This window comes from Ochotona princeps, chromosome 2, assembly GCF_030435755.1.
Source record: "Ochotona princeps isolate mOchPri1 chromosome 2, mOchPri1.hap1, whole genome shotgun sequence".
Taxonomy (NCBI): domain Eukaryota; kingdom Metazoa; phylum Chordata; class Mammalia; order Lagomorpha; family Ochotonidae; genus Ochotona; species Ochotona princeps.
The window spans coordinates 99,285,480-99,428,061 of record NC_080833.1 but is presented as its reverse complement, the minus strand read 5'-3'; the positions used below and the strand labels follow the sequence as shown (position 1 = coordinate 99,428,061).

The following is a 142,582-nucleotide window of genomic DNA, read 5'->3' as shown; positions in this document are numbered from 1 at the left end:
TAGGTCTCCCAGCCACCTCCCCCAGCCCAGCATGGCTGGGCGGGGGAGGGTCAGCCGCTGCAAGATCCTCAAGGAAGGCAAAAAGAGAGCACGCCAACCAGAGAGAGAGAGCGAGAGAGCTCAAGCCCCCCAATTTTTATACATTTTAGGCTATTAATTTATACAGTCATGATTTAGCAGGCTTCTATTGGTGGGTTTGAAACAAGCAACTTTCAAAAAGTACAACTCAATGAGCTATAGGGTGGTGGATCTTATCTAACACCAGGTACCTCCTTCCTGAGGAGTGGTCTGCCTACGTGACCTGCCAGGTGTCCTGCCAGGTGTCACGTAGACTATCAGGCCTGGAGTTCACACAGCCCTCAACACCAAGTACCTCCTTCCTGAGGAGTGGTCTGCCTAGTGACCTGCCAGGTGTCCTGCCGGGTGTCACGTAGACTATCAGGCCTAGAGTTCACACAGCCCCCAACACCAGGTACCTCCTTCCTGAGGAGTGGTCTGCCTAGTGACCTGCCAGGTGTCCTGCTGGGTGTCACGTAGACTATCAGGCCTGGAGTTCACACAGCCCCCAGCCAAGCCATTAAGGCAGAATCACAAAAGGCAGAAAACATCCAGGTTCTTCAGATTATTCAAAGTAAAACTCTATAGTGGCAAAAATCATCAGGCACAAAATCCACAAGCTGTTGGCAGCCATGTTAGAGATTCGCACTGAGAAAAAAAAAATAAAGACAGGTGATGGAACAGAGCCCTGGCAAGACTCCAGTCATTGTCCCAGCTGTTTCCAAGCCCAGCTCCATCCCTTTCATTCCCATGCTTTGGTTACTCAACACCTCCTTCTGTGACCCAGAAAACTTCCCTTATTGCCTAACTATGTCTGAGTCGCTTGCAACTGAATCCTCGCTAATACCTGGCAAACCTCTACCCAACACATTGTCCCTTAAACACAACCTCAAAGTTCTGCATCCTGTGGACTGCAGCCTCCTTGGATATTTCTGTAGAATGACACCAGGCCAAAAACAGCTGCCTGGCAAGCACCATAAACCTCAGTGCTGGTCCTAGTGGACGTTAATGTGTCACTGAACTCCCATGTACCAAATCAATGTGTTCCTGGCAAAAGCCAAAAAGAGCCCACCGAAGTCTCATCTTTGGCACACTGGGGCCTCCACTGGCAGATTGCTGAGACCCTGAGGGCAAGACTTGATTTGCATAACTATTTGCAATGCACAATTTCCTTTGTATTCAGTTAGACTAAATTGAATTCGTTTTGGAATTCTCATAGTTATTGACTGTTGACTCCTCCCTGCACCCCTTCACACCATAGGTACCTTCCCCCAAACTGAAAGTCATTTTCATTTTTAGGTCCCTGGGTGCCTCAGATCCCAGGTGAGGTTTTAATCTCTCTGTAGATCTGTAAGATCTGTAAATTAACTTCTTAACTGCTTGGAAATGTTAAAAAAAAATTTAAGTCTGATGTCTGTAGAAATGCCAACATTGTTAGAATTTCCCACTCCCTCCCCCAACCTCCAATGCACAGCAAGCGTGCACACACACACACATGCAAGCACACACATGCACAGGCCTACCTCTCACCACCCCTTCTGCAGACAGAAATGCTGGCATTCGTAAGCTGTCACTGTGAGGAAGACAGCAGCTGTGTTATTCTCTGATTTATAGAACAGATTTGCATTTCCTTGCCTTTGAAGCTTGCCTATAATCTGCCACATAAATATTTGAAAGACAGGATGGTAGTAACAGACCTAAGCAGCTTAATCGAACACTTGGCAGGTAGAGAACTTGGGCTGGTGTTCATTTCAAACTCCCCCATTGCCCCAGGCCTTTCGGGGTATATGTGTGTTTGTGTGTGTGTGTGTGTGTGTGTGTACAAAATTGAAACCCAGTCCAACAGTCAAAATCCCCCTTGAAGGAGAAGTCAGAAGAATGCCTGTCAATGTTCGGTCTCCTGGGCCAAAAGCCTGGCCCATCTGCTTAAGCTCTACTGCAGGGAGCACATTCTGGAAGCTCCCATAAGCTGATGACCTGAGCCCTGACCTCTCCCACAGCAGCCTATCCTGGAGATGAATCGGAACTCTAGCAGTCCCCAGAGAACCAGGTGGCCCTGCTAGGTGAGCAGTGAAACATTGAACTTTCTAAGCATCTACCCTTCACCCAGCACAGCTTTCCCCAAAATGCAGTGCTGAGAGTTCTTCTGGGGTTCCTAGTTGGTTCATAATAGTTGGCTGTTGTCACGATGCTCTGCAGTCCACAATAAGCTTGTAGTCCTATAGTCAAAGCAACAACCTAAGGCCATGTGGCCTAATTATTTCAGCAGAAAATAGGCGCTTTTATGGTAAGATACTATAAAATAAGCAAAAAATGGAGAAGTGTGCCCTTATCTGATTCAATCAATGTATGCTTAGGTGGAGGAAGATTAACTGTGATGGTCAACGTAATGGTGTCAACTTGAGCAAATTCAGAAATACATAGACACCCAGAAAAGTATTATTTGGGATGTGTTTGTGAGGGTGCTTGTTTAGAATGTGAGTCTGCTGGATGAGGTGGGAGGATCTGCCCTCAAGGTGCATAGCACCATCACTTGGCAGGGTCTGGAGAAACTAAATACAGGGGAAGAAGGAAATTGCTCTCCTGCTCTCAGAGATGGGAGTCGCTTGACACCTGCCTTGGACATCAGCTTCCAGCCTTTGGACTCCAGGACCTACCAACAGCCCTCTTGCTGACACTCTACCTTTTGCTCTCCAATCAGGGTGGCACCCTTAACTTCCGTGGTTCTGAGGCACTTGAACTAGAAGTAGGTCAATGCTTGTGGCACCCCGCAGTCTTCAGTGAACAGATGAGACTTTGTGGGCCTTCTCAGCTGCCATAATCCCTGCAATTAATTCCTCTAAACAATGCTCTTTTATATCACTCACTTTGTAGAATAGAACCCTGATTGAGCTACCAGCCAAGAATGCCAGTCATAACCTGTACCCCTTATCAGCTGCCACACCAGGTGGAGGGGGGATGGCAACAAGGAGAAACAGATCCATTATAAACCCCACAAGGTGACCAGACACCCTAGGCAGAAGTCAGGAAATGAGGTAAGTCCAGCCCTGCCATGCATGCTGAGGTCCTTGGCCTTGGGTCAATAACTTTACCTCTTTGGGCCTCCACTTTCTCATTTGCAAAATGACACAGTTGCACCAATAACCTCTAAACTCCATTTCATGCTAATATTCTATGGCAGACTGTGACAGAAAACCACAATTTAAATTTGACTGGCTAGGCTACTTTTCCCATCTCCTCCCAGACAGTTGGCTTTCTGGAATTACAGGGTAAGAACTCTGCTACGTCCAGCTCTGGGGTCCCCAAAGGCATGCACAACTTGGAATGGGGAGGCAGGAAGCAGCTGACAAAAGTCAGACAGGAAATCCAACCTTAAGGACAAAAAGGCAGCCATCAGAGAGAGCAGTGCAATCACACATCAGGAAACAAGGCCTTGCCATGGGATACGGTGGCCTCTCCTACAACCAGCTGCCCTGGAGGCACCCAGACCAACCACTCAGTCCTTCGGATACCAAATATCTCTGCTCTGTGGCCTTATCCTGCTGTTGTGCTTATTTGCCAGGGAACTGTTTGCCTGCTTAGCCTTCTGAGCAAACTGCCAAGAGCCAAAGGTCCCCAAATGTAAAAGCTCTCTGCAGACTGGATGCAGCCATCTCTAGACACTTCCATAAGAATCAGGGGTACAAGACACACTGAGCAGGGCTGGTGTCGCAGGGTGGCACGCCAGAGAGTGGATTTCTGTGTTGATGCTATTTCATGGAGCCACACAAAAGCCTCAGGGGAAGACAAGACTGAACATGAATCTGGAGTGTCCTTGTGGAGAGGGAGAAAAGAAGCCCAGTTTCCAGGGGATGCGCAGTGAAGGTGCCTGATGCCCCTGCTGGCAGAGGAGGAATGAGGAGCACCTCAGAGCTCTTGGACCTGGCCAGGCTGGGACAGGTTCGCTGCAGGTAAGGAAGCCAATACTCCCTAGAACAGAGTGAGGTCTGGGCACCCAGTGCATCACTCAGCACTTGGGCTCACCCTGAAGCCAAGCCACAGGAAGGTGACAGGAGTCACCACAGCTTAGCTAGAAATGCCAGTCCCTGTCTCCTCGGAGGACAAGGCGCCCCACTGGGCAGGGTGTTGCCAGCTTTATGATGCCACATGGGAGCAGCTGGGACGGCCCTGGCACAGCAGGGCAGCCTGGAGGCATGGGGCAGGACTGTTGGCACTGGTAAAAGAAGCTCCATCAGTACCTTAACTGATGTCTTTTTATGCCTCTGGGTAGACAGGACCCACAAATTAGCTGATACACCCACAATCCTTTGATCCCATTCAAAACCATGGGACCTTCTCTCCTCCCAGGGCTGTATGGTCTCCATGTCTGTGTGACCTGGATGGAGCAGCAAGTTCAGGCAGGAGAGGCTCCTGGGAGTGAGAGTTGTGGTTGGTGATGTGTTCACAGCAGCCTGGGGCCAAGAACAGCCCAGAGTCAGTCTGGGCTGACTTTGTCCCAGCCATACTGCCTCCTCAGACCGTTCCAGAGCCTTTGCACTTACCCATTCTCCAGAGAACCCCGGATCTTCATCAGGCTTGCCACCACCCACACAATGTGATGCAGTTTCTTCTCAGGTGCCTTCCCTGACCTACTCTGGGGTCACCTGCCCCTGAGAATGCTCTGCAGGGTTCCTTTCAGATGCTAGCAGAAGTCTGGAATCTTCTAGTGGGTTTGTTGACATGTTTACAATCTCTCTCCCCACGGGAATTCTGGCTCCTTACAAGGGAAGAGTGTTGAGTTTCCCTAGCACCAAGCTTGGGATGTGACAGATGCTTAATGTACGTCTGTGGCCTGAATGAACAAATGAATGAATGCTCATGGCAACTGCTTATCCAGGATTACTTTCTCCCTCCTGCTTCTCCCTTCCTATAAAACTCCAGCTTGCCCCAACAGTATGACCATGTACTTCCATAAGTTGTCCTGGAAGTACCCTTTTCTGGCAGCTGGCTTCAGACAGGACCTGTGACAGAACTCCAGCCAGAAACACGAGGAATTGCATACCAGATGGGGTTGTGCAAAGATTCCCTCCTTCACAGAAAAAAGCACCACCACTGTCATTTGAGCTGCACGTTCTGCCTGGGACACCTGAGTCTGCTGCCTGAACTGAGTCACTGAGAAGAAACTCAATCTGGTAAGAAACTGGGTCCTCCACCACCCTGTTGAGGAACTAAGTTGATCATCGTTGGGATGCCCACACCTGCAGTCTTTCTAGGACGGAGCCATTGTGAGCTGCATCTGAACCCTGGGTGTTGTGCCACATGCAGAACTCAGTTCTGGTGGCTCACACTAGCCTGCTGGCTGGAGCACTGGCTCTTAACCACTAGGTCTCATGTCAGGCAAATGTAAATGAATGAACTAATTCCTTCCTTCACGCACGCTTGCTGCAAGCTTCATTGAGGATATCTGCATATGTGGCACTGTGTTGGAAAGAGTGAGTGAGTCTGGGAGCTCAGAGGGAGGAGGACTGTGAACAGAGAAGAAAGACCCAGAGTGAGCACGCCATACAGAAGAGTGTTAAAGGGGTCCTGGTAACAGCTAAGAACAGAAGAAATGTGTGTTCAAACTGGCAGGCAACAGTGGAACTGAGCTGTTCACAGGGAAGGCTTCATCTGGGCAGGAAGCAGGAGTCACCTGGCTGGACAGGATGGCAGAAGGAATGACTACATCCTGTGTCACAGAGGAAAGGGGGACCGCTCGTACAGTGCTGAGCTATGTAATTTTATAACACATTTCCTCCATCAAATCCTTACAACTCACATGCAAGATAAATGCTGTCATCCCATTTTATGATATGGAGACTGAGACTCTGAAGTGGCTTTAACCAAGGTCAAAGAACCAGAAAATGGTAAGCCAGGTCTTGAACTCAGACTGTCTGATTGAGGAACCTATATTCTTCAACTGTTAAAATGTTCAGTTGAGGGCCCAGCATGATCGCTCAGAGGCTAAATTCTTGCTCTGCAACTGCCGGGATCCCATGTGGACAGTGATTCCTATCCTGGCTGCTCTGTTTCCCATTCAGATCCCAGCTTCTGTCTTGGGAAAGCAGTAGAGGACAGGCTGAAGCCTTGGGACCCTGCACCCGTATGGGAGACCCAGAAAGACCTCCTGACTCCTGGCTTCTGATAGGTTCAGTACCAGCTTTTGCAGCCAACTGGGGAGTGAACCAGCAGACAGAACATCTTTGTCTGCCCTTTTCTCTATACATCTGACTTTCCAATAAAAAAATAAACAAATAAAATATTTTTTAATGTTCATTTGAGAGGGAGAGAGAGAGAAAGAACTCCCATCTACTGGTTGCTCCCCAGACACCAGTGACTGGGCTGGGGCTGAAGTCATTTGGGAGCACAATCTGGGTCTTCAATGTGGGTGGTAGGGGCCCAACTTCTTGAGCCATCATCTGGCATCCTCCAGGGTCTGTATTACTGGGAAGCTAATACAAAGGCAGGGATTTATTAATTATTAATAATAAGAGGCAGGGGTTGGAACCAACTATAGGACCCAGGCATTCGGATGTATGACACAGATGTCTTAATCAGTGCCTTAACCACTGGGCCAAATGCCTGTCTATCCTGGGACCCATATACACTGTGTCTCTCCAGCACTTTTCCCTTTAAGGGAACTACTTGCCTGTGGATTGTCCCAAAAGTGGTCCCTTTATGGGAACTACTTGCCTGTGGATTGTCCCAAAAGTGATCCCTTTAAGGGAACTACCTGCCTGTGGATTATCCCAAAAGTGGTCCGTTTAAGGTTCGGACCTGTGGATTGGCACAGTGATTTTCGTAAGAGAGCATACCCTGTGAGCCAGAGAAAGAATGCAGGCAGGTAGGGAGCATGCTCTGGGAGGGGCAACAGCAAGGTGTGGGTGACGGTGGCATGTGCAGAGCAGGGAGCATGTGGAGGACCTGGAAGTCCCAGCTCCCTTCCAACATCGTGCGCTTGACATTGAATGCTACGTTTAGAGTTGCTATAGCCTCATCACCATTGCTTTTTAAACCACTCTTACAGTTAAATATTATCCTGAAAATTCACCAGCCCACAAATTTTCGTTAATCTACCTGCCACAGATATTGTCCAGATGGCAAAATAAATAAAATCCACCTGTAGTTGTAATGAGTTTCCCTGAAATTGTAACTGGCCCCTGAACCCCCTGGGGACCAGGCTTTGGCAGCCTGCCTTTGCGGGTAAGATGAATGGTCTCTACATCTAGAAGGGCAGAGGTTGCCCCCTGATGTGCTGCAGACACCCTGGGTCTGCACGCTGTTTTGCGTGAAGCAGGGGGGGAAAGGGGCATGGCAGATGCTTGTCATCATAATAAAATAACAGCACCAGCTAATTTCCCGAGGCTTCACTCTCAGCAGGGAAGGGTATAATATTGCAAGCCAGCAAAAGCCAAGCAAGTGGTGATACAGTAGTTCTGTTTAACATTACATTAAATGTTACTATTTCTGAAGGGAATATCTGTGGAGCACTGGTGTAACCCATGGCAACCAGCTAATAAATTGTAAGTTACACTGGCTCAGCTTATTGTAGGGGTGGAGAATAGCGAGGGGAAAAAAAAATCAAGATTTTTTTTAAAAGGCAAATGCTGGCAAAATTTTCCCTGCTCTATCTCCCCCACAAACTCACGCCAACACACACACACACACACACACACACACACACAATCAGCACCCACCAGCAGAATTATTTAAAGTGAAGTGGAACAATTAGCAGCTGAGGTTTTGGAATTCTTGACCTGTGTGTCTGTGTACACGATGCCTCTCCTACGCTCTTGGAAGACACAGTTTAAATGTTTCCCAGTGTGGGCCTTGCCCTCTCCAAGGGTGACCCTGGGCATCATTTCAACCTTCTCTTGAGGGTGACAGGACATCCAGCCCACACACGGAATGGAGCCACTCAGCACACCTTCTTGCTTTCTGTCCACGAATAGCTCCCGCCTAATTGCCCTCCATACTTCAAGTTCACAGCAGGCTGGCGAGCCTTGCTCTTTGCTACACTGAGCTGATTCTCTGGCCTCAACCCCAATAGATTCCTTCCATCCATTAACTCCTGTTCCGGGAGCCATTCAGTCTTTTACACATTCAATCAGTGCCTTGAAACATGGGCGTGGGGTCTGTATGTACAGGGAATTATTCATGGGGCACTTTGTGGCCTGTAGCCAGTGAGCTGATCTGCTTGCGTAAATTAACTTGCGCACACCCACTCTCTCCTGTTGATCTGAATGGCACTGAAGTTCGCCATCCCTGGGAAGCCCTGCCCATCCCTCTGCCCCCAGAGAGAAGTGACCTGTGCACACAGCATCCACATCTCTGCCTCTGATCTGCCCATCTCTTCTCTATGAGTAGGAAAGCAGAATCAAGGCAGGGTCCTCCGTGGGGCTCAAACAATAGAGCTGCTACCCTAAAGCCCAGCTTAGGACAAACACACACACACATACACACACCAGTTAGGACCTGGAATCAAGCTTCCAGAATCAACTCAGGCAGCTCTCAAGCTGGGTGTCATCTAGCAACCCCGTATTTCTTCTGGGGGAACTTAATTTCCTCATCTGGTGATACCAGTGAGAGTATCCATTACGATGCATTTGGCAGTAGCTGCTTTTAAACAGAGGAAGGAGCTGCTCTCACAAAGCGCTGGGTGGGGTCACCTTCCCTTGCACTCCTCCCTGGTTAGAGCCTTTCACTTCCAGCTCTCCTCATCAGAGCTGGTCTGTCCAGGGCGGTGCTGGCTAAGCTGTTTCGGAAGTGTTTGCAGACTGCTTTCCTCACCTGCTTCTGACTCCTCAACCTGCTCATCCGGTACCCCTCCAGGGGACAGGGCAGAGGGAGAGCGCTGAATGCACTGGCATGCATTCAAGATGAAAGGGTTGGTGAGTGAATGAGCGGTCTCACTTCTCAGACAATGAAAAGGAAAGTGAAGGGAAACCAAAAGCTGGTATATGCGTGAAAATGCTCCATAACCCATCCAAAAAAAAAAAGGAACTAGGAGATGTTATAATTTCTAATTATTGCAATCAAGAGTCCCCCATGCTATAGGAGCAGTTTCTGGGATGCTGGTGTGAGCACCACAGCATACCACATGAATGTATGGGAGCAGAAGGTAGACCATGGAACAATTTTTCCACGACAAGTAGTTAAACAATAAAATGTCTTGATGCCATAACTTACTTTGAAGTGTGGTTTTGCAAAAAAAAAAAAAAACAGTAAACATGTATGTATAAATATATATATATGCATACATGCATATAAACCAACACAAATACATAGCACCCAGACACATGCACACACACACAGTAAACATAAAGATTAACTAATGAATCTCAGGAAAAAGTACATTAAGCATTTTTATAATTTTTTAAGATTTATTTATTTTTATTAGAAAGGCAGATTTACAAAGAGAAGGAGAGACAGAAAGAAAGATCTTCATCTGCAGCTGGTTTATTCCTCAAGTGACCACAATGGCCAGAGCTGAGCGAATCTGAAGCCAGGAGCCAGGAGCCTTTTCCAGATCTCCCACATGGGTGCAGGACCCCAAGGCTTTGGGCCATTCTTCTACTGCTTGCCTAGGGCACATGCAGTGAGCTGGAGGGGAAGTGGAATAGTCGAGATATAAGTTGGCACCCAGGGGCCCGGCGGCGTGGCCTAGTGGCTAAAGTCCTCGCCTTGCACGCCCTGGATCCCATATGGGCGCTGATTCTAATCCCGGAAGCTCCACTTCCCATCCAGCTCCTGCTTGTGGCCTGGGAAAGCAGTCGAGGACGGCCCAAGGCTTTGGGACCCTGCACCCGCACGGGGGAGACCCGGAAGAGGTTCCTGGTTCCTGGCTTCGGATCGGCGCAGCACCGGCCCGTTGCGGCTCACTTGGGGAGCCAATCATCGGACGGAAGATCTTCCTCTCTGTCTCTCCTCCTCTCTGTATATCTGACTTTGTAACAAAAATAAACAAATCTTTAAAAAAAAATAAGTCGGCACCCATTTGGGATCCCGATGCATGCAAGGCAAGGACTTTAGCCACTAGGCTATTGCTCTGGATCCCATTAAATATTTTTATACTATGCCTTCAAATTCTCTATAGCTGTGAACTTTTTCACTATGAAAAGACTTTAACAGAGAACACCAAGCCCATCCCTGCCCATTTGGATACAGGCCTGGTTCGAGGTTTGCATTTGGGCCATTTTGAATCTTTCCTTTGTTTGTGAACTTCTGCCCAGCAGCCTAAGGCATTGTGTCAGAGCACACACCTGCTGCAGCCTTCTGGAGCACCTGCACTGCTGCTGGGGTTTTCTACAATGTCTCCTTCCTCCCCTTCCTTTCCTCTCCCTGCCTGCCTTGCTCCCCCTCTGTTCTCTTCCCACCACTGAGCTCCAAAGCCCCAGCACACATGACAGCCAGCTCATCTAGTCCAGTAGGGGACATCAGCTGCCTTGTCAGAGGATGGAAAGCGGAACAGGGTGGACAGTTCTCCTGTCCCTGCTTTGCAGCCTGTTCCTGGATCTGTGGATGCACTAAGGTGAACACTGTCAACCAAAAGACCTTGGAAAGATTTTCTCAACCCTGGAACAACGAAACCAACAACTTCTCAGAACTCTCAAACCAACTTGAGTAACACCCTAGGAACACTCTTTCCCACATTGGGGTCTCTAAGACCATCTCCCATCCCCGACTGATGATGTAGTTTGACATCAAGGAGTAGTCCCTTCCCCCTCCTCCCCTATGGACACAGGAAAATACACCTGAAATACGTGTCCCACCCACCTTCCTCTGTACCTGAACCTCCCCACTGTAATCAAAAGCCCATATGGATATACATCCTCCTCAACTATGTAAACTGTTAGAAAGAAAATTAAAATTGTTTAAAATATATATATGTATATTTTAAAGATTTATTCATTTTATTACAGCCAGATATACACAGAGGAGGAGAGACAGAGAGGAAGATCTTCCGTCCGATGATTCACTCCCCAAGTGAGCCGCAACGGGCCGTTGCGCGCCGATCCGATGCCAGGAACCTGGAAGCTTTTCCGGGTCTCCCACGCGGGTACAGTGTCCCAATGCATTGGGCCGTCCTCAACTGCTTTCCCAGGCCACAAGCAGGGAGCTGGATGGGAAGTGGAGCTGCAGGGATTAGAACCAGCGCCCATATGGGATCCGGGGCGTGCAAGGCAAGGACTTTAGCCACTAGGCTACGCCGCCGGGCCCAAAATATATATATTTTTAAAGACCCCAGGACTTAAATGATCATAGTCCCTGCCCTGCAGCCCTGCATATTCTGGAGAAGACATCTTCAAAACAGAAACAAGGAGAGGAGGCGCCAGCCCCCATCAGCTCCACACCCTGCACACACCTGGAGCCTGCACAGGAAGGAGCACCAGACCATCAAGTTCACATTGGAGAAGCAGCATTTGGGCAGGGTTCTGGTGGGAAGGGTCTATGATTCATGGAAGGCTTGGTCTGGTCCTGGCTGATAAAATACAGATCAAGCCAAGCCCAGGATGTTAGGCCATCTGGCGGTCTCTAGGTAGGGCAGGCCCTTGCTGCTGGGTCCGGAAATGGCCAGCACACTCGACCAGCTTTTGGCAAGTGGCCCACTGCCCCCCTTGCAGTGTCTGGCCCTGCCCGAGCTTGTCTCACAGTCCTCAAGAGTATTGGCTGTCTTGCAAATTCAGTCCTCCACTGGGTTTCCTGATCCCCACACAGACTCAGAATGCTTCAAAGCAGAATGAGGGCAGGGGTCTGCAAAAGACTTTAAATCCTTCTCATGTCAGAAGAAAAAGACCATTTGGCATAGGAAATTCTATTTCCTAAACCAACACAGTCAAAAAATACAAGTTTTTCCCCACGTGTGGATAACAGCCTAGGTTACATTGTGCTTAGGCAAGTATTATACTGCTAATAGCTGGCAGGCATTCTGGGCCTGGTTAATGCCAAATCTGTGTTAGTCATACCAGTGTGCCAGCATAGTCACCTAGCTTATTCTACTTTTTTTTTTTTCTCCTAAAGATATCAGATAAAGGGAGCAGGTCCATGAGCCCTGGGAGGTCCCAGGTCACCTGGTCTGGGTTCTTAGGCCCACCTACACAGTGGGTGCTGGGTCTGTGAGCTCCAGGGGCAGGGGGTCCAGTGGGGACCGGGTCACCTGGTCTGGTCCTCAGGCCCACCTGTGTGGTGGGTATCAGGTCCATGTGCCTTGGGGGTAAGAGGTTCAGCAGGGCCTAGGTCAGGCACCCCATGGCTCCCACTGCTCCTGGTGAAGCCCTCTGGCCGCCCAGTGGCGTAGAGGTGGCAGCTTGGTGGGTGAGGTTCCGGGGATCTGGGGGATGGTACAGGTTGGGGCATGCAGGGACATGAAGACTCATGACCAGGATTAATAGTCTGACCACGGAGTGCATATGTCAGAACATTTTCTCAGTGGAAAAGATGGAGCAGTGGATGGCAGGCCCAAATGCTCACAGAGGATATGGCAGCTCATTGGGGCCTGCAAAGGACATCTGGTACCATAGCAGAGGAAGGAGGGTGGAACAAATTAGACAACTACCCCTACCAAGGGATGACAGAAAATAGCTGGGTGAATAGAGACTCTAAGTTGGACTATGTCAGCCAATAGACCTTGGAAGGATTTCCTCATCCTTGGATTGGTGAGATTGAAGGCATTACAGAGCTATCAAAACCACTTAAGCAGAACCCTTGGAATTTGCTGCACATTGGGGACCCTGGGTTGATATCAGGTGGGAGGCTGCGTGTGACTTCTCCCCTTATCTCCTGCCTTCCCCCAGATACAGAAAGAAGAAAAAGAAAATTTGGAAACAATGGTCTCACCCACTTTTCCCTAACCCTTGATCCTTCCCACCCTGATCAACTATGTAAACATCATCAAAAATTAAAATTAAAATAAGAGGAAAAAAAATAACTTCACAATTTTTTTGGATAAAAACTTGCTTGCTCTCCCTATTCCCCAAGACAGTGTGCTTAGGGCCATGGAAGTCCATGAGAGTCAGTTCCCCAAACCCTTATCCCAGAAATAAGGAAATCCCAGCTGTACAGCCCCTCCCCATCCAGGTTCCTGGCCCTGCTCTTGGTACCCCCAGCTGGGCTCACCATGCAGGTTCCAGGGCTTACAGCCTCACGAGTCTGCTGCAGGAACAAGGCCAATGTGATGAATTCACACAGAGCTGGACTGCATTTATAATATTTGTTTTTATTTGAGAGGGACAGAGACAGACAGACAGACAAAAATCTTCCATCCTCTGGTTCATTCCCCTGAATTTCCTGGACTAGACTAGGAAAACCAAGAGACAGGAACTCAACCCGGGATACTCCAGCCTTCACCTGCTGCCTCCCAATGTGTGCATTAACAGCAAACTAGAGTTGGGAGTGGGTCCAGAACATGGATCCAGGCATTTGATAAAAGATATGGTCATCTCAGTTGGCATCCCCAAAGCAAGGTCAAACACCCTTTCCCACAAGGCTAAATTCATCCCGGTTAAAGGATGGTTCTTCTGAAATTATGTCCTTAATTTTTCTTCTCTCTCTCTCTCTCTTTTTTTTTTTTTTTTTTTTGGATGCTGCCGAGTAAAATGTATGGAAGGCTGCTGGTTTTTCACCAAGCTCCTGCACTGGGCCCCAAACACACAGGGCTAAAAATAAAGACGGAGTTACTCATGCTAAAGTTCCATGTCACCAAACTGCAGCTACATTGTCTGATCTTCCCAGGCAGAGCAGAGAGACAATCGACAAATTTTCCACACACGCCAGCTTCCCTTGGCACGGTGGAGAGGCTCCGTCCCGGCCTTGGGAGGAAGGAGCTCAAGCACGCCCACTCTGCGCTTGGTGTCTGTCTGCTTCCTCCCTTCTCTCTATCACAGCAACCTCTTCTCTTCAGCTCGGTGGAACCAGCACTTGCTCTGTTTTTTTTTAGAAGGAACTGTTGCTGGACTCTGGTATCAAAAATAAAACCAATTATGATCTTCAGACTAAATTTGGGGTAACTGGGTCTTGTGACAGAACTAAGATGTCCTTTCTTTGGTAAAATGGTGATAATGACAGATGATCATCTTTACACAAAATGTGAAAGCTGATAACTTTTTGTTGGTCAAATCGCCCCACCCAAGATTCCATGAACAGTTTACTGGGCTATGAAACCCCCACCCTATGATGAATTGAATTTATCTAAGCCAGAGTTTATCATTAAGACTCACTTCTTATGAATGTGGCCGCTCTGAAGCCTCTCTACCCACAGGCCCCAGGCCCCAGCAGTTCCCCAAGGCACTTCCACCACAGCACACACTTCCTGTGACGACTCCCCTGACACATCTCTTGGAAAACAGAACTGTGTCTTGCTTCTGTCTCCTCTCCTTGGCACGGTGCCTGGCACACGGTAACAAACTGCTCAATCCATCTCTGCTGAATGAATGAGGAAATACACTAATTCCCAGAAAAATCAAGTTAATAGAATTCTTTCAGATTTTTGAGCCTTTTTTTTCCCCTTGCTGCATTTTTACTAAATCTTTGGCACATGATATTGCTTGTCCACTGGCCAGTGCTAGCAAATGACAGAAAGAACTAGCAAACAACAAATGAATATTAATGGACCCAGGCATAGCCCACAATGCTTAGTTTGACAGATTGGTTTTTTCCTATGGACAGGTGTTGGGGCTTATGGTTGTGATTTTCTATTGTATGTCAGTGTCTGTAAATTTAATTAAGTTTAGCATTTTACAGCAACTTACGCAAAAAGGAGCTAAATATGCGATTTTGTGCTAATTCATAAGCTTTATTCCGGACTCAACACCTAACAATATTTCATGGTGGTCCGTGACTGATAACAGGAGCTTCACTGTATGAAAACAGTTGAGACTACGGGATAGCAAAACACTGTACAAGTGCAAATTTGGGCTGTAAGGACAGATTGTAACTAGCCATGGCACTCTCTGTACATGCAAGAAGCCTGGAGGAAGCAGGTGGGATGCAGAGCAAAGGGCAGGAGAGGTCTGTACAAGGACAAGGCAAATCCCTTGTCCTTGTGGCTCCCACGTTGTCAGGACTGACAATACAATTCTCTCGTGTTTGTGCTAGCTCTGAGATTTTAGGTGCATCTGTGAATAGTTAGAGTATGGTGAGTGACCAATCAGTTATTATGGGGTAAGAAATAAATGCCTTCAGGTCCTATGTGGTAGCCTAGTGCCTAAGTCCTCATCTTGCATACACCAGGATCCCATATGGGCACCGGTTCATTTCTCATCAGCCCTGCTTCCCATCCAGCTCCCTGCTTGTGGTCTGGGAAAGCAGTCCAGGACAGGCCAAAGCCTTGGGACCCTGCACCTGCGTGGGAGACCCAGAAGAAACTCCTGGCTCCTAGCTTTGAATCAACTCAGCTCTGGCCATGGCAGCCACATGGGGAGTGAATCAGCAAATGGAAGATCTTCCTCTTTGTCTCTCCTCCTCTCCGTATATCTGACTTTGCAATAAAAATAATTAAAAAAAAAAAAAGAGAAAAGAAATGTCTCCAATTTTTCTCCTTGCTTCAGATGAGTCTTTCTGTACCTAGTTCTAATTATATCGTTTTCCTGGGGTTGGGGGAAGCCTAGAGGCCACAACTTCCAGTGTAAGCAAACCTTGATTTCTTGGCTTAATATCTAAGTCCTTGGAACTCCTGAGCTTCTGTAATTCTAACATTTCCATTACTCCCTTGCACAAAGTGCATAGCCAGTCAAGTAGAATTTACCACCAAGTTCTCCAGCTCACTCTACCTTGTTGCCTCAGTGGTACTGCTGTTTACTAACTTCAGGACCCTACTTCCTTAACAGACTCCCTGGATTTCTCCAAAAGGATATTATTGCCTTCTTTTTGGCACTTAACATTTTTCTCTTTCTAGCCTAGTAATTTCCATATTTTATTATCATCACTCCACAATACATACACTTCTTTACAAGCATTTGTTGCAGGATATTCATAGTAATAGAGTCATATTTATCTGTGTCTAATACTGGTCTTAGCACGTGGTTGCCATTTTAATCTATGTTGTATTAAATTGGATTTGTGTCAATAATTCCAAGCTGAATTTTGCATCTATTTTGCTAATATTCTGTGTGTTGCAACCCTTCCAACTGCAAATCACAGATGAACCAACACAAAAGAACACAGTAAACAAGGAAAAGATACAACACTATGTCAAATATTAAGCAGTTTGGAGCAAGGGACACTCCAGGGTTGGAATTATCGGCTGAGTGAGCCTGTGGAAGGTTTTGCTTCTTCAGCCGGCGGCCACCCTTCATCCTGGCCCCACTGTGTCTGCTGCAAATCCGACTGCTGGCTACACATACACCAAGGGGGAGCCAAGAAAGGAAACAGTTCCCTCTAGGATTCTCTTGTAATCATGAAGGAACATCTTCTCTGAGAAAAGATCTCTTCTCTCACATACTACTTGATTCGAACTGCAATACATGTTGTGTCTAAAACAATCACTGGAGTATCTTGATTAGCTCATACTGATCGAGGTCAACAGCCTTGGTCAGAGAAAAAGACTGAGATTCCCTGAAGCACATAAGCATAACTGAACAAAACTGGGTTCTGTGTTGAAGAGGAAGTACAATGTGACTTTATTATTGCATGAGAGTGTCAGCCAAAACAAATCTACACTCCAGGCTTGCCGTCAAGCCACAGCCTATCCCAACAGAAGTCTCCAGCTCTAGGCCGATGCTCAGTACAGCGGGAATGCCTACCTTCTGCAGGCAGATGAGGACAACAATACTGTTCATTTGTAGATAGGAAATTCTTATCTTAACTTTTTTTAAAGATTTATTTTATTTTTATTGTAAAGTCAGATATACAGAGAGGAGAGAAAAAGAGACGAAGATCTTTCATCTGATGATTCACTCCCCATGTGGCCACAATGACCAGAGCTGTGCCAAGCTGATCCGAAGTCAGGAGCCCAGAGCCTCTTGCTAGCCTCCCACACAAGTACAGGGTCCCAAGGCTTTTGGCTGTCCTTGATTGCTTTCCCAGGTCACAAGCAGGGAGCTGGATGGGAAGTGGGGCTGCCAGACTTAGAACCAGCGCATGCAAAGCGAGGACTTTAACCACTAGGCTACTGTGCCGGGCCCACTCCTCAATGTTTTAAAACATACTTCCCGGGCCCGGCGGCGTGGCCTAGCGGCTAAAGTCCTTGCCTTGAAAGCTCTGGGATCCCATATGGGCGCTGGTTCTAATCTCGGCAGCTCCACTTCCCATCCAGCTCCCTGCTGCTGGCCTGGGAAAGCAGTCGAGGACGGCCCAATTCATTGGGACACTGCACCCGCATGGGAGACCTGGAAGAGGTTCCTGGTTCCCGGACTCGGATCGGCACGCACCGGCCCGTTGCAGTCACTTGGGGAGTGAATCATCGGACGGAAGATCTTCCTCTCTGTCTCTCCTCCTCTCTGTATATCTGGCTTTGTAATAAAAAATAAAATTAATCTTTTTTTCAAAAAAAAAAAAAACATACTTCCCTACCCCTCCCATCCCTGTCCTCAAGGACAGCCTGTGACTTTGCTAAGAACACCTATAATCTTTATATATATATATTTTTGGCAATCTTTGCATTGTTAATTAGAGAAAAAGTGGTACAAGGGCTATAGAAAAGAGGTAAAGGGGATGTTGAGGGAGAAGCCCCGCCCAGTCTCCCACCCACCCCAGGTCCCAGGGTGGGGCATGCTCTGAGATCCTTGCTCAAGTGGTCCTGATAGTTCACTAGTTATGAATCGCTGCCAATCTCGCCACTCCAAGCACGATGAGGTCGTTGAAGAATCCACTGATTGACATAGTCCATCATAGAGTCTCCATTTGCCCAGTATTTCGCTGCCAACATAAAGCTGAGGTGGTTGATTAACCTGTTCTATCTTCCATATTTTCTTGGTTAGGGTTCTGAGTCAGCCATTTCGATTAGGGGGATCCCCAAAGAAACTTTCAGGTGTTCCCAGACCAGATTCCTATATGTACTAGTAAGTACAGGGTCTGCCACAGTCCATCACCCCGATCAGCTGATGATTGCAACTGCTGGGTTGGTTCTGTTTTCAGCCCCAACTTTCACTGGAACCAATGGGTGTTGCAGTCCAGCCTGGCTCTGCCCATCACATACTCGGTCCTCACATAAACCAGTTGGAGTTGCAGCTTAGAGTGACCCACAATAACCCCCCCAGGCCCACCCCTACCCTGGTTTGCCAGTTTGTGTAGCAGACTAGTCCAGTCTGTCCCATTTGGCTCTCATAAATGTGGAGGGGTATTGAAGCTTCCATTTAACCAGCTCAACCATTCAGCCCTCACGGATGTTGTTGAGTGCCTCTCTGTTTAGCCACCCCAGCCCCTGTCCTAGTTATTTTGTGCCCTCCCATGCGAGTGGTAATCCAAGAGGGAGGAGCCCTCTATTTCCCTCCCAGGTCTCTCTCACTCCCGGATTATGCACTCTCCAGGTGGTTCTGTGGTTTGACTTGACAGTATTAGCCCCCAGTGCCAGCTTCTGCCAGCTGATGCTGCGGCTAAGCCCAAACAACCCTCACCCACTCTAATTTATGCTTGCACCAGTAGGAATAGTCTGCCCATCCTGACTCTTCCCTGGTCTAGTCCACATGAGGCGCACAGGTGTTATAGCCCTGCCTAGTCTGGTCTGTCCCCATCCCAGCTCACGCTCTCCAGTGGGAGTAGCTGTCCAGCAAGGGAACCACCCCTTATTCCCCTGCTGGCTCTGCCCCTCCCTTCCTGATTCTCACGTGTGCTGGTTGGGTGCTGCGGTCACATCTGGCATAGCCAACCTCACCTTGGCATTCTGCGTTGTGTACTGCTTTTGTCGCGACCGAACCTGGCTCGACCCACACTGTGCTCTGGCGTTCGGATTTGCCAGTGGATGACGCGAACTAGAACACCTATAATCTTAATCACACCTACCACCAACTTGCCCAGAGATTCTACTTTCCTCCTGTATGGCGTATGTTCTCTCCTTGCTCTCAGCCAACAGCTAAGCATCCATTTGAGCCAGAGTCTCCACTCTCACTCATCTACTCAAGTACTTTATCCAGTAAACTTCCTTTTGGGCTCCTGCATCACTTGATTTCCTTCTCTTAAGTAGATTATTCCCATCCATTTACAATGTGTTCTAACCCTTAAAGTTCTCGGTTGCATATTCTTCCATGATTGTCCCATTTTTTATTTGCCTTAGCATCACAATTTCTTAAAAGGGTTATCTATTATAACTATGGCTCCAATTATTCTCTTCTCATTCTCTTTGCTTCTTCATAAATAGCCTCTACATGTTCTAAAAAATTTTTTTTTGTTTATTTCAGGTGCAGAGAAACAGTGAGAGAGTGTGTGCTCCCATCATTGTTCCACTCCCCCAGTTGCCTGCAATGAGCTGGGCCAACGTTGGAGCCCAGGAGACGGAAATTCAATCCATGGCTCTCAGGGATCCAAGTGCTGAAGCTGTCACCAGTACCTCCCAGGATCTGTGCTAGCAAGAAGCTGGAGTCAGAAGCCAGAAATCAAAACCAAGTCCTCTGATATGAGATACAGGCAATGGAACTCCAGGTGATCTGCTTACACCTGCATTTCACATTTATCACTATGTTAAAATTGAACTAAATACATTCCCTGGCTAAACCCAGTGGTCAAGTCTCAGTCCACATTGACTAATTAGCAGCATTCAACACAATTGATTCCTCCTTTCTCCCAGAAACACATTCTGAACTTTGCTTCCAGGTCACCACACAGGTCTTATCTTCTGTTGCCCTGGGTGATCCTTCTTTATCATGTTTGTGAGTCATTCCTCTCTAAATGTTGTTGGCTCCACAGCTCATTCCTTGGACTCCTCTGCCTATGCTCACTTCCTGGGTGATTTTTCAGTGTCATGACTTTGGTAACACTGAATGTCTCCTAATATGTATTTTCAGCCTAGACATCTTCCTTGGATTCTAGACTCAGGCATCCAACCACGTACAGGGCATCTTCATTTGAATGCACACAAGGCATTTCCATGTTAATGTGATTGCAGCACAATTGTGTACTGCTATGTAAGCACCTCTAAAGCTCAGTGGCAATTTGGGCTGGGCTCAGTTGGGTGGTTCTTCTGGGTCACTTAGACAATTGAAGTCTTCTGGAATTTCACTGGTACTGGATGTTGAATGTGTCCTCATATATCTGACCTTAAACTGGGACTGTTGACCAAGACACTTGGGTTGTCTTCTGGATGGTTTTCAAGCAGGATGGCCTGGTTTCTTAGAAGTCCAAGTCAGCATTGTAAAGGGACAGGCCCCAACGCACTCACAAACCCAATGTATAATTTAAAACAGGACTTATAATAATAGCCACCACTCTTCCACCCAACTCCTCCAGACATTGCTCCACCTATTGTCTTGACATCTCAGAAAGAGATCATTCCATCCTTTCAGCTTGACATCAATCTAAAAATTGTATCTGTAAATTTTATCTTATCGTACTTCTTAGCTATCTGTACCACACATAATAAGAACTTGTGGTGTAACCTATTAATCATTTAAAAAATGAAGAACAAAAGCCTCAAAGAATTCTGGAATTCCTCTCCTGTTTTCACACTTCTCATTAGACCCATCTTCAAACTGTCAGCTCTTCCTGACCAAGCAAATCCTGAATCTAACAACTCTCACCACTGCCTTTCCTACCACTTGGTCAAGCCACCACCATCTTTTTCACCTGGACTATTGTATTGACATATAATTGGTTCCCTATTTTCATTTCTTGACCTTCACGGGCTATTCAACATAGTAGCCTAGGTAATCCTACTAAAACTGTCAGCAGCTGCTACCACTCCTCTCCTTAAAGTGCCCCCAAAGCTTTCAACAGCTAACAAGTTCCTGCAGCATTACACTCCTGCTACTACCCACCCCAATACACGTACATTGTTCCCTGTCCGACTTCACCACCTGCTGTTCTGCTCTGACTTGGCTCCAGCAGCACTCACTATCTGGATGCTTCTCAGCCACACCTGGCACTCCCAACTCAGGGCATTTGCACATGCAGTTCCTGATACCTAGATTGATCTTCCTTCAGAATCTACATGCTTCTTTGGTTTCACCTCCTTGAGGTCTTTATTTTTTATTATTATTTTATTTTGATAATTTTTTGAAGATTTATTTATTGTTCTTACAAAGTCAGATATACAGAGAGGAGGAGAGAAAGAAATAGATTTTTCCACACACTGGTTCACTCCCTGTAGCCAGCCTGCGGTGACACTAACAACGAGGCACACTCTTGAGGGTCTGGGAAAAGCCAGAACCACAACCAGACCCCTTATTGCCAAAAGCGGCTGCGTTTATACCCTTCTCTCCACTGCCTTTTTCCCCGTTGGTCTTAGCTTTTCTCCCTGCTTCTCCAGCCCTCTCTTCGCCACCCTTCTTCCCGTTCCTCTCCTGGTAGATTTGCATTGATTTTGTACCCCTCTCTGTGGCATTTCCCGTTCTTGTCCCCGTACTTTCCTCTCCGTAGGCCTTGCTGCTTTTGTACCCCTCTCTGCCACTTTTCCCAGTTCTTTTCCCCGTCCTTCTCCTCGTCTGGTACGCCTTAGCTTTTCCACCCCTCTCTGCTGCCCCATTCTTCTCCCCATCTTTCTCCGTTGTCCCGCTCCTCTCCCTCCGGCCTTCATTCCTCTCCCCACCCGTCCTCTCAGCGTTTAGCAGCAGCTTTTATACCGCTCTCCACCAATCACTTCACCCCGTGGATCCACTTGGCGCTACCTGTTAGGCCAGTAGCAATGACATAATCACAGCGACGGCAACAGCCTATCCCTGTGACTTCCTGTTTACGTGCTGGTGAGACCAACTCCACCTCCTCGCCCTGGGCCAGCCGCCATCTTGCAACGTCCCCTCCCAATCCCAGGAGCAGCTTCGGCATCCCGCTCCTCACAACTCCCCAAGTGACTGCAGCAGCTGGTGCTGCACCGATCTGAGGCCAGGAACCAGGAACCTCTTCCAGGTCTCCCACGCAGGTGCAGGGTCTCAAAGGTTTGGGCCTTGCTCAACTGCTTTCCCAGGCCACAAGCAGGGAGCTGGATGGGAAGTGGAGCTGCCAGGATTAGAACCGGTGCCCATATGGGATCCCGGCATATTTAAGGCGAGGACTTTAGCCACGAGGCCACGCCACCGGGCCCTATTTTGATAATCTTTATATAGTTTATTAGGGCGCAAACTATCAAGGACAGAATGTGGAAATAATAGTCTTACCCACTATCTTTGTTTTTTTTTTAAGATTTATTTTATTTTTATTGGAAAGTCAGATACATGGAGAGGAGGAGAGACAGAGTGGAAGATCTTTTGTCTACTGATTCACTCTCCAAGAAGTCGCAATGGTTGGAGCTGAGTTGATCCAAAGCCAGCAGCCTGGAGCCTCTCCTTGGTCTCCTGTGTGGGTGCAGGATCTCAAGGTTTTGGGCCATCCTTGACTGCTTTCCCATGCCACAAGCAGGGAGATGGATGGGAAGTAGGGCTGCTGGGATTAGAATCGGTGGCCATGTGGGGTACCAGCGCATGGAAGGTGAGGATTTTAGCCTATTCAAACATCACACTTGTGGGAGTCCATGGCTGTTCTATTTAAAGTTGCAATCTTACTTCCTTTGGCACATCTTTATCTCATTCTAGGCTTTATTTTTCTCACTGTATTTTTTATAATCTGCCGTGCTCTGTGATTACTCATTTGCTTGACTGCTATATGTCTGTTCTTCCTTGGATATTAACCTCATGGGGGTGGGATTTTTTTTCATTTTGTTTATTTTGTTTATTTTTCTCACTCAGTCCCTAGAACAGAGCATGGCATTTAGTAGCTGCTTAATCATATTTGTTAAGTGACTGAATTCACTGAGCGCTTAGTATGTGCTACATTTCAGTTAGTAAGCTATTCCTGGATACCCAGGCTAAACCCTGTTAGGACAAAGGGCACTATAGCATCTCTCCAGACAAAGCAGACATTCTTATCCTCACATTGCTGGTGAGATCAGCTGATTAAAACCAGTTGATCTGAGGCCATACAACCAGTGAAAGGGGAATCTCTTAGCTGTCCAGCTAAACGGTCTTCTACTTTATTGGGGTTCTCTCATGCCCTAGAGGTGAGTCTGGGAGCTCTGGTAGGTAAGACTTCTGATCACTGGGCTGTGGCTCCTTTGCTGATCTAAATCACCAGATGAGAGAAAGGAGGCAGAAAGGGATGGAGAAAGAAGGAGCAGGAAGACAGGGATGGAGGACTGGTGGAAGCCTCTAGAGTCAGGACCCATCTAACTGCCTCTGCTTGAAGGTGCGTGATTGGACCACCCAACTAACACGCAAGAAAGGGCCACCTGGGTGTGCTCCCTGCAGGCGCCCAGTTCCTGGAGTTCCTTTCAAAGCCTGGTGCTGTCTTTCCTCTCCTTTGTGTAAAGACGGTAGCTCCAGGCTACAAGCTTCACAGGGAGCTTCGGAAGGTTAACTCTAGCCCAGCTCCAGCCGGTGCCTTCGCTTTCTCCTCTCCTGCAGCTGACCACACTCAGATCTGGGGCGGGCTTGGAAACAGTTGTGAGTTCCCCTCCACATACCGCCCGCTCCCAGCCCCACCCCCACCACACAGGCTGAAATGGTCCTGTAGGGGTGAGGATGGAAGGGAGCCAAGGACTGCCTGACAGCTGCCGGCCAGGTGAGAGCTGGGAGAATCTCAGCCGAGGGCTCCAAGTTGGCTATGGCTTTGTTGGGGCCATGGGGTCCCTTGACTGATGCACTTATGTTTAAGGGGAAGGTGATTTTTAAACAGTCCAGGGCTAAGATTGATTGCAGTGGCTGATGGTAGGAAAAAATAGCAACTCGTGTGTTTGGGTTATCCTGTGATTGGTCACAAAGAGGGCTTTGTTCCAAAATTGGTTTCTCTGGGCAGTTCAGTATCTGGGGTCTGCTACGAGGTTTCTAATGTTTAAGTCGAAAAGCTTGAAGTTCACAGGCATGCATGTGGTTACTTCATTTTAGCTTTTCTTTTTATCCCTTTACTTATTCCCTGTACTCCCCTTTTCTCCTTTTTCTCTTCTTTGTTTCTCTCTCACCATCCCACCCCACTTTATTCTTTCTTTTCTGCTCCTCTCTAACCCCCTCTTCCTTAAATAGCAAATTGTAAGCAAGGGAAAAAGATGAGCGGGTCCAGGAGTGCCGTAAAAATTCTAAGTGACCTTGAGAGACACTTTCAAAATCTATCCATGGCTATCTATTGCTGTGAACTTCAGGCAAATGTGTGGGCTCCCAAATGCCACCAGCATCCTGAAAGACATGCAGGAGGCATTACCCTGATTACATGAATCTATACATCCTGAGACTCCGAGGTTAGCACTGGGTGTGGGACCTGGGCGTGCCAGGCCATAGCCTTGCCTGGGACCTGTAGAAAGAAATGAGAAAGGAGATCAACAATCAGGGCTCTTGGTTACAGGCAGAACGGCTCAGTGGCTAAATCCTTACTTTGCAAGAGCCAAAATCCCACATGGGCACTGATTCATGTCCCAGCGGCCCTGCTTCTTACCCAGCTCCCTGCTTGTGGCCTGGGAAAGCAATGGAGGATGGCCCAACACCTTGTGACTCTGCCCCCATATGGGAGACCCAGAAGAAGCTTCTGGCTCCTGGCTTCAGATCAGCTCAGCTCTGGCCATTGTGGCCATTTGAAAAGTAAATCAGCAGATAGAAGTCAATCTGTTTCTCCTTCCCTCTGTAACCCTGATCTGCCTTTCTAATAAAAATAAATAAATCTTTAAACTCTGATCTACTTTTAGATTTATTTATTTTTTTATTACAAAGTCAGATATACAGAGAGGAGGAGAGACAGAGAGGAAGATCTTCCATCCGATGATTCACTCCCCAAGTGAGCCACAACGGGCCGGTGCATGCCGATCCGATGCCAGGAACCAGGAACCTCTTCCGGGTCTCCCACACGGGTGCAGGGTCCCAAGGCTTTGGGCTGTCCTCGACTGCTTTCCCAGGCCACAGGCAGGGAGCTGGATGGGAAGTGGAGCTGCCGGGATTAGAACCGGCGCCCATATGGGATCCCGGGGCGGGTTCAAGGCGAGGACTTTAGCCACTAGGCCATGCCGCTGGGCCCAACTCTGATCTACTTTTAAACATATATTTATTTTCATTGGAAAGGCAGATTTTTACAGAGAGAGGGAGGTTTTCCATCTGCTTATTCACTCCCCAAACAATGGCAATGACCAGAGCTAAGCTGGTCTAAAACTGGGAGCCAGGAGCTTCTTCCTGGGTCTCCCATATGGGTGCAAGATCCCAAGAACTTTGGCCATCCTCTGCTGCTTTCCCAAGCCACAAAGAGAGAGCTGGATCAGAAGTAGAGCAGCCAGAGCTCGAACCAGTGCCTCATATGAGATGGTGAAGGATTAGCCTGCTGTGCCATTGCACAAACCTCAGATCTCCTACTTTTTTGGTTGGAATTATCCACCCAGAGCAGCTAAGAGAGGCAAATAGGGAGATACATTTATCCTGAAGGAAGTTGGTGCATGCCCACACCTACGGGCTGCTACAGTCTCCCAGAACTCACGGATGGGAGGTCTGTTGTGGGAGTTTGGGAGTGTAATCGAGACTGTTCATTTATAGCCTTTCCTGCATCCATTCCAGAAGGCTGTGGTTGACTGCCTGTTGTGTGACAGGCATAGTGTGGGGACTAAAACGTTATATAAGGTAGGCTTTGACCCCAGGAAACTCACTAGGTGTCTCTCTCTCTCTCTCTCCCTTTCTCTCTCTCTCTCTCTCTCTCTCTCTCACACACACACACACACACACAGAGCAATAATCCAAGCCACCAGTGGGAGCACTGTAGGAAGAGGTTCACCCTAAGCATAGAGCTTTCACAGGTGAGTCACTCAGTTCTGGGAGAAGGGGGTGACAGGATGCTTCATGGAGAAGGTTATGCTTGATCTGTTCCTGCCAGAAGGCTAGGGCTTTGCCAAGTCAATGAGAAGTAGTGAGAGCAAGTGCATCCAATAGAATACCTAACACACATGTGTAAAGGACATCCTGGAGACTGTAACTAGGCAAGACCAGTGGGAGGACAACAGAAGATTGGGGAATTGGAAAACAACTGGAGATCAGGAATGGAAATGTAGGTAGGCTATCCTTATAATCCATTCTACGGAATTGGCCTCTCCTGTAAGCCATTGGTAGCTCCAGTTTAGATTGAAGAACACTTTAGGAGGACAGATGGGCAGGGAGTGACGTCATCACCTGGGAGACCAGGTGGGAAATTATGATGAGGGTCTAGAGAGAAGTGACGAAAACCTGAGCTAAGGCAGAATCCATGAAAACAGAGTGCAGCACACAGCTCTGTGGGGGAAAGCTGAGGAGGCAGAACTGGTGGTTCCCAGCCACACTTCGGATGTGGAAAGTGAGAAGTCCCCTGTGAATCTGAAGACCCTGGCTCCCAGGATTGAATAAAAAGTGGCACCATTAACTAAGACAAGAAATTGAGAAAGAAAAAATAGCTTAGAGGGAAAAAGAGCAAGTTGAGTTTGCAGCATATGCAGTGTAAGGTTTGGTGACAGCCTGGTGGAACATTTCAGAAGGCAGTTGGCACTGTAGGCATGAAGTCCAGAAAAAGGTACTGAACTGGAAATGCCAAGTAAGAAGTTGTCAATGGAGAGAAGCAAAGACCATGTAGGGCTGGGGGAGATGGAGTTATACAGCAGAACATAGAGAGGTGGGGAGTTAATCAACCTGATTTCACATCCTGTGTCCAATCCAATTCACAGTTAAAACTGCAGTTCATTCCTGATCACCTGCTTAGCCTAAGCTTTCATCAGCTCTCACCTAGATGATGCACTAGTCTACTAACTGGTCTCCTTGCTTCCACTTTTGCTTGCCTACAGTCTCATGGCTTCAGAGAAGCCAGATGGGCCTTTTAAAAAAGGAAGTAATGTCACTTTACTGCCCCAAGGCAACAGTTGGTTTCTCTTGACATAATGGAATAAGACCCAAATTCCAATAAGAACCCCATGACCTGGCCTTGGGCTTTGTCTAAGCTCCCATTCTCCTCTCTCTCTCTCTCTCTCTCTCTCTCTCTCTCTCTCTCTCTCTCTCTCTCCATTCTGCTCTAACAAATCAACTTTACCTCTTGCTCCTCTCTTAGCCTAGGAAGCTCTTCCCCCAAATATCAATACTTTTCCAAGTTTCTACCACAATGTCTAAGTTTGCATTTTATTTATTTGGAGACAGGAAGCCTGGTTGTTCTATTGGCTGTGTCAGATAATGCTAGCATCTCAAAGTTTGGTGTGGGGTCTTTTGTGCCAGCATGCCCAGGTGGTAGGCTCATGGGGGCCTGTGGGTGCAGGCTTACAGGCGGCCTGGGAGATGGCACTGGCAGGGCATGCGGCCACCTGGGCTCATGTCCAGGCAGGCAGAGCAAGCCTGGGGATTCCTCACATGCTTGGTCCTGGATGGGATGGGAAGAACCCTAAGTTAGCATGCTGGTCTACTGTGCTGGTAGACCAGGCTTGGTGAACTTTGAAAGGGCTAGGATCTTGAGTGTGTGGAGGGGTAAGGTCCCAGGCCAACACATATGCCAGGTGCTTGGGACTTACTGGCGGGCAGAGCTCCAAGCCAGCACACCACCCCATCAGAAGACTGGGATTCTGAAGACAGGGCTGGGGAACCCATGCACTCCCTGCCACAGGAACTGTGGATTCGTCAGGGAAAGGGGCAAGGTGATATGTGGAAGGGAGGACTGTTAAAGGAGTATGTTGCAGGTGAGGAATGACTTCTGAGCAACTTTCAATGACAAGGCCACTGTACTTACAAGTAACTGACAGGGCTGAGACCAAGTGGTTTGCAGGGAAGAAGCTGGAGACCTTTATGGGTTAGACTGATGCACAGGCCCTGTAGGAGACCTGAGCTGGGCTAATTAGCATGGATCACTGCCAACCACCACTCACTGGTGCACACTAAAGCTAGGGCTGGGGGCCCTAGGCAGAACCACCCAGTGAGTGCAAGATCTAGGGCTGGGAGTGGGTCCACTGGGGAAACTGTGGGCACTTCTCTGATGGGCTGCAACCGCCACTGGTGAGTGTGAGAACCTAGACTGGGGCAGGCATGGCTAGAAAGACACCCGCTGGCGTGAGTGTGGATTGGATAGTGGGGTTGTTTGGGTTGAGCTTGGCTTCAATGCCCATTGATGTGTACAAGAAGTGAATGGGATATAGGACAGATTAAATTAGTCTGTTGCACATACTGGCAAGCACAAGGAGCCAGGGCTGGGGAGTGGGCCTAGTGGAGGTTATTAGGGGTTTGTCCAAGCAGGATGCAGTTCTCGCTGGTGTACACGAGAGGCAAGTATATGGTTTGCTGGGACATAGCATCTATTGATTTACATAAGAGATGGGACTGGAGACAGAAATGGCTTAGCAACTGCAACCACCAGTGTGTGAATAGGCTGATGTAGGTGACGGACTGAGCCAGACTCCGTACTGGCAAGCACATATAAAAGTCAGTTCTGGGATCACCTTGGATGAGGTTTCTTTGGGAACCCCTCAACTGAACCACTGGACTCAGAACTCCAACCATGGTGAGAATCACAGGATCTGTAGTCTGACCACGGAGTGCATATGTCAGAACTGGATCTCTTCAGTGGCTTAGACAGAGCAGTGGACAGCATGCCCAGATGCCCATGAAGGATGTGGCAGTCCATTGGGGCCTGCAGAGGACATCTGGTACTATAGCAGGGAAAGGAGAGCAGAACAAATTGATAGCAAATAGGTGGCCAAATGGAGATTCTAGGGTTGACTATGTCAGCCAATGGACTTTGGAAAGATTTCCTGATCCTTGGATCAGCAAGATAGACAGCATTTCAGAACTATTGAAACCACTTGAGCAGAACCCTTAGAATATAAGAGACCCTGGGATGACGTTGGGTGGACGTTCCCCTTTGCTGGTACTGAGGCTGGGTGAGGCTTCTCCCCTTAAGTCCTCCTTTCCCCCAGGTACAGGAAGAACAAAAAGAGAATTTATAAACAATGGTCTTACCCACTTTCCCCTAATCCTTGACCCTTCCCACCTTAATCAACTATGTAAACATCATCAAACAAAAATGTTTGGTGATGCTCTTTTTCTGTTGGTTCTCATTCCTAATGTCCTATTTTCCTGGTGAAATCTGTGTGCAGGACATCTTAGTTTAGAATCACTTGAGGCTCAGTATGAGAGGACTCTCACAGGCTCCTGCCAAGTGCATGGTGCTGCTCCTAGGCTGGAACATTGGGGACAGAAACTCTGGGCTCAAAATCTCCCTTGCTATCTATCTGTGCGTGCTGAAGTCTAGTTGCAGGCCTAAGTAGCAGCTGGCTCACTTCTGGCTCATGCTTACTCTGGGCATCCCAGCTTCAGATTCAGAGACCTTACCAAGCTTCTGGGACTTGGATGCTTGGCTCACTGCCTTATGAGGCCAGAAAGCTCAGCTATTTTGTAGCGATCTCTGCTGCATCCCTACAGATGACCTGGAGGGCAACGGTCGCTGTCAGTGATGATCCTAATCTTCTATCCCTCACCTCTTTTACAGCTATTCCTTACATGATTTAGGTTTTATCCAGGTATATATTGGTTGATGCCATAGGGAACATCGGTCCAAATTTCCTGGTCTGATAGTTCCCAAAGCAATCTTTCTTCACTCACATCTCCGTACAAATACCCTTCCTTCAGAGAAGGTTTTCCTGGACACCTCACCAAAAATATCCACCTCCATCCAAGCATGCTCTGCTTGATTTTTCTTTGGAGTTTTATCACCAGCTAACATTTTATTGCATGTCTGTTTTCTTTTCCAACTATAACTTATTTACTCATTCATTCCATGGATATCTGTTGAGCACATATCTTTGTGTTAGGCATCATTCTACACATTGGGCACCCTCTAGGGAACCAAACAGACCAGGGCGCAGTCTGTAGGGAGCTCACACGCTCCTGGGAAAGAAGATGACAGAGAAATGCAGAATGCAATCCCGGGAGGATAGGAAACCTGCCTGTTTTCTTTACTACCTCACAGCATACAATAGTGCTTTATATTACTGAATATTGGTTCATTTTATTTCTTATTTATTTTGAAAATCAGAGTTACAAAGAGAGTGGAAGGGAGAGATGGAGAGAGACAGACAGACAGACAGACAGAGGTCTTTGGCTGATTTACTGCCCAGATGGCTATGGTGGCCAGCGTTGGACCAGGCCAATGACAGGATCCAGGAGCTCCATCCAGGTCTCCCACATGGATGACAGGTGCCCAGACATTTGAGCCATCTTCTGCTGCTTTTCCAGGTGCATGACCAGGGAGCTTGGTCGGAAGTGGAACAGCCAGAACATGAACCATCACCCATAGGAGATGCTGGCATCACAGCTGATAGATTTACCTTCTATGCCACAATGCTGGTTCCATCTTTTTCTTTTTTTAAGGAGAAAATTCTTGCTTCTCTGTTATTTTTCCATATTACTAAATGGCTGGTTTTTCAACTATATGATCAATTTGCTTACTTTTAATATTTGAAATCTGTAGGATTTGAAGTATATAAAGGGTTAAACATGCTTGCACATGAGCCTGGAAATACAATCACCATTTATTATATTACAGTTCTGGGAAAATATGTTCTGAGTTCCAAATCATTAACTTCCAAGTGAACTTTTAGAAACTGTCAGCCAGACTCATATATATTCGAGTGAGATTTGCCAATGTTGTTGAACTCTTTTATAAGGGAGAGGCAGCAGGCCAACCAGATCAGTGTGACAGCCTTGGCCGTCGGTGGGGTAACAGATGTCTCAAAGAGAGCACCCTATCCAGAAGGATCCATTCTGCCATAAGCTCACAGTTGTCTGTGTTCTCAGAATCACAAGTGTATGGTAATGCCTTTTCTTTGTACAAGGACAGTCACTTTGTGACCAAACCTTTTTTTTTTTTTTTTCACCAAAGGGGCTGAGTCAAGTTTTTAAGAGTCCTCCACTTGGACGCCAGCATAGTTGAAAGTGGCAATGTGCCTGGGCAGACAGCCCAGCGGGCCTGAGAGAGAGAGAGAGAGAAAGAGAGAGAGAAATGTCAAGGGTCAGCCAATGTAACCCAGAGAAGTCACTCCAAGAGGACATGTGTTTGGCATTGAGCCCACCCACAAGCTCTAAGTTATTTCAATTCTTTAGCAAACAGAAGGAACTCATAGCGGGAAGGACAGAGGCCATAGCCAAAGCAAGTGTAAAAAGAATTAGATCTAGGCCTATTGGCTTTTGGGGAAAAAAATGAAGAACAACAATATTTACTGTCATTTTGGAAAAGGGGATTAAAGAGCCACACACACACACAAAATCAAGGATCAGTGCTGGGAAGGACCAAGGTTAGAACAAAATTTGGAATGAGCACTTCTGATTTTTTTTTTTTTTTTTTGGTCTAGGTAACCAGTTATTCACCTGCTTAGACTTCTCAGCATTAGAAGGAGACTTGGGCAGTAGTGATGGGAAAATGAATCTGGGAAGATCCTATTTTAGTCCTTAGTCTATTTTCTATTACCACCACAGAAAATACAAAGTTCCTTTAGCTCACAGTTCTGGACGAGTAGGAGCATGGTGTCAGCATCTGGTAAGGGCCTTATGCAGTGTCAGCTCACAGCAGACAGTGGAAGGAAAGAGGTATGTGAAAGAGCTTGTGTGCAAAAGAGAAAGCAGGAGAAGGGACCGGGAAATACCTTGTAGCAACACACTCTTGGGTGTGACATTAATTTTTACATGAGGCTAGAGCCTGCATGATCGAATTACTTCTTAAAGCCCCCATCACCTCTCCAACTATTATCAACAGCAACCCAATTTCAACATAGATTTGGGAGGGACAAACCGTATCTAAACCATAGCAAGTCCGTGATTAAAGTTTACCTAAAGAGCCTTTAAAATGTCACATAGATAAGCAGAATATTCAGAATGGAGTCTGAAAACCTGCATTGCTCAAAGCTGCTGGGACAGCTCATGCACAGCCAGGATGGAACTTTCTACTCATTTTATAGAAGAAACTGGGTGTGCAGAGGTCAAAACAGCCTGAACAGCAGAACCTGGCCGGATCCTGGTCCCCCTGCTCACCCACTATGAGAAGCACTTAATTAGTGAAGAGAGTAGCTGAAGAAACGGGGGCACCTTGCTACATTCTTCCTTGTATCCTTAGGACTGCCTTTTGAGGATGGATACTGCTGTTAGCTCCATTGACCAATGGGATTTGACCAGAGACAGGTGTCAGTGAGTGCAGGACTGGGACACAACCCTAGACATTCTTCTTCAGCCGAGATGAGAGAGTTTGTATAATCTCCCTCTGGTTATTCCTCTGGGATTAACCAGTAGACTAAGCTCAGTCAGGGAGAAAATCCAGAATTTTCTCTAACACTAGGTGGCGTATCATATGTTCTGAGAAAACATCCCCCTCCACCTCACCCCGTGGGTAATGACTTGAGGGACCACCCACTTGCCAGCCCATCCCAAGATATAATAGTCGCCTCTTTTTTTTTCCTCCCAAAGACAGATGGTATCCTGTGCAAGCTATTCCTGCTCTTCAGTTCTGGGGATCCTTGTCTGTGTAGGAGGGTAACCACCAAGAAGAAAGCCAGCTCTCTGGAGAATCGGTTAGTGGCACACTTTTAGCTCTGCCTTGGCTGTCATGTGAGGCATGGAGGCCTTGTTCTTTTCACTTGGCATTTGCAAGTGCATTAAGAGCAATTAACATTGGCTGCTTGTGAGCATATAATGTCAGCCTAGCTTTAGACAAAAAAGCTTTAGACAAAAAAGTTGAGGTCACACTTCAACTTCCTTCTAGCTGACAAAGAATTTGCCTGACACCCTCTTTTTCCCTCCTTAAAAATGTGACTTTATGCTAGTTGTGACTTTAATATTAGCCCTTTGACTATGACTATACCCAACATAGTATTGGCCCTGCCACAGAGCTTCATTTAGGTTTAAACAGTAGCTCCCAATGAATGAAATAAACAAGAAATTGAAGAAAATTCTGAATTACAAAGTTGTCTTGGAAAAGTGGGAGACAGGGCAAGGTCAGACGTTGGCTGCCAGTAGCAGCACCTTCGTGAGGGCATCAGGTGCTTGGCATGGCTGCATGTCAGCCTGACTTCTGGAGGCTTGCAGATGAGCTCCCTGGTGAGAAGACTAAGGAGTCTCAAATCATTCAGAGTGTGTACCTGACTTGAGGCCTACCTGGGGACAGGTGTGCTGTAGTGGAGCCAGCCGCTATGGTTCTGCAGAGGCCCCCTGGAAGCTGTATGCTGATGAGGACCTGGGTACCCTCCTCTGCTTTGGAACCTCTCTCTCCCTAGGACTCCAACTCAATTCTCTGCCTGCCATGTGCTCCCAGAGGAGCCCCTGCTGTGCCCCTGTGCAACACCTACTGCATGTGGTTTTGGTCTACTCTAGAGGGTACAGGTATTCCCAGAACTGCCATTTTCTCTCCCCATCCAAGACTTGGCACAGTTCTTCACTGTCATAAATGTTCTATATGCACAGAGAAGAGAAAGTACACTGCACTGGGAACCTGCTGAAACATAATGGGGAAGAAGGGATGGAAAGGCAGAGTTGGGAAGTTCTTCTTGAGGCTGCACAGGCACTGGCTGTAGGAGAAGGAGGAGGCTAAGAGTAGGCTTCAGGCTCAGAGGCCCCTGGCAGAGGACACAGGAAACCTGTGATCTTGTAGAGGAGGTTGGGCAGTGAGGCAGGGTCAAAGAGTCCCATGCTGGCCAAGGTCAATCTTTTGAAAGAATCCTTAAGTCTCCTCTTCCATATTCAGTTTGGAGAGTTTCACTGAGTATTTCCTTTAGATTTTTTTTTAAAGATGTATTTTTATTTGGAAGGCAGATTTACAGAGAGAAAGAGAAACAAAGAGAGAGGTCTTCTATCCACTGATTCACTCCCCAAATAGTTGCAAAGGCCAGAGCAGAGTCAATCTAAAGCTAGGAGCCAGGAGCTTCTTCTGGGTCTACCATGTGGCTTCAGGGGTTCGAGAATGTGCTGTTTTTCCAGGCTACAGGCAAGGAGGTGGACTGGAAGTGGAGCAGCCGGGATACAAACCTGTACCCATATGGGATGCTGGCACTGCAGGTAGAAGATTGGCTTGCTACGCCACTCTTCTGACCCCTAAATATTTTATAATTACTTTATTTGAGAGGCAGACATTCACACATACCTGGCAAGCTCCAATCCAACAGGTCACACCTTAAATCCTTGTGCCATTCAGGATTGGACCAGGACCAAATCCAGGAAATCCAGATCTCCAACTGGGCAAGAGACAACCTTTGCAGGATCTCTGATCTTTTTTTTTTTTCAGTGTCTATTTTTATTGGAAAGGAAGAACTATAGAGAGAAAGAGAGACTGAAAGGAAAAGATCTTCCATCCTCTGGTTCACTCTCTAAATGGCTGCAACAGCTGGAGCTGAGCCGATTTGAAGCTAGGAACCTGGTCTCTCATGCAAGTGCAGGGTCTCAAGGGTTTGGACCATCCTCTACTACTTTCCCAGGCCGCAAGCAGGGAGCTGGCTGGAAAGTAGAACAGCCAGGACACTAACTGGCACTTGAAGATGAAAGAATTAGCCTGCGAGCCACAGAGGCAGTCCCAAGCCCTCTGCATTCCTCCCCCTTTCTCTTCTGTAAGGTTTCAGACACATGACCTTGACTTTTATCTCGTGAACATGGTAAGGGGCATTATGCCTGCTGTGCTCGAAGTGTGGAATGTCTTCCTCCAGAACTCTCCAAGGCTCCCTCTCTCCCTCCGACTGGGTCTCTGCAGGGGTGGCACTCCCCCCATCTCCCACTGGGCAATCTGCCCTGGCCACGTTTCGTGGAACAGTCTCTCCCATACTGCCCCAGCCAGGCACTCTATGCCCCTCTTCAGGACACGTGGCATGTTGTTGTAGCTCAGCCATGTCTGTGCTCCCCAGGGGAATGGGAGTCCATGAGAACAGTGACTTTTCTCCACACACATCAAACAGCTGTTCAGCCTAGAAACGAAGGGGTCTGACACGACAGCAGCAGAGAGGTTCCAGAGTCACGTTTATCTTGGGGAGAGAGGGAGGAGTTCAGGACATGCACAAGAGATTTTCAACACACTGAGCCTGTGATACATATTCAGCTCAATTCAATTGAAGTATTTATAGTACAATTACTCTATGCAGATCAAATGCCAAGAATAGGTTGAGATAAATGATAATTAAAGGGCAGACCCTGCCTGAGAAATTTATAGCCCAGGGGAACAGGCAAATAAGCCCCTCCAGTTATCTTTGTAGCCTTTGTAGCATGATCTTCATAGCTCTGCACATGGTGACTGTTAAATACATCATATATATTCATATATCTATATCTATACATAAAATAAGTAACTTACAAGCACGTTCTTTCACTAAAGCCACTTGATAACCATGCAGCCCTATAGGAGTTTTGAGCTCCCTGAGCTCTCTGCGCAAAACTGTTTTGGGCTTTGCCACTTGTCATTGCTGCTACTTCTTTTTAAGATTTATTTATTTATTTGAAAGGCAGAGTTATAGAGAGAGTGGGGAGAGACAGCCCAAAATGGCTGCAATGGCCAGAGCTGGACCAAGGTGGACCCGGGAGTCAGGAGCTTCTTCTGGCTCTCCCACGTGGGTGGCAGGGCCCTAGCGCTTGGATCATTTTCCACTGCCTTCCCAGGTGCATTAGCAGGGAGCTGGATGGGAAGTGGAGCAGCAGGTGCTAGAACTGGTGCTGACACGAATGCGGATCCCCCTTGTGCATTCTGTATCCTGATAGCAGTTGTTGAGGCTGGGACATTCTGCCAGCTGGTCTCTTGACACGGAGAGGAGGCACTTATTCCTCTCTCTTCCTGAGGTCCTGGCCACCACGACACCACAGCTTGTCAGGATGTTCAGCAATCCTTGCCCTTGTCCCTCCCCTCCCCCCAGCCAACAGGAGACTTCCTTTGCATCCAGACTCCACCCTGAGGCCACAGTGGGCTTTCCACCAGCAGGCGCTAACAACCTGTACTCCTCTCGCTGGCCAGAAAGACCCCTCCAGGTCCTGGGAGTCCATATCTTACAGTTCATTTCTTATCACTTCTTTCTTACAGTTTGGGTCGTACAAAGACTTCTGATTGGCCACCCTCACCTCACTCTGTGAGCTTGCAGCCTCTACTTCTCTTCCCCGCTTCTTCCGGTCCCTCTCTTGGTCTGCCTTGAAGCCACCTCAGCAGAACCTGACCTGACCATGTGCGACCCTCCACCACAGCACCAGGCTGGGGCCTCTGCACTCTGCAAGGTGTCGCCCCTCGCCCCTCCCCCATCAGATGGTAAGCTCCTTGGGGGCAGGCCTGTCCCATCCTGCGCCGGTCAGCTGGTGGCTCAGTCTTTTCTGTGTGCGTTAGTAGTGAATGATTAAGAAAGCACTTGCCCACACAGGATTGCTAGTTATAAAATAACCGCAGCTTCTATGTACCAGAGTGCTTTCTCAGAATGGCATCAACCGTCTTGTGCAACCCTATTAAGGGACAACGACTTCTCCATGTAGTAAAAGGGGAAACCGAGGCATTAAGCGGTTTAAGGCGCTTTGCTCAGGGTCCATGGCCAGAATACGGAGTATCCGGGGTGTGCACCCAGGCGGTTTCTGGAGCCCAGACTCTATCCTAGAGCGACACACAGGCTGGGGCTGCACTCCTCGAGCAGACACAAGTCTCCAGCAGACAGCTTTGTTTTTGCTTCCAGGAGAGGGTACCCGCTCTCCAGCCGCCCGCCCTCTCCATGGCTCCTGTGCCGGACTATGGGAAGGGCCTGCGCACCGTGCCGGCGGTCCGGAGGCTGCGCGCGAAGCCTTGATTAACTTTGCACTCCGCCGGGCCCCTCGTCAGGTCCCAGCCGCCCCCAGACCCCCACTCTGCCCCTGGGAGCCGGGGCGCCAGGGCGGTGGGTGGGGGGCTCGAGGGGCGGGGCCTGGGGCGGGACTGTTCGCCTTGGCCGCCGCCCTCGGCCCGCGCTCCTTCTCCCGGTGCAGCGGGCCGGCCTGGAGCCAGAGGGGCGGGGACTCGGGAGGGGCCGGAGCGCGGCTGCTGGTGCCGCTGCGGGCGGAGAGGAGGAAGCGGTGCGTCTCCCGAGGCATGCGGCGCACCGGAGGACGGACGGGTGCGTGGACTGAGCCGGCTGGGGTGGGGGGCAGCGAGGTGAGGCTGCGGTGTGGGGGCGCGGGCGGCGCTGGGAGGGGACGGCTGCCGGCAGGGGCCTGGGGTCCCGGGAGGGAGGTATGGAGGGCGGGTTGCGGCCGGACGCCGGCCCTCCCTACTCCGGGTCGGGCTCTAGACCCTTCCCCCCGACCGGTGGGGCTGCGCCCCGGCTTCAGAAAGCGGAGCCCTTGTCTCCCTTCGCTGCTTCTTTTGCTTCCCAACAACGTAAAATAAACACTCGGGAAGGTAAAACAATAGCGGGCCACCTGGGACGCCGCGCACTCCGAGCTCCCACGCTCGGGGCGGGGACCGGGGATGGGCCTGGGGGCCCGGCCGCTCCTCAGAGCTCCATCCCCGCTCTGCCCCGGCCGAGGGTGGGGCTGTCCGCAGCGCCCAGGCGCTGTAGGAGGTGGCGGGTAATCCCAGGAGTGAAGCGTTTGGTCAAAGTATTTCAGGAACGGGATCCTCTCCACCATTGCTCTGCCCCGGGGAGGGAAACTGAGTCGAAAGGACAGAAGAGGGAGCGATTTGCCCAAGGTCAGAACGAGGAGAGGTAACCTGTGCAGGTGGAGGTCTGGGGCCGGCACCCAGGCGTGCCAAACAGCCTCGTGGTGTTTGCCTTTGACAAATCTTGTGGTGTGTTTGTTTCCAGGAATCTGCAGGCATTGTGGGACTATTTCAGATTGCCCAGCACCAGTCAGCCTCTTGTGTGTGTCTCCCCCATCCCCACTCCCCAGCTCCACCGGGCAGGTAGGACTGGGGCAGGTGTCAGCTCTGTGACCTACCGCCATGGATGGAGAGGGACTGTTTGATGAAGAAATTCTGGCCAGTCTGGGTGAATTGACTGTCAGTGGTTTTGACGAAGCCTGCCGTTCTCCTTTTGGGGAATCCGAATGAGGAAGATCGAAGACAGCGGTCGCCGGCAAGCCAAGGACGTTTCTGTATAATCAGTGGATGAAAGGATTTTTCTTAGAGTCTTTTATGGCCCCCTTTCCTTGAGGATTAATCCACCACAATCTACAATTCCACTAGGAACCGCAAGGCGCACGATGTGGCAAGAGCCTGGAGCACCTTCCGAATTCTGGACCCTTCCCTTGGCATAGGGGAGTTTTCACCCACCCACTACTCCCCTCTTCCCAGCCCCCCTACCCTCTTTCCGATCTCTTTCCTATAATCCGCTCTCTCTTGCGTTTCGAATTAAGTTCTGTTTCCAAAACCGCCCTCGGAGAGCTGTGAATGGATTGCCAGAGATGAGCGATTAGGAGCTGGGGGAAGCAGAAGCTCCTGAGGCTGGGTCTGCTGGCGGCTGCCGACATGAAGTGCTTCTTCCCAGTGCTGAGCTGTCTGGCCGTGCTGGGTAAGTGGCTCTGCTTATCAGTGCGATCGATGTGAAAGTTTAACCTGTAAACCCTGGTTCCTGTAATTCCTTGTGGTTCTTTCCCATCCACACGGGTCCTGGGGGACGCCAGGAGGCATCCTGTGCTTGTCACAGATTGCAAGACACTGCGGAGAGGCCCTTTGCTGACCCAGGAGGAAGTGGGCCACGCTGTTGGGGATGTTGACCATCCTTAGCAAGTGTTTAGGGGCTTCGTGTGGCTTGTGGGCAGCTTCTTGCCTTTTGCCGTATGAAAGACAGGACCCTCCCATGTTTCCACTTGTACACTGGCCTCTGTTCATTAAACGTTTGGAAGTGGCATGCTCATTCTCAGCTCTGCCCAGCGTTGGTCTGTGATGCTCATGGTGCTTTGATTTGGAGGGGAAGAGGGGGTGGGAGTGGTGTGGTTGGAGGGATGCTTTCCCCGACCTCTGTGGTCTCCAGGCTTGTAAAAGCGAGGATGCCAGCTAGTTTGAGGTCTCCTCACCAAGGAAGTACAGCTCATAGTATTGCGAGGAAGACACCCTGGAGGACCTGAGGCTGGGGATGTGTCAGGAGTGGCTTTGGTGAAGCTCCGAATGTTTACCGTGAAAGAAAGTAGCTATGGCCCCTTAAAGTGGCACTTGTCCTGGGAGTCTACTCATGCCGGGTAGCCTTAGGTGTGGTTCTTTGGGACCTCACACAGCAGTACACTCCCTGACCTCTGTATGACTCTGCCCTCCAGTTCAGGAGGGTTTTAGTACTGCCTCTGGTCTTTGCATTTCCAAGTGGAGGAGTCCCGTGCACTTTAGGGAGCTTATCTGTGTTCTGTTGGCAGTGGAGAGTGTATTGGTCCACACCCTTTAAGAGTTTAACAGGTGTGTACAAAGAGAATAATGGACTTTGGAATTAGTGGACCTGGATTCCGATCTTAGCCTCAACATGACTGACCACCACATCTCAGGAGAACGCCAAAGGGCTGTTGTATCATACAAGGATGTAAGGGGGTCCTATGCACCTTGACTGTCTTGAGTAGTGTCTGAAACTCATATGTGTTCATTCGTGGGTTCTCAAACTTGAGTGTCTCTGGGTATCATTAGGGGCTTGCAGAAATTCTGATGTTTGGACAACAGCCCCGTCACACCAGGCTTTCTGGGGAGGGCCCTGGGCAGCAGTCTTGTAGTCCTCCGAGGTAATTCCACGTGCAATTGAGTCAGAGAACCGGTGAGTGGGGCCTTGAGTACCTGTCCACACCAGCGTACACAGGGCTCCCTCCCCCAGTCTGATGTTTAGTGGAGTTAGTGTTCCTTCAGCCCAGCTCTGTGGGTAGGGCACAGGGGTTGCCTGCAAGTCTTCTAATACTGTATCTGTGTGTGTGTGTGTGGGACGGTGTTTGGCATTCGCTGGGTGTCTGGGTTTAAATCAGCAATCAGTGATTCATGTGGATTGAATGGGACACAAACAAGCAGAGCCCTCCAGGAGGTTTGGGTGTGGGGTGGGGTGTGTGGCAAAGAATGGGAAGAGTCTGAGTGCAAGGGTGGGGCCCTGAGCACCAGTGGGAAAGCAGGGCAGTGTGGCATGGGTGCCCTTTGTTTCCTGTGGCTGCTTTAGTAATGTGAGGCTGCCTGCCTGCTCGTGCCCCTGCAGGGTTGCTCAGTGCCAGAACTGGACCTGCAATCTTTCTTCCCCCTTCCCCCCACCCTCATCCTGCCTTTCCTTGATATGTGAACAGATGCCTGGAGGAAAATGAGCATCCAGGTGGTCTTACGGGGGAGCAGTAGTAAAAGGGCAGGCATCGGGGATGGGGGGGAGGTTGGAAACTGGCTGTGCATGCCAGTCCCTGCCTGCTTTGCAGCCCTCTGGTGGGGACCACGTGGTGGTTCTCAGCAGAACAGGAAAAGGGGCTTTACTGTTGCCTCCTTCTCCCCTGAGAAGCACAAGGTGTTCAGGGAAGGAACAAACCCCTGCGCTGGGGTCTTACTTCTTGCTTGCAACCTGGCGTGATTTGAATCATGCATCAGCACCCTCTGGGGTCATGAATTCATGTGTTGCACAAAAGAATCCCAAGCTTTGAAGTCCCACCCTTCTCCCCACTCCTCCTGCTCAGTTACACACCTGGGGGGAAAACTGTAAAAACTTGGCATGGACTAAGTGCTCTGCACAGTGAGTCTGATACCGGTACCAGCCTCTGGAAATGGTGATTTGAGTTAGGAAATCCTGTGACTGGATGTGAAGGGGTACATGAGATGAAGTTCTGGGACACTTGAGAATTCCTCAATGTTATCAGAGGTGTTTTTCTTCCTTTGCTAATGTCCAGGATGTGGGGCAGGTGCCATGCTCTCTGGCTGTTGGGACGCTGGTTCTTCCCTCTTGGCCCAGCTGAAGCTGTGAGGGAGGCTGTGTGCTTGTCCTCTTGACCACTGTCTTACTTCCTTCAGTTGTAACCCTGGGTGCCCCACCCACTCAGGAGTCATCAGCTGCCACACAGCCTGTTCCAGTGCCAAAGCCAGATTCACCTTGGTTCGAGCTGTGAGAATGATGATCTTTGCATTACTGAGAGTGGATGGAGCCAGAGGGGCAGAAGATGGGAGAGACAGTAGGGACTGATGTGAATGTGTATGGGTGTGCAGCAGGGGGAATGGGCTGGGGGATGGGCTGTGCCTGTCTGTGACTAGGTGCAGCCTGGGTGAGTGACAGTGACATGGAAAGAGCTCGCATGGGAGAGAGAAAGGGATTAGTGTCTGCAAGAATAGGAAGGGAATGATCGTGGAGGATGAAGGTAAGTTAGACACACAAGGCACATTTTGAGTTTGTATGGCCACAGTGAGTTATTGCCTCCGAGACCGGTGCTGACGTAACAAGTGAGATGGACTGGCTTTTGAAAGTGTTCAGCAGTGAAACATGCAGGGGATTGGGACATCTGGCTCAACCCTACAGAGTCTGTAGCTGGTCTCTGGTCACTCTCTCCTTTGAGTTCGCTTGTGGAGTTTTTTGCAGAAGGCCCTTGTTTGAACAAGATGGGCTGAGAAAGGGATCGCTTACTTCCCACTTAGTTAGCTTCTTAGGGGAGAGGCCAGAGGGTGCTTTTGAAAGAGATTGACAGAAACTTTGATGTAGTGATGGGCAGGAGCTCAGAGGCAGGACTGGGGTGATCAAAGGCAGCAGAGCAGGAGGAGGTGGAGGAGAGAGAGAGTGGTGTGTGTAGGCGGGGGCGAGGGTTTGGAAGGGAAGGAATGAGCAGGGTGATTTAGGGATGGGTCAACACCACTGTCCTGATGCTTGTGTCAGAGGTGCAAGCACCCTGTCCTTCGCTGGTGACTGTTGAAGAAGTGTTCTGGGGGAAGGACTAGGCTGGATAGGCTGCCAATGAGCTCTGAGAACCACTGGGCTCACTACCTGAGGGTATGCCAAGTGCTTTTACTTTTTCACTACAGCAAGTCTCTTGCTATGCCTCTCAATAGTTGGATTGCCGGCTCTCTTGGCTCTAGCCTTCTTTTAAACCTAACCAAGCTCTGATTCATCCAGTCCTCCCAGCAGCCCTGTAAAAGTGACATCACATATTACCATCTTTTTAGGGATGGCAATATAAAGGTCCAACAAGTTGTCTACGGTGAATTACTGACTAGGTTGGTATACTCTATAGGGTCTAGGACCTGGGTCTTGGACTCCATTCCTGAGATCATCTCATTGTCAGAGGTAGCTGCTGTCATCCCAGCCACCTGAAGGAGGAAGATCTGTGAAGGGCAGGCCTGCTACCCTTGAGGACACTTCCTGCAAGGGACAGTCGGACTTGCACCTACAACTCCATTGGCTAGAACTTGGTTCTGTGACCCCATGTAGCTGTCAGGGAGGCTGGGAAAGAGTGTTCTGATTCTGAGTGGCTATGTGTCTTGCTGCAAACTTAGGCTTCTGTTATTGTGAGGATAGAACAGAGCAGATTGTGGAGGTTGGGGTGGGAGGGATTGCAGCTGAGGGTCTGTCATGGTCACAGGGCTAGTATGTTGCAGAGCAGGGCTTCAAAGCCAGAGCCATTTGGTTCCAAATCCTATGTTCTTTCATCTAAAAGGCTGTCCACACCGTGAGGCGAGGTCCGGGCCCTGGCCTCTGAGAAGCCTTGCTGGGCAGGCCTGGGCTGCCTGAACCAACCTAGGAAGCAGTGTAGGTCAGCCAATCATTCCACTCTATGTGGCATGGCTTTCAAAGTGAGTACTATAATGTTTATAGAGTACTCATGAGCCTGTCACTCTTTTAAACCACTTTCCATTGCACAACCTTCTTTATAAAGTGCTAAAGGACATCTGTGTCACCTTCTGTGCTGTTAGCCCTGGAACTCAGCCTTGGGCCAGGCACAAAGCCATTGGCTGTTGGGTTAACTTCTGGATGAGTGAGTGGTTTCCCAAATAGGGGTTGCTGTATCCTGGCTCCCTTGATCAGCATGGGGAAATCTAAGGCTCTGTGAGGTGGAGTCATGTTGCTCAAGGGAAAGAGCTGGACATTGGTAGAGCCTGAATTTGAGTCTAGAACTTGTGGGATTGGGAAATTGGTGTCTCAATTTTACCAGACAGGGTTGCTTAGCCTTTACGTGTGTGTGTGCGCACGTGCACACGCGCATGCTCCTTTTGCGGTCTGGTGGTGTATGGCCTGGGCACAACAGTGTCAACATGCACAGGCAAAAATACATAGACTAACAAAATCAATTCTTTGGAAAGATAGCCATCATCAAAATATTAACACAGAGATTTGTGATCAAGCAATTTGCCTCTTTAATAACATGTTGAATTAAATAACAAGATCTAATAGCAGGCCTAGCAATTATCATAATTTTGGTGTCGTGATGAGTGTAAATGGTATTTTGAGGTCTCTGCATCATCAGCTGTCCGTCGTGACAGATCGCAGGTACTAGAGAGTTACTGTGTGGTCGCCTACACTGATAATCAAAGGAGTAGTTATGGTTCACTTAGAGGCCAGCGAAAATAAAGATGTAATTTTTTACTCCATTGGAATTCACATGTTCCTGAGTGCTGGGGACTCCTGCAGAGTTCAAAGTACTGTTCTATGCAGGTGGTGCTTGTTGGAAGAGGCACCAGGAGAAGACTTGGGCTCAGCTTTCAGAAATGGGCAGGATTTGGATAGGGCTGGCAGAGGAGGGCTGAGTTTAGACTAGAGTGATTTCAAGGGCCAATTTCAGGCCCAATGACATGGGTCATGGAGAACTAGCTTCTATTGTAATGGGTTTGGGATTTGGACGTGGTCGGGGGCACATGGGAAGTGGCTCCAGCTCCTGGCCTCCTAGGATCTTGCGCTTGAGTGCCTTGTATGTCATGGATGATGACTGCTTGGTTATCGTTTTGGGAGTTCCTCATTACCATGAGCAATGGACACCTGTTTCCATGCCACTTCAAAGTGAGCGCAGCTATTTCTTGAAAGGGTTGATTTTGAAGTTAAGGGAAATGTAAGACACCTGTGTGTGAATGCCCCCTGATTTTCAAAGAAATGAATGGTTACATTAAAATCAAGCTTGTATTTGTGGAAGATCACATGTTGACGAATTCCCTCTTCTGAAAAACCCCTTATTATGTGACTCATTTGTGGACCCCAGTGGCAGAGGGCCTCCCTTCACTGCAATCCTCAGCGAAGTAGGGTTTTGGTGCTATTTTGGAATGCCACCCTCGGAAGGGCAAGCATTGTAAGATAGAGTTGCAGAGATTTGTTCTAGAAATTGGCGTTCAAGCAGTCCTCAGACTAGCCTCCATGTCTTCCCTGCATCTATAATTATAGTAACAGAAGAGAATGATGAGCCTGGGGCACTGCACAATCCTAAATCAAAGATTAAATTATGTGAACTCTGCCCAGGCTGGAAAGTGGTCAGATGTATTTTAAAAAGCTTTCTAATGGGTTTCATGATAACGAGAGTTGAAGCAAAGTTGCAACCTAACCTTCTGTTAACCCGTTAATTACATTCATGTGCCTCATCACCCAGGTGACTGGGGCTTTGCATGAAGCCCTGTTGTATGTCCACCCTCCAGGCCAGCACTGAAACAAATGGCAAATCCATTTGCAACAGACAGGGAGACACTGACATAATGCACTCTCTGAGGATGTCTGTCTGGTGGGGCGTGGGAGCCAGACAAATTCTTTAAGCTTCACAGGCTGGGGGAGGGGAGTTTTCCGTGAGGTTGGGAGAGCTGGTAAGCAGTTAATCTGGAAAGGCTTCCTGGAAGAGTTGGAATGTTAGCCTTTTAAGTAGGACCAGAATGATGTTCAGCTGGAGCTCTGGGGGTGGTGGTCAGTACAGGTGTAGAGGACATCACAGAATGCAGGCTGGTGGGTCAGGAGTGCTGGAAGTGGGGGTGGGTAGGAAAGGGAATTTTTGGTTGGCTAGAGACCAGGAGGGGCAGGTGGAAGGGACTGGAAGCTGTGGGGTATCCACGAGGGTCAGTGGGAGAAGTGCTGGAGTTGGCCTGAGGGTTACTGGAGGTGGGGCTACCAAGCTCTTGGAGAAGAGCTTGGGGCAATCAGATGCACTGTACTGTGGCAGCCGAAGGCATTCTCATCATACTGTGACCTCAAGGAAATGAGCTTTTTCGCCTAGGGGCGTCATCCCATTAACTTTCAGGCCCCCAGGCTTCTCCTTAACAAGGGCCGGGAGGTGGTATCCTCTGCCTGCAAACACCAGCATCCCCTATGGGTGTAGGTTCCAATGCTGGATGTTCCACTTCTCATCCAGCTCCCTGTCGTGACCTAGGAAAGCAGTGGAGGCCCAATGTCTTGGGTCCCTGCACACACATTGGGAAACCAGGAAGAGCTGTATTAGTTTCGCTCTGGCCTTTGCAGCCATCTGGGGGAGTGAACCAGTGGTTGGAAGATCTTTCCTTCTTTTTAAATCTGCTTTTCCAGTAAATCTACAAAAACAAATCAAAGAATCCAGAAATAAAGGCCAGTATTGTGGTGCAGCGAGTCAAGCTCCCAGCTGCCATTCTGTCATATAGGAGGGCTGGTTCAGTCCTGGCTGCTTTGCTGCCCATCAGCTCCCTGTTAATACACTTGGGAAGGTAGCAGAAAATGACCCACGTGCCGGGGCCTCTGCTATCCCCTTTGGAGTTCCAGATGGGTTCCTGGCTCCTAGCCTAGCCTGGACCAGCCCTGCCTGTTGTAGCCATTTGTGGGGGAACCAGTACATGGAAGATCTTGCTTGGACATTGTTGCTGTCTGTCTGCCTATCACTTTGTCTTTTTTTTTTTTTTTTAATACACTTCAGAGCATTTAAAAAAAAATTTCTGAATTTTATGGTACAGTTTCATGGGGACTGGATTTCCCTACCCCCCTCCCAAATTCCCACTTTCCCATCTGATTTTCCCCATATTATCACAATAGGATAGCCCTTCTTAAGCAGTCATAAGTCTATGAGTCTGCTATTTAAGTGTGCTCAGAGATTGCTGGTACAGACAACGCCTGACAGTTCAGCACCCTATTGCCAAGATAGATCCAACAGTTTCATTGGGACTCCATCTTTGATTTAGAAGTAGAGATGCCTACTGCATTGTATCTTCACATCTGGATATGATAATCTCTGTTACGCCGTCACTATACATTCCCCTAAATGAGAAGCCATGAGACAAAGTCAACAATACGAATGAAGTTAAAACAAAAATTTGCAGCACCATGGAGTTAAAGTGAAACAACATGCTACTGAATAACTAATGTCGCTTTGTGTTTTAAATAGATAAATCTTAAAGAAAAATGATAATCCTTTTACTAAAGCAAAAACAAAAAAGGAAATAAGATGCTATTACTTGTGTGTTCTTTCCAGGGATGGTTCTTTGATGTAGTGGAGTTGGCTGAGGCTTGCTATGAATCAGTGTTCTTTTTGGGTATTCTGTCTTTGCTCATAGTGCCCAGTGTCCCCTATTCCAGAGTACAGTTCACTGCCTCCATTTTCCTGGTGATCCCATAGACCTTGCCTGCTCTGAGCAGGGCACCGGGCACCTGTGGCACCCTGGAAACTGTCCTGTGGCATGAGGCAGATTTCCACCTTACATGTTTCAAGGATCCACTTTATTAACTCCATGTCCCCCAGGAGCCTCCTATTTTGAAATCTGTTTCCTTGATAGACAGCGTTTATTAAGGAGTAATTAATCTGCTTTCCCTAGATGATAGCCAGTGTGCTTGCTCACACTTGATGTAGTCCAGCTGTAAAGCAGAAGTCTGGCGCTGGGAGTAGCTGATGACTAAAGCCTGTGTTTGCCTGTAGGCACGCTGCCCTGCGCCTGCAGTTCAGGGCAAGTGGTGTCACTGTTAGGTGTTTCTGAAGTCTCTCAGATGGCTAAGTTCCCAATCCAAGCTACTGCTTCAGGCCTTCAGGACCTTGGGTAACCCACATGGTGTTTGCCTGGTGATAGTTCCATTGGTGACCTTGATTGACTTTGCTTGAAAGCTTGTGGACTAGTGAGAGGAGAACACCTGGAGTTGTGCAACAACTTTTTCCTCCAGCTCCAACCACACCTGCCTTTTCCTGGCCATGCGCACGCGCGCGCGCGTGTGTGTGTGTGTGTGTGTGTTTTAAAGATTTTCAGAGAATGGAATTTTGCAACCTTTTACAGTTTGAGTTACATTCCTTTACACTATTTTCTATGCATATCTTCACCCAAATACAGATTTCTTTCCTTTGATGCAAATGGAATCAGATAGAACAATGTTATTCAACAACGTGATTTTAAAGAGTGATTTACTTCATTGTTTCTTCATCCTTAATTTTATGGCCCTATCAGCACTGATTTGGTTATTTTCTAGCTAGTGGAAGCTGTAGTCATGGGGAGAAGGGAGCCTCATTCCATAACAGAACACTTTTGTTCTGCAGTGTCAGGAGAGCAGGGGTTGTAACAAAAGCACAACTCATGTTTTACTGTATTTAATGAGATAACCTACTACTTACTGTGAATGTTTTCTTTTAAAAACTCATCCATTGTCCACATTAAGCACAGTCACATTTTGTTGATGGCTTATAATTTTGAAATTATGTTGAATGAAGACAACCTTAATTACTACGGGAAGGGAGTCATGTCTGATTCATGCCAGTGTTCTTGTTTGGTCACAGCTGAGACCAAAAGCAGGTGCTTTCCTATGCTTTCTTCTTTTTTATTTTTTTTAAGATTTATTTATTTTTTTTATTGCAAAGTCAGATATACAGAGAGGAGAAACGGAGAGGAAGATCTTCTATCTGATGGTTCACTCCACAAATGGCCGCCAATGACTAGAGCTGTGCCGATTTGAAGCCAGGAGCCTCTTCTGGGTCTCCCATGCAGGTGCAGGGTCTAGGCTTTGGGCAGTCATTGACTGCTTTCCCAGGCCACAAGCAGGGAACTGGATGGGAAGTGGAGCCACTGGGGCACAAACTGGCGCCCATGTGGGATCCTGGCACATGCAAAGCGAGGTCTTTAGCTTCTAGGCTACCACGCAGGGCCCAAAGACCTGTTTTTTTTTAAATAGCTGCCCCTTTGGCATGATGGCTGCTTGCTTCTGTCATCGTCTGTGTTGTGCAACTGCTGGTCTGCCCTGCAGTTCCCCTGCCTGAGCCCCAGGTCTCTTAGACTCCACTTTCAGGACTTTCCAAAAACAAGGCTTTTCCTCTGTTCCTTCAACAAATATTTGAGTGCCTGCCACAAGCACTCATTGTTCTGTTATCTCGAATGCCACAGAATTAAAAGCTGAAATCACACATTCTAAAGTAGTCACCTGATATGTATTTGGAATCTTTAATAAATACAATGGTTAATTAAAAACTCTGATATTAGGGAACTCCTTGATCCCTAAGGTGATTCCCTTTCCCCTCTCACTATTATTTAATACCCCTTTTTCCTGTTTTGTCCTCAGCAGCCAGACCAATGCCCTGGCAACCCTGTGATGGGAGCTTTTTAGGAGTAAGACATGGGAAGGCCATGAGAAGAGAGAGGGCTTTTTTTTTCTTTTTTTTTTTTATAATTCCTCCTGACAATAGGTAAGGATTTCAAGTCCTAGGTTGTGGAATGCTGAGTTTGTCATGTGTCTGTGGGAATTGGGGGATTTCATGCTTACCTCTGACTTTCTAGGAAGTTGGAACAAAAGAGAACTAGAGAAGCCTGGCTTCTCAGCAGTTAAGCAGGCTTTGTGCTGATGTCTCCACCTCTCCTGGGCCTCCCTTGTCTCCTTGCAGTGTGACTCCTGTCCTGGAGCATGCGCTGGAGGCTGGGGGCACGTGGCCCCGCTCTCTCCCATGTTGGGCTGGTTTTCCAGCAACTGAGGGTAGGCTCTGGGGTTTACCCGTGAGGCAGTCAGCTGTGCTTCTCTCTTCTGGCATGAGTGGCACCTGCTCCAGTCTGCAGGCCCCTGGGGGAACTTGCCATGGCCCAGAGCTGCTCCCAGGAGCCTCTGCAAGTGGAGCTTCTGGAGGGTCTTGCTGGTTTACCGTGTCTGTCTTGTTTGGCAGCAATTGTGCATTGGTCTGAGGATGGCTGGGCTGTTGTGAGTTGGGCCACACATTTGGATGCATTTGTTATGATATTGAGGAGTGATTGTGCAGATAGATTTGCTCCAGGCTCACCCGAAAAACCAGGAGACCCTTACATGCCACTGTGGAAAGATGATTTGCCCGGCAGATTCGTGATGTCTTCTGATGGCTCAGAACAAAAGAGAGTTTGCTGAGGAGCAGGTTTGCAATCTGTTTTCTGCTATTTCACTACCAAAGGAAAAAAAAGGGCAGCTGGCATCTTGCACAGCACCCTGCCCGGCTGGTTCTGCCTCTTGGCCTGGGGATCTGTGATGGCCTGCAGCCAGGAGTCCACTGAACTAGGGACCCTGCAGAGGGGAGAAAGCAGGTCTGGAAGTCATCCACCTCTGGATGTGAGTTTATTCCAGGAGGATCTTCACAGATCTGAGGCCCAATCCCATTATTTTAAAGGTGAATTATTGTGGTAGGAGGAAAAGACTGGTGGCCTGGACAGCAAGAGATTAGAGAGAAAAAGAAGGCAGGGGAGTTGGAAATTGCCCCTGATGAGAAAGAGACTCCAGGACACGTGGTTGTCTTTGTTTTAATTAAAACATTATGCAATGCAAACATTGACCTTCCCCTTCCTGCCCCCACCAAGCCTGTGGCGCTGTTATTTCCCATATTTGGAATTTGGGGAGAACCGGGCCTCCTCTGAGGATAAGGCCAGATCCAATATCTGCCTTAGTGGAAAGTAAGTAAATCTGAGCGCCTTGAGGGCTGCGGTGTGGTATTCATAGTGAGTATGTGCTTACTGCAGGAGGATGTGCCTCCTTGTCATCATTTATTCAGCAGCCCCTAGTGTCCCGGAGCTGGTGCTGCGCCCATCAGTAATCTGATTCCTGTTTTCTTCTGCATATTTTGCCTTTTGCAAATGTATAGGCCTTCAGCTCTCATCAAGGCAGCTTTTACTCTGTGATCTGTACCAGGGATGACTGAAGTCATGTGGAGGATTTTAAGTAACTAATCTCTTAAGACATTCAGAGCATAATCTCCCCCAGCCCCACAACCGAGCCTGCCTGCATCGGAGAGATTGGAGAGCTTCTGCAAAGGAGGCTGCACGGGCACCTTGGCACCCTTTTAGAGACCTGGTGTGCTGCTTGCCTGCCGCAGATGCTTGCAGCATGGGGACAGGGCCTGCTGTTCGCTGGTCGTGTCAAGAGAGTTCAAGATGCTTCGTGAATGTGACCACTGTGTTACTAAGTCTCCATGCTGCTGTACAGAACAATGAAAGGCCAGACTCACAGGAAGAGGCTGTCCACACTCATTGATGGGCCCGGCTGTGTGTGCCCCGGGCTGGCTGACAGGCAGACGCTGCGGAACACAAGGGTGTTTCAACACGTTTGTAGCAAAGGGAATGATAGGACAGTAGCTTATTTTGGTGCAAAAATAAATAAATAAATAAATAAATAAATAACAACAACAACAAAACACTGAAATCCACGCATTCAAGGGGTCTTTTCAAAGTTTGTGAAAATATTGAAAAGTATTATGAAAAAAAATTATACATGGATTTCAGGATTTTTTGGGGGGAGGTACCCAAATAAACCTATCCTATAATTCCATTTTTCCTTAAAGTTTTTGAAGCACTCTCATAGATAAGAGACTTGCTGCTCCCTGGTGTTTGATAATTTTTATTTAATCAGGTTCATCCAAAGGTCAGGGGTTTTCCTAGGCTTTGCTAAGACTTAGAATGCTACTCCATCCGTGTGTGGCCTGTTGGGTCTGGTTGCTCTTGAAATTGTCATTTGTTTTCTGTTTCTACCTGCTGCCTCCTCCAGTTGTTAGGCTCCTGCTCCCAAAAGAGTTTTGTGAAAGAATGTGGTGACTATTACTCTAAGTGCAGCAATTGGTACTTTTGTCCTAATAGAATGATAACATTTCCAACAATACAGACTAACGAGGAGGATTAGTTTAAATTAGTAAAATGCCCGGAATTACCAAATATTTTTCAAGGATGTGGCTGTTATTACTCCAAAGTAAATACTGTAACTCAAACTAGGCTAATAGAGTGCCTGATAAAGATCCTTGGGGGATCCTGCACTAGGAGAGAAATAAGAATGATTTGCAATTAGCGGCCCAATTGTTTATGTAAATGCTGTTTCTGAAATACTAGATTGTGCTTGAAAGGCATTTGTTCTTTTAAGTATTCTAAATAGTCCCCTGGAACCCCCCCAGTGTGCCGTAGTTTATGTGCTGAATAAAGACCTGACTGCACCTTATCAGCCACATCAGCAGCATCTTGGATCCTTACTTTCTTAGACTGTCAGATCTGTCTGCCAAATACTCCCACTGCACCTGCCTTGGAATGTTGCATCCAATAGGTTCAGCAAGCATCTGATGTGTTTTGTGTGCTTGGCCATGAATAAGGTAGAGACACAGCCATCTTTGCCAGTCTGTTAACCACGTGCTTGTGTAGTAGGATGTCTACAAAACTATGGTCTATAGGCTAACAAAGAAATAGTGGTGTAAACTCATAAATGGTGACAGTGTGTTGATTACAGCTGGGAAGCTGGGCACGCATACCTTTTGTACGGAGTGACTTATTATACCAGGCTGTATGCTCCACCTGGACAGGGGTTGTGTCTGTGTTGTTTGTCTAGTCCCTCCTTGGCTGTTGCCTGGCATAGAGTAAATATTATGGTGAACTCTAGGACAGGGCTCTTTCTTTCTTTCTTTCTTTCTTTCTTTCTTTCTTTCTTATAGGCCAAAAAAAAAAAAAAAAAAAAAAAAAGTCAAGCATCAGCAGTGCCTGTGGCTCAACCTGCGAGTCACTTGGTCTGTGTATGTTGAATGTTGAATGTGTGTCCTGATTGAAGAGGTCTTGTAGTAGACTGCATTTAACACACTTTCCTCTAGCTGAGGAAATGCCAGTTACAGTATGTAAAAATTCCAAATTCCTGAGACTTGTGGGCCTGGGACAGAGTCCTGGGTAGTTGTGGCACTGGGGATCCTGAGTCCAGCTGATTGTCGGTGTAGGTCTTGGTACATTTCCAGCCTACAGGAGTCCTTGGGTCTGGAGTGCTGTCAGGAGCCCAGGGAGGCTGGGAGAGTAGGCTGGAAAGCTGAGATTGAAGCAGAACCAGGGCCCTGCTAGCCTGCTGGGGAAGGAGGAAGACAGAGCTGTTGGCATCACTGTCTCTTTAAGCCTGAATGAGGGTGAATGTATACTTCCAGACCAGAGTCCCTGCACACCTCAGGTTGGTATGTGCCCACGCCATGTTTAGTTCTTGGACAGGTGCAGGGACAGCCCTTGTCACGAGGCCCCTCGTGAGCATGGACCTCTGCTTGGTGGGCTGTGGCTACACTGTGGAGCAAGTTCTGCTCCCCCTGCCCCCTCAGTGGAGGCAAGGGTTTAGCTGAGGAGAGGGTCCAGGTGTGTCCTGCTGAGAGAAGCCCAGCACTCTGGCCCCATGCCTGCTTCCTAACTGGATCTGGGAGCTGGGCCCAGGCGAGGGCTTGGCCAGAGCTTCCCAACCCTTCTCTGCTGAGAACTGGTTTTGCATCTGTTTGGACTTCATGGCTCTCTTTCCGGTTTCTATGTACAAATGTGCAATTGTACTCATCCTATTGTGAGTCACGCTATTTCCTCTCATCCACAGGATAATTTCTAGTTGAGCTCAATTCCACAGCTATTTGGTGGGCGTCCTTGGGTGCCAGCACAAGATGGGGCCTGTGTGTGAAGGGAAAGGATGGGGCTCTGGCCCTGGTGGATGGCAGACCCCACTGGTGGCCTACACAGTGCCCACTCTTTCCTCTTCCTGCTGGCAGGGCTCACTTTCATTTGGATTCCACATTTCCCATCAGTGTGGACTCAGGGGAAAACGACCCTGCGTCCAGCCCTGGGGCCAGTGCTGATTGAGTTGTCAGTCTGGGAGTTCTGTGTAGATGTGGGCGGGCAGCACATTTTTTGTTAATGTGATATTGGAAGTCAGTTGGGAATTCTGGGAGAGATGTCTTCTTTCCTAACACACACACACACACACTGGCCAACATTGTTGTGTGGTAGGTTATGCTTTTGCCTGCAATGTTGGCATCGCATATGACTGCTGATTTGAGACTCAGCTGTACTGCTTTGGGTCCAACTCTTCTCCCAATATACCTGGGAAAGCAGTAGAGGATGGTCCAAGTGCTTGACTTCCTCATACCACGTGGGAGATCCAGATGGAGTTCCTGGCTGCTAACTTCAACATGGACCAGCACTGGCCTTTTTGGCCATTTGGAGAGTGAACCTGAAGATGGAAGATTGAGCTCTCTCCTCCATCGCTGTTTTGCAAATCAGTCATTATTAAGCATGGACATAGGCACATGTACACACAGAGAGAAAGGGAGACAGAGAATGAAAGCTCCTTACTAGATTTTTGGAAGCGAGGCAGCTATTGTATGACCGTGAGGAATGTGAAGTTTGTTGCGAGGAACAGGTGGGAAGGACATTCTGACCTCCATCTTTTTTTGTCCTTCCGACTTTAGGCAGCTGAAATGGCATTTTGTGGCTTGTTATTGAAGGCGACCTGTATCAGACACTCAAAACAGTGTGAAATGCTATTTTTTCCTCTGCAAAACAGTGCCATTCAGATTACCGGGAGAAGCCTGCCTTCGAGAGCCAGCACTCAGTGCTGTGGTCGGTGGGTTGTGGGAGAGGTGTGCTGGGGCAGATTCGAGCAAGGAGCTGGGGTTTGGAGCAGATCCAGATACAGGCTGAGGATGGGCCGGGAAAAGCCAGTGCAGCCTATGGAGACAAGGTTGGACCCAACACTGCTCCGCAGATTCAGCATGGCTGGCCCTAGGGCCTGGAGACAGGGAAGCAAGGTTGGCATTGTAGAGCTGCATACCGGGACACTGGGAAGGGAGGAAACGCAAGCTGAGTGACTGATGTCAACCACTGGCTTAATCCAGGGGTGGGAGTTGAGGTTTGAGCCAGTAGTAAACCTGGTGGTGACAGGGAGGGTATGTGGGGCAAGTTGTAAAGGGATAAAGTGACTGGTGAAAGAAAGGTAGAGTGACTGCTTGGAGAGGCAGAAGACTGGAGGAGAACTCTAGGATATTTTTTTTTAAAGATTTATTTTTATTACAAAGTCAGATATACAGAGAGGAGGAGAGACAGAGAGGAAGATGTTCCATCCGATGATTCACTCCCCAAGTGAGCCGCAACGGGCCGGTGTGCGCCGATCCAAAGCCGGGAACCTGGAACAGCTTCCAGGTCTCCCACACGGGTGCAGGGTCCCAAAGCTTTGGGCCGTCCTCGACTGCTTTCCCAGGCCACAAGCAGGGAGCTGGATGGGAAGTGGAGCTGTCGGGATTAGAACCGGCTCGGGGCGTTCAAGGCGAGAACTTTAGCTGCTAGGCCACGCCGCAGGGCCCAGAACTCTAGGATTTTAAATGTTGTGCGAGTTGGGAAATGTGTCAGTGGCTGATGTGGGAAGAGATGACTGTTTGTTCTTGTTGTTGGGGTTTTGAGATAATGATGGAAGAACAAAGTGTGAGGCTTTGAATTTGAGGATGTGCGTTCCACTTTGGGAATGAGAAGTTGGGGGCTTAGGGACGGCCCTCCCCACCCCCATGACAGAGTGGTGGCAAGTGACTGCTGTGTTTAGCGTCTGTGTGGAAGGGAGGTCCACAGGTCACAGTTTCCTTTCCTTCTGCCTTGGTTTGCTCGGGCTGTGCGGGGAATGGATGACTTTCATTCGACCTCTAGGACTGGCAGTGTGTTTGGAGGGTGGGTTTCCAGCTGGGCTGCCTGAAAGCCTTTCAGCTTCCGGTGGGGCGGTTGGGATGGGGGGTGGGGAGGCTGCACCAGCTTTGCTATCGAGGTGGCTGCCATCTCTGGAGTGCCTCTTGGCTTGCCTAGGGGAATGTCTAGGTGGCTGGCATCCCGCTGTGTGCATCTTAATCAGCCTGGAGCTTCAGGAAACAGCCCTGGGCCTCGAGGTGAGCCTGGGAAGGAGCGCAGCCCGACTTTGTAGTCTCCAAAGTTACGAAATGTGCCGCCTTTTCTTCCAGGCTCCAGAGCCTGGAGTCTGCGCTCTTTGTTAGGTGGTTGTGTTGCTTCTGCCTGGCTGACTCATGGTTCTCCAGAGGGCAGAGGGCCCCACCGAGTGCTGGGAGGCTTTTGGCATCTGGTTTTCGTCAGGCAGCCAGTGAAAGTGCTTGATCTGGGTCTAATTTTGCTTCAAACAAAGCAAGGGAGACACAAAGGAGCTGCAGGCCAGGCGTTGGTGACGGCAGAGGCGCCGGCTCTGCCGCCCTGTGTGGGACCTGCCTGACAGGCCTGCTTCTCCCACGACTGAGCCTTTCTGCCCCATAAACCCAGAACACTGTTCAGGCTGGGTCAGCCTACACTGCCCACTCAGGCGCTTTTCTGGTGAAGTTTGAAAATATAAATGGGGTAGCACCCTTGTTCTAGCCAGTGCCTTTCCCCCTCTCCATTTCCAGCAAAACCATTGTGTCCCAAGTATTGGTCAGGACCCTTCCATTCTTTCTTGCCCTGTTCTCAGAAAGCAACTGGAGCCCTGTCAGCCCAGCCTTTTGTTGTCCATCTCTCTAGTTGCACAGCCAGGCATCTGTCCACCCAGGCAGCCTTGGGTGATCCTATGTTAAACCCACAATATGATAGTAGAGCAACTTTCTTTTCCTTAGCAAACTCTTGGCTGCTTATTTGTAAGACAGTAGGAGGTGCTTACTAGAGTAAAGGGTGAGGGGTGAGGGAAAATGTTGTCAGTCAAGGAAAGCCTTCAGCAGAGTGCTTAGCACACAGGGTTGCCACTGTGGTCAGCTGACTAGCCACAGGCTGCTTGGGCATGGTGTAGCTCAGTGGAGATCGGAGTCAAGCCACAGCACACGTAGGTGTTCTCCATAAAGGCCTAACCTTTGGACCATGTTGTTGCTGCCCCTGGCGTCTTTCACTGTTTCTGTTTCAGCCTTGCTGAGGCCATTGTCACCTCCGGAAGTCTCTGAGCCAATGCTCATACATTCTGGCTGCTGATTCTCACCAGCCTTGGACCTTGGAGAGTTGGGCAGCTTGAGGTGACTGCCCACTCCCGCCTAGGTAGGCTCTACTGTCCACCTTCAGCTATATATATATATATATATATATATATATATATATATATATATATATATATATATATATATATAAAGTTGTTTAGTTAGTTGAAAGAGTTACAGAGAAAGATCTTCTATTCTGTATTTCACTCCCTAGGTGGATACAATGGCTAGGGTTAGGCCAGGCTGAAAGTGGGAGCCATGTGCTTCATCTAGGTCGCCCATGTGGGCAGCAAGGGCTAAAGTGCTTGAGCTGTCTTTTACTGCTTTCTGAGGTCATTAGCAGGAAGCTGGTTTGGAAGTGGAACAGGCAGGACTCGAACCAGCATCCATATGGAATTCAAGCACTGCAGGTGGTAGCTTTACTCACTAGGCCACAGCACTGGCCTCTCAACCACATCTTTTCCCCCAACTTTCCACACTGTTGTTTCCAAAGGTCCCTGTAAAGTGTACATGTTTGATTCTCACCCCTTTCCCTTGCCCTCCGCCTCCTGAGTCCTTGGGGCCTGTTGTTTCGGCACCTGTTCCCTAAGATTTCCTTTGTTTGGGTTTGTCCCCTGTGCTTTCAGGAGAGCAGTGCTGAGTCTCCTGGGCTCTGTGTGAGGGAGGACCTGATTAGCCATTTGAGTGTAAGGTAATGGTAGAGTATCTAATTAGAGGGATCCTGGGGCAAGTGAGTGATGTATCACTGTGTGGCTGGTGGGGCGGGGGGGTGGAGGGTTGAGGAGGTGGCTGCATGACCAAGGTTCTATTACTAGAAGCAAAGACATCTAATGGGCAGGAACTCACTGGGCAGCTAGCAGGCTGTCCTGGCGGTGGCCCTAGCTCAAGACCCAGGGATCCAGCTGCCTTTGTTTAGGCAGCTCAGCCCTCTGCCTTCCTCTGTGTGTCACCCTTGACAGCTCACTTGATTCTGCCTCTGGCAGTCTTGGTTTCCCATGAATACCCTTCAGTGCCACCTGCTGCCCTGTTCTAGTTCTGCTCGAGAAAATTCTCCACTTGATTGTGAGCTCAGGCCAAGCCTGTTTGGGCTGATAAGTGGAACTTGTGAAGCAGAATTAGATACACTGCAGGACTGGTAGTGTGCACTTCCAGACCTTTTGAAACTTCCTAGAAGCCTTTGGTCTCGTGCCCGAGACATCACCATCTTCCTCCAAAAAAGAATGACAGCAGCTGTTTTGCCAGTTCTCTCCCTGTCCCAGCGCCTGTGGGAAATGACAGAGCTGTCACCTGCTGTCCATGTCACAGAGCCTCAGGTTGCCAGCGGTGGTGGGGTAGGAATACATCACAGTATGTCAAAGAGGAGACGTTGTCCAACTCCCACTCTGCCCTGTGTCTGAGCCCGAATGTGCTGACGGCTGCGGCTGCCGCCACTGAGGGAAGTGGCCCCTCATTAAGATGGAGGCAATGAGAGGCCTGGGGCCACAGCAGGCTGACCAGGAGAGAATGGCCACATCAATCAATGGCAATCTAAGGCCCTCCCAGCCCCGGCCTTGTGCTGTCCCAGCCTCCTGCTGTCTCCTATCCCCTTCCCCCCAGACAGCCCCATCCTTGGCTTCACTGCTGCCCCACCCAGCCTGTGCTGCAGGCTCAGCTGGTCTCTGCTTTCGTCCTGTCTTCTCCCCACATCATCTTTTTTTTATTTTTTGTAAGATTGATTTATTTTTATTGGAAAGGCAAACTTACACAGAGAAGGAGAGACAGAGATCTTCCATCCGCTGGTTCACTTCCCAAATGGTCACAATGCTGGAGCTGAGCCCATTTGAAGCCAGGAGCTTCTTCTATGTCTCCCACACAAGTGCAGGGTCCCAAGACTTTGGGCTGTTCTTTGCTGCTTTCCCAGACTATAAGCAGGGAGCTGCAAGGGAGGGGCGCAGCCAGGACATGAACTGCGCCCCCTGCCCCCCCATATGGGATCCTGGTGCTAGAAGGGGAGGATTTAGCCAATTGAGCCATCGTGCCAGGCTTTCTCCTTAGCATCTTGTCTGAACCCCTTGGCTGGTCCCTGGCTCTGCTGGTTTGAAAGTTTCCTTCAGGGGACACTTGTCATCCCCCACATGCCCTTGGCCCCTGTGGGTTCACTCATGTCCTCTGAGTTCATCCGTCAGCAGCCAGGGGAGTGTTAGGAGTTGAGGCCCATCAAGATGAAGTGATTGCTCCAAGTCATAACACTGGCCACTGCTTTGAGCTCTAGTTAAGGAGAAGGAACATAGCGTTTTAAAATCCACGTTTTGTGGTATGCTTTGTATATAACACAGTTCACTAATTTTAAGTGTGCAGTTCTTCAGTGTTGACAGTTGTGCAGCCAGCAAGATCACCAGATATTGAGTGTTTTTTCACCCCCATATGGCCCTGAGTCTCTTTGTGTCTGGTTCCTCCCCACTCTGGGCTTTGGCACTGGGGCAATCCAAGGCTTTCACAACTTTAAGACTTACTTATCTGTTTGAAAGGCAGTTACAGGCAGAGGGGGAGAAACACAAAGAGGGAGAGAGAGCCTCTTCACTGTTTTATTGCCCAAATGGACGCAACAGCCAGGGCTGAGCCAGGCAGAGGCCAGGAAGCAGATCTCCCATGTGGCTACAGGGAGCCAAGCACTTTTAGTCATACTCCACTGCTTTTCCAGGTATACTAGCAGGGAACTAGATCAAAAGTAAAGTAGCAAGAGACTTAAACCAGCAATCATATGGGAAGCTGTCATAAGCAGCAGCTTAACCTGAAATTCCAAAATGGTGGCCCACATCACTACTTTTTTTTTTTCCAAGATTTATTTATTTTTGTTGGAAAGTCAGATTTGCAGAGAGAAGGAGAGACAGAGGAAGATCTTCTATCTGCTCATTCATTCCTCAAGTAGCTGCCATGGTCAGAGCTGAGCCTATCGAAAGCCAGGAGCTTCTTCTGGGTCTCCCACACGGGTGCAAGGTGGCAAGGCTTTGGGCTGTCCTCGACTGCTTTCCCAGGCCACAAACAGGGAGCTGGATGGGAAGTGGGGCAGCTTGGACACAGAGCCATGTCCAAATGGGATCCTGGTGCATACAAGGTGAGGACTTTAGCCGTTAGGCTATGGCGCTGGACATCACTACGGTTTTATGTGTTCCAGAATACACTGTGCTGGGATCCTGTGGGGGATGGGGTCTTTCGAATCTGGCTTCTTTTTTTTTTTTTTTTTAATTAATTAATTAATTTATTTATTTTTAAAATTTTATTGTGTTGTTGACAATCTTTTCATAGTTAATTACAGTTAAAGAAAGAAAAAGAAAAAAAAAAGGTTCAGGGGGATAGGGAAGTGGGCAATACTATTATGTCCATATTGTTTCCATCTTGTATCTGAGGTAAAGGAGGATATTGAGGGAGAAGCCCCACCCGGTTTCCCGCCCACCCCGAGTCCCGGATGTGGGGCATGCTCTGAGATATGTGCTCGAGTGGTGTTAATAGTTCTCCAGTTATGAATCGCTGCCAGTTTTGCTCGATGAGGTCGTCCACTGATTCATATGGTCCATCATAAAGTCTCCGTTTGCCCCATTTTTCGCTGCTAACATATAGCTGAGATGAATGATTGATCTGCTCTGTCTTCTGTCTTTTCTTGATTAGAGTTCTGAGTCCAGCAGTTCGATTGGGGAGATCTCCAAAGAAACTTTGAGGTATTCCCAGACTAGTTTCTTGCATGTTCTAGCAAGCACAGGGCCCGGCATAGTCCATCACCCCGATCAGCTGGTGGTTGCAATTGCTGGGTTGGTTCTGTTTTCAGTCCCGAGTTGCACTGGAACCAATGGGTGTTGCAGTCCAGTCTGGTTCTGCCCAGCTCATACTCGGCCCTTACATCAACCAGTGGGAGCTGCAGCCTAGTTGGGGCGACCCACAATAACCCCCACCAGGCCCGCCCCTACCCTGGTTTGCCAGTATGTGTAGCAGAAGACCAGTCTGTCCCCCATCCCATTTGGCTCTGGCACTTGTCAATGGGTATTAAAGCTTAGTTCTATCTAACCAACTCAACCATCCAGCCCTCATGGGTGTTGTTGAGTGCCTCTCTATCTAGCCATCCCAGCCCCCGTCCTAGTTTTCATGCCCTCCCACGGGACTAGTGACCCAAGAAGGGGGAACCCACTTTTTCCCTCCCAGGTCTCTCTGTCCCGGTTTATGCACTCTCCAGGTGGATATGTGATTTGACTTGACAGAATTAGTCCCCAGTGCCAGCTTCTGCAGCTATGCCCAAACATCCCTCACCCACTCTAATTTATGCTTGCACCAGCAGGAATAATCAGCCCAGCCTCGCTTTTCCCTGATCTATTCCACATGCAGTGCACAGGTGTTGTAGCCTTGCATAGTCCAGTCTGTCTCTATCCCAGCCCACGCTCTCCATTGGGAGTAGCTGTCTGGCGAGGGAACCAGCCCCTTAATCCCCCCGCCAGTTCTGCCCCTCCCTTCCTTCCTGGATCTCACGTGTGCTGGTTGGGTGCTGCAGTCAAATCCAGTACAGGCAACCACGCCCTGGCATTCCATAATGTGTACTGGTTTTGTAGCGACCAAACCCGGCTCATCCCACACTCTGATCTGGTGATCGGATTTGCCAGTGGGTGATATGGACTGATTGAGCCTGGTCTGCTCCTGACCCATGCTGAATGTGTGCCAGTGGGAAACTTTCCATGGCCTATTCGGGACTGTTTCCTATCATGCTTCTTGAGCTTACCTGCAGGGACTGTGTCCTGCCAGAGGAGTTGCCCAGGCTCCTCCATCAGAACCCCTCCCAATGGCAGGTTTTGCGCATGCCGGGGGGTCCTTGAGCCAACCCAACTCAGTTCACGTCCTGTCCTAGCAGGGACAGTGGCTTTTCCTGGCTGGCTTTCACCCCATTCTGGTTCTTGTTGTTGGATGTTTCAGCCCGGCCATGGCTCGTCCATACCCACATATAGCTCACGCATGGCTCAGTAGGGGGTTGAGACCCAGCCTAGTCAGTCCCACATCTACCCCCTGGTTCTCCATGACACCAGATGGTGTTGGGGTCTGAACTGGCCTGGTACATCCAATCCCAGCCCACACTAGTGCCTCAGGTGACTGCAACTGTTTCCTAGATAGAACGCAGCCCCGATTCCAGCACATACGCCCCTTGGTGGGAACCTCAACCTAGTTAGGGTGTCCCGTTACCTCCCCGATTGGGCTTGTTCCTAGCTGTAAATCATGCACCTGCCCGTGGTTGCTCTGAGGACCAGTAGGTGCAAGAGCCTAGCTCGGTATGACCTGTGTTCCATGCTGGTTTCTAGTTTTGCTTGTAAACAAAGGTTTGCTCAGTCCTGCCCAGTACATTACGTTCCATTACCAATTTACACATTTTGGAGCTACTATGCCCTGCTAGTTCGACCCCCAGATCTGGACGGCGTGTTCAGCAGCGAGAGCTATGACTCGCCAGGGGAGCTTCCCAAGTACCTCCACTTGATCCACTCCCAAACCCAGTTTACATACATGCCATTGGTTTTTAGGCCAGTGCCCAGTGTACTCTGGCCTCCCATTTGGCCTTGTATGAGCTGGTGAATGTTGCAGCCCAGCCCACCCCACAACCTATTCAGGATGCACATTTGGGTGCTGCTGCTTTGCCCAGTCCAGTCTATGGCGGATCCCTTTACCTGTGATTGATGGCAGGCTCCTTGGTCACACCTAGCTTAGTCCATAACCACCTAAAATTTAGGTTTACCAGTGGGGCCAAACTTTCTACAGGATGTGGCCCACACATCCTGCACAGAGTCCACCCCAGGATAAGGTTCTAGAGTGCTAGTTAAAATTATGGCCCTGCCTAATGTGACCAGTCTCCTGAACCAACATCATGTCAGGCAAAAAAAAAAATATCCTGCTAGACAATCTGGGGGTTATCTTCTGCATTATAGGTGTTCAAAGCTCAGCATTATTGAGTGATTAGAAGTTCTCCAAAAGAAGAGCCACTGGCGTTGGGAATCTTTAGGATTGACTCAGAACCGAGAAACAGTGGGGTCACCCTAGAGCTATCTAACCAGCAATTCGGACATCCATTACCCCAGAGCTTCCCGGCCGGGCGGCCAGCAGGCACAGCCTGGCACCACATGGTGCACTGGCTGCCCTGGATGAGGCCGAGGACTCGTTCACTGCCTTGCGGCAGTGTCTTTGGCATGAGCCCCCAGCATTGGGTCCGACCCGGCAGGGGCACCCCCCACAGCCGCCACACTGTGAGGAGCGGCAGTTGCCCCCGAATCCCAAGGCCCGAACCCCTCCCAAACTCACCTAGCTGCCAGATATTAGCAGCTGGGTGGAGCTAGGAATTTTAAGCCAGTTCCCAAGTTCCCTCATGGTGCACTTACCCGAGGAATGAGCTCTCTTGGGTCCTGGATGAGGCCGAGGACTCGTTCACTGCCTTGCGGCAGTGTCTTTGGCGTGAGCCCCCAGCATTGGGTCCGACCCGGCAGGGGCACCCCCCACAGCCGCCACACTGTGAGGAGCGGCAGTTGCCCCCGAATCCCAAGGCCCGAACCCCGAATCTGGCTTCTTTTCATGCGACATTGTACTTTTGAGCTTGATCCGAGTGATATGTGTGCGTGTCTGGTTCATGCCTTTTTTTGTGTGACTAACACCCTATCATGTGGCGATACCAGATTTCGTTTTCTGTTGGTCCACGGGTGGGCATTTGGGTTGTTTGCAGTTTAGAGCTCTCAAGAATAAAGCTGCTAGCATTGCCCAGGGCTCTGTGAAGATGGAGATTTTCCTTTCTGTTGGGCAGATGCCTACGAGTGGGATTGCTGACGTGTCTGGCGGCTCTGTGTAATTTTGTTAAGAAATTGCCAGCTGGTTGTCCAAAGTAGCCGCTCCATCCCACAATGCCTCCAGTCTGTGTAGGAGGAGATTCTGGCAGCTGGGCTTCAGTTGGGGGGTGGGGTCTCTGGATGCCCCAGGGTCACCAGCTGCTGAGGTGTTGGTGTGGGCCTAGCCTGACCTTTTCCTACAGGACTTCCAGGAATGTGTAGTCCTTGTGTGCTAACTGGGTGATGGAAGTCCTATGAGGCAGCCCCTTGTTCACTGTCGCCGGGGCTGCCTGCTGTGGTGGCCACCTGCCACAAGTCCCCCCGCCCGCTCTGCTCTCTGGGCTCATCGCTGGGGCTCATCACTGGTGGAGTTTCTGCTGCTGTCTGCCCATGGACAGTTACTGCTGTATCACCTGCTCATGGCTACACCTCTCCTGGGCTCTTCTGCTGTTCCTGGTCAGAGCTGGGATTGGAGACACCCTCTCCCAAATGAACCCAGAAGCAGAAGCCATGGTGTGGCAGAGGGATGTGGTCTGTGTTCTTGTGGCTGCCAGGTTGTGTGCTGGCACAAGGGCCTTGCCAGAGCCACTGTGGTTTGGGCGGTCACTGCAGTTAAAGGGGGTTGCACTCCAGTTTGGAGCTCACTTTTCAGAGTTGGCTTCTGCAGACAGCACTTTGCTGTCCTGCTTTCTAGGGACTGATGTTTTTGAAAAGAGTCCTTTGCCAACAAGGCACTATCAGGTTTCAGTTCTAAAGTGTTCTGGGAAATGCAGAGAAGGAAATGAGGGTCGAGTGAGTGTGTGGATGCAGGGGTTGCTTTGTCTGTGGCAGCATTGTCTGAGTGGCATCCACTGGTCATTTGGGCCCGGATGTAGGGGAGTGGGGTCCCCTTTCTCAGGACTGTTGACTTGGTTTTGCAGCAGGCATTATGCTGCAGCCTCAGGAGATGGCTGCATGCGCCTGGGCAGGGCAGAGACTTGCTTGTGAACTGTCCAGCCAGGCAGAGGAACATGCTGGGCTTGGCATCCACCCAGAGCTCCGGCTTCCTGTCCTTTCCCTGACTCCTGCAGACTTGATGACTTTAGATTAATCTATCTGACCTTTCTGGACTTGAGCTTCCTCACTGGGGAGTAGAAACTGTGAGCCTTGTTTCATAGGGATTGGGGGATCTGCCTGATGCCAAAGCCCGTTTTGCACATGTGACAATGTGACTCCTGGCTGGGGCAGACTTCCTGGGTGCTATGACTGGGGAGGAGAAACTAACAGTCAGGAAGCCACCTGCTGTTACCTTCCTTGTTCTGGCCCTGACTGTGTTGTGATGGTCTGGAGGACCCTGTCTGGCTAGGAGCCACTGGCGCAGGTGGCGTCCTGGCCGGTGCCTAGGTGCCCACATTTTAGTGTCCTGTTGGCTCTCTCAGGTGGACAATGATAAGTGCACCAAGAATCCTGGAGAAACTGTTGGGAGTGTGGGCCGAACCTCTGAAGAGTGATGAGTGTCCGACCCAAACTGGATTATTGGGGTGAACCTAGAGGTCTGGGTGGAGGAGAAGCTGGGATTCCAACCCCAGATGGATCTGGGAATTGGGAGAACTGGGCTCACCGAGCCACTGTCAGGAACTGTGTGGGCTTGGGCAGGTTACCCTTGGCTTCTTTTTCAATAAAATGAGGGGGCGGGACTGGCTCATCAACCCAGGGCTGTGGGTAGCTTTCCCATTGCGTTTTGGGTTCTGAGCTTCCCAGTGCCTCTCAGTGTTCACACTTGCACTTTTGGGATGAGTTCTGTAGGCACAGATGGAACCCTGGAGCCTCCTGATTTGTGGTTGCTTCATGGGCAGAGGTAGGAGTGAGGACCCTGAGGGAACATGGGGGAGACCTGTGGATTTCCCAGGGGAAGTGCTCTACAGAGGATGACACTGCCGAGCAGGTTTGCTGAGGGCTCCCGGGCATGTGGCCCTGTTGGCCCTGCTGACCTGCTGACATCAGCTTCTGAGCCCAAAGGCCCAGCAGGGAGTGGTGACAGAGGGCCCTGCAGTGCGGCTGCCATGCTGCTGGTGGGGCCAGCACACCAGTGTCCCTGTTCCCAGCCATTTATTCACGCTGTTGCATTTCTCCCTTGCCTTCTCTTCTTCCATTGAGTACTGCAAGGGGTTATCAGGAATGTGGCTTTGATGAATTCCTTCCCAACTCCAGATTTAAGTCAAAGTAGCAAGGAGGCTCTTCCAGAGCTTCCTTTTCCTTGTCTGTTCTTAATGGCTCCACTGCTCTGCACATTCTAAATTTTAAAAACTTTAAAAAAAAAGATTTATTTAGGGCCCAGTGTGGTGGGCTAGTGGCTAAAGTCCTTGCCTTAAACACACCGGGATCCCATATGGGCACCGGTTCTAGTCCTGGCAGCTCCACTTCCCATCCAGCTCCCTGCTTGTGGCCTGAGAAGGCAGTTGAGGACAGCCCAAGGCCTTGGAACCCTGCCACCTGTGTGGGAGACCTGGAAGAGCTCCTGGCTCCTGGCTTTGTATCGGCGCAGCACTGGCCGTTGTGGTCAATTGGGGAGTGAATCATCGGACGGAAGATCTTCCTCTCTGTCTCTCCTCCTCTCTGTATATCTGACTTTGCAATAAAAAAAAAATCTTAAAAAAAGATTTATTTGAAAGAGCTACAAAGGGAGGATGGTTCATTCCCCAGATGTCTGCAATGGCCAGGGCTGGCCCAGGCTGAAGCCAGGAGCCAGGAGCTTCTGGGTATGTGGGTGGCAGGGTTTTGCTCAAACAATTGGGCGGTTGTTTCTTCTTTCCCAGGCCATTACTGGGGATTTGGATTGGAAGTAGAGTATCCAGGACATAAATTGGTGCCGATATGGGATGCTAGCATCACAGGCAGTGAGTGGAGCGGGGGAGAGAGAGAGAATGAATGAATGAATCATCTATCCTCTGGGTCATTCCCCAGCTTCCCACAGTGTCCCAGACTACACTGAACTGCAGGTCTACCATGGGGTGACAAGACCCCAGTTAACCTGAATTTTCTTTCCTGTGTCCTGGGATCTTCATTTGCAGGAAGCCAGCTGGAGCTCCAGCCAGGAATTGAACCCTAGTATTGGGAGATGGAACTAACAGACTGGATGCCTGCTGTACTCTCCCCACTTTGCTTGGCTGCCTTGCAAGCTCTTCTTTTTCTTCTTTGAATTTTCTATGGTAAAAAAAATTAAAATATATACTACAGTGGGTAGAATAGGATGTTGACACCCCCATTACTCAGTCCAACCATGATAAGCTCTGGCCAATCTTTTGCTCCATTTGCTTTCCTACCCCTCCTTGTATTATTTTGAAGTAGATCCAAGGAACACTTATTGTATTGCTATGTACTCTTGAAAACTCGTGTCTGTTAAGCTGCATCTATTATTATCTCACTTTCCTATTGAAAGTTGGTTTTCAGAATAACAAGGTGGTAACATTGTTTCTACATCAGACTGGTAGAAATGTCAGAGCTAAACAATGCCAAGAGTTGGTGAAGACAGGTAACATGAGAAACACTTGGGTAGTGCTGTAGGGACTATAAACTAACTCCTGATGTTGCAGACCGACTGAGTATTACCTGGTGTGATTGAAGATAGAACATTCTCAGGAATATTTTTTGTAGTGAAAAGTTGGAAACCATTAGAAGTTTAACAACAGAAAAGTGAGTGAATTGTGCTGCAGATCACAAATGCTTCTACAGTGGAGTATGACATACAGAATTGAAACGAGTACACTAGACTGACACATGCCACCCTGGATTACTCTTGTCAAGGAATAAAAGAGAGAGAGAAAGTGCATGCAGTGTGACCCCGTTCTTAACCGTTTCAAGACATGCAGGAGTCTCCTGAGTTATTTATAGCTATACATGTATGTAAGAAAAGTGTAAATGTGTGGGAGTGATCAGTACTCAGTTCAGGAGGCTGTCATTTCTGGTGGTGGTGAGAGGGTTGGAAGAAGACAGGGATGTGAGTGGAGTCTCCTGCTGGCTGGCAGACTTGAGAAAGAATGGCACAATGTGGCACAATGTGAAGATTTGACAAATCCTACATGCGCAGAGTCATTTCTTTTGTATCCTTTGCTGCATGCCTTAAGTGGGTCTGTATTCAAAAATCAACTGAAGAAATGCATAATCATTCTGCTGATGAGCTGGAGGTGGCTGCTCTTGTCATGTGATGTCATTGTCTTAACCAAGGCCAAGGAACTCTGCGTTGTTTGTTTTCCGGTTCTGAGAAAATGCCCATTTTCTTTATCGCCAAATGGCAGTGGGTCATGGATCACCCAATTCTTAATGGATTCCTAGAGGCCCGGGACTCTTAAGTAGCATCCCAGCACTTAGATTAATGGCTGGAGAAAGCCAGGTAATGAAGCCCTAATGATTTGATGCAACAAGCTTGGGAAAGAAGTAGAAGTGGCGGCACTTTTTTCTCTCCGCTTTTGGAGGGATTAAGAGCAGCATGAAGTGGGGGAGCGGTCCTTGCTTGCTGCCGTGCGCGCTGATCCTCAGTGCAGTTTCCCTCCTGTCATCTGCAGTTGGTTAACACCTGTCTCTATGCCTGTGGTTTGCAAAGGATAGAGGGGGCAGGCTGGAGGGAGACAGAGCTGTGCTGAGCCTGGCAGGGAGAAGTAGGATTTAGACGGGGGCAAGGAGTGGCTGCTGAAACGTGAGTCCACCTCACCAGCCCCTCCAGCCCTGGCTCTTGCTGTGCCACTTCACCTCCATTCCCTTCTTTCTATCTATGCTCTGTTGTGTGCAGCAAAGCAGATGACATGGTTCAGAGCACAGACCTTGGGCAGATTACTCGAGTCCTCAGCACCATGGTCACCTGCAAGCAGAGAAGAGAATGATACCTACTTGGTCCTGTGGCTGTCGGGTTTGGTGTTGTCCTGTGCCTCAGGCACGTGTATGTGGGAAGTGCTGGCAAGACCTGGTGGTGCTGATGTTGGTGTTGTATGTCTCTCCGTTTGTTCACTTCAGCTTTCTGTCATGTCTCCTCCTCCTCTTCCCTTCTTTCCATCCTCTTGTTTTTAGTTCATCAGCTCAGAACAGATGGCATGCATTATAAGCAAAAATGTACAGGTCTAAGTGACTGCTGGTGGGTGTGGGGGTCACAGCAGCAACCACGTGGCGTGGTTTCTGAGAACTCATGGTAGTCACATTGGACAAGCACCTTGCGGCTGGAGTGTGGGTCTTATGTAACTTGACTGAGAGGAGCCACCTGACAGTGGTTCACCTGGGTTGAAACCGCCATGGGGGGACCTGCTGGTCCTGGTTTCCTGGGTGGAATAACAGGGGTAGAGAGCAGAGGGAGTAGGCTAGTGGCGGTGGCAGTGAAACAAGAGATACTGGGGAGAGTGGAGCAGGCTCCTTACCGAGATGAGCAGACTAGAGCGGGGAGTTGTGGTCCTAGAGCCTGTCTGCCAGGGACCTCAGAAGGAAGCACAGCAAGGGTCACACACTTTGATTTTTCATTCTTAATTTGCTTATGATTTGCCATCAAAGCAGCACGTACAGTCTACCTGCTTGGGATGTATTGGGAGTGGATGTGTTCCTTACAGGACAGGAGCCGTGCACCTGCCTAAGCAAGGAGACCAGGTGTCTAAGCAGCATCTGCACAATTCTCTGGCTGTTTTGGGATGTTGCACGGTTCTGTTCTTGACCTTGTTGTATGTTTTTTAAAGGCTGGACTTAATGAAGGCAGAAATCACTCTCATTTGAATCATGAAAAAAAAAAAAATCAACTCTGTAACTTTAAAGCAAGAGGGTTTAGCAAGTGGATAGATTGCAGGGAAGTCTCAAGCTGATCCTGATGGGCTCGGCTGATGGCCTGGGTCCTGTTAGGACAGGGCAGAGTTTAATGCCAGGTTCAGAATCCAGCAGCACCAGTGCAGGCTGGGGAAGCTGTGGGACGTGTGAAGGCTTTTAGCTGGCAGGAGCCAACTGTGTGATGTGATCACATCAGAACACTCACAGAGATAGTGGTCTGCTTGCTCTGCCCTGATCAGACCATCCTGTGTCACACAGTTTGGGGCCCAGAAACAGACTGGAGGCTGCCAAAGACAAAAAGAAAGAAACTGAACCCATTGAAGCACAATCGTGAGAATTCTATTCTCTGGCAGCTTTCTGTAGCATTAATGCTTACAGCAGCGTCCTGTGCCCAGTGTGTGGCATAAATAAAATACATAAGAGATAGGGCTTATCTTGGATCCAGGACCTCTGGGCGCAGTTTCGTTTCAAAGGAAAGAAGCACCTTCTGCTAGAGCTGTTCCCTCGGGCTGCCATCAGTGCGTCCACAGGCAGGTGTCTGCAGGTGCAAGAGGGTCAAGGTTGGGTGGGTGGTTAGGCTGCTGTCTCCAAGAATCCATCATTTGCCAGATGGTCAGGACTTCTGGTCAGGGAGAGTCAATAAAGATTTGTGATCAGCCAGCATGGCTAGGAGCAAGTGGATTTGTAAATGAACCTGCTGGCACCTCTTACTTCCCAGTACAATTCTTCCCCCACCCCCCTGCCCAACAATGCTTTTTGTAATTTCTAGATAACATGCCCTAATTTGAAACAGCATCGAACAGGATTTAAGTTAATGGTGTGAATTGCAGTCCCATCTGCTCAGCTCCATGGCCCAGTAGATCTGGGGAGCCATTTGTCACAATTCGTTTTAAAGCCAGGAAGAAACATCCTCTTGGATGCTGTCCAACACTTCTCGTGGAATTCTTTGGAATGTGGAAGGGGTGGGTGGTGAGAAAGCCAGGGCTGGACAGAAGGAGGGCCTTGGGTTGTGAGACGAGACGGAAGATGGGGGCTCCAAGCTCCTCTCCCTAGCTGGCTGCTCACCTTGGGGTGAGGCTCCGACCTTCAGGCCTTGGGCCTGAGGAGAGGGGGCTTGGCAAAACTCAGCTCCTCCTAGTCAGGAGCTGAGCCGGCCACCATTTACCCATTCATTTGCTCATTCAGTGGATAATTTTGAGTTCCTTGTAGTTCTCACACAGTAGAGCTGGGGATCCTGCAGGATCAGTACTTTTTTTCTAAGTTTTAAGACCTGTTGTACTGGGAATATCATTGTGTGTTTCCTTAATGTTATGGGAAAGTAGGTTTTTTTTTTTTAAAGAGTGTTTTATTTATTTTCATTGGAAAGGCAGATCAGATTTACAGAGAGAAGACAGAAGGATCTTCCATACACTGGTTCACTCTCCAAGTGACCACATTGGCCAGAGCTGAACTGATATGAAGCCAGGAGCCAGGGGCTTCTTCTGAGCCTCTCATGCTAGTACAGGGTCCCAAGACTTTGGTACAGCCCCTGCTGATTTCCCAGGCCACAAGCAGAGAGCTGGAAGGGAAGTGGAGCAGCTGGGATATGAGTTGGTGTCCATATGGGATCCCAGCACTTGCAAGGCGATGATTAAGCCACTGAGCCATTGTACTGGGCCCAGCTTTTTTTTTTTTTTTTTTTTTTTTTTTAAGATTTATTTGTTTGAAAGGCAGAGAGAAAGAGAGAGTGAGAGGGAAATTTTCCATCTATCACTTTACTTCCCAATGGCTGCAACAGCTGGGTCTGGCCCAGGTCAAAGCCTGGAGACTGGAACTCCACCTGCATCTCCCATGGGAGTTGCAAGGGCCCAAGCACTTGGACCATCCTTCTTAACCTTCCCAGGCGCATTAACAGGGAGCTGGATCAGAAGTGGAACAGCCAGGACATGAACCAGTGCTCATATGAGATGTTGGCATTGCAGGTAGAGGCCTTATGGGGCCATAATGCCTGCTCTAAGAGCATTTCTTTCAGGCACAAGGACCATATATATGCAAAGCTGTCCTGAACGGGAAGGGCTGTCACGAGCCCTGTTGGTGATGTGTTGAGTCCTGAAAGGGAACCTGAGCACAGACCCTGAGCCAGGAGGCTGCGGACACCCACAGATGCTCACAGACACACCTTAGCTCACAGAGGGTAGGTAGACATGGCGTGGGGAGGTTTTGCCAGGACAGGGGCCTCTCAGGAGGACCAGATGTAGGAGTGGAGTGAGGCACTTGTGAGGTGGAGCCTTGGGAAAGGGGTTGCTGGGAAAGGAGCCGGTTGAGTCATCCCAGGAGTGTTTACTGGGTTCCTGCTGTCTGAGGTGCAGGTGACCACACAAAGACAGATTTAAGAGGAAGTGAGCTGGCAGGTCTGTGTGAGGGGAGTGGGGACGGACCGTCCTGTAGTGACGGACACCCACACACAAGGGAAAATGACTGCCTACCTGGGGCACCAAGGAAGGCTCCCCAGTGGAGGTGACAGAGGACAAGTGGACTTTGGAGCATGGCGAGGCATTGGCAGGGGCAAGTTGGCCTTCCTGTTGTGGGTGCAGGCCAGAGACCCCAAAAAGAGGATGGCCATGGTGGTGTTTGGGGATGAGACTTCTTTGTGCTCAAGCTGTCTCAAGTCTTTTCTGGCACATCGTGGGTGTGAAACAAAAAATAGTCCCTTCTGTTGTGTCAAGTGGGCAGCTGAGAAGGGCGAGGTGCTGGGCTCTGGGCACAGAGGCCTGGGGAAGTAGATGAGCTGCTGGAAGTAGATGAGGCTGCTGGAAGTAGATGAGGCTGCTGGACAGGGGCCCAGAGGTGTGGCAATAAACAGCTCATGGGTGGGGGGGGGGTGGCAGGAAGGGAATGGAGAAATGGGGGAAGGAGAACGCAACTCTATGCCATGCAAAGAACCAGGGATCGCTTCTGGAGGGACAGACAGTGCATTGACCAGAACGACTATCTGGGATTGGAGCCTACAGGGCTAGGTGGGAGCTCAGTGACTTCAAGCCAGTAAGAAGCAAGAATGTGAAGTGAGTGAGAGAAGGGGCACAGGTTGGAGTGTCACTGACACTGATGGAGTGTCAGCACAGTTAACTGAGGCTGCTTAACAAGGCAGCCCAGGTCTTAGGGCTGAGAACAGAAGTCCTTTTGTTCTCTCTGGTGAATTCTGTAGGTGAAGGCTTGAAGCGTGGGCTTGGTGGTCGATCTTTCCCATGTGATGCCCGTTGGCATGGAAAGACACAAGGGGGTTTAGGACCCCAGAGAGCTTGCAAGCTGGGGACCTGTATGGGGCAGTCTCATGTGGTCACAGCTGCGGGCTCACCCTGGCTCCGTTGTAGGATGGTGGCTTCTGAGCCAAACCCCTTCTGATTCTCCCCTCCACCCCACTCCCGATGGCATAGGGCTCCAAGCTCATGACCACAGCAAGCCGGCAGAAGCTCTTTTGCGTTTTATGCACCCTTAAGGTCGCAGTGTCTCTCCCGCCAGCACCACAGTCCACCCAGACATAGAGCGAGGAAAGGCAGCTCCTGGCGGGCACAGCAGAGGTGAAGGAGCCAGTAATGGCCGACACTGGAAAATGTGCTGCAGCTTGGGGGTTATGGGCCAAGGAGAGTGGAGGGCCCTCCTTCAGCCTGTAGCCGTGGGGAACATCCCGAGAACTGGGCATGAGGTGGGCCAGGAGGCTGCAGGTGACGTAGCAGATACGATTGGGAGTGGGAGAGCGGTGCTTGGGCATGATGCCAGGCCTGCCATTGAGTGCTGTGAGGCGGATGTGGACCCCAGGGCACAGGGAAAAAGTGGCTTGAATCAGGACCATGTGACTCTTGTTTTCCAGTTACTTTCTCCACCCTTCCTTTTTTCCTCAGCTTTTGGAACAGATTTTATTAGAAGAAAGGTAAAATCACTTGTTTTTATTGTCTCCTTGGTGCCTTTCTCTGTGATGCAGATTTTATGCATTTACATTTGAATAGGGAATGCAGGTACACGTGTTTAGTTGAAAAGGAAAGGGAGTGCAATGAAGTCTGCCTTTCACTCCGGAGCCAGAAGAAAGCTGGGCTGACTCTGGGTCCAGGTGCGTCCTGAAGAGACTGACCCTGCCCCATCCTCCCCACCCCTGCCTGGTTGATGCTGACTGGTGCTGCACATGCACACTGCCAGGACGCATTTGCTCCTGCTGTTTGACCTCTGGTTTGTCTTCGGTGGCTTGGAGGCCCTGCCATAGCTGGGAGGATCCTCCCACCTCAGAAGGCGCGGCCGGCAGCCTCAGGGCTAAACCTCAACCCTGCATTCCCAGGAAACCTTTTCTGAACCTGTAATTTTAAGTCCTGTTTCTAATTCAAGCCCAGGCCATTCCACAGTGGTTCTTCATTCTTGGATTATGTTCTATTGTATAGTGTAAGTATTTTCTTACCCCTGAGATCATGCTTCTGGGATTTGGACCACTGGCATGTACCTTTCTCTGGCATAGGGCAATGAATGCCAGAAGTCTCTGAATGCTGCTCTCACAGACTTAACACCATTTTGGAGCTGAAAGGAGATTTTTATGGATGGAGGATATGAAAAGACTATACAGAGAATATCCTTTCTTCCATCCTCAGCACCCTCCCAAATCACCCACAAACCAAAGCCAACTCTGCTGTGCTTTCTGGGAGGGATCATGGCCCACCAAGACCCAGTCTCCTGGGAGTCAGAGGTGGAGAGCACTTGATCCAGCCATGAGCAGGAATGCTGGAACCCAGGGTCCTCCCAGTGGGTGGAACGTAGGGTGGCAGTGCTGTTGCCTGGGCCCTTCCTGCTAGTTGATATAAAAAGGGACAGATTGCAGCTGAACTCCGTGTGGTACTCAGGCGCGGCTCCATAGCTCCTGAAGCTGTGTCGCTGCAGCATCGATCCATGGCGTTTGAAGCTGTTTTTACTCTGTGAGGGTCCACAAAATTCATTACTTTACAATGAGCCTGGTAGAGGTGGCTGCAGCGAGAAAACTCACCACGCAGACCTCAGGGTCTCTGATTCCCGAAGTTTTGTCTTTGCAAGTAAATAAGCTGCTTGGTAAACACACTCGTGTCACCATCCCTCGCCGTGGGCACCAAGCATGCTTTCAAAGTCTCTGCTGTTGTCTGCCTGCACCTCACTGTGGCCTTTTCTTCTTCTCTGGTATTGGCAGGCAGCAGGTGCACAGGGGGCCGGGCTGTGGCCTGTACAGGTATGACGAGTTAATCCTGCTAGACAAGGTCAGCTGTGAGTTAATGAGCACTACAGTCTGTCTCTGCCCCCTTCCCCCCCCCCCCCCCGCCACTTCCATGGCCATCCCCCTTCCCCCATCCCAGAGCATGGATTTCCTTTAATGCCCTTTCTGAGCTCTTGGGGAGACAGAGATACAGGCCTGCAAAGGGATGGCTGAGAAGAATGAAAATATAATCCTTCAGCATCCACCTGTCACTTGCTGCCTTCCAGGTTGGCACTCTCCTCTGCCCTGGAGGACCCCCTCATTGCATATGCTACCCTGAGTTATTCTGCAGTTATCTTGAAAGTGGCTTCTGAGACACTGCTTAAATCCTGGAGAGCGTGTCACCATGCAATGACAGTATGCACGAGAGATGCTGACACACCTCCCGCCAGATCCCTATCTCATCCTGCAGTTGCACAAAAGGCAGCTGATAACTAGCTATCAGCACTCATGGGGCTGGAGGCCTTTGGGGATGGTCAGTGTTTTTCCGTTTTCATTACCTCCTCAGTGTTTTCAGTGTGGAGTGGCAGGTTGATAGCCTTCACACCTCTGGGCATCAGGACCCTCCTGACCCAGCTTGGCTTGTAAATTGGGCCTTGCTGCCCTTCCTCACTAAACCCTTCCGGCTCTTTCTGAACCCTTACTCTGTGGTGCTTCTGGGAAGGCTTTAGTTTCTGCTGTTTTCCAGGAATGTGGTTCTGCCCTTGGTGGCTTTTCCCTCGGCTTTGACCTTTGTGGGGAGTGAAGGTCATTGGGAGTTATGGGGTCTGCCGCTGGTGGAGGCTTAGGATCGAATACCAGGCATTTGAAAGTGGCCATGAATGAACCATCTCCTGGCATCTTTCTTAGGTCGATAGCTGGGTTACCAAGGCCAGTGGGCACCTCCTGGCTTCGTAACTCTGTCTGTGCCCCTGCTCTTCCTAACCCTCTGTGATCTCTGTCCCCGCCGTCCCCAGGAGAGCTGTATGGGGAAATGATTGTTTTAGGGGCCTGACAATAGCTGATCTGTGCAGTTGTGGTCTCATCAGCTTCTACCCAACAGTTGCCCAAGACCTGGGCAACTGTCAGGGCAGCTCTCTCCTGCCTCTGCCGTGTGCTCTTGCCTCTCGCTTGCATCTTTTTAACATCTGTGCTGCGAGACCATCACTTGATTCCCTAGGGACTTGCTGGAATGGGTGCCCTCAGCAGACCTCACCTGTCACTTCAGGAGCCCTGCCAGGGCTCCCTTCCATCACCGCTGGCCAAACCACCTTCTCTAGGCATGCTTAGGATATGATGTCCTTGTTCATTCCCCCTCAGTGGCTCTGCAGTGCCCCAGAGCTGGGCTTTTACTCTTGAGCGTGGCACCCTGCATCTGGCACCTTTCTACTGCTTCATCTTGGTCTTTCCTCTTGCGTGCACCTGCTACCCATCAGTGTCAAACTGTGCCTGTTCTGGCTCTTCCTGTGGCTGCTCCCTGCTGAGATCTGGTGCCCCTTCCCTGGCAAGCAGAATTCTCTCAGCTTAATTAGAACCTGACACAAAAAATCTCCCTTCCAGGAAGCCTGGCCTTGCTCTTTGTTGGGGAGGGGAACCCTTGCTCTGTGACCTCTGTACATCCTTCATGGTACGCCCATAGCACACCTGCTTCTCCACCCCAGGTGGTGAGAATTGGGAGGGTTTTACAGCTGATCAGCCTAGCACAGGGTCCGGCTAAGCATTGGCAATGTATGAATGGCAAAGGAGCTTAGGGTCAGAGATTTTGGGCTGTCAGGCTGGCTTTGCATCCCACTATGCCAGTGTGTCCCTAAGCCTCATCTCGTCTCACTCAAGATGGTTGTGAAGTTAAAGAGGAGATGCCGGTGATGAAGCTGCTATGGTGTAGATTTGGATGATGCCTGGGTCCAGATAGCTGCTGCTTGAGGAGGAGGCATCTCATTGTGTCTGTTTGCTTCCTGGGACGGCTTCCCGAGTCTTGCCCCTTAATTAGGAGGGTGTGCCTGGCGAGTCTCTGACCCAGTCTGGGCTGGGTTTGCTCCAGGGGGCAGAAGCTTTGAACCCTACTGCTTTGTCAGACCAGGCAGCACATGTTCAAAGCCGAGATCATGAAATCTCTGTTCCTGCAGGGTGCTTACTCTTGACAGGGGATTTAGAGACAGCCCTGTGCTGTCTGTCACATCTTAGCCCTGGGAAAATCGGCGGCAGCCTGCGTGTTAATGTCTAAACTTCTGCTTTCCCTGGATTCCTCAAGCTGGCTGTCATTTAGGTGCCTTCTTTGTGTGTATTTTGGAAGGGCGGTATTCATCAGGGGGTGTGGCTTCTGTTCCTGCAGCAAAAAGACAAGAGGGATGTGATAAAGGGCTTGCAGGGGAGCACCCTGGGTTTGGAAGTGTAATAATTCCCAGAATAACAAGGTTTTGGGAAAGCAGCTGAACAGCTTAAAAAGACAAGTCAATGAGGTCAAACCTGTTCAGCCAGGAGTTCCCAGGCCTGCACGTTCACCTGCCCATCAGGCTGCAGCCCATGTTGTCGTGGTTTCTCCTCTCAGTCTTTTCCTATTTCATGTGAACTACCCCTGCCTTCTGCCTCGTGGCTCTCAGCCACCTCCTCTCTGTTAACACGTCCATAATCTCTGATTCACAGTACGGAAAGACTCACCCCACTCTGACCTCTTTTTTAGGTTCTTTGAGCCAGGTGGTCCAAGCAAGCCTTGCTGACCATTTGTCCTTGCAATGTGGCAGTCTAACCAGGGTGCAGAAGGCACACTCAGCCACCCTCCAGGATGTTCTGACACATTGGCCCCGTATTCTTCCTGTGCACACATGGAGCTGTGTGGGAGCAAGGGGGTGTCTCTCTTTACAAAAATACCTTCAGACCCTTTTGCAGCCTTTTACGTAGTAATGTGCTTGCAGAACCTTAGGAGTTCACAACTGTTTTTTTTCTCATTTTTAAAACATTATTTTCATTTTATTTGAAAGGCAGATCTTCCAGCTGATGAGTCACTCCCCCAGTTGCCTGCAGTTGTCAGGGCTAGACCAGGCCAAACACCTGGAATATAAAACTCCATTTTGGGTCTCCCACACGTGTGGCAGGAACTCAAGGACTTGGACCATCTCCTGCTGCCTGCCAGGGTGTACATTACCCGGAAACAAGATCAAAAACAGGGGAGTTGGGACTCAGGCCAGGTGCTCTGAGGTGGAGTGTGGCATCCGAAGCAGTGACTTAACAGCTGTGCCTAATTCCTGTGCCTTCTGTGTGATTTTAAAATTTATTCTATTTACTTAAAAGGCAAAGTTACGTATCAGGAGGGGGAGGGGGAAGAGAGAGAGAGGTCTTCTCTCTGCTGGTTCACACCCCAAACAGCTGCAATGGCTGGGGGTGTGCCAGGCAGGAATCAGGAGCTTCCTCCTGGTCTCCCACATGGATACCAAGGCACATTAGCAGGGAGCTGGATTGGAAGTGGAGCAGCCAAGAATTATACTGGCACACGTATGGGATGCTGGAGCTACAGGCAATGGCTTTACTTGTTATGCCACACACCAGTCTCATTTTCTTTGATTTAAAGGCTTTTTTTTTTTTTAACTTGAAAGAGTTGTAAAGAGAGGAAGGGAGAGAAGAGAGACAGAGAGTAGGACATCTTCCATTTGCTGGTTTGCTTCCCAAATGGTCACAACTGCTAGAGCTGGACTAATCCAAAAATTGGAAACTAGGAGCTTCTGACAGTCTCTGTGGATTTAAGGTCCTAAGGCCTTGACTGTTCTCTGCTGCTTTCCCAGTCTGCAAGCAAGGAACTGGATTGGAAGCAAAGCAGCTGGGATGTGAACCAGTGCCCATATGGGATGCCTGTGTCTTGGACAGAGGATTAGCATGCTGTGCCACTGTGTTGGCCCCATTATTATTTTTTTAATGGCTACGTAACATTTCGCTATGATAGTTCTTTCTTTGTAGACCATGTAACCGGTTTTGTGGTTGCCCCTCATTTTACTCTGTCCTTTTGGAAGTTCCCCACCTCCCCACTACACAGGCCTACCCATCTGTGTAGTGGCCCCCCCATTGTTGGGGTGCTGTGTGAACGAGTCTCTACCTCCAGGACTCTGCTGTGTGTGTATCTGTGATGCTGATCTCTTTGTGTGCTCAGTGAGTGGGAGCCAGCCCTCACTTCCTGTTCCCAGTCGTCATGCTGAAAACATGCGCCTTCAATTCAGTTTGGAAATGTGTAACCACAGACCAGGGCAGAGCATGCAGACTCTAAACCACCAGCTCCCAAGGGCGTACATTTAAGGCTGAGGGGAAAGGAATGGCCATGGGTTATCAGAAGTAACAGGTGTGTGGGAAAATTCCCAGAAGCAGTGTCTATACTCCCAGCTATTTATTTTCAGCATTCATGCTGTGTGAGTGTGCTAGACATACTGCAGGCTGTCTGGCCACCCACAGTGGCTCCGTGTTCCCCTCACAGTCCCTGGGTGTTAGGTAATGTGATACAGATGCCCAGCTGGGCCAACACAGCTGGACTCAGCTGGCATGAAATGCGTATCACAGTGGTTCCCCTTGCCTTGGGAACCTGGTAAAAAACTGAGTCCATCTGGTTTCTGCAGGGGTGAGTGCAATAACAGACACCTACGAGCTGGGTATTTGGGTGGCAGAAGCTGTGGCCCAGTGAGGCAGGTGTGTCCCTGGATGGCTCTGGGGACCTGTGCTGAGGAGGGTGACGTCACACAGGTTTTCCATGTCTGGTTTTTGGAGACTTAGCTGGGCTGCGGTGCGTTTCCAGGGCTGCCCTTCCCCACCCACCAGCTCCCCTGCCACTTGGGCTAGTATCCAGCCAACACCCCACAGCTCATCCCCTTGGTTCATCAGCAAGGGCCTTGCAGCAGTGCCGGTGGGAGGCCGAGAAGGGATTAGGAGAAGAGAGCTTTTCTGGGGTGGTGATACCTTGAGTTTTCTCTGCAGACCCAGGGTCACAGTCTGTGTGCTTGGCCAGCCCTCACTTTGTTGCTTTGCTCTCCACAGCCTGGGGGTTGGGAGATGGAATGTAGGGCTACTGTGGTGAGGGACACAACAGACTGTGAGCTTCTTGAAGATGGGGCCAGCCCTTCATCCCTGGAACTTGCCATGTGGGGATTTCAGCTCCTGCACCCCCAGCTGGGTGAGCCAACACGTCCTAAAGGGACCTCTGGGGAGGACATGGGTGCTGGGAGGGTGGTCTGTCAAGCAGACCCTCACGCTGAGTGTCTGGGGTACCCCAGGCTTAGAAGTGAAGCCCTAAGTAGAGGCAGCAGTGGTTCTTAGGAGCCATGTGCTGTGCTAAGGAATGAGGCAGTGCTGTGTGCGAGATACCACAGTGCTTTTACTGGAACGCCCAGCCTGTGGTTCATGAAGTCACGGGACCCAGCCGAGAGTGGTGCCATGCGGCCTGGTCTCTTTAAAGGAGGCCTGACGTGCAGCTGTTTCCACTGTCTTTGAAACTGGGTGGAAAGGAAGAGTGGTCTGCGTAATTACCGGGAGAGTGGTTACAGGAGAGTCAGTAATCTGATCCCATCTCTTTTTTTTCCCCTGGTCTAGAAAATAGACTGATAGAGATACTTGTAAGCCTTTGGATTGGATGCTGCCATGTGGGCGTGACTGCTGTGAGGCCTGCTTTTCCTGCCTCGGGCCTCTGCCCTGCTGTTCTTGGGATGGGGAGGGAACATATACAGTGAAAGGAATCCCCATATGAGGAGAGCTTGGGTGTGCTGTCCCTATCTTTTCCAGGGAAGGTGGGTGCTGGCAAGAGGTGAGTGACAGTGAGAGGAGGAGCTGGAGCTGTTGTCTTTGGGGCCAACTAGGGGCCAAACATGCCATAAGATGAAAGCCAGGGACACCTGAGAGTGTTGCCAACAGGAACCTTGTCAACCTTTGCCAATTCCAAGAGATGATCTTGTACCAGTGCTCACTCCTAAGCTCCCAGAGACGACTTTGTATATCTTCCCTGTGGTTTCAGTGCTCAGGACCTTCCAGTGATGTTCAGAGTCATGGAGAGAGAAGCTGGATGAGTGTGTACGTTCAGGCAAGCAGAGGGCAAGAGGTTGAAGGCAGGTGAAAAGAGAAGTGTTGGTGAATTATGTAAATGTCCATCAAGGTATACCATGATGGAATACTTTACAGCTATCTAGAAGGAAACAACTAGATTATATTTGATTTTGAAAGCATCAAGGGAAAAAACCAAGCATGTGAGTTTAAGGGATGATAAAGTTTGTGTAAAAAGAGATGAGTGTTACCATATGTAAAGATGGTTATATGTCTGTATATAAAAGTATTTTTTCAAATGTTAAGAAATTCATCCTTGAGTCATAGTGCCAATCTCTGGCTGCTGTGATTTGAATATGGTTTGAGTTTAAATTGCTAACATCTTAAGTTAATGGTGTTAAGAAGTTGGGGAATTAGTCCAACTAGAGTATGTAGAGGCAGAGCCTGCAGCCATGATTGAATTAGGTTAGGTCACTGGGATGGGCCCCAGGGTTGGTTCCTGGTGGCTTTATGGGGGGAGAGAGACATGGAGGTGCAGGCAGACATGCATGCTCCTGCCACGGATGTGCTATGAGTCGGGGGTGTGTGTAGGAGCAGCTGATGTGCTGTTTAAATTCAGAGCCTCCAGAGCTGTGAGCCAAGGTATACCTCTCCTTATAAGGTTACCTGCCTTGGCTTCCTTGTTAGAGTTATCAGAAGCTGACGGATGACACTGGGAAGAAAGGAGATAGTAGGGTTAGTAGTGGTGGTAGTCAGAAGAGATTGAAAACTGGTAGTATTATGATTTTAAAACACGTTGAAGTAGGGTTGGATGTTTGGCACAGTGGCTAAGACACCATCTGGGAGGCATACATTTCATTTCAAGGTGCCTGGGTTCAAATCCTAGTCCTGCTCCTGATCTCAGCTTCCTGCTCATGTATACAACCTGGGAAGCAACAGAGGATGGCGTGAGTGTTTGGACCCTGTCATCCATGTGGGGGTCCTGGATGGAGTACTGGGCTCCTCTCTTTAATAGTCTCACCTGAGTTAATATTCTATTGTTTTTGTAGTCATAATCCAACAGTGCTACAGAGAGGTAGTGTCAGCATTTTTTATATTTATAAAATGTATTTATTTTTAATGGAAAGGCAGATCTGCAGAGAGAAGGGGAGACAGAGAGACAGATCTTCTGTTTGCTGAGTTCACTCCCCAAATGACTGAAATGGCTGGAGCTGAGCTGATCTGAAGTCAGGAACCAGGAGCTTTTTCTGGGTCTCCATGCAGATGCGGGGTCCCAAGGCTTTGGGCTATCCTCCACTGCTTTCCCAGGCCACAAGCAGGGAGCTGGATGGGAATTGGCGCAGCTGGGAAACCAAACTGAGCCCATATGGGATGCTGACACTTGCAAGTGGAGGATTAGCCAATGCACTGGCCAACCCTGGGTTCAGCAGTTATTAGTGAGGATGTTAGGCAGCAGCTCAGAATAGGAGCCTAAAGCTAAAGACTTTTTCTTGGACAGCCTGACTGTGTGGGACTCGGCAGTGCAGGTGTCATGGAGAATGGAGTGGATTTGGGATGAAGTCGGTCATGGGGGATGTATTCCTCTTGCCGAATTCACCTTCTTAGAAGTGACATCAATAATGTACAAGGTATTAATCATCTTTAGACTGGGTCTATTTTAGGGTCTCACCAGGGATTCACATAAAAGAGAATGAAAGAATGATTGAATGATATTTCTGCCCTTGGACTCAGAGCCAGTCCCAGCCCTCTCCCCTTGTCTTGCCTGACTTGTTAATTTGGTCTCCAGTCTTGCCTCTGCACTGTCCTTCACCTGCCACCAGGGTCAGGACTCAAAAGACAAACCCACTGTGTCAAGGTATTGTCATCGTTGAGCCTATATTTCACCTTCTGCCATCCTGTGCCTTTGCCTACCAGGTACCAACTTGCCTTTAAGGGTGTGGTAAAGGAGACCTCGGCAGACTCTCTGCAGACTCCAGTGTGCACACATGGAGTGCCATCCCTTGCATGCACTGAAACTCAGTGTAGATGGCACTGCTCTTGGGAGAGATCCACTTTCCTCCTTCAGAGAGGACTTTGCGGTGCGCTGTGCACCACACCACTGTTGTTTTTCACTGCCTAACAGTTGTTGGTCAGGTGTGTTTCTGTTGAACTCATTGCTGTAGGCTACAACTGTGTCTCTCACAGTCTCTGCCCTGTAGCTGTCTTCAAGCACATGGTCCTGCTGGTATGTATTGGTCATCCTTGCTGAGTAATAAATTTCTGCAGAACTCAGTTGCTTCAGACAACCGTTCTGCTCTCTGAGGGTCAGGAATTTGCGTGGTCCGCAACAGGCTGGGAGATGGCTCCTTATGGAGGCTCATTCCTGCAGAGCTGGCAGACAGACCCCCAGAGGGCTGGTGGGAGGTCCTTCCTGCTGGTGCCTGTGAGCTCTGCTCCAGACTGGAACCCCTGTCCTGATCTCTCTGTCTTGCTATGGGTAGTCCCTGGTGCTCAAGGCCCCTGCTAGTGAGATAGAGGCCCACCTATCTCTTTCATGACTCCACCTTAAATATCTCACAGGGTCAAAGGCAAACCAGGTCTGAAGAGCAGGGTGTTCAAGTCCAACTCCTAATTGTAGAGTGGTTTGGTCAGTTACAGAAGAGATGGTGAAATGGGTTGCTGCTTTGTGTGAAAAATAAAGTGCTATGGTGTGTGGCAGAAGTGTGTTCCCCTGCTGGAACTAACATCACTTTTTGTCACTGCTACTCCTGCGGTTGGTGAGTTGCCATTTATGGAGCACTTACTATGTGCTAGGAGTAAGTTTTCAGTATAGCAATTCATGTACTCCTTCCATTGCCTGAGGGTAGTTGGGGGGATGATTCATAGTCTTGAGGACCAGGCAGGACAGGAGATTCAGTTGTGCCTTGTCCCTCAGAATTCCTGTCCATAGTGCATGTTCAGCGTGAGCCACTGTGTGAGGATTAGTCATGTCCTGTGTCAGGGAGAAAGTTGCTTAACCTTGTGTGTGCAACACACATTTTCGTGTGTGTTGAATGTGACTGTAATGAAGTTGACCTTGTGGCTGCGAAGACTCAGTGAGACGATGAATGCACAGCGGTTCTGACCGTGCCTGACGCCCTGACGTACTCATCGCTAGGAGAGTTTCTCCCCATTGAAAGGTAGCATATACTTGCTCACTTGAAAACAGAAAATGAAGGGCAGGAGCTCCCGCTACTCCTCACACAGGAGAAAGGGCACTACCCAGATTCTCATCACAGATACCCTTTGCCCTAACATCATTGACGCATTGGCAATTTTTATAAGTACAGGACTTAAAAGCCCAATTTTATTGCAAGTGCAATTTTATGTCTTCAAAAACATGATCTATATATTTACTTGAGAGGTGGAGAGACAAAGATCTCCCATTAGTTGGTTCACTCCCCCAACGTCCACAGGCAGGCCGCACGGATGCTGAGAGCTGGAGTTCCATCCAGGTCTCACTTGTGAGTGGCCGGCTCCTTCAGCCATCCCTGCTCCTCCCTGAGTCTGTGTTAGCAGGAGGCTGGGATTCATTATTTTTATTTTTGGTTAAAACGCTTTTCTAAGGTATGAAACTAGAACTTGCTCACTATGGGGAGAGAGTAGACTATAAAGAAAATAAGAATCCCTTGCCATCCTGTCTTTCCTTTCTGTACAGTCATGTCACACGTGGATCTTTCTTTTCACATGTCAGAAATGACACGTGAGTATTGTCAAGCTGTCCCAAGAGTTCAGGCTGTCTAAAGTCATTGTTGCTTTTTAAAAGTGTTCGTTGCCTGGGAGGAGTCTTCTGTTGTGGCCCAGTGGGGGATGCCAGGAGCCAGGGGAACAGAGTTCTTGGTTGGGCTGGGGACCTGGGCTTGTGATTAAGCAGCAGAGGTCTGCAGAGCAGGGAGGGAAAGGAGATGGGCTGGGGGCCGGGGCTGGGGGCCGGGGAGGGTGCAGTGCAGAGGAAATTCAGCAGCGGCAAAGAAAAGATAGCTTTTCCTTCTAAGTTAAGATTCTCTTCCTCCAAGCAACGTTGTTTTCAGGAGTCAGAGGCCCTTTGTGAAGGGGCTAGAGGGAAATTACGGCGCTGCTTAATAAGTACGTAAGCTGATTGTGTGTGGTTAACGTACACTCGTGTATGTATTTATTTGTCAGGGCTGTTTATAACCTGCTTCCGGCCTGGACAAGTTGTTTTGACCCTGTTGCCCTGGCTCATTCAGGCCACTTAACACTGTTTACCTTGTGGGGGGAGTTGAGGGGGACATGTATGATCTGCTGATCAAGTGCTTCCGTGAGCTCTGTAAATAGAATGAACTCCAGTTAAACCTGGGATTGCATCACAATGGTTGGCTCTGTCTGATGGCTCTCAGCTGCTTGCTTCAGGACCAGGACAAGCAGGAGAGTGAAAGTTTGTGCGGGAGCGAGGCGCTTACAGCTGTTGAGGGCCCTACCTTAGGGTCTCATCTGGTGTTTCATTTGGGCAGTCTGGGTGGAAGCACCTTAGGGCAGCAGCTTTGACCCTGGTACTCCCAGTTAGATTCACTGAGGGAGGGCAGTTCTGGACTCCTGGCTTTGGCTGGCCCAGCCCTGGCTGTTGCGTGCCTTTGGGAAGTGAACCAATGGGTGGAAGATCTTGCTCTGTTTGCTACTCTCTGTTGCTTTGCTTTTCAAATAAATTTTTTTTTAAGTTAAGATTGAATTTGTTTTCAAGATTTATGTTTATCTGAAAGGCAGAATTACAGAGAAGGGGAATGACAGAGCTTCCATCTGCTGATTTACTTCCCAAATGGCCACAACAGCCAGGACTGGGCCAAGTAAAAGCCAGGAGCTTGGGACTCCAGTAGGATCTTCCACGGGATAGCGGGTCCAGTACTTGATTTGTCTTTCTCTGCTCTAGCAGGGAGCTAGATTGGAAGTGGAGTGGTTAGAACTTGAACTGGCACTCAGTAGGATGCCAGGCATTGCAGGCAGTGGCTTAACTCACTGCACTGCAACACTGGCTTCAGGGGACCAAGGAGATTGAAAAAAAAAGAAGTCCTGATGGCAGGCTGTGACCAGACTAATTTTATTGTGTGGGGTCCTGGTTCTGTTAGTTTTAAAGCATCCTAGGGGGTTCCACCTGGACCAAGGGTTGAGAAGTCATTGTCACTACGAGGTGCCACCCACGGCCGCGGCCTTCTCTGCAGTGTGGGGAATGGCTGTCACTGCTCCGTAGCAGAACCACGGAGTGCTGTGAGTGACTTTGAACTGTTCTCAGGATGTCCTATGTTCCAGGAGCGCTACAGGCACTTGATCATGTGTTACCATGTATGTGTACATAGGCGAGTTGGGAGTTGTGTCCTGTTTGTTGATTGTGCATTACAGTCTGTTAGACACCAAATTCTGGTGACCGATGAATAATGTAACTCATTGGACTCATCTTGGTGACTTTAAGCATAGGAGTGAATGTCACCACCAGAGTGTGTCAGGGTCACATGCCACTTTGTCTTGTGGATATAACCCCTCCTCTGGCCCACGATGTAAGTTTTCTGACTTCTGTGGAAGCTAACATGGAGTTCTGTGTAGGATTTGGTTTGGGAGAAAATGTTTGTACATGAGTAAAAGTTTGTAGGGACCCAGCCTCAGCCTCAGTGGGTCTTTTTGGGGCTACATTATGTGGCTTTGAGCAGCACACACATCTCTCTCTGCGCTGGACTGTGACCCAAGTCCTCATTGTACTTGAGCCATTCAGGTTGTTCATCAGTTGGGTCCACTGCAGATCTGTGCATGTGGGGGCAGTGGGCATTCCCATTTGAAAGGGGAGGAGGAGTCTGCCATGGAGGGGGCTGCAGCTGTGGGTGGAGGTGCGCGGCCTGGGTTTGGAGTCCTTGTTGAGACCATTGAAATGTCCTTGGGCCAGGGACACATTCCTACTCTCTCTGGACCCAGAGCCACAGGATGTTCTGGTTATGTAGCGGGAATCTTGGCAGCAGCGGCTGATGGAGGGTTGATTGTGGGATAGACCCCATCATAGTGGCTTTGGACCAGCCTCTTCAGTAACTGTATGAGGTATGCATTGTTCTCCCTGTCTCACAAGTGAGGGAGCTGAGACTTAGAGAGGTGACAGCCAATAGTGACAAAGCTAGCATGGAACACATGCTAGTTCTTAGATATCACTTTCCAGAAAAGATCAAGGTCTGAAGAGGACAGACCGCTTGTTGATGATGATGCAACCTGTTCTAACTCAGGCATGGCTGAGACTGGACTACTGCTGCTCTTTCTGCTGCACAGATGGGACGGAGGGCCATGTCCACCTCCTACCCTATTGCCACCTGCTAAGACACTCAGGCACCTGCAGCGTTGTCTTGGCAGAAAGAGAAATCTAGCTCCTGTCTTTGCTCTTGGCCTTCCCTTGCCAGGGAATACCACTTGAAGCAGAACCTGCGGGTGGCAGAGATGAGCTTGGAGAGGCACACCTTCCTGGGAGAATTCCAGGGAGCCCCTCTGCCCCTTCCCCTCACCATGCTGGTTGGAGGGAATGTGGCTGCGGCCTCTGCCTTACCCCTTTCTCTGCTGTTTGCATCTGCTCGGCCTGCAGCGGGGTCAGCTCTGGCTCCTGGTGCTCGGCTTTCTGGAGGGCGAGGGACTCTGCAGGGCCCCTTAGGATGTGGTGGGGAGTCCAGCACACTCTAAAAAACGGCCCTGGGACTCCCCCCACCAGGCCTCCTGTCAAGGAGGGGGCATTTAATTTCAGCCAGACTGTGAGTCGATTGCTTTTATTGGATTGTGTCTGACTGTGCCAGGGATTCAACGTCTCTAGCTCATTTTATTAAAAAAAAACAAAAAACAAAAAACAAAAAACAAACCCAGAAACTTTATAAACAACATTGATAAGTAGTTATAAAACCAGCACATAAATGACAAACAGAAGGACTTGTTGAAATTCACAAGGGCCAGGTGGTGGGTAAAAAATAAAAAATGTCCTTGCAGGATCAAGTTGCCATATATGCAAAATAGGGATAGTGCTTTTCTGCAGAGTGTTTTAATTAATACCTATAAATCATAGAATGCCCCGGAAGGGCCAGTAGGATATACCTATTTTTAGCATGTCACATGGTCCCAGACCCTTTGGAGATCGCTGGCTGAAGTAAGTTGATGTGTTCTATGTATCTGTCTCCTGCAGGTGTGGTGGCAGCTCAGCGGCAAGTCACTGTTCAGGAAGGTCCCTTGTACCGCACGGAGGGCTCCCACATCACCATCTGGTGCAATGTGAGTGGCTACCAGAGGCCTTCTGAGCAGAACTTCCAGTGGTCCATCTACCTGCCCTCAGCACCTGAGCGAGAGGTGCAGATCGTTAGCACCGTGGACTCTGCCTTCCCTTATGCCATCTATACCCAGCGTGTCCGCAGCGGAAAAATCTATGTGGAGCGTATCCAGGAGAACTCAGCTTTGCTGCACATCACGGACCTCCAGGCCCGAGATGCCGGGGAGTATGAGTGCCACACGCCCAACACGGATGAACGCTACTTTGGGAGTTACAGTGCGAAGATGAACCTTGTGGGTAAGCTGTTTTCACATGGTCGCTATCTGGCCGGCATTACAAGTTTGTTTTGTGTCATGCGTTTGACTTAAGGAAAAGAAAAAGGTCACCAAATGTCCCGTTTTTAAGAATTAAAAATGTGTTTATTTGAAAGAATTGCAGACAGGAGAGGTAGAAAGAGAGAGATCTACTCACTGTTTCATTCTCCAATGGCTACAGCAGCCAGAGCTGGGCCAATCCAAAACCGGGAATTTTTCTGTGTCCTCAGGTAGATACAGGGTCCCCAGCATTTGGGCCATCCTCTGCTGCATTCCCAGGTATATTAACAGGGAACTGGATTGAAAGTGGAGGAGTTAGGATGTGAACTGGCACCTGTATGGGAAGCTGGCACCGCAAGTGGTGGATTTGGTCACTGTGCCATAGCTCCAGCCCTGTGAATAAAATTTCTGTGTCCACTTGTACACTGTATAAGTTTGAGGCTAAAACTTTATGAAGATTTAATGCACATGCTTGCATTAAACTGTAAGCAGCTGGAGAAAAAGGATGTAAAAGTACAAGGCAACGACCCTTGAGTTTGAGCTGAAGCAGTGACAGGGGAAGTGAAGTGTGTGACATTACCCTGTGGAAGAAGAATTTCTCCGTAGGGTGATGGAAGAGCTCCCTGTGCCCTCTGATGGCTCCCTGGGGTGAAGTGACAGGTGAGAAAAGATACAGTTAGTGGCAGCTCCAGGCACAGTTGCAAGGGTGTGAGTACCCAGTGACCCAGAGAGCCCAGGTGCTCACAGACCCTCCTCAGAGGGGTCAGGGACATGAGGAGCAGTAGGAACATGAAAGGGAAGGAATAGGCCCAACGCTAAAACAAGTTAGTTAATGATTCTCTGGAATAGTGTGGGTGAGGGAGGCAGACAATAGCTTGTGCCAGAATCTGACAAGGTGTGGCTGTGTTCTGTAATATTCCTGTCTACTGATAGGAGTTTAGTTAATGAAAACTCGGGAAAGGGCCAAAGGTCCTGGTTTTCTTCTCTGGCTGGCCATTCTTGGGGCAGATTAGGCAGCGTCAGAGCATTTGCATGGTGACGGAGTTGGCAGGCCAGGGCTTTGTGCTTCCTTCCCTCATGTCTGAAGACTAATGAACTTTTTGGGTCAGGCTCTGAGATGCATGAGTGTTGCTGAGTTGGCATGTGATTGTGGCACTGGGTCCTAGCTCAGACCTCTGTGCAAGTCCTCTGGTTCCAAGAGGAAGGAGCTGTACTGGCCATCTCCTGTGACTCGCTTTGGATGATAGAGGGGACAGCACTGGCCGCAAGAGTTAATGCTATAAAGATTGTTGTGTTTTTCTGTCCAAGTCTGAACTGACAGTTTTATCATCACGTTAAGCAAGGGGTGCTGACAGTTCTTTCATTCTGTCCTTTGTTTAGTTTTTCCTTCTCTGTGTCCTAGTGTGAGGCCTTTAAGACCCTACTTATGGTGGAATGAAAATAGGAGAGAACAAACATTTGTGATGAAGGGGGTACCCTCACCAGTCTGGGGAGCCGGGGTATGTGGCCTGCAGAAGGATATATGAGGGCCAGGGTCAAATTCTCACCAGGGAGCCACAGGGAAAAACAATTGCTGGGCCCAATTCATTCCTATGCTGTGGTCTCCTCCAGCATGGACCCATTGGATCAATGCCTTATATGAAAATAGAGCATGCTGATGATTTTCTGTACTCCTAGTTTTTTTTAATAGCCTTGTTAAGGCCATGCATTGCTGAAGTGAGTGAGGAATGGCCCAGGTCAGAGAGAGCCGGGGAAAAATGAGCAAGTCCTGTGAAACTGTAAAACTCTTAAGTCCTGGGGGTCTTTTCCACTGAACAGGAGTCAGGAGTGAATGGGAATATTTCAAAGCAATACCCAATCCAACAATGAATGGCGTTTGACCTCATGGACAGTTGCTGTCCCTCAGTATTTTCAGGGAGTTCATTGGTTATGTAAAAGGCTCTTCCAATCCTGGTTTTACCAAACAGGTGAGTGTAAACACCCCCTATTCACCAAATGTCATTCTGCATCCGAACAGAACTTTTTTGGTGTTAGCTGTGGGCTCAGATGGTGGCTGACTCTTGGGGCACCGTAGCCACATTGTGCCTGTAGAAGGGGTCTGGGAGTCCCTGGATTCGTGGTCTTGATGCTCTCTGACTGTTTTTGTGTTGTAGTGATCCCAGATACCCTGCAGGCCACTGCTGTGCCCCAGACTCTGCACAAAGTGGAGCAGGACCCATTGGAGCTCAGCTGTGAGGTGGCCACCGACACATTGCAACATAGCCACCTGTCTGTGACCTGGCTGAGGCAGAGAGGTGGCGAGAAGCCTGTGGAAGTCATTGCTCTGAGTCAGGACTTGGTGCTGCACTCCAGCAGCGAGTACGCCCAGAGGCAGAGCCTTGGCGAGGTGCGGCTGGACAAGCTGGGCCCTACCACCTTCCGCCTCACCATCTTCCACCTGCAGTCCTCCGACCAGGGCGAATTCTACTGTGAGGCTGCCGAGTGGATTCAAGATCCTGATGGGTCATGGTACGCCATGACCCGGAAGCGCTCCGAGGGCGCCGTGGTCAACATCCAACCCACAGGTCAGTTCCTCTAAGTCGTATGTCTCTGGTTGTTGGCCTGATGGGGAGGGCTGTAGGACACAGGGAGGGTGCAGATTACAGGACAGTAGGGTTTCCTGGGTGCTGCCTGGGGCCAGAGGATGCAGAGCTGGTGTCCAGGACTAGGGTCTTGCCCCAGACTAAATCCCACTTGGCAGTTTTTGTGTCATCTGTGATGCATGTGGTGGTGCATTTTCTGGAGTTGGAAACTCGCTGTGCAAAGAGGGACGTCTTACAACTCTGTTTCTTTTCCGGTTAGTCATAGTTGCCACCCTGCTGGGTGACCTTGCCTTCTTCAGGTACCAGTATGGTTTCCACATAGCAGACATTGAGCTAATGAGCTGAAAAGGGGTGCTGGCATTGTGCTGCATCCGGGGTGAAGAATTACAAAGAGAGACATTTTGGCTGGAATGATTATTTCTTGTATTGCTATCCTTTGAGGGTATTTTGTAATTTCCCAAAAGCTCAGGGGGACTACAAGGTGGCTAGGTGGTGACACACCCATTTGATAGGTGTTGGCGAGTCCCAGGAGGAGTCACAGAGCAGGAGGCTGGGCTAAGCAGTGCTGTGTTCCACTGTAGGTGTTTTTTCAGCAGGAAGGGCTCCCGGAAGAGGCTGAGTTTTCAGAGCTGGTGCAGGTGTTGATGGTGGGATGAGCTGAAGGCCTCTGTGGCTCTCCCAGTGTGTTCCGCAGTCACAGACCTCACTGACCTCACTGACCAGGCTTCCGAGCCCACACGCCTCCAGGGTGGCACTGACACCTGTGCTGACTGCTCCTGGGGGCTGACGAGCAGCTCCTCCCCTGGCCTGAGTTTAGATGGGGCTGCTGTCAGTGGGTTGTGGTGACTGTGCTGTGAGCTTTGCCATGATGCTGAGGGGTCCTGGTGGTGTGGGCATGGACATGAGCTGGGAGGGGTACAGGTGGAGCCACTGTTGAGGACCTGTATCTTGATCTCCCTGCCCTGTTGACTATATTCATTTGTCTTGGTCTTAGTTCTGTCATTCCAGAGGAGTGAGTACTTTAGCCCCATCTAGTAGCACTCATTTCCCAATCTCAGCCCAGAGGTCTTGGGGTGGACTGGGGAAGCTGTGGGATGTCCAGGTGAGGCATGTGCTGCATGCACCCTGCCGCTCAGCTGCACAGGGACCAGGGCGGAAGTGGCTGTCTGGGCCTCTGGTAGTGGACCTGAGGCTTTCACCAGTGGAGCACCTCCTTGGCGCTGTGGGACCCAGAGAGAGCATTTCACAGCCTCCGGATCTGCCACCATTAAGAACTCCACCGAGTAGCCTTTCTAATTTATCCTCTTCCTTCCCCTAAGATCTGGACCCGCTTTGGACTTAGCACTTTTAATTTAGTCTGCGTCCCTTAATCTTCTTTAGTTTTTAATCTTACCAATTTGGAATTAGGGCTTTTTGAATTTGCCCTGCCAAATCTATCTAGACCAAGGCAGCCAGAGGAAAAAAACAAAATGTGGATGATGTCACTGCGTGTTCCTGAGTTTGTCAGACTCGGCCACGGCAGCTCCAACCTTGCCCTCAGTCTCTTGTCGGTCAGTGGTCACTCATCCTGTCTGGTGTTGACAGTGTGACCAGAGGCATGAGGGGATTTGAAGGTGAGCACTGGTCCCAGACCTTAGGGTGCTTGCAGACCTGGCAACCGGGGGTCACGTGGTAAACATCACCTGTGGTGACGCAAGCTGAGTCCTTAAGCTTAGGGGGACAGCAGGAGGAAAAGCATACAGGATTGGTTGATTGGCAAGCAGAGAAGAATTAAAGAATTAAATCTAACTCATCAATGAAGGAGTGGAGGGCAAAGGAAAAGGTTGCCCAAAGCCTCAGATGCTGTGATGTGGAGCTTGGCCTTGGCTCTGTGGGTCCGCAGCTTAAGAGCTGCAAGTTTGGGAGTTTCTTGAAGGAACCTAGGGGCGTCAGATGTGTGTGTGTGTACGTGTTCATCCACATACTTGTGTTGCAAGGGTATTGGGAGAGCATGTGAGGGCCTGACTGTCCCTCCCTCCTCCTTCAGTCAGATGTTTTCTATGTGGAGTAGCTGAAGCTTTTGTAAAAAGAAGGGAAGTCCTTCTCTATTTCCCAGTGAAGTTTGAAAACCCCCGTGGCAGCCAAGGTGGGAGTAGGAGAAGTAGGCTAGAGATGGTTAAACAGACGGTGACCTAGTCAAATCAGGGTTTTAGAAGGGAAAATCCAGGGAGGCCAGCTAGAGGTTGATTCAGCAGGTTGTATCAAATGTCACGCTACTAGGTAGGAAGGAGCAGGTCAGAGGGAATGACCTGGGGATGGAGGGCAGCTGGGAGGAGGGAGCAACGCTAGCTACAGTCCTGGGCCCGGGGCTCCCAGGGCTCCCTGAACGAGCCCTGATTGGAAGTCTCTGCTTTTCCACTGGACCCAGTGTCTGCTGTTTTGTTTTTGTAAATGTGAGCCCAGAGCCCCGTCCTGCAAGCAGACTTACAGATGCTTGGATGTGAGATTCCGGGCAACAGGCAGGGCTAGAGACCAACCATGGAGTGATGACGACCCAGGAGAAGACCCTGGAGTAGACGCAGGAATGGTCATGGGGCAGCGGTAGCAGTTGCGATGTGGTCAAGAAGAGCACAGGGAGGATGGCACAGCCAGGCATGGGTGGGGGGCAGAGGATGGGAGGGTGTCAGGGAGCCCATGATTGGATGAGAGGTCCAGAGACTGAATTCTGCGATTTTTTGAAAAGATTTATTTGTTTATTTTAATTTTAAGGGCAGAGTTTCAGAGAAGGGGCTGGGAGACACACACAAGTGAGAGCGATTGATCTTACATCTGCTGGTTCACTCCCCAGATGGCCACAATGACTGGAGCTGAGCTGGTCAAAACCAGGCTCCAAGAGCTTCTGGGTTTCCCACGTGGATTTAAGGATCCAAGGACTTGGGTCATCTTCCACTGATTTTCCAGATATATTAATAGGAAGCTGGATTGGAAATAGAGCAGCCAGAACTTGAACTGGTGCCCATATGGGATGCTGGAGCTGCAGGCAGTGGTTTAACACACTGTGCTGCAGCACTGACCCCTGAAGCCTTCCTGACCAAGGAGCCCTTGTCTGTCGTGGGACAGGGTAAACCACTGTTGTCATTTATTGGCCCAATGAAGTGTTAGAGAAGGGCAAGAAGCCAAATTTCAGTGAGCTAGGAAGTGAAGGATATTAGAAAAAGCCTCAATCAATTTCTAGAGATTGAATTGGCTGGGTATGTCCAAAAGCAGGTTGCTCTGCAGCTAGGGGAGTGGTAGGTTGTAAATCTTCAACTTTCAACCTGGGAGTGCAGAGCCTCCACCAAAACCACTGGGGAGACACCCATGGGATCAGAAGAGCCTTTGGCTGCCAAAAGAAGCAAGCCACAGAGGCTGCAGCTGCCCCTGGAGCCTGGGCGCAGGTCTGAGGTCTCCAGGGCCCCTGCTTGCACATCTCCGGTGGCGTTATTTTGGAAGGTATGTTGCTTCTCTCATTGAGGTCCAGTTGTAAATTACTGTCCTTGACCACAGAGCCAATGTCCAGCAGATGCCATAGAGCATAAGTTGTATTAGGAGAGGGTGTTAGAGTGAGACCTACTTCTTTCAATCTCATCTCTCGGGACTGGTGTCTTGGCAAGGAGAAGCCCTCACAGCAGTTGACACAGGGGCGGTGTTGGTGCGGTTTGCTCGATTGGGAAGTCTGCATGATAGAGGAAGGAATTGGGGCCCTAGAGAGCCATAGATGCACAGCTGGAGAGGAAGCTTGCCAGTGTGACCTCTTGCAATCCTTGTGTTTTCTCATGGCAGCAGGATTCTTTCCCAACTGTGAGATGGGCTGGGCTGCAGGCCTGGCAGTGCCATATGGGGAAGGTAGCTGAAATTGGAGCTAATGAGTCTACAAAGGCCACCGTTGTAATGTGATTTTTCCCTTCAGTGTTCTCTGTAGGGGAATAGAATTACAGCATGAGAGAGCAGGAGTTTGGGCAGTGGTCACAGCCGCAGTCTCCTCTCACTGGGGTTCAGTGATTCTGTTTCCTGGAATGTAAGATTTCTTCCAACTCTGACTTCTTGCCGCCTCCTTCTGCTGTGGGTGTCTGAGAGATCTGATCATTGTTTTGGGAGATTGGTTGCCACTGTGTGCTGTTGATTGCCACTGTGTGTGTGCCATAATGCTGTCCATGGTGGTGAGCCCTTCTAGGATCACCTGTTGTGCCAGGTTCATCAGCCAGCTTTTCAGGGGGTGCTTGGGTACTTGACCATGTTAGAGGTGGTTTGGTTTGCAGTGGAAGTGGGCGCGTTCCCCCTCCACGCACTTAAAGATTTGACCTGACAGGTAATCTGCTAGGGAAAGGATGGTTAGTGCTCCTGTCTCCAGTATCGTTGCTAGAGGTTGTCTTACTAACATTGACTTACTCCGAGTATTCCCCTGAAGGTGACTAAAAACATTTCCATGCATTCATCTTTCTGCATGTATTAGGATTAGAACCTGTACCTGGGCCACCCTGTAAATTTTGTCTCTCAGACCTTAGTGGAGGATAGGGCCTATAGAATTTGCAGAAAATATTTGTAATCCTGTTGCTTAAAGTGGAATTCTGGGGGTGGGGCATTTGAAGCTGGCTCATGGCAAACTGCCACTTCAGAGCTGCCGGAGCTCCCACTGTCCTCTGGGGGGCCTAAACTGGCATGGAATGGGCTTCTGCAAAGCCCTGTATGTCTTCACTGAAATTGATGGCTGCCCAGATGGGGGCCAGTGGGAGACTCTTGGATACCCCACCGCCTCCAGCAGGTGGTTCTGGGACTGGAGTGGGGGAAGGCTCGAGCTGTGTGTCTCCCGTGGGAAGGCGGGCAAGGGCAGCAGCCACTGGCTGAGGTGGTCTGCTTAGCTGGGGGGTCCTCTTTTACCCAGACTGCATGCTCTTTGTGTGTGTTTCCTCAGACAAAGATTTCACTGTTCGTCTGGAGACGGATAAGCGGCTGCACACGGTCGGTGAGCCTGTGGAGTTTAGGTGCATCCTGGAAGCCCAGAATATTCCTGATCGACACTTTGCCGTCTCCTGGGCCTTCAACAGCTCTCTCATTGCCAGCATGGGGCCCAACGCTGTGCCGGTCCTCAATAGCGAATTTGCCCACCGGGAAGCCAAAGGACAGCTGAAGGTGGCCAAAGAGAGTGATGGTGTCTTCGTACTGAAGATCTTCCACCTCCGTCAGGAGGACAGTGGGAAGTATAACTGTCGGGTGACCGAGCGGGAGAAGACTATCACTGGGGAGTTCATCGACAAGGAAAGCAAGCGTCCCAAGAACGTCCCCATCATCGTCCTGCCCCTCAGTAAGTAGGCAGGTGTGCCCCTTGCGCTCCACCTCCCTTGGTCCCTGATCAGTAAGATTAGCTGTGCTGGGGGGGAGAGCACACAGAGCACTGTGGACCCTGGCTTTCACCTGCAGCCCCCTAGGGGAGACAGGACTCCTTCAACTACTCCCACCCCTTTCCTGGGGATGCTGCAGCTGAAGGGGGTGGGTATCAACCACTCTGTGCTCCAGGAGTTCAGTGCCAATGCCAGCAGTGCCAGCTCAGCTTGGAGGAAAGCCAGAAATCTGGGAAAGCTGTGTGGGAAGTAAGCCCCAGAAGAAGTGGGGAGATGCCAGTGGTGGAATCCCACTTCAAGGAGAGGCGGTTTTTGATGGGAGGGTTTTAAATCCTCAAGTGCATCATTAAAGAGCATTTGCCCATGAGCTTTTCAAGTGCCAAGATGGGCCTGTCCCCAGTTGTCTGTAGGGTGTTTTCTGAAGTTACTAGCTGGGATTGCTATCAGTTTCCCAGAGCATGGCCCTGGAGGGTGTGGGAGCTCTTTCCCAGCTACGTCTCTAGGCTCCCCACCTTCACAGAAGGAACCCCATTATAGTGGGTTGTAGCCATTGCTGGTGGTGTTTAAGCCTCCATAGAATCAGGGTATTCTTACTACTAATCTCCTTTCTCTCCTGGTTCTGTTCTTAGTGAAAAGAGAATAAAAACTTACAATGGCTCTGATTTGAAGCAAGATGGTACAAGTTGGAAAACTAACCTTTTACTTCCTCTCAACAACTGCTGGTGCTCCTCCTTTTTCAGCCTCTTGATGACTCCCTTCATCTCCTTCCTCGCACTCTGACCTGTTCAGTTTTCTTTCAGTGTGCAATTAAAAATAGATGACCAAGGCCTTGCCGCGTTCTCTCCCCATCAACAGGATTCTTTTCTCCTGCACTTATTATGATTCACTTTCCAAACCACTGGCACATGCGCATTCTCTCAACATTCTCTTGTCGCCTATACCTTTTCTCTCCGCCCACTGCCTCGCATGGTGCCTTGTGTAGAGTAGGTGCTTGCTTAGTGTTTGTGCGACCGGCAGTGTTGAGTGGAATGCCTGCTGTCTTTCCTGTCCTCCAGTTGTCCCATGCTTGCCTTCACCACAGACTGTCTCCTTTCAAATCTGCAACTAATTCCTCCCTGTGGTGTCAGGATGCCACAAAGGGCAGCCCCCACGGTGACCTCCTGTGTCTTTTGTACCAAGAGATAGCATCCCCAATCCCTGCCAAGAACGTGTTTGATGATTTGTGGCCTGCTGTATTGCTTTTCCAGCAGATAACTGGGTAGTTAAAGTCCCCGAGCACCACCAGCTCCTGCCCCAAGGCCACTTGGGTAAGTCTGCCAAAGAACAACGACAGTCACGCCCGTCCGGGAATGGTGATGATGCCTTGAATTGGAATGGCGCTTTTCCTCAGGTGCTTCTGCAGATGTCATCTCTTCTGCTCCTACCTTCCCAGTCCCCGGAAGAGGACAGTATCAGACACCATCCCTACCCCCGCCCCCCCAGCCTCCGGGGACAGAGAAGCCAGAGCCTCACCCCGGGAAGGGGCTCAGCCGATTGGTTGTTCAGTTAGTGGCGCAGCTTGCATTGCCTCAGAGATGTTTGCTTCTAACTCCAAATGCACTGCTCTGTGCTTAGCCTGTGCTACCCCGTCCACCTCCTGGGGGAGATTGCATTTGTGAATGTGCGTTCAGATTCTCATTAGTTCTGTCCTAGTTTTCACTTAATCCACAGGGTGTTCACTGGTGGGAAGGCAGCCTTTTCTCAGGCTAGGCAACCTTTGTCACATAGTCTGCAGCACCTGGTCTGTGTCGGCCTATGCCTTGGCCACTGCTGTGAATTTTCTTCTTGAAGCTCCACAGTCTTAACTTGGTTTTTTCCAGGCTTGCTTAAGCCATGGAGCACCGAACAGCAGCCCTGGAAGTAAGCAAGCCAGGACTCGTATGAAAGCCAGTTGGGGTGCCAGGAAGGGTTTGGAGTGACTTACTGTAAGTCATTTTTCTGCTTAAGAGAAGCAAAAGGATTTTCTCCCTGGGTACTGGCATGGTCTTTTTGATGTCTTACCTTGTGCTGCTAAGAGTGGGGATGACTTTTCACCCTCAAGAGGAATTTTGCTGCTATTCATGATGCTGGAAAGCAGTGACCTCACCGAATCCTTGCAGTGTCGTGACTCCTAGAAGAATGCACTGTTTGGATCTCCACTGTGCCTGTGAAATTGGCACTTGGGTGAGATAGGTCAGAACTGCAAGGTTGCAGAGTTAGGGAGTGGCCAACAGGGGTCCTTGAGCCCAGATCCGTCCCTCTCCCAAGCCTGGTGCCATAGGCAGGGCCCCTCTGGAGACCTCATCGTCTGCCGGACACAGGTAGCCTTCTAGGACTGGGGCTTCTGCCGAAGTGCTGTCTTCACCCGTGTGCAGGGCCAGGCGCTTCTGAATTAAACTTTATTTTAATGTGAAATAAAACAGCTCTAGAACAGGCATCCAGCATCCTCACTGTGACGAGAGCTTTAAACTGAGGCTTGGTGCTCTTCCTTGTGCGTGTCTGCCTGTGGGCAAAATGAAGGGGCAGAAAGCTGATTGAAGTCCTTTGTCACATGTGCTTGTGTGGATCCCCTCGACAATCAGGTGTGCCTCCTAATCTGGGCTGTGATTTAATCGACTGGTTTAAGATTATCGTCCATGTTTTGTGTGGGTGGTGCTGAGGAAATTGGGGCCAAATTAGTTGGTGTTTTGCATTCTTAAATACTCACAGACCTTTTGAACTTGATCCAGGTAATTCTACAGAATAGTATCTGCGTCATGAAGGTAAACTGGGAAGTCCATGATATTTAAAAAAAACACATACTTATCAGAAATAGTCAAATGAATCATGATACTGGTGGCTAGTCCTTGAAATCCTGCTATGTGTTAGATGACCCGTGTACATTGTCTTGTTTGCCTTTCAGTCTTTAAAACACTTGACTTTTTTTTTCTTTTGAGATGTATTTATTTTTGTTTGAAAGGTAGAGTTACAGGAAGAGAGAAGGAGAAAGAGTGAGAGCTATCTTTGATCTGCTGGATAACTCCCCAGAGGATCACAGTGGTGAGGGCTGGGCCAATCCAAAGCCAGCAGCTGCTTCTGTGCCTCCCATGTGGGGCAGGGGTTCAAGCACTCAGCCCATCTTCTGCTGCCGTCTCAGGCATGTTAGCAGAGAGCTGGATCAGAAGTGGAACAGCCAAGACACCAACCAGTGTCCATATGGGATGCTGGTGCCACAGGTAGAGGCTTAACCAACTACACCATGGCGCCAGCCCCAGAACAATTGACGTCTAAAGGAGTTAGCACCTGACCCATCTTACAGAAGAAGAAACTGAGGCAGATAGAATATAAATCATTGGGAAGAGTGAGGTTGGCTGACTGACTAGCAAAGGCTGGCCTGAGGCAGGGAAGGGAACAAGGTCCCAGAGTTTCTCGATAGAGAGCAAAGGAAACGCGGGGCTCAAGTGGACTGCAAGAGGCTGGTGAGTGCTGAGCCACTGGCTTGAGTCATTTCCTCTGGGTTACATAAAGCAGGAGAGCTTGCTTCCCATGTACTCTGAAACCAGCCCCTCTGTGCTGTGATCCACGTTCCGGCACCTGTGATCCTCCAGATAGTCCCTGACTTTTTTCCCCTCTTCCTTCTCACCCACTGCCCTGGAGGGCTCAGATGGTTGGGTTGGACTGCTGTAGCCTTGGGTGGTGGGAAGGCGGAAGTGAAGTTTGGTTTTAGAGTTGCTCATCTTGCTGCTCTGATTTGGTCTCAGGTCTTAGAATCTCTGCATGCAGAAAACAGAGCATCCTAGGTTAGCAGATCTACAGTCCGGGGCACAGTGTCCCAAGCCAGCCAGGGTTTACAGCTGCAAGAGTCAGAGTGTTCTTGATCCTCTGAGGCCTGCTCTACTTGGATACACTCCAGTAGCACTCATCCTCGTGTGTCTGTCTGTGAGGAGGGTGCCATGGAGACCAGAAAGCCCCCAGCATGGCCCTCTCTCCTTCCCTTCTTCCCCTACCCTCCTTCCAGAGAGCAGCATCTCCGTGGAGGTGGCCAGCAATGCCAGCGTCATCCTCGAGGGCGAGGCGTTGCGCTTCCTCTGCAGCATCCGCACAGCGGGCAGGCAACAGGGCCGCTTCTCAGTCATCTGGCAGCTCGTGGACAGGCAGAACCGGCGCAACAACATCATGTGGCTCGACCGGGACGGCACCGTGCAGCCAGGCGCGTCCTATTGGGAGCGCAGCAGCTTCGGGGGCGTCCAGATGGAGCAGGTGCAGCCCAACGTGTTCAGCCTGGGCATCTTCGACAGCAGGAAGGAGGACGAGGGCCAGTACGAGTGCCATGTGACTGAGTGGGTGCGGGCCGTGGATGGCGAGTGGCAGATCGTGGGGGAGCGCCGGGCTAGCACCCTGGTCTCCATCACAGCCCTTGGTAAGTAACAGGTGGATCTTCTGGGACACTGCTTCCTTGTGTGATACCTTGCCCTGACTGTTATCCTAGTCTGACCAGAGAAGCAGGCGCACCTTCTGAAGGGTTGAATGAAGCAGCAGTAGGCTAGGAGATGGGGTAGCAGTATGCTAGGAGATAGGCTAGCAGTAGGGCGTAGGAGATGGGGTGAGACTCAGGTCAGTAACAGCTGGAACTGTGACTGTGCCCACCAGCATGAGCATGTGTACCTGCCTAAACTGGCGTGGAGGGGAGGGGCAGAGGGCTGATGCCACAATGTGTCTCTCCTGACTCCTGTTCAGGGGCCCTGCCCTTCTAAAATAGGCCATAGAAAAATAGTAGCCCCTCATTTAAAAAAAAAAAAAAATTCCAGATTTTTTAGATTTTTTTTTGAAACAGAGAGAGAGGGAGAGATACAGAGTCAGAAAAATCTTCCATCCACTGGTTTGCTTCCTGTCATGGCCTCCAATAACCACGTCTGGGACAAACCACAGATGGGAGCCTGGGATGCTATCTGGGTCTCCCACATGAGTACAGGGGCCCCAGAGTTTGGAATTTGCTAAAACCAAAGACTATTAGATTTATTTCTCAGGGGGTAATTAAACAGGCTCCTGTCAACTTTCTATCTGCCCAGTGTAATCAGTGTATTCCATTTAAGAGGCCAAGCTAGACAGGTAAGCGCCTCCCATGGGCTCTTTCTACTTATCAACAGATACCACCTACAGGGACCCGCATTTCCTGATGACATCAGCAGTTTCACGTCCCACAGGATGAGCCCCACCTTATCCACAGGTGTGGGCCAGGGAGGGTGGGGCCCTTCTCAGGAGACTCCCCTTGAGTTCTAGTGTGACCCCTGGGGAGAAGGAATGGGTGGGGACTGTTCTGGGGATCCTGTGCCGATGTTTCCCACCCTGGGAGGCTGGGGCCCCCTGAGGAGTAGTAGGAGTAAGATAAGGGTTCTTTGTCCACAAGCAGTGGAGTAGGTGGTCTGTCACCCTCTGAGTTTGTCCAGGCTTGCCATATCTATCCGGCAGTTCCCGTAGCCAGGGGTCACTGCTCCAGGATCCTGGGGCACAAGTACAGCCACAGTCAAGGAGTGGGCCAGGAAAAGGGAGGTGGGGGGTGAAGCATCCTATGCTACCTTTGCCTTTCCATTGAAATGCAATTTCATATTCATACAGTTAGGTATGGGTCCCCCACTGTTGGGACAAGTGCCTGGGGGAAATATTGAGGCAGGGACATGGATGTGACCATCATGACCTTTCAGATAAGGCAGTTTGGGTGTGCTGGGTCAGGCTCCGACAGTATTCTGCATAGAACAGCCCTCTTCCCTCTAGGTGTGAGGCAGAGGGTCCCGGTGCAGCACCCATCCTCTGGTCTCCTGGCAACACGTACTGCACACAAGCACATAGCTTCCATTGCGGCCACCTCATGGTTATGCATGGGCCTGTATGTCATCAAAGACTTCAAAAAAGTCTTTCTGACTTCAGGCGTCCTTTTTGAAGGCTACATAAAGAGAACTTAAGAAATTCAAATCAGAGAGCCACAAGTTTCAGCAAACCATCCTTACCTATTCCCTGATCGCCTCCTGTATGGGGTGTACTTGCTGCCACGATGTCACTAACGTGGGAACCCGATTTCTAGGAATGGCCTTGGCCCCTGAGAGGACAAATGATGTCTTTATTCCAGGGCAGAATGGAACACAAATATCTGCATGAGCATCTCATCAGAGAGGGTTTGGGATAGTGTTGCTTGGCAGAATTACCACGGGCTGTTGGGACTCTGCTTGGGCTTGGTACCTATTCCGATGTTAGCCTGGGAGTGAAAGGGAAAACGCTCATGACAAAGGCCTCAGGCTGCTGCTCTGTGCTGCTGCCTTTCATTGCCTCTTCACCCCCACCCCCATTTGAGTGTCTGTTCTTTTTCCAGAGATGGGCTTTGCGGTCACAGCCATCTCCCGCACCCCTGGCGTGACCTACAGTGATTCCTTCGACTTACAGTGCATCATCAAACCTCACTATCCGGCCCGGGTCCCCGTGTCAGTGACCTGGCGCTTCCAGCCTGTGGGCACCATGGAGTTCCATGACCTGGTGACCTTCACGCGGGATGGAGGAGTCCAGTGGGGGGACAGGTCCTCCAGCTTCCGGACTCGGACTGCCATCGAGAAGGCTGAATCCAGCAACAACGTACGCCTGAGCATCAGCCGGGCCAGTGACACGGAAGCAGGCAAGTACCAGTGTGTGGCGGAGCTCTGGCGGAGGAATTACAACAACACGTGGACACGGCTGGCTGAGAGGACCTCCAACCTGCTGGAGATCAGGGTGCTACAGCCAGGTGAGTGCTTCTGGAGCCTCGCTCGTGTGGTGTGTGAGGCTGCACGTTCATGGGCGGAGAGGGAGGAGGAGGGCAGAAGACAGGTCACAGGGCATGGCTTCTTTGTCTCCCAGTCCCTCCAGTTTGAGATGTTTTGGGTGATACAATGAGGCATGCCCGGGTCTCTTTCCTTGATGGGACTTGCTGTTTCTGAATCATTAGAGGGTGAGTTATGGGCCTCAGGAGGCTTCTCCCTAAACTGAGGATGCTATCCTCAGTGACCAAGGTACCGTGGATGCAGTCTGGGCGTTTAACATCCCAATGTGGTCCTGTCACCAGCCTTTACCTGGTTGTCACAGGAATGCCCTTTATGCCTTTTTTTTTTCTTTCTTTCTTCTCCTTCCATACTAGTACCCAGTGAGGCATCTGCTATCACACTTAGTAGCCCAGTCTTGTACAGCAAAGATGCCCTGAGCTGTGTGTGTGTGTGTGTGTGTGCACGCTTGCATGAGGCCCAGCCGGCTTCCATGCTGTTTCCTTGACTCCAGTCCCATCCTGCTTTGCTGAGCTGCTGAGTTCTTGTCTCCTGTGAAGGCCAAGGTGCTTTAAGTATCGATCAGGATACACAAATCTGGGCAGCATGAGTCAGCGGAGTTTCCTGTCACCTTCATTAGGCTCCTGTGCGAATGTAATGGGGCTGTTGAGTACGTGCAGCCATCCCCGTGGTTGTCTGTGTCTGTCCTTGTCAGCTGCGTGGTGGGAAGCCAGGAGAGCATGCATCTCTCAGGTTCAGGGTGAGGGCGGCACTTTGCAAAGACTTTCCTGTCTGACCCACCCACTTGGTTGGGATCATTGGAATACCCTGAATGGAAGGAATTGTCTGCCTGCTCCCAGCTGTGACTCATGCCCCACCTGGTCTGGTGGGCCACTTCAGATGGCCACAGTGTTGTCAACAATGTGAGGGTCAGGGGTGTTACGTCTGAGTCTCTCCTCTTCGCTCTCCTGACCCTATCACGACTGCTTGGCTCTGCCAGATTTTGGAACAAACAAGTTGTGCAAAGGAAGAGATTGTTCTGTGGCCAATTAGAGCCTCGGTGTGGACTGACAAGGTGCTTGGGCCGAGAGCTGACCAGCTTAAGTGGGTTTTCAGGTTAATGGAGGGTTAAGCAGACAGCCCATTTTACATGAACCCTCATTGTGGAGAACGCTGGGGTACCCACTTGGCTGCCTTGCTGAGTGGCACATTAGGATCGTAATTGCTCCTTTTGTCATCTCCTGTGTCCCTCAAGGACAGTGCTCTGGGCAGCAGTGCCTGTCACGTGGTCCTGCACCGTGGCAAGCGAAGGAGCTGCTGCCCCCACAACCTTTCTCTGACATTGCCTCTGTGAATCAATCCCTCATCTTTGCTTCTGCCACAACTCGGAATATAAGACTAGAGCACCCGAGGGAAGAATCTGGAAACAGTTCATTGACAAGTCTAATTATTTGGATTCATTTGTGGAATCACTAAATGCAGACAGGAATTAAAACAAATAAAAAGTGGGAACAACCTCTTGGGTGCCTGGTTCTGTGCTGTGTTACTTATGCTTTCTTTGAAAAGTCATCCAACATCCTCCTGGGGGAAATGCTCCGGTCCCTGTTTTGCTAATGAGAAAACCAAGGCTGAGCATCATTGGGAGCTCGGCTGGAAGCGGATCAGCTAGTTGGGTGGTGAAACGGAGATGTTGCATCTCTTTGCACTTCCATTGCTTTCTGTAGAGTGAGGGGACCCAGGCCCCGCTCCGGGGATTGACTTAGGTCTGGGTGTATCTTGTGCCTTTTGTGTTGGTTTGTTTGTGTTTTCACTGTAGAGGGTGAGCAAATGGAGACTTTGGAGCATCGTTTGGGCTGGTGGGAGGGCTGTGCTTAGATCAGCACATTACTGTATTCCCATGGCCCCCTGGAGGCTGGAGAGAGCAGAGGTAGGTGCTGGAGGCCACAGGGGACTCTGGGAGGCTGGCTGAAACCTCAAAAATGTTCCTGCCTGCTGTCATGAAGTATCTATGGATTTAGCACTAAATACTTTCCGGAGAGCTGTGTGCTTGCTCCTGGTCTACCCCAGCTCCCTGCTCCTCGATCCTGCCCTCCCCTCTGTGTCTGTTTAGGGGAAGTAGAATTGGAAAAATCCAGGAGGGCTGACTGTGTGCTAGAGGTGGTCCTGGGTGCTCGCTGTGTACATCTTGTTCCTTCATCTCTGATGCTACGCTGGGAAGAAGCCGTTGGCTTTTTGCATTTTATAAACAGAGTAAAAGAGATTCAGAGAGGTTCTAGCTTGCCCAAGTCTGAGAGAGAGTGAGCAGGGAAATTGGGATTGGAACAGGTGTGTTTAAGTGGAACCAGGCAGTTGGAGTGGGGAGACGGGCCTTTTCATTTAAGGTCATGAAAACAGCAGTTGTTCTTTCTAGATTCAGTTAGTGCATCGTTATGGAAGAGGCTTCTGGTAGACCACGGAAGGAGCGTGGTTGGGGCACTGGCGGTACCACTGGGAATCGCATTACCACTGCTGTCAGTGAGCGCTGTGTACAAGCACTCTGCCATCCTGAATGCCCAACGCAGTATTCCTTTCCTTCTTGCTCGGTTTATCCGGGCAGGATGGCGGGGTAGGCAGTGGGGAACACTGTTTCACACACCTGATAGACAAGGCTGCTGACACACAGGGTAGATAAGTTGCCTAGGGGTCCAGACTTGGTGGCAGAGCCAGGATCCAGATGCCGGCAGGCAGAGCCCAAGCCCTGGGCTGTATGATGTTGCAGTATTTGTTTTCCTTCTCAGCAGTCCTGTGAGACCATGTTACTTTCACCATGTCCCTTCTCTGATTTCCTGGTCCCTTTTCCTAAATTTATAAATGTGTTTGCTGGAATTCAGGATCTCTCAACGCAATTTATGAATGGTGTTGAAATTTAATTTCTGCCTCTTCCATCTCCTCCGTTTCTTCTGACTTACACTATGCGGTCGGTGGCTTGAAGACGTGAGGACCCCCCATGCCAGCCTGCCTCACTTCTACTCTTCCTGCCTGCCTTGTCCCTCCAAAGCATAGATCCTTTCTCTGCTCTTTCATAGGAATGTCCCCTGGCCTCATTTAGGGAGTATTTTGCCCAATGGTCTAACAGAATGAAATGGAAACCTAGCGGCCGTGCCAGATTCAACGCTGGTGGGTGTCTCACTGGCTGTCCGCCGGAGTAACATCACTGCCCCAGTAAGGCTGTGTGTGGTCTGTGCTGTGGGCTCTGTCTGCCAGAGCCATCTGCAGATACTGACCACACTGGGCAGTGGACTGGGCGGTGTCTCTGGTTGGACAGCACGGTCTGCTTCCTGTGGCTCTGTTGCTGGCCCGCCCATAGACATGCTTCCTCTTCGTGTGCCATCCCCAAGGAGATCTTCACACACGGAGCTGCATCTCCCCATTGATCACATGGTGCCACCCCCCACAGGCAGCTGGATGAGATTCTGTCCTTCATCATTTGTTCTTCTTTTTAACTGTGAGGCATCACCTTGGCTCCTTCTGCTTTCCTTTAACTCTGGCAATGCCCACCAATGATATATTCCTAAATACAGAAGCAATAAGGGAAATGTCAGCACTCATTTTCCAGATGTTTATGACCATAGCTTGGCTAGACTATTAAATATTGCACATTAACATCGACAGAGCAATAAACAAGCTTCTAGGAGGACAGGCTGTGGAGGTGGGAAGCCGCCCGGTCGCGGGTGCACTCTGCCGGGACTGTGGTGATGGGCAGTTGGGATGAATATTTAATGCCGTCTGATGCTGCCAAATCCGGTTTCTTCTATTTCTTGTTGCTGACCTGGCAGATTGGGATGGCTGAAGGCTGTTTCTTGGACTTTGTGTGTCTATGGTACATGAACACTGGCTCTGCTTGTCTCAGTCGGGTAGGGTTTTGGCTGACCCCTCCCTTGGAGGGGAGTGGCCTCTGGTTGCTTTCTGGGGCACCTGGAGTTCTCCCTCTTCAGGCCATGTGCCATCTGCCTGTTGCCTGTGCACAGTTGCCCCAGATGTAGTTTTATATCCACTATCGGCTTTTGTCCGCTAAGTAAGTAATGTGGCAAGCAAAGGCCCACCTGCAGGTTTCTGCAGTGTCTGGGGACCCTGGTAAAAACAGGATTGGCATCCCCACTCTGTTTCTTTCAATTTGAGAAATCTCTCCTTTGGTAGTGCCTGGCCAACCTTGACCTTACTTCTAGGTTTGTTTCCTTACCTGCCAGCTTGCCACTGCATCTGCTCACCCACAGCCATTCCCAGTCACATCTGTGGCTCCTTCGACTGGAGCGAGCTTCAGAATCACCCGGAGGGCCCATGAGGCCCCACCTGTGGTGTCTCTAACTCACCAGACTGGGCTGCGTCCCTAGGTAAGGCCGCAGCTCCATGAGAGCCACACATGGCCAGGATCAAGTACAAGCTCCTGTCCCCTAGTCTAGTCGAGCTCACCTTCATAGCTGCATCCACTACACCTGACTGCCTGATGGTCCCTGTATGATGCAAGAGAGGTCATCATGTTGCTCAGGGTGCGCTTTCGCTCACCCCCGGTATTCATTTCTCAGGGCCTGACTTAGAGGACAGGTGCTTTTTATGAAAGGTCCCTTCCCATCACAATCAGGATGAATTGCTCTTCCTTTAAAAATTAATCACCTGTTTATTCAAATAGCCTCTTATTGATTTATTTCACAGTGGAGTCATTTTCCCTACCCTTCAGATGCTTAGAATAGGAAGAAGAGCTTTGAAAGATAACCTCTTTTTTTCCCCCGTTGATTTAAAAAAAAATTTGTGAGGCAAAATGATGCCTTCAGTGCCAGGCAGCCAGAAATGGAACTGTAGTAGAGTTGAAGGGAATCCCTTGTGGATGAGCTCAGTGAGGGTTGAGGAACCCAAGGGGTGTGCAGGTCAGCCAGGGCGGCAGCTGCTGCTGTTCTCGTTGCCAAGTCCCTCTGCCTGCTGCCGTCTCTCCGTGATGCCACCCTGGTGCAGCTTGTAGCACAACAGCCTCTCCTGTAACACACAAAACAACTTCTCCAAGCCTTGGTCTGCAGCCTGGGAAGCTGGTGGGGTGGGGGGCATGCAGGAGGCAGCAGCTGGCCTGCCCTGGCCTCTGATGGCTGGGGCGGGGACTCCAACCCGTCTCCCTGCCTGCTCTTGCTTGCTCCTGCTCACTCACCCAGCCTTCTGCCCCTTTCCTTTCTCCTCTGTGTTGATTGTTTCTCTGAGCTCCTTCTCCCACACAGCCACACCCGGGGCTTCCCAGGCCCTAAGGCCCCACTGAGTCACCTGGAGAGCTTGTGAAAACATAGATTCTGCCTCAGTGAGACCAGGCTGCCTAAGAGTCTGAATTTCTCACAAGCTCCCAGGTGAAACCAACACTACTGGTCCACACTAAGATCATGGACTCTTTGCCTCAAGTTGAGCTTTGGACTCAGGCCCAAGCACACCAGCCTAAAGGGAATGGGTGTAGTCAATATTGTTGAGTGTTTAGTATATGTCAGCCTCTGCTAAACTCTTTCTATGGGTTATTGCTTTTATTTTCACTTTTTAAAATGGTATCTTTCTTTTTTAAAGATGTATTTATTTAAAGGCAAAGAAAGACAGAGGTAGAGATTTTCCATCCACTGGTTTACTGCCCAAATGGCAGCAGCAGCCAATACTGGAGTCAGGACAAAGCCAGGAGCTTCTTCTGGGTCTCCCACATGGGTACAGGTACCCAAGTTGTTGGGCTCTCTTCTGCTGCTTTCCCAGACACATTAGCAGGGAGCTGGGTCAGAAGTGGAGCAGCTGGGACTTGAACTGCTGGTGTCCATATGGGATGCTGGCACTACAGGCAGTGGCTTAAGCTACTATGCCTTGACACCAGCTCCATAAACTGCCACTTTTAATCTGTACCACACTCCTAATGAGTTAGATATGATTCTTCTTCATTTTGCAGGCAGAAGTGCCTTTAGTCTTTGAGGGTTCTAGGCTGTTATCCTGACTGGAAGAAGGAGCAGGCTGCATCTGCCTCTCACCGCAGGGCAGTGCTGAGGCAGGACAAGGAGGGGCTCGCTAATTGGCTGTGGAGCCCTGCGTCTCTCCTGGGCTTCAGCAGAGTCCTGTGTGCCCTTGAAAAGTGACAGGAAATTCACAGCTGACCCCTGTGCACCTGTCAGGCAGGCACCGCATCTCGAAAAGCCTCTCTTTCAAGCTTCTCAACACTTCACAATATTTTGACATGGGAAGGAGAAAAAAAAAATGAAAATGCTTTGAAACATTTCCCTTCCTTGGGTGCTCGTTCTCGGGCCATGTGACCAGATTGAAGTTTAGTCATAGGACTCCAGTTTAACATATGCAGTTACTATAGCAATTGAGGTTTCCTTAGAAACAGTTGCAAAAATAATCCAGCTCCAATTAATAATACATTTTAAAGCTCTTTCTACTCTACGCTGAACAACACAGTTTTTTTGGCCAAGAACCAGATAATTCAGGTGGTGTCATTGGTACTGATATAGATATCATTTGCATGCGGTGAATTGAATTGGAAAGGAATGAAAAGGGAGTCGCTTGTTTCTAGTTTTGTAGGAATCCAATCTGGTAAGTCCACTGGCAAGCTAATGGGAATCCAGTCTCCAGTGCCTGGGAGCTTACTGGTATACCCTGCCTGAATTGCTCAGGTACCCTGGAGGACCGTGTGTGTTTGAAGAAGGGAGAAGGCAGAAGACTGGGCTTGTTAGCAGAAAATAAGGCAGAGGGCGAGGTGTGGGGATGGGATTTCGTCTGCTTTGGCTGTAGGGCTCCGGGTGTGTCAGTGTGTTAGCTCAGCAGCCGGGAGCTGTGTCCTTGGGGCTGCTTTATTGGGGATGGGCTGCTGCCACACCTCAGGTTGCTAAATCCAGGGCCATCTGTGGTTTCCAAAAATTTCCACCCCTTATGCATGGGACTTACCCATGGTGCTGTCTTGCACGCCAGGCCGTGCGTGAGCTGGCCAGCCAAGATTGGTGGGAACCTAAGGGTCATGACCTCCTGCCCAATCCTGGGTCTGGATGCAGTTCCTGACTCTGAGGAGCAAGAGGCTGCCTAACAGGGTGCTGGGCAAAGTGCCCTGCCACTTCCCATGACCAGTGACTGAAACCCTGGTTGCTTTCCCTGTGTGAGATGCATGCTATGCCCTGGTTTCTCTTGCTAGCTGGCAGGTGAAGTGTGTAAGTGTGGAGATAGGAGTGGGTGGGAGTGCAGTGGTGTTTTTACTAAGTGCAGTTCCTAAGAGGAACTTATGAGTCTTTTTTCCTGTGTTGCCTTTTAGTAAGGCGGAGGAGGAAGGCAGGGAAATGCAGAGCCAAGTGACGTGATGGTGGTGCTGAACCAGCGCTCAGGTTACCATCCTGAGATAGCTTTCATTAGCCCTTAGCCTCTTGCCACTGTGGAGGTGGACATCATTAGGTCATGGCCAGGACTGGGTTGCCCTCTCTGGCTCTTCTGGGAGCAGAGTGGAGGCTGGGGATGGGGTGGTATCTGCAGTTGGTTCCCTTTGCTCCATTGCTCAGCCCTTCCCCTCTCTCTTTCCCCAAGAGGAGCGTCTCCAACCTTCTCTCCTTCCTCACTGCAATATCACACTCCTACTCACCCACACACATTTGAACAAACACTGACGGGTGCCTGGTGATGCCCAGGTGCCCAGTCACTGTGCCAGGTGCACTTGGCTCTGTGGGGGCCTGGCCTACCTTCCACTGCAGGGCAATGTGTGGGAGACAGGGTGCACTTGAAAGTATCTGCTGCTTGAGTGGGAAGAGCTCCATCTTGCCCTTGGGAGTTATGGTCCAGGGTGGAAGAGAGGTGCCAAGAACAGTGTGGAGGTAAACAGAAGGCACCTGGCCCTGAGGATGGGGATGAGGAGGGAGGCCGAGAGAAAGAAGGGCCAGGGCCAGAGGTTGCAGGGAGGACAACAGGGCAAAGCACAGAGTTCAGATAGATCCTGCCCAGCAAGGCTGAAGGGCCTGGGGGGCTGGGTGTTTTGTGGGAGATGAGCCAGGACAGATCCTACAGGGACTCTATGGTGGGAAAAAATTTTTTTTGTTAATTTTTTCTACCTTATGGGCAGTTGGGAGTCATTAAATATTGGAATGGGGATATGTTATGGGCAGGGTGTGTGTGTGTGTGTGTGTGTGTGTGTGTGTGTGTGTGTGTCTGTGTGTGTTTTAGGCATTATTGTTATTATTTGAAAGAATAAGAGATCCAGACAAAGATTTCCCATCCGTTGATTCATTCCTCATACACCTGTAGCGGCCAGGCTAGGTCTGGCCAAAGCCAGGAGACCAAAACTTTGAGTCTTGCCTGTGGGTGACAGGGACCCAACTGCTGGTGCCATCACCAGCTGCTTTCCAGGGTGCGTGTTAGGAGGAAGCTGAAATTGGTTGTAGAGCCAGGATTTAAGCCAGTATGGAATCAGGACGTCTCATACAGCGGTTTACCTGCTGCACCCGATACCTGCCCCATGCTGCCTATTTTGGCTGGATCAAATCACCCTGGCCGAAAGGGACAGTGGGCAGGACACGAGGGCATCCATGAAGGAGTGTTTGGGGTGACATCTGCTCTGGGCTGCCCTGTGTTAGGAGAACGTTGTAGCCTCTAGGCACCTTGCTAGAGCAAACCGGGCTCAGAACCTGGGAGTGCGCTTGGCGGTTGCTTTGAACCATCTCCCTTCCCTCCACAGTGACGAAGCTGCAGGTGAGCAAATCCAAGAGGACCCTCACCCTGGTGGAGAACAGGCCCATTCAGCTGAACTGCTCGGTGAAGTCTCAGACCAGCCAGAACTCCCACTTTGCTGTGCTCTGGTATGTGCACAAGCCCTCAGATGCTGACGGCAAGCTCATCCTTAAGACCACCCACAGTTCTGCCTTCGAGTATGGCACCTATGCCGAGGAGGAGGGCCTGCGAGCCAGGCTGCAGTTCGAGAGGCACGCATCCGGAGGCCTGTTCAGCCTCACCGTGCAGAGAGCTGAGGTAACTGACAGCGGCAGCTACTACTGCCATGTGGAGGAGTGGCTGCTCAGTCCCAACTATGCCTGGTACAAGCTGGCAGAGGAGGTTTCGGGGCGCACCGAAGTCACCGTGAAGCAGCCAGGTGAGAGCCCAGGGTTGCATGCAGAGCAGTGGGCAGGGCGTCTGTGAGGGCCAGGTGCTGAGACTGTCAGCAGGTGGGCAGGTACATACTGGGTGCAGGTGCAGCACCTACAGCATCAGCCCGGTGCACTTGACCTATGTAATGCGCCTTCATTCGGCCATCAACCTTTTTGGGGTTTGTAGTTTACACCCTGGATCCCCAATGTGCATTAGCTGCACGCCTGCAGTTCTTGCCTGGAAGGTGTTTTTTAAGTTTCCATCCTCTGCTGCCCCTTCTTCCTTATCCCCCCAGCCCAGCCACACAAGCCACTCCCATCTCCAAACTGAACCCCCGCTCCCTGATGCCCTCCTTCCTGGTCCAGCCCTCTCTGAGTCCCTATGGGTGTAGCCCTTGACTTGCTCATGGACAGGTGATGTTTAGCCTCTGCCAGCCTTGATTTTGCCCAGCAGGGCAGCAAGAATCATTGACCAGTCCACCTTGCTGTGATTCTCCTGAGATTTTAGGTTTGCCTCTGCAACAACCCAGGATAAGGCTGCTGCTTTCCTGCCAGATATGTGTAGGCCCTGCCTTGCACTCTGGCCTTCTCTGGTTCCCGCAACTTGTCTTCACATGATGTGGCCTTAAGTGCTGACCCCACCTCCCTTCCCACATGCCCCGCAAGCTGTTATCACTGCCTGTCCTTCCTGGCAGGCTTGGGACTGTTGTCACTCCGAGTCCCACCTCCATGCCTTTGCTTATGCTGTCCTCTCTGCCTGTACTGTTTCTCTCCTGCTGCTTTGCCCTTCTGCACCTCCGTGACTAAGACTTCACTCAGCTGGCACCACCCCCAGGAAGCCTACCCCGATTTCTCCCATGTCACAAGACTCCCTTCTGAAACACATAGTCAGCACTATGTAGTGTACACTGTGAGGACAGGGAAGTGGTTTTGTTTCTGCAGCCACTGTTGTGGCATCCTGAGCAAACACTGGCTGCAGTAGGGAACACTGGGCCTTTGCACTGGCCGTTCTCCCACCTCTACTGTGTTGGCCAGAGGTATGTGTGTAACTTGCGCTTCCTGGGACTGAGAGGCCTCCCAGTTCATTTCTAGCCTAACCAATGTCGTTGTCTCTCTGCATATCCATTTTGTATCCCCTTCACAGCACATCTCACTACCAGGCATTCTGTTCAGTTACATTGTTGTATGTCTGTGGAAATAGAGCACTTGTTCCTGCTGATACCTAAAACCAGAGAGCCAGCCACTGTGTATTACCTACTCACATAAACCAACATACAGACACATTTATGCTAGCAGGCACCTCTCCCACTAGGACGGACACTGGAGTGAGCCGGACTGAACTTGGCACTTGGCTTTCTTCCCGTTGGCTTGTCTCCTGGGAGAACTCTGTGCTTGTGTTTTCAGTAACCCTGGGCCACCACAGAACTGTGGCCTTGCCCGACATCCCTTCTCCTCGAGGACATCCTCTGTGGCCTCTCAGTGGCGGTTTCTGCTACCTGGTACTGGGCATTCACTGGGGAGGCTCCTGTGGGTGTGGCCACATGCCCAATGTCCCCATGGCAGGCCCTCCTGGGGCTTCCAAAGGCCGGAGCATGTCAGGGGAACCAGTGGTCTTGGGGTCCCTGTCCCCACTGGCTTCCCAAGGCTGGAAGCTTTCCTCATTTGATTTTTGGGGGAGCTTCTCAGTGTCTCCAGGGGATGTCCTTTCTGAATCTATAGCTGTGCTAGCAGAGACAGTGCAAAAGGCCTGCTAGGCTCCCATTAACATGTGCTACAACATCTCTGGCATGGTGGGACGTCACACAATCCACACAAGGCTCTTGGACACCGGGGTAACAGCTGGCACCCTTGCAGTGCTGAGTTCAAGTTTTCGTCTTTCCTGTCTTGAGTTCATTCTTGTTCCTTCTTAATGGGAAAGCATGCGCTTAGAAAGCTTTAAGGGCATAGTGCACTAAGCTTCCATCTGTAGTTCCAACGTCCCATATGGGTACCAGTTTGTGTCCCTGCTGCACTTCCCATCCAGCTTCTTGCTTATGACCTGGGAAGGCAGTGGAGGATGACCCAAATTTTCAGTCCTTGCATCTATGCAGGAGACCAGGAAGAATCTCCAGGCTCCTGGCTTTGGATCAACCCAACTCTGGCCATTGTAGACATTTGGGGAATGAACCAGAAGATGGAAGGTCTCTCTCTCTCTCTTTCTATTTCTCTCTCTGTAACTCTGCCTTTCAAATAAAAGTAAAATAAATCTCCTTTTTTAAAGTCTTTAGAAAAATACAAAAACAAATAAAGCCCACAATAGAGAAGATAGTCCTTCTGCCCTGAGAGAGTTCATGTCTGTTTTTATTTTGGGGGAGACAGCCAGTGGTACCACATTTCCTTCTAGGGACAGAAGACATATTGGGCACTGTAGGATGGTATGGAAGGCAGAGATGCCCAGGCAGGTTGTGCCTTTGCAGTTTGGTAGCTCTCAGATCTCCCTGGTGCAGAGAGGGTGCAGAACCCTCACTGAGGCTCCATCCCACCTTTGGGGCACCCCAGTGAGAGCATTTTTCCTGTAGGAAGATCGCATTGGCTGAGGTGCCGCACCTGGTCCTGTCAGTGGTCAGATCAGTTTTCATGTCAGTGTCAGATGCGTGCTGTTGTCAGGGCCAACACATAAACATGTTGTGTTTCCTCTCTTTTTGTGGTTGACAGCCCAGCACGATCACATTTCTCTTCTGTTTATCAGGGATCGGTGTTCCAGTTGACTCTTGTGATGACAGTTGGGCACAGTGGTTAGGATGCCCCATATCCCTTATCAGAGTACCAGTCCTGTCTCTGCTCCCAATTTCCTACTAATGCATATCCCAGGAGGCAACAGGTGATGTCTAAGTGCTTGGCTCCTTGTCATGCACTTGGGAGGCTCCTGGCCTGGGCCTGGCCCAGCCCTAGCTATTGCAGATATTTGGGGACTAAAGCAGCAGATGGAAGATATATGTGCCTTTCAAATAAAAATGAAAAACAAAAACCAAACCAAACAAACAAGTAAAAAGCCCTACAGTTGACTGTTGACCCTGCCCTTCCCCATCCTTCCCCAGCTATTTAATCAGTTGGCCACAGGCCCTGTGATCTCTTGGCCTGCATGGGTAACCTTCTATGCTGTGCTCATCCTCCGTTAAGCACCTGATGTGGTGAGGGCTGTGTGTTAGAGAACAGCTGTTTGTGCAACCCGTGCAACCTTGAACTCTCTTGCACCTCACACATGATCAGTGAACTCCCCCTGCCTGGGTCTGTGAAGTGTATTTGCTGGGTTGGTGCTGGCCTTCGTGTTTAGAAGGCACCTTCATAACCTGCTGTTGAAGAGGTGCCTGTGGATTACTTCTGCTGTCTTAGCGCTGACCTCCCCGTCTTTCCCATTCCAGACAGTCGCCTGAAGCTCAGCCAGGCCCAGGGGAACCTGTCCGTTCTGGAGACCCAGCAGGTACAACTGGAGTGTGTGGTCTTGAACCGCACCAGCACTGCCTCCCAGCTTGTGGTGGAATGGTTTGTATGGAAGCCCAACCACCCGGAGCGGGAGACCGTGGCCCGTCTGAGCCGTGAAGCCACTTTCCACTACGGTGAGCAGGCAGCCAAGAACCACCTGCAGGGCCGGTTGCATCTGGAGAGTCCTTCCTCTGGCGTGTTCCGGCTCTTCATCCAGAACGTGGCCGTGCAGGACAGTGGGACCTACAGCTGCCGCGTGGAGGAGTGGCTGCCCAGCCCCAGCGGCGTGTGGTACAAACGGGCCGAGGACACTGCTGGACAGACAACTGTCACAGTCATGCGACCAGGTGAGTGTGCACGTCCCTGGCCTCCACACTCTGAGGCTCCTCTGTTTTTAAGTGTCATACTATGTGGCTTGGATAGAAGTCACTTCTCGCTAACAAACACTGGTGGTTAACTGTATGAGTGTTTATATCATTCATTTGCATTCAAAGTTGTCTTTTTCTTTGGAATGGAAAATGGCACATCTGGTGGTGGCCTGAGGTGATTTGATTTGTTAATTAGAGTAAAAGTTGGCAATTAATTATTCCAGCTCATAGAATATTTTCTGTTCTAGAGAATGCTGTCAGATTTGGACAAGCGTAGATAAGATGGAGGTCTTGAAATAAGAATGGTGTGGTTCCAAAAATTAAGCTTCTCGGTTTGCAGTGGGAGAGAACTGATCTACATGGTCTAAATAGTAAGCGCTGGCTCTCTACTTCCTGATAACTTGCTTGGTAGGAAAGACCATGCTGCAGGCTTTCCCTGTCTTTATTGCTATTTCTAAAGCACCTGAGCGCGTAGAATGGCTGGATGTAACCGCTGCTACACATTTGCACATGTGTCGTCAGTGGTGCAATGTGCAGGATTCCTGTGTTCTTTGCAGTGTCACGTCTTCCTCCCACATCACAGCAGGGAGTCCACAGGACACAGGCAGAGATGAGCTTGGAACTTTCGTCAGCATACACATTTTGTCTCCCTGTCTCCTGAGCCAGTGGATGTCCATGTGTGTGGCCTTTGGTACTGCTGGGAGTGTTCACATCTGGGCAGGAGTGCTTGTTTGGCCCGTGGATCATGGGAACTTCCAGGTTGCACTGAGCACAATGTGTCAGGGGGCCGAGTGCATCCGCTATACAGGAGACGGATGCTGTGTCACACTCACTAGTGTCTTGCCTTTGCTCATGGGACATCACCCCCACGTGAGCTGCCATGAGCTTTGACTTCTGTCTTTTCTGCTTTGTACTTCACCTCGAAACTGCTGTTTATGTTTTCCTTAAGGTGACATTGTAGCAAGTGGTAGCTGAATGCCCTCCTCCACCAACTCCCACCCATTTTCCTGATTAGTGTTATGAGGTCTTCCCTTGAGTTGTGGGGGGAGGAATGGGAGGAGACAGACTTTGACAGAGTACCAGCTACTTCCCTGCTGTGGTTAGCTGTCATGGAAGAGGTGCTGAGGACAAGCAGGTGGTACAGTCTCTCCAGCATCCTGCCTGTCATTCTGTGCTTCCAACGCGGCCCCAGGAACCTGCATCTGCCGCCTGTTCCACCCAAGAGTGCTGGCCCAGCCTTCCTCGCTCCCCTCCATCTGTTTGTCCCTGATTAAGCTGTACTAGTTACAAGGCATTTGGAAGGAAAATGTGGCTCTGAAAAGAAAGGTTATTCGTACACCCACGGCCCACGTATCTACTGTTGTTTGTCTGGCATAGGCTCTTTGGTCTTTGCCTCATATCTTCCTATTCCTCTTGCCTCTCTATGTCAACACAGTCAGCATTTTGTTTTGTGTTTCCCCTGCTTACCTTTGTATGTGATTATTTCTGTGTGTCATTGAGAGCATTTCATTCTCACTATCTTTACTGGCTGTGTGACATCAGTTGTGAGGATGCATTTTGAAAAATGTATTTTCTGAGATACATGTTGACCATTGTGTGAGTAGAAAACTCAACATGATGTAACTTCTTTTTAAAGAGATTTATTTATTTGGAATAGTTGCAAAGAGAGGGAGAAACAGAAAGAGGGATCTTTCATTCCTTGCTTCATTCTCCAGGTGGCTGCCACGGCCAGGCATGGCCCAGGCTGAGGCAAGGTGCTTCTTTTCTGGGTCTCCCACTTGGGTTATAGGAACCCTAGCACTTAGGTCATCTTCCTTTGCTTTTCCTAGGTCATTTTTAGCAGGGAGCTGGATTGGAAGTGGAGCAACTGGGACACAAACCAGTGCTGGCCTAAATGGAATGCTGGCATTGCAGGTGGAAGCTTTACCCACCATGCCACTTTTGTGGCCCCAAAATGTATAACTCTTTTTTTTTTTTTTTAAAGATTTATTATTATTGGAAAGCCGGATATACAGAGAGGAGGAGAGACAGGAAGATCTTCCATCCGATGTTTCACTCCCCAAGTGAGCCGCAAGGGGCCGGTACATGCCGATCCGAAGCCAGGAACCAGGAACCTCTTCCGGGTCTCCCACGTGGGTGCAGGGTCCCAAAGCCTTGGGCCGTCCTCGACTGCTTTCCCAGGCCACAAGCAGGGAGCTGGATGGGAAGTGGAGCTGCCAGGTTAGAACCGGCGCCCATATGGGATCCCGGGGCATGTTGAAGGTGAGGACTTCAGCCGCTAGGCCACGCCGCCGGGCCCAAAATGTATAACTCTTGAGAGTTGTGTTAACATAATAATCTTTGGCATAGGCATTGTGGTACCACAGATCGAAGCACTACTTGGGATACTTGCATCCAGTTCCTCTGCTTTTCCCAGCTTCCTGCCAATGCACCTGGGACAGCAGCAGATAACAGTCCAAGTATCTGGGCTCCTGACACCCATGCCAGAAACCCAGATGGCTGTGTCTTCTTCTCTCTGTCATTGTGCCTTTCAAATAAACAAAAATAGATCTTTTTTTTTTTTAACAGACTTATTTACTTTTATTCGAAAGGCAGATTTACAGAGAGAGAAGGTCTTGCACCTGCTGGTTCACTCCCAAATGGTCACAGTGGCCACCTGAGCTGATCCAGAGCCAGGAGCCAGGAGTCTCGAGCCTCTTTCAGTTCTCTCACATGGGTGCAGGGACCCAAGGGACTGGGCCATCCTCTGCTGCTTTCCCAGACCATAAGCAGGGAGCTGGATCAGAAGTGGAACAGCCAGAACACAAACTGACACCCATTTATGATGCTAGGGCCACAGAGTGGAGTATTAGCCTGTTGAGCCTTTGCACTGGCTCCAATAGATCTTCCAGTACTTGCAGTTGGCAAGTCATTGTAGCATAAAACATGTGGAAGGAAAGGTAAGTACTCTGGTAAGCTTGTGCTGACACACTTGGGTGTGGCATGTGGCTCACAAAACTGGGGGAGAGAAAACCACATTCATCAAACGGCAAATAGGAATCAGCAGTCCGTGTAACAGCCACAGTTACCCACACGGAGAGGCAGCATTCCTCTCTTGTAGCTTATCCTTGGAATAAGAGGAAAGAATGTTGAGGTCTTGACAGGAAAAAGATTGGTCTGTTTCAGACGGGAACGTACACGGGGGACCAGATTGACGGTAGAGAAGCGTGTTAAGAGCAGGGAGGTTGTAGGGGGGGTGGAAATCAATTCCATTCACAAAACTTGCACTGAGTCATGAAGGCAGACATGGCACTGGAGGTGAGCAAGAACACAAAACAGGCAGTTAGGTGGAGGAGAAGGAAGCAAAGGAGAGCTGGTGGAGAAGGGAAGATACTGCAGGAACTCAGTGCCTGACGTGTGGCCACCGTGGGTTCCACTGGGCATCTCCTAGCGCAGCCTGCCTGGACAGCATCGGCCAGTCACTAGTGGCTTTGGGACTACTGTGTGAGAAGGGGGAACAGCACCATAGATCCCCAATGGTCTGGGCCTGGTGTGGGGAACTTGTTTTCTGCCATGGACCATACAAAATGATCAACTTCAAAATCATTCTGATAAAGATATATTGAATTTTAAGTCCTGTTTGCAGTTGATGTGGCAGAACCAGACCAAATGACTTCCCTGTCCGGCCATTCCCCACCCTGGTATAGAGTACAGCTTTCCTGTGGCCATGTTCTCTGGAGAGATCAGCATAGCGGACTAGTAGCTGAGTGCATGTCTATCCTGACATTCCCTGCCCCTGAGCGTCGTCTTCTGATGAGACCTGGGCTCATGCACTGTGCCCACCTCCTATGACCATTTACAACATGCATGGTGACTCCAGAAGCCTGGAGGTGATGCTGCTGAGCCCCACAAAGACAATAGGTACCCCAATTTTGTATTTCACCTATGAGCAACGTTAAGCCAATTCATTGAAAACCCAGGGCAGTACTTGGGAAGTAACTTCTACTTGGTCTCATCCAACTAAAATCTGATTTGATCTCTACTTTTATTGATGTTACTCTGGCATCTTAACATGAACATTTTATAAACACAACTGTAAGGGAAGGCTTTCAGGCACTAGGGAGCGAATGATTTGTTTAGAAGCAGTTACAGCAAGCCTTAAAGAAGAAAAGAAGGCAGCAACAGAAACAGCTTGGAGCCTGCCCCGCTGTGTCTGCTGTGACTCACCTGCCTGGGTCCCTCTCTGTGGTTCATCTGGGCCTCCCAGCTAGATCGGGGAGCGTGCCTTATCTGCATCCTCCCGAGAGGCCTCTGTACTCTGCTGTCAGTCTTGGGCTTTGATGCTTGGAGAGAATGTTTACCATGTTAGGCTCACTATGGCTTTGGCAGTAAGCTACCTGCACGTAGTCGAAATCCAAAAATGACTGAGTGGGTGTGCTGGTTTCCTAAGACTTTCATGACACATTGTCATCCATTCAGGAACTTCATCTGTGTCTCCCATGGGAAGCAAAAACATGAGTGCTTCTTGGGTCATCTGCTGCTGCCTCCCAGGCACATTAGCACATTAGCTGGCTCAGAAGCAGAGTAGTTAAAACACGATGTAGTCATCAGTATGGGCTATAGGCATCCTGTGCTGCAACCTAACATGCTGTGACACAACTCTCACCTCTAAGGTCACATTCTGAGATATTCCATGTGGATGTGGATTAGGGAGAGGAGGGCTATTCAACCACTGCAAGTGGTTACGGTGAAACTGAGTATCCCTCCTCCCTGGATTTCCCAAAACAGCCACATTATCAGCCCATTGTGAATTCTTCTACAGATACTTTATGCACATATAGACAATATGGCACAAATATCTTTTCTGCATAGAATGATATACAGAGTACATGAAGTCCTGTAGTTTTTCATGGGTCTCCTGTCACTTTCCCACCTATTGCATCACCTGGATGACTTTAGTAGCTTCAGAGTGTTCTAGGTTATGGATATTAACACAGCAGTCATGGACTCTGTTTGAAGCAAATACAACAGCCTGTTTCTCCTTGCTTGTGCCTTGTCTGGCCCCAGATGCTGCCCTGCAGGTGGATACGGTGGTCCCGAACGCCACAGTGCCTGAGAATGCAGCCTTCCAGCTGGACTGTAGCATTGTGTCCCGCTCCAGCCAGGACTCTCGCTTCGCTGTGGCCTGGTATTCACTGAGGACTAAAGCTGGAAAGAAAAGGGGAAGCCCAGGCCTGGAAGAAGAGGAGGAGGAAAGTGAGGAGGAAGAGAGAGAGGACGAGGAGGAGGCCAGCGAGGCCAGCACCTCGGAGCGCATGGTCCTGCTGAGTGTGGGACCGGATGCAGTCTTTGGCCCGGAGGGCAGTCCCTGGGAGGGCAGGCTTCGCTTCCAGAGGCTCTCTCCGCTGCTCTACCGCCTCACCGTGCTGCAGGCCAGTCCTGATGACACAGGCAACTACTCCTGCCGTGTGGAGGAGTGGCTGCCCAGCCCCCAGAAGGAGTGGTACCGGCTGACGGAGGAGGAGTCTGCCCCCATTGGAATCCATGTTCTGGACACAGGTGAGTTTCTCGGCCATAAAGGATGTTACTGTTGACTCCAATTGTGGCTGGAAAATAAATCCAGAGCTTGTTGATAGGTTAATAGCAGTTTTCTTTCTTCCTTTTTTAAAAAGATTTATTTGTTTAATCTGAGAGGCCGAGTTACAGAGAGAAGAGACCGAAAAGAAAGATCTTGCATCTGCTGGTTTGCTGTCCAAATGGCTACAATGGCCAGTGCTGGGTGGGCCAAAGCCGGGAGCTAGGAGTTTCATCCAGGTCTCCCATGTGGGTGCAGGGACCTGAGTACTTAATCCATTTCCACTGCTTTTCCAGGTGAATTAGCAGGGAGCTGAAGCAGAAATACAGCATCCAAGATTAGGCCGGCTGCCCATATGTCACATGAAGAAACTTAACCTCCTCTGTCACAACATTGTACCCAATACGCATTCTTAACTGCCATAGGCATTTCTCACTAGGATTTGAGAAATGATAGGATATGATGTACAAGGGTACCTCAAAACAGTTTGTGGAAAAAATTGAATTAAAAGATAAGTTTGTAGGGGCCTGTTTTGTCATGTAGCATACTAAGCCTCTGCCTGTAACACTGGTATCCCGTATGGCACAGGTCAAGTCCCAGTTGCTCATCATCCAATCTAACTCCCTGCTAATGCATCTGGGAAAGCAGAAGAGAGTCCAAGTACATGGGCTCCTACAATTACCTGGGAGACATGGAAGAGCTGACAGGCTCCTGCCTTCAGCCTGGACCAGCCTTGTCCATTTGGGGAGTAAACCCATTGGATAAAAAATTCTCTCCTTGTCTCTCCTCCTCTGTCTGTAACTGCCTTAAAAAAATTATGACACCAAGAAATTTGTGGAAGAAAATTTGAAATCTTCAAGAGGTTTATGGAAAATACATATTATGAAATAAACGGTGCATGATTTCAAAAACTTTGTGCATCACGGTACATTTACCTTTTAACCCCATTCCCCACTAAGTTTTTGAAGTACTCTTGCACCTGTGTTCTGAATTACTTGTCTTAACAAGGTGCTGTTTTGACAAACTGTGGTCTGTATTAGACTGGAAATGGTGTCTATTAGAGTGGCATTAGCTACTCTACATGATAGATGCAGAAAAAAACAAATTGCTAGAATTCTCAACTTCAGTCAACACTTTTAACCACATCATCTCCAATTTGTGTTTTTGAGTTTTGTCAGCTACTGCATTTCCTTGACCACCCCCTTCCTGTTGTCATGCTTTAGAGTCATATGCTGTTGAGATGTGATAGGCTAGAGTGACTATCAGCAATCCTGTATGTTTTGGAGATGTATTAAGTGAAGGCTATGTTTAGTGTTTTTAATACTGCTGAGCCACAACTTGGAGTAGAAGGAAAAGCTGAAGAAACCTGAACTGTTTCTAGACTACCTCATGATCTCCTGAGGATCCCTGTCTGAAAATAAGAGGAACATGCTCAGGCCACCATTGACAGCCATGTGCATATCCATGGTTATAAAGTATCAGGGGCAGAAGTCATTCAGCAGCTCCTAACTTTACATGGAAAACATGGGCTCCCAGGGGCCAGGCTCCTGCCAAGGCCTAACAAGCAGCAGAGCAGCCCTCCGATTGGGCCGCTGGCTGCCTGCTCTCATCTGCTTCCACATCCAGCTGTAGCTGATGCTGTGTTCTGAGCAGTTCCGGACACTCTGTGACCATCTGTAAATGGCCCAGAGTGACATTCTAATTGATGATGTTAATCAAGCAGATATTATTTCTCCTCTCAGAAGCTGGCAGGAAAACAGTGTGCTAGGGTCCCAAAGGAAAGAATCGAGTGGGGCGGGGAGTGGGTCTGCAGCAGAACTAAGTGCAAGGGGTTCAGAAAATACAGCCACATGGGAGGCTCGGCCGGAACAGCAGTCGTAGAGTTGTAGATGTCATTGAGTTCACAATCAATAAGTTGCATGTTAATCTATGGCTTTCCAAGCAGAAATAATGGATCTCCACGGACAATGGGAGCATTTCTTTGTTTGATCATGTGGCTGTGAACTGGAAGAGGCATTGCCGCCAGAAAGCCAACATGAGGGTGGCAGTAGCTGATGGCCCAGGCTCTCCGCCCTCACCATCCTGCTTTTTTCAGGTTCTACCCTCCAGTCTCTCATCTGTTCCAATGATGCGCTCTTCTACTTCGTCTTCTTCTACCCCTTCCCCATCTTCGGCATCCTCGTCATCACCATCCTGCTGGTGCGTTTCAAAAGCCGGAACTCCAGCAAGAATTCCGAAGGCAAGAACGGGGTGCCTCTGCTGTGGATCAAAGAGCCACACCTCAACTACTCCCCGACGTGCCTGGAGCCCCCCGTGCTCAGCATCCACCCGGGAGCCATAGACTAAAGGGAGGGGAGGGCGCGCACTCAGCAGACGTCAGCCGTGGAGGAGCTGAGCCTCTCCTCTGCCTTGCTGCCTCTGTGATCATCCAGTTGACAGCATCCACACTCCAGTGCCCAGGCAGAAAAATCCTTGGACTTGCCAAGTGGTCACAGGGACAGACCACCTGCAGGGGGCAGTCACGGTCAGTTAGCTACTTGTGCCCACATGCTGTGATCCTGCCATCGTCTTAGGTTTCTGGTTTCTGTCTTTGGTAATGTGGTGAGTAGGTCCAGGTGCCACATCTACTCACTGATTTCTTGTATTCTCAGATAGATGTTACGGGGGCTCTTCCTCTTTGTCATGCACTCTTTTTAAATCCCTTCTCTTTACCCCTTTCGGATTCCATAGTGTGTGAACAGATTTCTCTGACATAACAACTATGGCAAAAGAAGGACCACATGATGGTGGCAAGGGATACCATCCAAGACATCCCATTTTTACGCATTTGAAAATGCCATCCATGGAACAAAGTACACTCTGATGTTTTTTTCCTTTCTTACCAAGACTTGAACATTGTGTGTAGTGTGGGCCCAATTTGTATCTTCTTTTTCAGCCCGGGTGGTTGAAACACTTTGCAGTGAAGATGAAAGCATTGCATTTTGCTTCAAAGAAACTGTGGATGGATATGAGGAGTCCTGCACAAGCCTGTTAAGAATAGATGGAGCCCGGCCAGCTTGGCTGTTGGGCTTCACTCCATCACTGCCACAAAGTCAGAATACCATCTTGGAGGATGAATGGGTCAGAAGTCCCCTGCAGTGCATACTGCTTGAGCCAGAGAGGGCAATGGGCAGCTGTTAGCATGACCAGCTTTGAGCTTGACTAAAGCTGATGCTCAGAGAAGGAAGACAAGACAGGGCTGGTTGTAGGCTTGATCTGTCCTGCAAGGGCAGTCTCTGAGTGACAGCTGGAGAGCAGGTGGCTTTTGTCTACAGGTGCTTTTCCAAACTCTGAAGGGGAAGGGTTGGATGAGTCTGAAAGGGAGACAGCCTCAAGCTGAGCACAGGGGCTGAAGCAACCACTTTATGCACATGATGGTGGGCTCTGGGCCAGGGACACCAAGTCTGGACAGGACTGACACTCGGGACAGGAGCAGGGATTCCGGGACCTGGCGTTGGAAGATATAGAGGAAGAATGCAGAGGTGTGAAGATGAGATCTTGCCTATTCCTCAGAGACACTGTCTTCCTCCCATACCATCTGCCTCTTGCTCCTTCTCACTGCCATTAGATGAGCCATGGGGAAGTGCAGATCCGGTTCCATGCAGCCCTTCCGGTCCTGTCTCAGCAGACAGGCACCACCCATTTTGTCTGTAGAAGTTACTCTCCTCCTTTCCGTGGGTCTATGGAAGTTTTCTCTCCTCTTTCCCTAAGGTCTTTTCTGTAGTTTTAGATTAGTTAGATTGTTCATTAATATGATTTTTTCACGCCCCTTCAAGCCCAGGATTCTGGGCCAGCATCCTACTGTCGTTGGCACCTCCAGGCCAGATGCTGGGTGCCCTGCGCCCTTAGGCTAACTCTGAAGACATCCTGTGATCACACTTCCCCGGACCCAGATCCCTTCTTCTTGGACCTCGAAGCCTGAACCTCCAGAAGGTTCCAATTTGAGAAAAGTTACCGGGGATTCTATAATGAAAGGGCAACAAAGAAAGCTTCCTGTGGGGTTGTGTTCCAGGTACAAGCAGGCTCCAGGACAGGCAGTCCTGAGGATGTGGGTCCTCTGCAGGCGGTGTGGGCTGCCCCATGGATGCCATGCCAAGCTGTGGCTGAGGGGAAGCAGGCAACTGACAAGCTGGTGCTAGCCTGTCTTTCCTGCAGACACACCCTCCTACACGACAATGGGTAGGCCATGCCACCTGCATCCCATGTTTACCCTACCAATCTTCCATTCTTGTTGGCCATGCTGCATCCCTGCCTTGGAAGTACAGAATGGGCCCTGTCGTGAACAAAGAAGGTCTTTGGCGCCATTTCTTCATTGCAAGGGTGTGGGCTTGCCATGAAATTGCTGACTCCTACTTTACAGGCTGAGTCACACAGGAAGAAGACTGACTTTCTCTTTGTCTGAATGGAAGGGTGCCAGAGGGCTGGCTGGGATCCAGCTTTGAACTGGAATTGCTTCATCGCAGTAGGAAAGTAGGTGCTGCACGTTGTTGAGCAGGTGAAACAGTTGCAGGAAATGTGAAAGAAGAAACCGAAGCCAGTATTTTGAGAATTGCTTTTTCTGTCTGTTTTCTATTGGGCTGGGGATACCATCAAAGCTTGAGTTTTGGAAGCTTTCTACGAAAACCCCAGAAACCTTCTTTGGGCCATTTCTATGGAAATGTGGTGTCAGATGAATGGTGATGGTGCCCTCCAGTGGCTGCAAAGTCTCATTGCACATTGTCTACGGAAGCTTTAGTCTTGCCAGGAGTGGGACACGTGGGGGATCTGTCTGGCCTCAGCTGTGTCTACAATGTTGCATTTATGGAAAACTACACTGTGCTAGGCGCATTTCAGGACATGGATATGATCGCACCCTCTTTGAACCAGGGTGTTTCTGTAGCAAGTTTTCATATTCTTTTCAAAAACAATGGTTTCTCTGCGTTATTTGTTGAAGGAAAACAAAGAGATGGGGTAAGAAAATTACCCATGCATGATGTAGAGAGCTGTTGAATTGTTTTTGTTTTTTTAAAAGAAAAACTTTGTAAGATGTTGCAATACTACATTTTATATACACTTCAGAGACCTGTAGTAAATTATGTTGAAAATACGGCTGTTTACATTTCCTGGAGTCTACTCTCTTTCTTTCCCATCCCCTTGATAGCCACTTTTCGGAGTGGAAATATGCTGAGGTCGCCTGGAGTTTTGTCCTTGGCATTGTTCTGCCAGGCTACAGGTCCAGGAATTGCAGCGTTTATGATCATGCCCTGCACTCAGAATAAATGGTGATGACTTTGTACATGTGACGCACATATATCTTCCTGATACTCTATTGCCATGCGCTGAAATGAAGTAGGATGCACTGGGCAAGCTTTGATGGTCCGTCTTGGGATCTCTGTCCAGCTTTCTTTGATGGGGGAGGTACAGGATGTGGTGAGACAATTACGAGAGCTGGAACATGGGAGAAGTTTTCCCTGGCCACAGGCACATCTGCAGCAGGACCACACCTTCCTCCTGCAGCTGCATGGTGCTTTCCTGAGAGCATAGTGGCTGGCATGCCTTGTTCAGGATGGAGGCAAGAGTGGGAGCTGGACTGACCTGCTCAGCGAAGCTGCACCGCACACTGGCCTCCATCCCCTGCACTCCTCAGGCTCTTGGGTTTCTCCCTGCCTACAGCCTGAGAAGGTGAGAAGGATGAAAGCCACTGGCAGTGACGCACTGAGTCTGAACCCATGTGTAATTCTTTAAAATCACAGAACATGCAAAAGGAACCAGACAGAGGGTGCAAAGCAGAGGCCAGTCCTTCCTTTTCTTTTTCTCCCTTTTTTCAAGTCCAGCACTTCCAGAGGCTTTCGCGCGTGCCCCCCTCTGCTCCTCGGCCCCATGTGCTGAATCCTTATCAGCTGCTTGCAGCTGCTGGGTTGGCCAGGAGTTGAAAATGTGACAGTTTATCCCTTGAGTACCAACAGTGGTTGCGTGTGAAGTCTTACGTATTATCTCTGCCCAGTTTTTCCAAATGCTCTTTTTCTGCCAGGAAACATTTTAGAAAGGGAAACTGAATATTGTGGAGAAAGATTACCGCCTCTCCCTCCTTTGTGTAAGTCCACTCATTGTTGTTAGAAATGAAGTGAGTGTGCTTACCCATGAGGTGGACAGTGAAAATGACCACTTGCATTTATGCAATCTTAGGGACAGTGTTTGCTTGCTACACTCAGATGCCTAAACTTCAACTGAGAGTGGTTCATGGTTTAGCAGAAAGTACCGGGAGAACATCAGAGAGTGACATTTGGCAAAAGCAGCCCAGCTTGCTGAGTAGACTCCCTGGGGCCCCCTCTTGCCTTTTTCATCCATGATTACACTGACAAACAAGTTAAGCTGCTTCTCTTTGGGGGCTGAGTTGTCAGGAGATGGAAGGTCTCTCGCAGTTGGCCAAATGCATCACAGGTCCAGTCTTTCTGAGCCACTTCTGACTCATGAAGTCCACTAGACCGGGCATGGAAGCAGTGGAACAGCTGGCCCTGCTCACTGACCAGAGTCCAACCAAGAAAGGACTCATGAATCACTCCTTGTCTAGCCCATGGGGACCACAGCCTGGGGGTCTGGGGAACAGCCCTGCTCCTGATGGGCTTCTGGCCATAACAACAGCAGCAGAGCTGCCCATCTCAAAGTCCCTCTGTTGTATCCTGTTCCTGTAGGAAGGGTTAGAGTGGAAGCTTCGGATGTGGCTAGGGTTGGACTCTGGCTTTGTTCCTTAGACAAGCTGTTTGCCTTCTTGGTTTTCCTCATCTGTAAAAAATAGGGATGCAGTTAAGACTGAATTGATCAGGCAATGTCCTTCACATCGAGTGTGGCTCATAGCAAGTGTTCCCTGAATCTGCTGTTGAGCACATCCCAGCTCAAAACTTGCACCCGCCTGCCCACAGCCGGAACCCTGATTCTATCCTACATTCCCAGATTGGCCCAAGCTAGGGCACAGAAAAAATTTGATTGGCTCATAATTTGTGCTGCACTCTGCACCTGCCTTGCGTTCCCTGTATCTCAGGGCAGTAAATGTCCTAAGATGTCAGGCTTCATAGGACAGGACATTGGCCCAGAAATCTCATTAAAAGACCTTTTATAATGTTGTGACTAATTAATGAGATAACTTGAGAATTCCTGCAGTTCCAACTTTGGGCTCCCCCACCCAAGGATGATGGAGATGAAGGCCAAAAAAAAAAAAAAAAAGGCACACACCGTCACAGCTCCTGGCCCGCAGCAGCTTTTCTGTCCGGTCGGCGGGCAGGGAGCACTGGGCCTCCTTCCTGTATTGCGATAAGGCTGAGGTGAGGAGCAGGAAACGGATGGAGCAGCGGCGAGCCGGGGGAGCTCGTGGATCTGACCCCTCGAAAGCCCACAGTGCAGCCGGGGACAGGAGGAAGCAAAGGCTGGAAATCACTCCCGAACGAGGGCCTTTGGGGAGAGGGCCGGCCCCGGATGACCCACACAGGCCAACTCGTGTCCGGGAAAGAGCGCTTCGGAGGCTTGTCGGTCGGGCCCAGCTGGGTGACGGGGCGGCTCCCAGCCTCCAGGGTCCCGGACCGTCCCAGAGTCACCTCAGTGCCGACAGCGAGCGAGCACCGCCGCGTCTCCGGCGCTAAGGAAACCCGCGGCGGGACGACAAACTCCCTCGGCTGAGGCGGAGTGCGCGCGAACGCCAACAGGAGGGGCCCGGCCGGGCGCGTGGGCGGGGCTCCTGTGGGCGGGGCGGGCTCCGGGGCGTGGTTCGGGCGGGTCAAGAGCTCTGGGGCCTGGGTGGGCGGAGCCGTGACTCCGGTGGGCGTGGCCCCTAGGGGCGGGGCCGCGGAGGCTGCTTCCGCAGGCCTCGTCCGGGAGCTGCGCCGGGCACTTCCTTACGGGCCGCAGCACCTCCTGCCGGTAGCTAGGATTCGGTGAGTGGAGGCCGTGTCCGGGCTACCCGGCACCTCTGAGCTCCTGGGCCTTAATGTAGAACTGTTGTCTTTTTTTGTTTTAGCAGGGGTGGGGGATACTTTATAATATCATCGGTATCAGTTATTTTTATAGAATGTTCTTGATTTGTATTGGCTGCTTACTTCCACAAAATTAGATGCAGATTGTGACTTTTTGGGTCGGAATATCATCATTATGCTGAGTTCTCAGTTATCCCATTGGGAGGCTTGTGTGGTCGGTCATCTTGGCCCATGTTAGCACTTACAGTTGGTCAAGGTGAAATCCACCAGCCTTGTTCACTGTAGTAGAGGCGCCTTTTCTCTCTGTAAAGTGCCTTTAAAAAAATTTTGGAAAGTCAAATTTACAGAGAGGAGGAGAGACAGAGAGAAAGTTCTTCCTTCTGCTGGTTCACTCCTCAAATGGCCCCAAGGACCTGAGCTGAGCTGATCTGGAGCCAGGAGCTTCTCCTGGGTCTCCCACGTGGGTGCACGGTCCCAAAGCTTTGGTCCATCCTCTACTTCTTTCCCAGGCCATAAGCAGGGAGCTGGAAAGGAAGTGAAGCAGCCGGGACACAAACCGGTATATGGAATTTTTGGTGCAGCCGTTGTGATACAATAAGTTAAACCTCCAGTAACGCTAGCATCCAAAATGAGCTCAGGTTCTTATCCAAGCTGCTCAACTTCCCATCCAGCTCCTTGCTAATGCAGCTATAGGAGATGGCCCAGCTGCTTGGGCCCCTGCATGCATTTGAAAGAACTGGATGGAGTTCTACATTTGTGGCTTCAGCCTGGCTCTAGTAGCTTTGGAAAGTGATATAGTGGCTGGAAGATCTCTCTCACTGTTTCCCCTTTCAAATAAATGCATATAATATTTTTAAAAATTATAATTGATCTATGAAGTGATGCCATGATATTGGTTTCAGCACCTGCCGGTGATTCTCCCCAGAGTCTGTTATTACTAAAATCCTTGTATATGGAGATTTTTTCCTATGGCTGTTTTTCCATAGACCTTTATTAGCTGTATCAATAATGAGTAGTGTTGGCACACATATCTGTGTGCATTTTCTTTTTTAGCATTCGTACACAGTCAGGGACCTTCTTTAAAGATGCTGTTTCTGTCATCCAATGGGATTAGCAGGAACTCCAAAACTCAGTGTCCTTTTATGATGGTCTTGTGCATTTTTTCATACTTCCTGACATGGAAGAGTTTCCTGGATTCCTTTGGACCCTGCCTGCCTCAGCTGTGGAATCACTAGATGCCCTAGGCCCTTTCTGGGGATGCTATTTAGAAATCAAGATCTGAGTACCAGGCGGGCCCCAGGCTGCTGGAGCTTTCAAAGACATGGCATTTGCCAGATCACAAGTTTATGCTGATACCTCTAGCCTAATCCATTTAGTGCATTCCACATTTGGATCTGCCTTTCCCCACCATGGGAATTCTGTTCTTAGTAGTTTTTGTATATTTTCGTCATCCATATTGAAAAGAAAATAATTGCATAATTTCTTTGCAAATTCTACTACAACACAAGCTCACTAAGTACAATTGAAGATTTATTTTCAGTTCCTTTTGTTCTTTAATATATCTCAATGAAATGAGTAAAATTACATTCAAAAAATCTTCAAAAATAACATTCTTTTTCTCGCTTATATGTGATCATGCTAGTTTTATATACAGTTGTACTAATTTGTTTTTGTTTGATTTCTGGGTTTCTCCATCAATTTAATTTTTGAATGGTTTAATTTAATTTGCTGACAGATTAAGTTAATTATATTGATTTAATTCTGTAAAATACTATGCTTGATCTTAGCCAAAAGGCTGAGAAGCAATAATTTTGTAAAATACTGAGATGGTTCAAATCAAAACAATAAATATCAAGAGAAGTCCTTTTTTTTAAATAAATATTTTTTTTTTTAGATTTATTTTATTTTTATTACAAAGTCAGATATACAGAAAAGAGGAGAGACAGAGAGGAAGTGGAGCTGCCGGGATTAGAACCAGTGACCATATGGGATCCTGGCATGTTCAAGGCGAGGACTTTAGCCACTCGGCCACGCCACCAGGCCCAAGAGAAGTCCTTTTTAAATAAAGATTTATTTATTCTTATTGGAAAGGTAGATTTTCAGAGAGAAGGAGAGCTGAGTTGATCTGAAGCCAGGAGCCAGGAGTTTCCTCTGGGTCTCCCATGTGGGTGCCAGGTCCCAAGGCTTTGAACCCTTCTCTGCTTTCCCAGACCACAAGCAGGGAGCTGGATGGGAAATGGAGCAACTGGGATATGAACTGGTGCCCATAGAGGATTCTGGCACTTGCAAGGTGAAAATTGAGCCACTGAGCCATTGTGCCAGGCCCATCGAGAAATCTTATTTCTGCCATTCCCTTATTCCTAACAGATATCATTTATTCCTATTTAAACTGTCCTATTTTTTTTCACAGTTTTAAGTAGATGTATCTGTTCATTTCCAATTCTGCTTCTTAAACAAGAAAATGTTCTGTGTACTCTTTTGTACCTTGACTTTGTCACCTAACACTGTATCTGGAAAATCATTCAATAGAAATTCCTAAAGATCATTTCACCCCCTTTGTTGTTTTGTTTTGCTACAGCCACATATAGTACCCCATGGAAGAGATATGACGGCTCAGTCAGCTACTCTGTGATGGCTAGTATTATATGTGGTAGCCAGGAAGGGTCGCTCTTTTTTTTTTTTAAAGATTTATTTATCTAAATGATAAATTATTAGAATGACACAGAGAATGAAAACTTCCATCTACTGGTTTAGTCCCCAAATGTTAACGATAGCCAGGGTTGGGCCAGATTGAAACAGGGAACCTGACACTGCATCCAGGTCTCCCACACGAATGGCACCACTCAGTCTATCTGCCACTGCTGGATCAGAAATAGAGCAGCCAGGACTGGGCCCAGTGCTCCAGTGTGCGGTGTTGGCGCTATTGCAGGCAGTGGCTTAGCCTGCTGTGCTGTAATATCAGCCCTGGCATAGAGGGATGATTTTGAATAGGGGCTGGTTGATCATAGACCTAAGAAAGTGAGGGAGCAGACCATGTGGCTACCCAGGGGAGTGGTATTGCAGGTGGAGGGAGTGGCTGGGATAGTTGCTGAGAAAGGCTTCAAGCATTTAAGGAATTTTTGGGAGACCAGTGTGGTGGAGAATAGTAAGAAACAAAAGTTATTGTTTGTTTGTTTTAACATTTATTTATTTTTATTGGAAAGGCAGATATACAGAGAGGAGGAGAGAGAGAGGAAGATCTTCCATTTGATGATTCACTCCCCAAGTGACCTCAACGGCTCGAGCTGCGCCGATCCAAAACTAGGAGCCAGGAGCTGTTTCCAGGTCTCCCACGCACTGCTTTCCTAGGTCTTAGACAGGGAACTGGACAGAATGAGGAGCAAAAGGGACTTGAACCAGTGCCCATACAGGATGCCAGTGCCCCAGGTGCAGGATTAGGCTGTTTTGCCGCAGCACTGGCCCAAAGGATTTCTTCAGTAAACACAGGCTTTAATAGTTCTGTTGGTTTCTCTAAAAGCGGAAATTTTACATAAATCAGCCTTTTGCAAGGATTTCCTGCTTCTGATTCTGTCTCAGCTTGCTTCTTAAGCTCAGAAGGCTTTTTGAAGCTGTTAGTTTAAAGGGGACCAGAAGCTTCTACTAGAAGATACAACCTTAGATTGTGCAGTCACAAATCAAAGCTTTAAGAGTGAAACTTATCTTCCTCAAACAAGGTTAGATGTGCTTCTCAAGTGTGACTAAACGATAAAAAGACTGTGTCTAGAAAGGGACAGGGATATGTTTTGGCAGTGTCTTATTAGAAATAGCCTTTAGTGCCTGTACACAAGCCTCGGAGGACAATGGGTTTTGGTTACTTTATATTCACAGGATTCTCTTCTTTGACTTCTTTCCTTTTTTAATCCTTTTCATTTGTGCTCCAGTTCCATTTTAGACATTTTATTTGCTTACTGTTACTGTTTATTTTACTTTAAAAGCAGAGTGACAGGGAAAGAGACATAGAGAAACAGAGATCTTCCATCTGCTGATTCGCTCCCCAGATACCCATAACAGCCAGAGCTGGGCCAGACCATAGTCAGGAGCTTGGAAATCCATCCATGCCTCCCACCTGCACGGCAGGAACCCAAGCACTTAGCTATTCATGCTGCCTTCCAGGCTGCACATTAACAGGAAGCTGAAATCAGAAACAGAGCCAACACTGAAACCCAGACACTCGGACATGGGATGACAGTATCCCAGAGGGGATCCTAACAGCTGTGCCCAACAGCTGCCCGACTTGTGTGTCTTACTTTGTCAGCTGCTGCTTCCTGAGCTGCTGATTTCTTAACTCTGTGGCCATGGGGCTTACATGGAATTCAGGGACCAGGAAGGAGCCTCTTGCCTAGAGTCACTGGGAAAAGTCCATGTCCATTCCTGGCCCCAGATGGGGGCTGTTCATTCGAAAGTCTATTGTTTGTGACCTAGATCTGTTCTTTTTTTTAAAATATTCATTTATTCATTAATTACATTGTATTACATGACACAATTTCATAGGTACTGGGAGACCTAGATCTGTTCTATCAACCAGGTACTACTGGAGGTTCCAACATTTTTTTGGTAGTCTTATTCTCGGAAAATGAATACATTTGAGATCCTGGTGACTTTGTCTTTCCTTTGCTAACATTCCCCACAGTGTCTGCTGAGATTAGTTCCTGATCTTACACTCTCACTCATCTGCAGTTTCCTGAATATTATCCTTCCTCCCCACATAAGTTAAAAACTAGAAGAAAAGTGTGATGTACACATTCAAAAATGAGAAATCCATATTAATAAGAAACTAATGAAGCCCCCCTCTCATGAATTAGTCACAATAGGCTTTTTCAAAAAGACTTTCTCAGCTAAAAGTTGAATATCCAGAAAGTAACAAGGATTTAAATGGAATTTTAATGAAATGATCAATAGTCTATTGAAATACCTTGAATCAGGCTTTGCAGAATTAATTTAAAAAGACTCAGAGAGCTGTAAATAGCTCTAGTAAGAACCTAATTCTCCTTTGCATGCTGTAGATCTCAGCTACATCCTGTCAAAGATGAGGAGAGTGTGTGGGACGTGGATGTCTTAGAAGGACAAGCTAGAATTGTGCTGTCAAACAGAAATGTATGGGACAGGAGACATGAACTTTAACAATGTACTTTACTTAACCTACTGTGCCCATTGTATTTTCATTTCAACATGCAGTTAGTATAAAAGACGTTAACAAGAGAATTTATATTCTACCTTCCATTCTAAGTTTTCCAGATCTGCTGTGTGTTTTACACTCCAAACAGTTCTGAATTTGCGTGAATCACGCTTTGTGTGGCATGTGTGGCAACTGGGTCCTGTATCAGACTGCACAGATCTAGCGGGAAACATCTCAGGAAAACAGAAGGACTTAAGAACAAGAAAGAAGGAGAGATGTGTTTGAGTGTGATAGAAGACAGGAAGCACAAAAGGAAGTTGGTGTGGAGAACTAACAGTTGAGTTTTTGGTTGGCATTCAAGGAGGCAACGTGGACCACCAAGAGTTTGTGGAAGGCAGATTCTGGGGAGTTTCTTGGCCTTGGGACCAGGGGCTTGTGACCTGGTTGGGAGATAGCTAGTTGTTTCAGGGTGAAATAGATGGTAACAGGAAAGCTATGATGGTGTGGCTGAAACCAGTAAATTTATGTCTCTAGCAAGTGTGGAAAGAGAGGAGGTGCCAAGTGGGACTGGCTAGGGTGGACTTGACATGGAAAGGTGAAGGATGGTCCCGACCAAGACGTCTGGTGCTTAGCATGTCAGCTTGTCCTTGGCCAGTTGGGTGACTGCTGCCAGCTTCTGGGCCTTTCTGAACCCCAGATTCTTTGTCTGTAACCTTGTGGTTCTCACCAAGGATTCCCAGGCCCACTGTCTCACTTGTTCTGGGCTCTGCTTTGTTGCAACTTATGACCACCTTGTATGATTGCAGTCTGCCTCCTCATCAGTACTCATTATCCCCCATACTCTTGCTTTATTCTTCTTAATAGCTTGTGGCACCCAACGTGGAAGGTACTTCTTGGGTGTTGTATTCCTCCCCGACCATTACACAACCCCTAAGAGAGAAAGAATTTGTTTATTTGGTTCATTGTTATATCCTAACTACATATTATGATACCTGGCACATAGGAGGGACTACATGTTTGAGGAAGAAAAAAGTAATAGGATTATATTAGAGTTGAGATGAGAATCAAGCAAGTTACTATCTATAAAGCTTTCAGCACAGTGTTTGGCACATAACAACCCTTGGTAAATGCTCATGCTATTCTTGCTGCTGTTCAATTGATACTTGAGGTTGTGCTGGCCCAAAACACTTTGGATTAAATTTGCTATGAGTTAGGGTAAGGAAACAAGCTATGTTAGACTTATTGTCATAAAAAAACCTGTATTCCTCTTCTTCATTATTGATTTATACCTGGTGAGCATATTTCTGTTCCTGAAAATGAGACATGAAAATGAGCACAGTTATTACTTTTGTAGCACAGATTATGTCGTATCAGTGCTGACCTAGTCATTTTAGGAAGCTGGCCATTTCTCTGATCTGGAGCTGTGTCTGTATTCAGATAGAGACTTTGCTTCCTGATCGCCATATATTCTCAAACTGCAGGTGGACATCAATTGCAGATGTGCTGTGATGCAAAGATAAGTGAGAAGTGGGAGGAACAAGAGTGTCATCACAAACCCCTATCTAGGGGGAGAAACCTATTTGCTTGCTCAGGACCAAAAAATGTCCCAAGACCTACTATCATGGTGCTTGAATGAGACCTTAACTGAATCACTGTGATGACATCACACATTCAGAGGAAAATACTAAAACTTACATGTTTTTACACTGAAACATTCAGGGGAATTTTTTTTCTCTCTGCATAAAAAGAAATATTACATTCATTGCCAAAAGTATGAGGGCATTATGGAATCTGAAAATACATATAAAGAGTGTTTGTAAATGATATTGTTCTTTGCCAAGAAAAAACTCAGGATAAACCTTTTCTTCCAACCCAGAAGAGTGGTTAGCCTGTCTCTAAGAAGCAGCTTCCAGGAATAGGCCCACTTTGGTTAGTGGCTGCAAGCTGGTCTCGTGCGGTGCCCTTCATCCTTCAACTTCTGGTAGGTGGTGGGATCTCAGCTCCTGTTCCAGGTCTGTGCCTTCTACCATGGGAAACATTCTCAGTACAGGCACATAAATGGTGCACAAAGTGGTAAAGTTTACTTGAAAGGTGATACACACATACACACACACACACACACACACACACACACACACACACACACACACAGTTCTGGAGTAGAGAAGGCTGTGAAGGGGAAGGTATAAGCAGGGAAGTAGAGAGAGAGAGTGCCTGAGCACCCTGTCTCATCTCATCTGCATAAAGAAGTCCCCAGCTGCCAGTCTCTTTTGTGAGTTAGGAAGGTGAGGGGTTACATGGTCCCTCTCCCGGGTCCCAGGTGAAGGGAGATATCTCCTGGGAAAGGGGTTATTTGATAGGTAGAACTACACAGGGCAGGGAAATTGTGGCTTGCTCATGGCCCTAAGCTAGCTACCTTCCTTATCCCACATCAGAACCACAGGTTCTGTGTTGGTGTATTTCTTTCCAGGCTCTTTGGGTGTGTGTGTGTGTGTGTGTGTGTGTGTGTGTGTGTGTGTGTGTGTGTTTAAGTTTGTTTCCATTTGAATTTTCTTCCTACTTTTTCCTGTGTCAGTAATGTTTCTGGTGTCTTCTGTTCAGTCAGCTCTCCATGTGGTGTCTCTTCTTGGAATCATAGTGTGGTGTTCTTAATTCAGTGAGAATAAGATGATTCTCAAATCAGCAGCCCTACCCACCATGACACAGCCTGTGCATCCGTTAGCCCCTGGACATGGCAAATTGAATGTCTCACAGTGTCCCACTCTGACAGCATGGTGTTCCAGCCGGGACCCGGAGCCTGTCTTAGTAAATGAGACCCAAACCAGCTGGAAAAAGCCAGAGCTTAAAGAGCTCTCTTAGACTGGGTGCCTCCCCTTCTCCTTATTCTCTACATGTTGCCCTCTGTCTTGTCCTGCTATTTTTACCTCCCCAATGACTCTGGAATGCCTTTCCTTAGCATCAGGCTACTGCATCTTGTCCAGGCTACCATCTTAGCTAGTTTAGTGACCTCCTGGATGGTGTTTTATAGACTGATCCCTCCCATTAGTCTAGAAGCCGTAGGACCTGAGCCATCCTGCTGCATTCCCAGGTGACAGACAGGGAGCTGGGTCAGAGTGTAGCAATCAGAACACAAAACAGCACCTTACAAAATGCGCTAGCAGGAGAAGGATTAGCCTGTTGAGCCATAGCACCAGCCCCTAAAAACATTTTAGATGTTTTAGATATGTGAAAATTTAGAATCTTGCAATGGAAGATGTCCATGTAATAAAGTAAATAGGTACAGGCTTGAATTGCAAAACAACTATAGTACCCTTCAAAATGTGTGTTACATATAAGGTGCTGCTAAACTTTGACTAGAAAAAGACAAGCAACTTAATAGAAAAAGTGGGAAAGTATATGAAAAAATAGTTCCCAGAAAAGAAAATCCAAATCAACAAACAGAATAGATAGTTAAATTTCTAAAGGTTAGGAAAATACAAACTTAAATAACAATGAAATGCCACTTCATGTTTAGCAGTTAAATGTACAGCAAATCACTTAATGCCAGCAGGAACACCAGAAAAAGGTGATGAAAATGTAAATTGCAAAAGCCTTTTTGTAAGCAATGTGGAAGATTCTATTAAAATAAAAATCCCTTTCCCCTTTGATTTAGCAACACCCAGTCTGGGATAGTCTTCCATAAATAGAGAACCATAAATATGCAGGATGGTTATTGCAGTAGACAGCTAGGAACAGAAGGGACAGTCACCACTGGGGGATGGTGGATTAATTATGGCTTGTCCATACCATGAAATGTTATGTAGCCATTATAAAAAAATAAAGCATAGCTATTACAGTTGAGCTGGTAGAACTTTTATATTATCGATGAGAAAGAGTGCAGAGTAGATATAAGATCTTTTTTATTAAACAATTGCAAATCCTTTGTATGCATGGCTTATATGTGAGATCTATGTCTCTGGCTATGTGGGCAGGGAGGAAATTATAGAGGATGTATTTCTAGTTGTTAACATAGACTGAAGAATTGAAGGTGGTTGGGTTGGTGGGAGGTGAATAGACCAAGCCAAACTAGATATGGATAAGAAGGCTGTGTAATCTACCAGTTCACATGGTGACTAGGGCTAGGAACTGGCTGGGCTGGGCTGGTCTACAGCACCTGCTGGCACACTTGAGAGCCAGGTCTGGGGATGGGTCTGGGAGGGGTCCTCAAGAGTTTCCTGACTGGGCTGCAGCACCTGCTGCTACATTTTAGTGTAGGGTTGGACAGGGGATGAGGTGGGGAGGCAGGTTGGGCTGGGTTCCATCCTCCACTGGTGCACAGGACTCTTAGGAGTCAACCCGATGAGTACATTTCACATGGTCCTCAGCCTCAGGGAACATACGGCAATCCTGGTACAGCCTCAGAGCACATGTTGTGGGCCTGGGACACCTTCACTGCTGACTCCATATAAGAAAAGACAATATAAAAGGATGCACATGGGGCCTGGCGCAATAGCATAGCAGTTAAGGTCCTCACCTTGAACACGCTGGGATCCCATATGGGCGCCGATTCTAATCCCAGCAGCCCCGCTCCCCATCCAGCTCCCTGCTCGTGGCCAGGAAAAGCAGTGGAGGACGGCCCAAAGCCTTGGGACCCTGTACCCACGTGGGAGACCTGGAAGAGATCCTGGTGCCTGGCTTAGGACTGGCTCAGCTCCAGCCGCTCCAGCCTCTTGGAAAGTGAACCATCGGACGGAAGATCTTCCTCTCTGTCTCTCCTCCTCTTTGTACATCTGCCTTTCCAACAAAAATAAAATAAAATTTTCCTTTTGAAGGATTCATATGAAAGAACAGCTGACTCTGTATTCGACAGAGGACCTTGAGTGTCTCACCAAAAGATGGAAAGAAGAGTGGGCTGAACAACACTACAGACCAAATCTCCACTTAGCATCTAAGGCTAAGGATATGAAACTGAAGTGGTGTAAAACCTGACATAACAAAGCTAACACCATTCCAGAACAATTTTGACTACTCAAGGAACATTCTTGCCCCCATCAGGGTCCCTGTGATGAAATCAGGGGACCATCTCTGTCCCCTTGTGCTAATGTGATTTGGTAGCAAGGAGTGGCACATCTCCTCCTCACCCATGCATTACAACCACTGTGGTCACAGGAGGAAGGGTGGGATCTTCTCCCTCACCCTCCTTCCCCTGCATCCTGTCCCTGCCGCCCAGAGACCATATGGGTCTGCAGTCCTCTCACCTATGTAACAAACATTCAGAAATACATTTAAACAAAAAGAAGGCCAAGCAAAATGCATATATATTCATTCTTCACTTATGAACACTTACATGTCTATAAATACTTTACAGCTTTGTAGTACATACAAGAATCTGGTCTGGGAACACCTCAGACAAAGTTTCTTTGGGGATCTACCCAATCGAAATGCCGGACTCAGAACCCTAACCAAGAAAAGACAGAAGACAGAACAAGTCAATCAACCACCTCAGCTGTATGTTGGCAGCGAAATACTGGGCAAACAGAGATGCTATGATGGACTATGTTAATCAGTGTATTCTTCAAAGACCTCATCGTGCTTGGTGTGGCAAGATTGGCAGCAATTCATAACTGTTGAACTATCAAAACCACTTGAGCAAGAACCTTGGAGCATGCCCTACATCTGGGACATGGGGTGGGTGGGAAACTGGGTGGGGCTTCTCTCTTAATATCCCCCTTTAAACATGAAGGAAACAATATGGAAGTAATAGTCTTACCCACTTTCCTATAGCCCTTGAACCTTTTTACCCTAATTAACTATGTAAAGATTGTCAAAAATATAATAAAAAAAAATAACTGATAACTGTGAGAACTTCAGAGGGTTTTAAACTTAAGATACTGTTGGAGAGTGCAAGGACAGAGAAATAAAAAGACGTAAGAATTGAAAAAGAAATTTACAGCTTTAGATGCTTTGTAAAAATTTTATTAAATTTTTTTGTTTGTTTTACTTGAGACAGAAATCTGCTATTCTCTGATCCATTCCCTAAATGCTCACAACAGCTGGGGTTGGGCCAGGCCAGAGCCAGGAGCCGGGAACTCAGAGTGGGTCTCTCCTGTGGGGCAGGGACCCTAGTACTTAAGCCGTAATCTGCTGTCTCCCAGGATGTGCAATGGCAGGAAGGTGTGTTGGAAATGATGAAGACTCAAAGCAAGCGCTCTGATCTGTGATGCAGGGGTTCCAAGCAGCCCCTTCCCTGCTGCACCAAATCCTCACTCCTAAATATTTCTTCATGGAAATAGTTTATCTTAAAAAAAAAAAAAGAATTAATCTTATCTTGTCACCATCCTGTTTAAAACTCTGCAGCAGCTCTCTCTGTATTTTTTTCTTTTAAAGATTTATTTATTTATTTGAAAGTCAGATTACAGAGAGAGGGAGAGAAAGAGAGATGAGATTTCATCCACGAGTTCACTCCCTACGATGGCCAGGGTTGGCCCAGCCTCAGCCAGGGGCCAGGAGCTTCATTGTTCCCTATCCCAAAAAACAGCACTTCTCCCTGGGAAAGACAAGAGCCATCTTTATGCAATCGGCATGTGCTTCAGCACCTCCCTACCCAACCTCATTCATCTGTTTTGATTGGTTTAACATTTTGGAGCCTCTAATATTTATGGGTAGGTTTTCACCTATCCAATGCTAGTTTTCTTCCTTATTCTTCCCTCCCTCCCTTTCTTTTTTTTTTTTTAAAGATTTTTTAAATTGAAAAGTCAGATTTACAGAGAGAAGGAGAGACAGAGAGAAAGATCTTCCTTCTGCTGCTTCACTCCCCAAGTGGTCACAATGGCCAGATGTGAGCTGATCCACAGCCAGAAGCCAGGAGACAGGAACGTCCTCTGGGTCTTCCCTGTGGGTGTAGGGTCTGAAGGTTTTGGGCCGTCCTCTACTGCTTTCCTGGGTCACAAGCAGAGAGCTGGAGAGGAAATGGAGCAGCTGAGACACGAACTGGCGCCCACAGGGCGCATGTAAGGCGGGGACCTTAGCCACTATGCTACCGTGCTTTGTCCTCTTTATTTTTTTTTAAGATTTATTTATTTTTATTGTTGTTGATGTTGTGTTGTGGCTTTACATTGGAGGGGATGATATTCTGCCAACTATACTTTCAGACCAGGGATGGTCTTTTAAAGAAACTGTTGAATTTATCTGGACAATAAGATACTGGACTCTATGCATGCATGGTACCTGCTCGCAGTGAAGGAATCATGACTGGATTTGAACTGTACTACTGCAACAATGTGGAGGAATCCAACATGCGGGGACGGTATGGGGAGGGGTTTGGGGAATTCCAGAGCCTATGAAACTGTGTCATAAAATGAAATAAAAAGAAAAAAAAAGATTTATTTATTTTTATTGGAAAGGCAGATTTACAGGGAGAAGGAGAGACAGGGAGAAAGATCTTCCATCCACTGGTTCACTTCCCAAAATGCTGCAACGATTGGAACTGATCTGATGCAAAGCCAGTAGTTTCTTTCTGGATCTCCCGTATGGGAGTAGGGTCCCAAGGCTTTGGGCCATCTCTGCTGCTTTTCCAGGTCACAAGCAGGGAACTGGATAGGAAGTCGAATAGCCGAAGCAGAAACCGAGGCCCTTATGGGATCCTGGCGCTTGTAAAAGGAGGATTAGCCAACTGAGCCATTGTGCCAGGCCTCCCCCTTACTCCTTCTCCCAATGTTATTACTCACTTGATGGCCCCTGTACTCCTTCAGGGGAGTAAGTGATTAGTGGAGCGGTGCAAGGATGCAGGTTCATTTCAGAGAGCAGACTTTGTAAATCAGGGAGATAGTTCTGAAAATCCTTGTAGAGGTATGTTTGGGTTTCAGAATTTTTGTGCCAAAATAAACATAGCTTTTAACTCCATTTCCTGTGAACTTTTTAAAGTACCCTTGGAGACAGGAAAGGGATATTTGATGCTTATTTGAAATTACTGAACACTTGTTCTTTTTAATGTTCTTGATTTCTTCCTTGCTCTTTCAATTACCCTGATTAAAATGAGGCAAAAACTTCAATCAGGTTTTAATTTATCTTCAATGTTAACCATAAATAGCTGCTTTTCAATTTTAAGAAAGTCACATGTTTACCAGCAGGCATCCAGAACTGTTGGTGGGTATCAAAAATACCCTGCTCTCGTCATACTAGTAAGTATTGAACAACCGGATTGGTGTCAGGGCAGCTGGGCAGCTGGGCAGCTCTGCTTTGAAGTATTTCTCAGTTCCACTGTGAGAGATGCTGCCAACGTGGTGGATTTCAGGTGGTCAACCAGACCGCACTGAATGGAGCTGGACGGAGATGCTAACAGGAAGCTCGTGAGAGTGGGCTGGAGTGAGCCACAGGGCACCACTCCACCACATCCCGAGTCCTTCCTCTTCATCACACCTCCCAATTGGCTTCCCAGACACTGTGTATGGTTTTAGCAGGTGCCACTTCCTAGCAACAAAGAAACTGTCAGTTACCATCAACTCCCCATCTCCCCACCTCTAGCCGCTAAACCCTGCTGATCACATCTCAGAGGTTCTAGTATAGGCCACTTCCTGCTCCCCTCCATCAGCATGCTGCTGTATTCTGCCTGAGCCTCACTGATTTTGGCTTCTCTGCCTTGCTGCCTACACCTCACTGTCCACCCTGAAGACAGAACTGCAGAGACTTCAACTATGCCCAGCTAGTCTTTTGTTAAAAAATCCTTCTGTGGCTTCCCCTTGCTGCTGGGTTAAGTTCAAAGAC

General features: G+C 49.1%; 1 protein-coding gene across 3 annotated transcripts; it reads left to right on the top strand.

Annotated features, from left to right (window-relative positions):
* Positions 1-37,094: 37,094 nt before the first annotated feature.
* IGSF3 (immunoglobulin superfamily member 3) lies at positions 37,095-125,856 on the top strand. 3 transcript variants are annotated; one of them, XM_058660104.1, is made up of 12 exons: positions 37,095-37,231; positions 37,922-38,626; positions 87,109-87,486; positions 89,657-90,067; positions 95,016-95,405; positions 96,690-96,749; positions 99,458-99,859; positions 101,804-102,208; positions 110,914-111,324; positions 114,721-115,128; positions 120,196-120,687; positions 122,799-125,856. In XM_058660104.1, the coding sequence occupies exons 2-12, from the start codon at positions 38,584-38,586 to the stop codon at positions 123,047-123,049; spliced, it is 3,651 nt and encodes a 1,216-aa protein (XP_058516087.1). In that variant the 5' UTR covers positions 37,095-37,231; positions 37,922-38,583; the 3' UTR covers positions 123,050-125,856. The 3 variants fall into 3 exon arrangements, with proteins under 3 accessions (XP_058516087.1, XP_012781508.2, XP_058516088.1); XM_058660105.1 differs by lacking the exon at positions 37,095-37,231 and adding an exon at positions 37,521-37,806; XM_012926054.2 differs by lacking the exon at positions 96,690-96,749 and having other exon boundaries at positions 37,096-37,231.
* Positions 125,857-142,582: the final 16,726 nt, after the last annotated feature.

Excerpts from the sequence above, each read along its gene's own strand:
- IGSF3 (XM_058660104.1), top strand. The coding sequence starts at position 38,584 with ATGAAGTGCTTCTTCCCAGTGCTGAGCTGTCTGGCCGTGCTGG. Across the intron at positions 87,487-89,656 it reads TGCGAAGATGAACCTTGTGG|TGATCCCAGATACCCTGCAG; the intron begins GTAAGCTGTTTT and ends TTTGTGTTGTAG. Across the intron at positions 111,325-114,720 it reads AGTCACCGTGAAGCAGCCAG|ACAGTCGCCTGAAGCTCAGC; the intron begins GTGAGAGCCCAG and ends TTCCCATTCCAG.